At 41.0% G+C, this 144179-nt stretch overlaps 6 protein-coding genes across 11 annotated transcripts; 2 read left to right on the top strand and 4 right to left on the bottom strand.

Annotated features, from left to right (window-relative positions):
• Positions 1-4314: 4314 nt before the first annotated feature.
• Positions 4315-16089, bottom strand: LOC115368483 (keratin, type I cytoskeletal 18). 2 transcript variants are annotated; one of them, XM_030064589.1, is made up of 10 exons: positions 16048-16089; positions 13538-13810; positions 13023-13148; positions 12317-12399; positions 11405-11561; positions 9164-9328; positions 8443-8568; positions 6307-6524; positions 6074-6102; positions 4315-5103 (listed from the first exon to the last, which is right to left on the bottom strand). In XM_030064589.1, the coding sequence occupies exons 2-10, from the start codon at positions 13799-13801 to the stop codon at positions 4988-4990; spliced, it is 1284 nt and encodes a 427-aa protein (XP_029920449.1). In that variant the 5' UTR covers positions 13802-13810; positions 16048-16089; the 3' UTR covers positions 4315-4987. The 2 variants fall into 2 exon arrangements, with proteins under 2 accessions (XP_029920449.1, XP_029920450.1); XM_030064590.1 differs by lacking the exon at positions 6074-6102.
• A 29925-nt stretch (positions 16090-46014) lies between these two features.
• ndufa8 (NADH:ubiquinone oxidoreductase subunit A8) lies at positions 46015-53900 on the bottom strand. Its single transcript, XM_030066013.1, has 4 exons — positions 53716-53900; positions 52146-52309; positions 47184-47349; positions 46015-46582 (listed from the first exon to the last, which is right to left on the bottom strand). Exons 1-4 carry the CDS (start codon positions 53764-53766, stop codon positions 46445-46447), a joined length of 519 nt encoding a protein of 172 aa, XP_029921873.1. The 5' UTR covers positions 53767-53900; the 3' UTR covers positions 46015-46444.
• Positions 53901-54003: 103 nt separating this feature from the next.
• morn5 (MORN repeat containing 5) lies at positions 54004-71297 on the top strand. Of its 3 annotated transcripts, XM_030066015.1 has the most exons (6): positions 54004-54135; positions 54620-54689; positions 54801-54948; positions 56554-56665; positions 59017-59148; positions 71128-71297. In XM_030066015.1, exons 2-6 carry the CDS (start codon positions 54643-54645, stop codon positions 71205-71207), a joined length of 519 nt encoding a protein of 172 aa, XP_029921875.1. In that variant the 5' UTR covers positions 54004-54135; positions 54620-54642; the 3' UTR covers positions 71208-71297. The 3 variants fall into 3 exon arrangements, with proteins under 3 accessions (XP_029921875.1, XP_029921874.1, XP_029921876.1); XM_030066014.1 differs by lacking the exon at positions 54004-54135 and having other exon boundaries at positions 54619-54689; XM_030066016.1 differs by lacking the exons at positions 54004-54135; positions 71128-71297 and adding an exon at positions 59894-59999 and having other exon boundaries at positions 54619-54689.
• Positions 71298-74507: 3210 nt separating this feature from the next.
• lhx6a (LIM homeobox 6a) lies at positions 74508-90182 on the bottom strand. 2 transcript variants are annotated; one of them, XM_030065511.1, is made up of 9 exons: positions 89819-90182; positions 88840-88908; positions 88351-88533; positions 86099-86220; positions 76072-76292; positions 75592-75692; positions 75289-75384; positions 74840-75014; positions 74508-74721 (listed from the first exon to the last, which is right to left on the bottom strand). In XM_030065511.1, exons 1-9 carry the CDS (start codon positions 89894-89896, stop codon positions 74642-74644), a joined length of 1125 nt encoding a protein of 374 aa, XP_029921371.1. In that variant the 5' UTR covers positions 89897-90182; the 3' UTR covers positions 74508-74641. The 2 variants fall into 2 exon arrangements, with proteins under 2 accessions (XP_029921371.1, XP_029921373.1); XM_030065513.1 differs by having other exon boundaries at positions 74840-74994.
• Positions 90183-93124: 2942 nt separating this feature from the next.
• Positions 93125-114668, bottom strand: rbm18 (RNA binding motif protein 18). Of its 2 annotated transcripts, XM_030065851.1 has the most exons (6): positions 114634-114668; positions 114072-114199; positions 102977-103097; positions 101492-101587; positions 96326-96426; positions 93125-94154 (listed from the first exon to the last, which is right to left on the bottom strand). In XM_030065851.1, the coding sequence occupies exons 1-6, from the start codon at positions 114661-114663 to the stop codon at positions 93971-93973; spliced, it is 660 nt and encodes a 219-aa protein (XP_029921711.1). In that variant the 5' UTR covers positions 114664-114668; the 3' UTR covers positions 93125-93970. The 2 variants fall into 2 exon arrangements, 1 of the variants encoding a protein (XP_029921711.1); XR_003929155.1 differs by lacking the exons at positions 93125-94154; positions 114634-114668 and adding an exon at positions 100357-100449 and having other exon boundaries at positions 96368-97081; positions 101498-101578; positions 102999-103097; positions 114068-114201.
• A 127-nt stretch (positions 114669-114795) lies between these two features.
• On the top strand, positions 114796-134388 carry mrrf (mitochondrial ribosome recycling factor). The gene is made up of 7 exons (XM_030065850.1): positions 114796-114887; positions 117606-117779; positions 118566-118718; positions 124668-124786; positions 130650-130741; positions 132582-132741; positions 133577-134388. Exons 2-7 carry the CDS (start codon positions 117608-117610, stop codon positions 133652-133654), a joined length of 774 nt encoding a protein of 257 aa, XP_029921710.1. The 5' UTR covers positions 114796-114887; positions 117606-117607; the 3' UTR covers positions 133655-134388.
• The last annotated feature ends 9791 nt before the right edge of the window (positions 134389-144179 follow it).

Raw genomic sequence — 144179 nt, 5'->3', positions numbered from 1 at the left:
AAAAAGCACTTCACTGGTGTAGAAGAAACAGAAGAAGACGACAACAAGCAGGAAAAAAAGCTCTGCAGCATGTTGGACTATTCCTCATTATGCCTTATTATCTGTCTACTTCATGCAGCTTTGCATCAGGACTGGCTGCACTTCTTTTGTTCTAAAGGACAGAAAAATATAGCAATAAAAATAAAGACTGACCAGTGTCCAGTTGTCTGTCAAATGCTTTGCCTATATCTGTCCACTAGAGTGCAGCCAAACTACACTGAACACATTATTTGAGATGGTTTTTATGATTCACCTGCATGAATGATGATCATTTCTGCTTCAATTCCATACCAGTAGAATGTCAAAACTAACAAAATCAAACAATGAGTCACTCTATTTTCCTGGTTACATTAGCAACAGATGCAGCTGCAGAGTTGAGATTTGGAGTCGAGCTTGATGAGGAACCAGCCTCTAAGATTATAAACAACTATAACAGCCAACTCTCTCTTTGGCCAGTTCAGTGCACGAGTGACGACGGTATACCAGTCACAGTAGCTAACTCAAGATTGGACACAGTTTTCCTTCAGTGGGGGGAAGCAATGTCATCTCTGTTTTCAATGTCTGTGGTTTAACGCAGTGCCACTGAAATGATGCTTTCACCATGGCAACAGGTGTTATTTTCATGACAGCTGAAGTTTGAAGTTCATTGTTGGGATTCAGAGGAAGAAGCTAGATGGTTGTATTCATGCAGTATAAAACACACACAGCTAATGATGGATGGATTGAGCTGTTATAACATGTTCCTCTAGCAAAAAGTTATTAAAGCATAAATATTCCTTTCTGAGTGGAGAGATTAAGCTGTTGCTCACTGGTAGATGTCTGGATTCCCACATGGCAGGAGTCGGTTGAGATGACAGTACATATGGTACAGTTGCACGCTGACACTCTTTTGAAAATGTCTTTTAGTGCCAGAGCTATTCTTCAACATGTTATTAGCCAAATAAATCAGTGAAGGACAGGGGAGAAGAGCACTAACAGATAACTAACAGATTCTTTGATCAGAGGGCAAGGAGAAGGGGGTCTGTCCATTGTTGAAGTGCTTGTTTCGCAGAAGTTTCACAGTATATGGACCGTGCCAATATACTTTATAGCTCACTGTTATTTTTCGTCTTTGAAAAGGATTTTTTGACTGTTGTGATCTGATCCTGTGAAGGTTACTGTGCTGTGCTTGCCTGAGACATTACCACACGAGTTAATCCTCTGATCCCTCTGTCTCCCGCTCGTCTCCGTCGCTGCCTGTCATTTGTTTGTTTGTTTTTGTGTGCAAGAGTGAAAGAAAGAGGAGGTGATTGTGTATGGACTGTAATTACTGTCATGTTGAACAATAAGAGGAAATATGAAGACTTGACGACCAGGGATGGGCTTCTTTCCTAGAACTCCATGCCACAGAACTTAACACAAACTGTGCATGTGTATCTTCAGCCAAGATTGCAGCATTTAATATTCCTTTTTAAAGTGAGGGTCACACACACAAAGTTAGCAAATAGATTTTCTGTATAATACTAATTGAATGAAAGACACGTAAGAAGCACTCTAAAAATGCTATAACTTCATTTCCTTAATTATTTTTGAACCCTGAACCCCTTTCTCATCATCAGTGAGAAAAACAGGTTGAAGTATGAATTTGTTATCTAGTGGCAGCTGTTGTATATAAATGTAAATTATTTATTGATTTCGATAATGATTATCATTTCTAAGGAGGGCTTAAAGTGAAATTATATAATAACAATTTATGAAAGATCTCTAAATATTTCTGAAACTGCATGAAGACACCAGCATTAAACTTAAATGTGACACGGATTAAGCTTTGGTAGGACAATTCTTCACACTTTGCTAAACAAGGCTTTAGTTCTGTTGTAGTTGAGGAAAGATTATGTAGATTATCTTGATTGTGTCACTTGGTTTATACAAAATAAGCAGTTTTGGCATTCAGTAATTTAAATTTCCACTTTCATCCACGAGCTACCCTGTTCATCATGAAGAGCTCAGCTATTTTTTATTTTTCCAGGCAAAAAGATGAGACATTCCCCAGAATTGCTTTATTGATAGTTTGGCATGTTATTTTTGAATAAATGCCACATGACAAAAATAATCATACAGTTGATTTTATTAAAAAAAAAAAAAAGCTGACTGACATGAATGTGGGCCTAAATTGCTTTCAGGCCCTGTTACTTCTCTGTGCAGTTTGGCAACAGTTGTGGCAATTTTGTTCATCTGAAGGAGCTGCAAACATTTCTCTTTTCATTTTCATTTTAAATTCGGCACACATTGGGAAAGACAAGAAAGAAATTGTTTTATGGTGATATAGAGAGGATAAAAACATTGATGTGGCCTTAGATGCTCACTGCTGACCCATACAAACTATCAGAGACGTAACGTGTGTGTGACAGAATGAATTACCTAAAAATAATGGAGATGCTGCTGTGGTATAAATGCTTTAATACTGGTTTTAAGCCCTTGTTAGGTCTTCAGATCATCAGAAACCTTTAGAGTGTTTGTATAGACATTTTTTTAAAAATTATTTTTATGAAACTTTTCTGCCTTGCTTCAGGGGGGGGGCATCTAAAATAATCAGGACCCACAGCGCTTAGAAGGGTTGGTGCATTATCTAGATTTCTGAGTTAAGTTGGAGTGCCTTTTCGAGCACTTTTTGATCAGAGGGTAATTTATGTTTGAGTAGTTTAGCAGTGTGTGACCCCAGTAATTCAAAACTCTTGTACTTCCAACCCATTCTCATTCCCAGGGCGTCAAATACCGCTGCTTGGTCACACCCCTCTGCGTCTGATACCGAATCCAGAGTTACCCATTTACAAGCCAAAGGCATACTCTGGCATGAGATGTGGGGGATGGTGACGTAGTATGAAGAGCGACAAAGTCCACCAAGGCAGGTGGTCAGGATGGATGGACCTTCATGCACCAGACCCAAGTTCGATATCCCGTTTCCAGTGAGACCTTTCATGTGTGACCAAGACCGTGTCCGGTTTCCATTTTGCTACCTGAACCTAACCTCTCCCTAACCTTAACCAAGTGGATTTTATGCCTGAACTTAACCTTTCCCTAACCTTAACCAAGTATTTTTTTTTTTTTTTTTTTTTTTGCATAAACTTAACCTTTCTCTAACCTTAACCAAGTGTTTTTGTCCTAAACATAACCATGTGACACTGACATTTGATGAAAACAAGAAAGCCTGATACATCTCATCGTGATGCCAAAGGATGCCTTTAGCTTTGGTATCAGACATAAAAGGGGCATAACTAAGCTACGATATTTGATGACCTGGGAATGAAAATGTGTTGCAGCGTACTTCAGTCTTCTTGGGCATGCTACAATGCAGCCCAGTCGCATGGAACTGTGAAAATGAAAATGTAATCTATAGAGCCCTGAACATGAACATGAATTTTCCATTTGTTTGTTGTGAGCACAACTTTCTAAGTAATGTATTTCAGTTGGAAGTGTGTTTCGTATGTGTACCATGTACCATGAGGCAGCAGAGCAAGAAGGTCTGCATTAGGGGACTGGACCGGTGGGATACTGGGATGGAAGATGGGTCAATCAACACGACTTTGACTCAGCAGACTGAACTTTGAGCCCCGTTGTAAGTGAAACCATGCTAACCCTTTTCCTAACCAAAACCCTAACCTTAACCATGACCCTCTCCTAACCTTAACCAAGTTGTTTTGTTGGCTAAAGCTATGTTCATGGACACAAATATTCATGTGCATGGACAAGAATTAGATTTGTGTCCAACTGACCATATAAAAATGGACAATTCATGCTCAAGGGCACAAATGTATAGATTAAATTCTGTCACTGTGCTGTATGACCTGCTGTGAGGCTGTGTTGTACATGGACACCTAAAACAGACTTTCAGGGAAAGTAGTGGCAGCTCTGAGTAGACACAGATGGGCTGTGCTGCCATCGGTATGCACTATGCATTTGTCTCTTGGACACATTTTTATGAATTTGTAACATCCATCCATGCAGATGCCTGATGAAATGAGCAGCCTATTTTGATGATGGCACAAAGAGATATCTTTATTCTTTTGCAGACAATGGTATAATTACTTAACAAGCTCAACGTTTTGTCTTTAATCCAAGTATTTTGGATGATTTTTGGTCAGTTTCTCTTTTTGTGGAAATAAAGTAAAACATAGTTTATATTCATGGATATTTTGTTAAGTCTGAGTAATGCTGTTATGCTTTTGGATATTACTTCTTAAAATGGCATTGGCAGGTGACATAAGAAACAAGATTAAGACATGTAATGGACTGAAGTAAGTCTTTATTCATATTTCCGCAAAATACAAACACAAACACATCGTAGAAAGCAAAGAAAATGAAATGTACCTTAGTGAAAAATATCTATTTTTTTGTATTTCACCTATTGCAGTAAAGTTTGCTACACAGACTTTTAGTAATAAATATATTGTTTAAGAGCACAACATGTTATTAGTAAAGGAATACAAAGTTAGTAATGTTTATATGTCATTCACTTGTCTCACATACACCTCTACTCATATGAATACACATGCAGAGCTACAGTACGACTTAGGAGAGCAAGCAGGTTTTCAAAGAAGTTAATACACGTATAGTTATGCTTGTATGATCTATTTACTCTCCAGAAACAAACAAAGAAAACAAAAAAAGAGTCAAAATGAGGTTGTTAAACCAATCCAGGCCTAACATTTCTATAAAAAGACATAACTTTCATAGTAAAGTAAGAACTAAAAGAAAGAAAACTTTTTCTATTGTAAAATAGATTGTCTGATGCTGATGTTGTATCTTCCTTTGCATCTTTTTTCTCTCCTCCCTCTCATTTATTCTGATTCCCTCTCTCACTCATCTTCTCCTCTTTTCTGATGTTCTCCTTGGTGTTCTATCCCTCTTGTCTTTCCTTTAGTCCCTTTTCTTGTCATTTACCTCGCTCTCCCCCTTTTACTTTTTTCCCTTATTTCTTTGTCTCCTCTATCTGCTCCACCTCGCTGGATTCATCCACGACTTTGCCGTTGATCATGGTCTGAGTCACCACCTTCACGATCTTTCGAGTGCGAACGTCCGGCTCCTCTGCAAAGAGAAGAGTCGAGAAAGACAAGCTGTGATGATGCAAGACTTGGCATTTTGACCTTACAGTTCTCTGTATCCTACACACCCTGCCATTGTACATCAGAAGTGTGTCAAGTCTATTGCAAGACACAAACAACACTGAGGTTTCAGAGATCCCTCATATTTTCCACCAAAAGTGTACTTTAATATCATAGCTTTAACACTGCAGTGAAAAAAAGAAATGAGATATAATCCTCTCTTCACAGTTGGAAGCAAACGTTCTGCCTTTCCTGTTGAGGTTTGAACTAGTTTGTGAAAACAGGCTCTAATTTTGGATTTTTTTAATCCAGTGAGCACACATAACGTGAGACCAAGATCAATATTTTGAAAACACCTTCCAGTTTGTTAATCCAGCAGCATGAGTCAGTGGGATCTAGACATAGTCACAACATTGGGATAAATGTGTTGTTTTTTCACATCCACACCAGTTGCTACAGGAGCAGAGATATCCGTGGTGTTTGCATAGTACGAAGGCTTATGAACCCATCATTAGTCTTGGGCCACTGCCCTTTTTGATCTGTGTGTGAGTTCGTGCATGTGTGTGTGTGTGTGTGTGTGTGTGTGTCTAGGTATGTCATCTGTCAGCCTCTATGCTATCTCACACACACATCAGAATCCCTCTAAGCCTCAGGTATTATACAAGAGGTGTTACACACACACACACACACACACACACACACTCATGAACAGTTTGTTCTCCTTGTCTGCATTTAGACTCCAGCTGTAGTCTTTACATGCTGAAGTTCCCTGAGGTGAAAAGCTGCATACATTCACCCAAACTGATGAATGGCCACCACAATCATTAATAGAACATAATCTTGTGCTGTTGATGCCGTCACAGAGCAATTACCGCAGACTTACTGTGACTCTGATATACAAGCAGTGACTTTGCTTCAGTAAATCAGTACAGACATGAATGCCATGTACTCACTTTTTGGTGGAGGAGGGACTTCCTTGACTCTGAAAGACAGAAAGGAAACATGTTTGAATTAGCTTGTCCCTGATTCAAACAATTGTAAGCATTTCCCATCCCTGAGGCTTTGAAATAGCAAACTGAAATCTTGAAAAAAATACTTTTGTACCCCGGGGCTGAGAAAAATGAATAACTCCTTAATCAATTAAGGCCTAGTTCATCCCTCCTTTTCCAGACTGGCGGTAACTCACGCTTCCTCTCCCTCCAGCAGGCGCCTGTAGGTGGCGATCTCCATCTCCAGGTTCTGCTTGATGCGCAGCAGCTGCTCGTAGTCGGTCTTGTTGCGCTGCATGTCCAGCCTGAGCTGGGACAGGTCGTCCTCCAGCTGGTTCAAGGTGGCCTGCAGTCGCTCCATCTCAGCAGAGTACTTCTGCCCCGTCTCACCCATGTTACCCTCCAGGGCTGCCACCTGACGAGAGACAGGGAAGGGGTTAATCAAGCTGAGCTGCTTCTTCCACAGGCCCGGGCCAACCTTGTTCAGTGACTGTAGTGTTAATCATTTCTCTCTGCCAGATTCTAGCATTGTTTTTTGAATGGTGCTTTGTTGATGTGGGACATCTGGACAATTTACAACAGGCTGGCGAGTGAAAGGAACCGAGCAGGTGCGAGAACCAGACTCATTCCCTGAAAAGTTGCAAAATTATTTATTTTTTAGACTCATTCCCTGAAAAGTTGCAAAATTATTTATTTTTTGGACACTAATGATTTTTACTCATAATTGGTGAAATGGAAGAGGTGTATTTCCTGTGAACAAAAATGGATTCGCACTATTATTACAGAAATGCAAGCAAATTTTCATCCAGTATTTCAATGAGCTAAACTGAAGATGAGAAGAAAATTACTCTATAGATGGTTGGCAGGTTGGCATAAACATGTAAATTAGTGTTACAGTTACTTGACTTTTAGTTACAATTATATCAATTATATAATTACAGTTAACTGATTATCCAGTAAACTAGCAAGCACGATATTGTTTCTTTATTGTTTTATTAGGACTGTTAACTTGATTTTCAATGTTTTTTCACTCATGATTGTCCATTAAGATTTCTTTCATAATTAGGATCTGTTTAAATCAAAATGATGGCATTTATGGGTTTAAGGGGCAAAAGAAGAAGCCACAATTCAAAATGTAATGAATATTGTTATTATAGAGCCCTATCTACATATTTCCGTACACTGCAGTAGCTGTAAAGCCAACTCCCATTTCCTTATGAACAGGTTTATGGAAATCAAACTCGGGTATGTCTCCTGGCTTCCAAATTTCCTCTAATTTCAACTAAAACCTGAGAACTGTGGGGTCTTTTGAGACCAGTGCAGACATTTACTGTGCAGACAAGATAATTCATCCAGCCATCCAAACCAACCCTGTGCAATTTGGAAGCTGAACCCAGCATGACCTTACCTGACGAATCAGAGTGGGAGGACATGCTTAGTGTCAACAAGGATTACAGCAGAGGAAAACAGAATGATTTTCATACAGGAAGGTGCTGCAGCTTGGCACAGCGCACGTTCAAAATCTGAACAGCAAATTACAACTGAAAACAGCCTCTGTAGGCTTGGCTCATTTCTTATTAGACAAATCCCTTTTCTATTAACAATTATCAAAGTTCATCTAGGCTTCGTCAAAAGGTAACTTTGTGGAAAAAAAGAAAAAAAAAATTAACATATGGTATGCCAAAAGACCATGCTTTGAACGCACACCATTTCCACAAAGTTTTGAGGCACATCTTATCTGTTCCTTCCCTCTTCCATCCCTCCCAACCAAACCTGCCTTTTTTCCTCTTTCCTCCATTGAATACAGGAACCACAGGGGCTCTTCTATCCATCTTCTTTCCCTCATCCCTCTATCCCTTGACCCTCATCCTTTACCCTTGATCCATCCATTCCTTCATTCCTCACCCTTCATCCCGTCATCCCTTGACCCCAACCCTTCATCCTTCCTTGTCTTCATCCCTCATCCCTCCCTCTGAACCCTCAATCTATCCCTCCTACATCATCTTGGTTCCCCACCATTCAATAAACTATTTCAAATTCACATCCTATTGGCATGGTCAGTTGTTAGTGAAATTACATTTTATAGATTCAACCTGTATAAAGAATTAGTTTTTCAGTGTTTTACCAATAAATTGATTCGATTAGAGACTGCTTTTCAACCAGGTTCAATCCTCCATGACAGTAAGTGTACATTTTCAGCCTAAAGTATCTAAAATATAACATCTCACCGATATTTTGTCAAGGTCTGATCTCAAATGTATAAATCTCTGAAAAAGAAGCAGCTTTTCCCTGGTGTCTGTGTGTCTCAGGGAGATGTTTTGCTCCTGATGCACCTGTTTGTGCAGACTGTCCAGCTCCACCTCCAGGGTCTGGAGGAAGCGCTGCCTCTCCGTCTGCTCGCTCTGCGCTCCTCTCAGGGCCTCGTTACTCTCCTTCACCTCGTTCTGCACCGTCTCCAGCTGGGAACGACACAAACCAGCCACATAAACACAAACTCGCACATTCACACACACACACACACACACACACACACACACACACACACACATATACAAACAGCCACATACACTTTTGTGTACTCAGGCCATGGGCAATGCAATGGACAGTTGGGGAAGGTGTGTGTGTTTTTTTTTTTGTTTTTTTTTTATGTGTGTATATGTGCTTTGTGTGCTCTCAGTTTTTGGATGATTTCTTTTAAAGGCTTGATTTTTTTTTTTTTTTTTTTTTTAATATAACCCTGTTGAGAAATTTAGCATAGACAGAAATGAATTGAGCCAGTAAGATAGTTGGACCTCAGTGGAAATAAGTCCATTAGGTTTACTGTGTCATTCCTTGTTTTAATGAGTCAAGTAATAAAAAACACATAAAAATACTGCTCTGTTGCCAAGAGAAAAGGTTTCATTCTTTGCTGTTTTTTTTTTTTTTTTTTTTTTTTTTTTTTTTTAATCTATTAAAGGTTTTACCATCTGCAAACTACTTTGGTTGCTCACTTGCTCCTGTTGTGATGTTTTGTTTTGTTTTTTGGCAAGAGAAAGACCCAGTTTGTGTGCTGACCTTCTTGCGGTACCACTCCTCTGCCTGCTCCTTGTTCCTCTTCACAATGCCCTCATACTGGGTGCGCAGCTCAGACAGAACTGTGGCCAGCTCCGGTCCGCGGGCCGAGTCCACCTCCACGTTCACCTCATCTCTGGCAAGACGAGACTTCATCTGATCAATCTCCTGCGGAAAGGAAACGACCATTTGTAAGAAGAAAGTTGGTCTGTGTGTATACGTCTGATTATTTGTAGGCGTGCTTGATTGATGGATCGATGCATGTGCACTTAACAGCTGTCTGAACAGGTAACATATGTGGGACCATGAATGAGTGCATGTTTTGTAAATCCTACACCTGTGGGCGACAGAGAGGCTGTGAGAGCGTCTCCATTATTTAGCTGCTCTCCATCAATAGTTAATAGGAAAGGGCTCACTTTACCCCCGCCATTTCAACACACTGTTAGAACACACACACACACACACACACAAATGCATGCACTCAGATATTCAACACACGGTATGGCTTCAAAAAAGCACCATCAACCTGCATCCCAAACACACCAAATGAAGACACACACATACACACACACTCACATAAACTACACACATAAGGTATCTTCCTCTCTATATCTTATTCATGCATGCTCTCTGACTCTCTTTCACTCTCTCTTTCCCACACACACACACACACACACACACACACACACACACACACGACTACTGTCCTCTCTTTGAGTGTGGGAGGGGGAACTGTACAAATCTGTGATCTACTGCTACAACCAACACCCAGAAAATAGAAAATAGAAAATAGATAGAAAATAGAAAATAGTTTTTTAATAACATGGGGGAAAATCTATACATTAAACAGACATTATGAGCAGAACAGAGGACACAGGCCTGGTCTGCAGGACTATCCCATTTGCCTTATTCACCTCACCGCCATGTTTGATTAACTGACTGGGGTTAGACATGGAAGTGTCACAGACGCCAGTGTTAAAACAGCACAGCAGCTAAACATTTCCTGTGGTTTGGGTCGGTGCAGCTGAAGCAGTGAGCATCGCTCTGTTGCCTTTTGAAAGAAAATTGGGAGATGGTAATAAATGGTAAGCAAAGGAGCTCTAGTAACTCCATATTCCTTAGAGAGATCAAGTCCCGGGTGGAAATGGAAGAGTTTTTGAGAGGATGTTGAGCTACAAACAATCTATAATATACAAAGTGCAATTATATCAAATATTACCCTTTCCCTTGATATACAAGCAAGGGTTTTACTGAAATCTTGGGATCTTTCATGTCAGTGTGAACAATCTTTTTTCAGTCATTTATTTATTTATTTATTTAGAAAACTGATATGTTGCCAGTCATTAGAAATTATCAGTTCTGTCCATAACACTAGATTTTAGACTAGATTTATTTTTTTCAAATCTTCAAAATCCTAATATTTTTTTCTGACTCCTAATAATCAAATGCTCCCTCTAAATATGAGAAATATAGTCTATATTTGGCTTGCATATAAAATCGTGGGCAAATATTGTGATTTCCATGTCCAACTGTCAGCTTTAATTGTAAAACTGTGAAAAAACTTAACATAAATGACAGTTTTTTTTTTTTGTTTGTTTTTTTTAAGTGCTATTATGTTAATTTACTGGCCTGACTGTAATGTAATTTATCGATAAAATGTCAGATAAACTTGATCTGCGTAGTTGTTGTCATTTGCATCCTGTCTCAATAAGAGGGTGATTGTTTGTTTTGAGAGGGGCAGAAAGTATATCTGTGTTTATCTTGCCCCCGCAGGACAATGAATGTGTCAGATCAGCAGAGAAAGAGCAGGTTTGGGAAACCAGATCCACCTGCTCTTTCTGTGTGTAGTAACCAGAGGACTGCTCTCTCTCTCTCTCTCTCTCTCTCTCTCTCTCTCTCTCTCTCTCTCTCTCTCTCTCTCTCTCTCTCTTTCTCTCTCTCTCTCTCTCTCTCACTCTCTCTCTCTCTCTCTCTCTCTCTCCCTCTCTCTCTCGCCCACTCTCTCTTTCTCAAAAGAACTCTTGAGGTCACCAAACCAAATTGGGTTTCAATTCAATTGTTGTTTGTTAGGGCTGGAGAAAGAATGAGAGGGTCCAAAGAGGAAAAGGAGAAGAAGTCAAGTCAGACCAACAGGGAGAGCAATGCGACAAAAAAGAAAGGGGGAAAAACAGAGAGGAAGAAGAGTTGCATACCAGACAAAAAAAATACACAAATGGAGGACAGAGAGGTGACAAACAGACCAACCTCCTCGTGGTTTTTCTTGAGGAAGTAAAGCTCCTCCTTCAGGCTGTCCAGATCTCCTCTCAGAGTGGCAATGATCTGATCGTGGTCTGTCTTGGCCTTCTTCAGGGCAATGCAGTCTCGCTCCACAGACTGACACATCACCAGCTCCGTCTCCCACCTGGAAAACACAGTATATGTCAAACAGAAACACACATATAAAGGATTTGGATATGACATTTTTCTATGGTGGTAATAACCCATAAGGGTAAGAGTAAACTCCTGCAGATACTTGATGGGTTAGGACTTATTAGAGAGTCTTTGACAAAATGGGAATTTATTTCCACACTAAATCAGTTCCTGTAGAGATGCTGATTTCTTTATTTATTCTTTTTATTTTATTTATTTTTTTAAGAGAAACAAACCACTTGTAAGATGTTTCAGTGAAGAGATAAGTGCTGTGACCTTGTTCTGTCATCTGCCTGCAGATGACAGAACAAGGTCCAGATAAGCAGTAATTAAAATATTTGTCCACTAAAAGTTGAAATCAAACATATTTCCATATGCACAGGAAAGGAGGATTTAAGAGGACATATACAGTAGCAAACAAAGTACAATGTCTTAAGACAAAATCAACTTCATGGCTAATAAGAACTTGCACTGAACATGTAAATTGTCTGCACTGTTATAGCAAAACTGGTATAGCAAAAACTATGTACATAATAAAAATAATGAGCATTGACATGAGGACTGCACTCGTGTGCAGAGTGGCTTCTGTGAAGAGCTCTGTAAGGTTTAACTAATTGATTTGCATTCATCTGTCATGCATGATCAACTTGATTCAGTTTTAATAGTACTGCCACCAAGCAATTGATTACAATCAAGAGAGCAGAAACTCACAATTAGTAAGACCATTTCAATTCAGCAATCACTCACTTGATTCTGAAGTCATCAGCAGCCAGTTTTGCATTGTCAATCTCTAACATGAGGCGAGCATTTTCCAAAGTCCTCTTCCTCACCTATCAGACAACATTAACATACACAGGGTAAAGCATTTGAGGACATATTAACATGGTGTTTAAAAGTCAGTATTTCATTATATCACACCCAAGAACATTTGATTTAATCTGTTGTTTTATGTACATGTAATCTACATGTAGAAATGAGTGAACGAGAGTAAAATCACTACCACAGACACAAAATGTGAAAATGTGAAAGGAAATATAACATGAAGATTGCTTTAAGAAGGTAACACATTCCAGATCCACTAAACTATAACAAGTCACTTCTGTTTGGTCTAAAAGGGTAAACTAATCATTAACTTAGAGTTAAGGGCCTTTTGGCACAGATTAAGCTAAAGACCAAGTGTAGGTCAAGGCTGGCTTCTGATGTATCGACTGATGCAGCTCCTGCTGAGACACACTGCGGATGCAGGCATTTGCATGAATGTTTTGTCTATGTAAAATAACCAGTGTCACTGTAACCCTGGACATTTTCCCTATAGACTTAAAAGTACCAGCAAAGAACCAGCAAACTAGTTAATTAAATTAATTTGTACCCGAGAATGGTGTGGGATTGATGTGAGTGCACACGTGCTCATCTGCCCATGTATGTCTTTGTTTGGGTGCGTCTTTGTGCCTACCTCTTGCTCAACAGCATGAGCTTGAGCCATCATGGAGTCAAGGTCATGGCCTTTAGGAATGCGGTCCAGCATCAGCTGCTTGATCCTCATCTCCAGGTCTGCGTTTGAGCGCTCCAGTGAATGCACCTGCTCAAAGGAATACAACAGGAGAAATTGTCATCATCAAAAAAAAAAAAAAAAAAAAAAAAGTGCAATGGCAGGTGCCCACAGTGGTACACTCTCACTCAAATAGTTTCCTTCATGAGGAGATTTTTCTAAATTTGTGCATATCTGAAGATAAGTGAGTTTAAATCAGATCATATCTATGTGAAGCCTTCATGGGTTCAAATAAGCTTGTGCTTTGTTATTTTTTTATTTTAGAAAAACATGTTTTTTGAGAAAACCTTGGTTACTGGCAAGGGATTACATTCTTTCTATGTGTTTTAGGGCGGTAAATGCAGTGGTAAATGCATGGGGGCTAAACACACGCTGCTGACCATTATCTTAACAGCACAGTGCAGTGTAATGTGTCAGACCTTATCCAGGTAGTTGGCCAGACGGTTGTTCAGACCCTGCATGGCCTCTTTCTCATTGGTACTGTTGCCATGCAGTCCATTAAGCTGGAGGCTGATTGGCCCATTCAGATCCTGGCTGACAGAGGCTGAACGGGTCAGTGGGCTGGCTGCGGCAAATGAGACGGAGGCACGGGAGCGAGCACGGCCAGTGTCCCTCAGAGAAAGGCTGGAGAAGGAGGGCTGGCGGCCAATCGGGTAATTCCTCATTGACAAAGTGGAAGCCATTATACGTGGCTGAAAGGGCAAAGGAAAACAGCATGCAAGGGAAGAAAACAGGGAATTAGAGGGTCACATTTATGATGGGTGGCTGTAAAGGCAAAAGAAGCACTCCCTTGTCTCCAACCGGTGAGGAGAGGTTTGAAACAAATGAGTGAAAGAGAGACAATATCATAGCAATCATAGCATAACAGAGCAACATCACAGATGTTAAATTGATAGCTACCTGTAGAATGGGAATAAGGAGCAGGGTGAATTGTGAGCCCTGTCTCCTAAAAATTAAATTCTCATACAGTCTCTACAGTTCTCAGTATTCTCAGTAAACTGTATTTCAGGGGAACACATTTTTGTCATGGATTATGTTTGTTTGTAATGCAGCACAAGAACGCTTAGTAATCCCTGAGTTTCAAGGCCCGTGTGAAGTAAGATAAGATAAGATAAGATATTCCTTTATTAGTCCCACGGTGGGGAAATTTCAAGTGTTTTTTTTATACATGAACCTAACCTTAACCAAGTAGTTTTGGTGGCTATCTGTGACGAAACTGGCTGAAATGCCACCTTAGACAACGTAATCCGCAACAAAATATGTTTACCCCTCAAAATAATTAAGTAATGCACTTTAGTTGTATGGGAAAATCATTTTTAGGAGACAGGGTTGGAATACTTTGCCAGTCTGTGAAGAATGATGAATGTATAAGATGTACAAACTACAGATGTTTAAGCAGAATACTCATCAAAAAGAAAGGAAGGCTGTTTAAACTGCTGCAGTAATCGAAAGCGGGACCTGTCCATGGTAAGCATGTCTAACATTTGAAGGAATATCTAAAAACACCCACAGAAAGAGAGAGACTTGAAATGAACGCACCTCTGTGGCTGTTCAAACTAACTATCTGCCTTTGAGAGATAACTCAAACAGCTGACTGGCTTTGTGGTTACGGGCTCTACATCCATCCGGCATATCCATCTCAGGTCTGTTCAAATACAGCTTCAGCTCAGTCCGGCATACAATCAAAATGTAAATGAGTGCAGCTGAAACCCGGGTCAAACAAGAGCCTCTCACAAGGGTTGAAGATGTCCTCATATATTCTATTACTATGATAATGAGATGCATTTCATACTCGAGAAAAGACTAAGAGAGGACTCAAAACAGGGAAGACAACAAGTGGCTCCGTGACCCCAAATAATGGTGTCATCTGAGGTATAGTAAGTCATAATCTTCTTTAAATCATTTGGAACTAGCTGTAGAGGATCTGGGGGGGGGGCATAGATGTTGTATTTGCAAGAATACTGTATCTGTTAACCTGGATTTTTATCCAAATTCAAGTGATGGAAATTCAGAAATGTGACATTAAAATTGCTACACGTTTGTCGCAACATTCAGATTGTATTCAAAGCGCACTTTTCAGTGATCTCACCTTGAGGAAATAGCTTGCTGTATTTGTTTTGCCATTTGTTTTACCTGGTACTATCTGAGACTACATTAGATTAGCAGGTGTTCAAATTACATGACTACCGCTTAACAGGACGTGACACACCAATTTATGTTTTGGACCTTTAACAGATTCTTATCGGTGGTATTTGTTGGTGTTTGGAAAGGAAACATACAGGGTGTTTTTGTGTGTGAATGAGTGAGCGAGTGTGTGCGTGCATGCACGTGCGTGTCTTTGCATGCATGCACGCCTTTGTGTGTGAGTGTGTGTGTGTGTCTCAGCAGAGTTTCAGTGGCAGATTAGCGGTCAAGGGAACCTCTCTGTCCCCCTGTCACTTGATCCTTGCAACACCGTTCCCACAACACTACAAAGGGCCCAGCAGGAGACAGACAGTCCTTGTTCAGATGAGAGATAGAGCTTGGGAAAATGATCGGGAAAATATTTAGACTGAATTCCAATCACACAAGGAGGCACATTGTTCAGCAGGAAATGGGTTTTCATGTCATTAGACGCGAGCATCACACCATTAGCTGACAAAAAGCAGTGGGGAGAGCTTTCAGTCACAATTGCGCCTTCACATGGACAAAAGTCGGAAGGAAAATACCAATTACTCTTTGAAAGAACTGATGACAGCTACCAATCACATTACATATATATATATATATATATATATTTTTTTTTTTTTTTTTTTAATTTAGTTTACTTTAAATTCACTGTTTTAATATTTCATAATCCTTATTATTAAACCTGACATGAAAAAAAAAAGAATTAAATTGGATAAACAGAAAAATATTGAGACAACTACAGTATTTTGTATTTTCTTACCTGAGTTTGGAGCAAGATGGAAACAAAGTGGGATCCAGAGGAATGCAGAGAGCTCTGAGCGGCTGATGCGACAGGTGTGGTTATAAGCAGGTGTGCAGGTAGAGGGAGGAGCTTATGCTGAAAAGGGGAGGGTGTTTATCACACCTGTTGGTAGGTTCAGGTAGGTCTTTTAAAATTAAAACAGTAGAGTAAAAGTAGTAGAATTACATTTACGTCCCAACTTGACTTGTTTACCTTTGACACACTGTACTGGAACCGTCCTGTGCTTTGCTCTGTTGTTGCCTTTTTGTTATGAGTGAATTTGCAGTTTCAGAACAGGCGTTAAAAATACCTGAATATTCTGGAATAATAATATAAGTGTCCGTTTTTTATAAGAGTAATTTTAGGCAAACAATATCACATCAAAAGTCATATTCCTGTTGAGCAGACAGATGCCATAAAGCTTGAATTTGCTGCTCTGCTCACTGGTCAGCTATCTGTCTTCCTCTCTCCCCACAATACTTTGAAAGTAACACACAGAAGCTTTTGTTGTATAAAATCAGACATTTTTTGGTGCAATTGAGCCTCATCAACTGCAGCTTCCTACCTAGGAGCATCCCTTTTGTACTCATGATCAAAATAAAGAATGTCTTGTATTTTTTTTTTTTTTCCAAATGACCACAATTTTACTGTTTGCGTTTTTTGTGTTTCAGTAGGTGGACTCCTGCCCGCTGACACCGGAGTCCTGTTGTGTGGCAGATATCTCACTGTAACCCAACCCTGCTTCTACCTATTGGTGATAAAATATTCAACAGCTCACAGAGAGGAACACGACCAACTGGGCTTATGATGTGCGCCATAGATGCTCAATCCAAAAAAAAAAAAAAAAAAAGGTTGTAATGGCCAGAATGTCCCTGCTTATTTTGCTCAGCGTGGTTTATTTGGAAGCAAACTGGGACTGCCTGTAGGGTGTGTGTTTGTGTGTGCAGAGGCGAATATCTATTAACATATCAAATAAACAAGTGAAAATTACAAAGGAAGCCGTTGTGGTCAATATTTACTGTCATTTATTAACTGTACACTCTCACACACACACACATGCACACATCTACTGGAGCATCAATTAGCATATCTGGATACAAGTAAAAGACGCTGTGCTCCTACTCTGATATGCAAACACACAAGTTATTATACCGTAACCACACACGCCCACATTTTTATGAGGAAAAGGAGTGAGTAGCATCAGAAAGTCTTTCTCATTTGAATTCTTATTATACTTTTTCATTTGCTCATGCAAATGCTTGTCTCACACGGACGAGTGAGGGAAGTGCACACATGCCTCCTTCTGTCATATTCAAATTCAGAGCACAAATAAAATTAAAATATTCCCGGTACCTCCCAGTTGCAAACATTTCCATTTCTTTGTATTGCATCAGCTAAGATTTTGAATCTTGTTCCTCAAATTCTAGGGGAGAAAACATCTGGAAAAACGTTGAAAATGTCTGCCTATGAATATGTGTTGTTTTCACATTTGGTAACACTTTACAATAAGATTACAACAATTAACGTTAGTTAATGCCATAATAAACATTAAGTAACAGGTAATAAACATTAAATAACAGTTCACTAACCGTTAACTAATGTGTCTAAGAATCATGTACTAAATGCTGTTCATGCTAAGGTATTAATTTATATGTTATTCAAGGGTTATTGTAGATATTATTAACATTAGTAAATGTCATAATAATCATTAACTAACAGTTAATTAACCATTACGGCATTAACTAACGTTAACTAACGTTAATTGTTGTACTCATGTTGTAAAGTGTTACCTCACATTTAGCCCAGAATCACTGATAAATTTGTCAAAAACTAATTTTACTAAGCTGCAGTGGCAGTGGTACTGTCTTCACCAGGGACTGAAAATGACAAAGATGCAGATAAACATGAGTCTGCATCTTAGGCTCAAAATCTACAAAATGTGTGTATTTCACATTTCTGCTAATCTTTTCCCAAAGTAAGTCCATCATCATTTTTCTTCCCTTTTATCCAGCCATTGGTTTCCATTCATTCCGCTATGATATGAAGATGAACTTTCAGAGACTTCAAACTTTTGTCATACCAGTATTTCATCACCGTGATAAAGTCATCCACATTAGTTTTCCTAAAAGCAGCAACACTGTTGTGTTTTGATGACATGAAATTAGGTAGAGAGAAATGCTCCCGCCACTGCAAAACAGTCCTCAGGGAAACATTTGCTTTCCACAGCCAGTTATCAGTTCTGTGGTTTATGAATGCTGATGACTTTGTTAGTCACAGACGCACAACATTACAAGGTGGGTGTTTCAGCCAAAAATTCAAATTTGAAAATCAAGGGATTTTGCTTCTATGTTGTGAAATCTTTAGTACCCCTGCATGATTTGCAGTTTGTTGCAATGTAAAATGGGGGTAAATTGTAGTAAATGGGACAAAATCTAAACATATGGTCCTTTAAAGTGGGTCATTTAATGGGCTGAAAAAAAAAACCAGTATGTTCAAAATAAGTTTCACTGTAATGATTGCAAATATTTACCATCTTCACTGGTTAAAGTAGCTGACCATAATGTGTATGTGTATTAGACCACACATTGCTCACCAGTCAGGGAGCTCTGATGTTATTCAGTAATCTGTCACCGCTATGTGGCTAAGGCTGGTAAACGCAAGCTGGGAGGAAAGCTCTGCATCACAGCCAGACAGGTATTAGCACCATCCAAAAGGTGGCAGCAACACGCTTTACTACCACACTGCTGCTTTTGGTTTTGGTAATAGGTAATGGACTCACTACAATAACTGAGCTTGTTATTGCTGCTATCTGTCCATTATTTAGCCTGCCTGACAGAATGAAAAAGTCCTTGTTGTCCATGTAGGGAAGAATAAGGATCAAAATAAATGCAAATATTAACATGACAAAGAAGACATGTTTAAACAATGGTATCTGGCACTGAAATTTGAGAGCATCTCCCTATATAACATCTAGATGTAAATCAGCTCTCTCTACCTCCCTCTCTCTCTCTTTCTGTCTTTCTGTCTCTCTCTCCTCTCCATCTTTTAGTCAGCGTGGATCAGAGTTTGGTTGTTAAATAAATAAATAGGTGATTAGACTGGCAGGATGTCAGGATACTACTCATGACCCCACTTGACCCCTCATGACCCCTGTCACAAGCGATCATGTGATCAGACGGGCAAAGGCACACGCCTGCACAGGGGAGTGCTCACGCTGTAACGCTGACAACATCCATCCGTTCACTTTCTTTGTCTCAAAAATGAATAAACCGCAGGCAGAAAAGAATATTTGTTTTGTTGCAACATGCTGATAAAAATGACAATTAGACAGTTTGTGCGGTGAATTTGGTGTGAATTTATTTCTGATTTTTTTTCATTAGAAATAGCTTGTCTTGACAGGAGGGCATGTCTTCCTAAATGTTAGGAAAAATATTTTCCTCCCTAATCATTTCTGCCTCAGATGCAAATTCTGTGGTATTTTCAGTCGCTCTGCGTATTTATGTGTTGTGTGTTACTGAAGCACTTTTTTCATTGGCTTGGTCACAAGCACAAAAAAACGTATTTGTTTGAATCTCCATTTAATGCCTTTAAAGGCATTTAGGACAACAGATTATAAGGTATGTGCGCTTCATGTTTCCTGTTTAAATTTTTTTTGCTCATTAGATCACAGGTGCAGTTTGGGAATGTCATACTGTATTTCACTTTGATCAGTAATTCTTTACTCAATAACTATCCCTGATTACTTTTTTCTTGTAATATGATTTGTTTCGATCTTTTAGATGAAGTGAAAAGAAAAATTACATTTAAACTTGTATGTCCGAATGATTTGCGTCACAGATTTGGATTCAGAATGGCTCCACCAGAGCTGAAATTAAATTTGCATCTTTGCCTGTTGTGATTGGACCACAGCTCCTTTTTCAGTTCATCTGACATCTCTGTCTTCATCTGAGAGCATTGTATAAAAGACAAAACTTTTTTTGTGAGGGTAGTTAAGGTGATGACCTGAGAGAATCGCATGGATTTGAGAGGAAAATGGCAAAAAACAGCAAAGAAGTCATAGACACTTTTGTACACACAAACTTTGGAAGCAGCTGCAATAACCATCAGAAACAGTTCTGTGAGAAATCATTTGATGGTGCATTTATTTAAAAACAAATGCTTTAGTGTTTGGACACTTTTTTCTGAATTAGTGAAAAAGGACTTCATGGAGAAACAAATTTTCGTCTGACCATGGATCTGCCTTCACAGCCTTGACAGACGCCTCTCAATAGTCACTCTGCTCCTGAAGTGATTGCTTCCTGTTATAACCCTGTTGCTGGCAAGGCTCGCTTGCATGCATGTTGGCTGGATGACACACAGACAAACAAACACACAGACACGCAGAGAGGCGGACAAACAGACAGACAAGGACAGACAGGGCCAAACTTCACTGTCATTTTAATGCTGCACTGTCACTGTGAGCCTACAAAACACTTACACGCTTAGACCAATATGTTTAAAATCATTTCCTCAAAATGTGTAATTGTCTAATTAATTGTGATAATGGTTCCTGTGAGTTTTTCCAACATATTTTAGCCCCCTACCCACCTCTTTTACAGATGCAGAAGTTAACAATAATCCACAAGAGAGGCAAACTGTGCCTGAGAGCTGCAACACTGGCTCAAATTAAAGCATAAAGCAGGTCATTGTTTATGTCTGACACATTTTTTTCATATTAGAACTGGGATCACAGCTAATTTCACACCGAGACAGTATGTTGACGAGAAAACCCCACAAGTAACATTCTCAATGCTGCACGGGTGAAACCGAGGCGACGATTCAGACAAACCCCCCCTACCGCAGTCTCACCTCCGGGACGTGGTTTAATTCGTGACCGTATAACTTTCTGGACTTGGGTTTTTTGTTTTTGTGCGGCTCTACCTCATTTCTCACGGTGCATCACCAAAAATTTAAGTCTGAGGCAATGGATTATAATTTATAAGTCCAGGTTTAGCAACTCAGTGCAGCACTCAACTCCACTCCAGCCCCTGATTGATGTAATTTGGGCCCAAGTCGCTGTTAGATGGGTGGATTTCGGTACACTAACCATTCTCTGATAAGAATCGGCAGTGGAGAAATTACAGACAGATAACGACATATGTGAACAACTCTGGAGGTCAGCACCTGCACTCGCTCTTTCTTTTCTATTGCTTTAAATACCCCCAACCCCCCCTCCATTTGCCCCCTCCCGTCGCCCACTTGAGTGCAGCTTGCTTTTGTGTATCGGAAACACGTCAGACTACTCAGTATGTGTGTGGAGATTATTATCAATGGGGTTGGTAATATTTAAGATAGGGATCTATATGCATAGCTGGTGAGTGTATGAAAAGTTTAGAGGGGGAGCTGGGCTGACGTGTGTGTGTGTGTGTGTGTGTGTGTGTGTGTGTGTGTGTGTGTGTGTGTGTGTGTGTGCGAGTGAGTGTGTTAACCCTTGTTTGAGTGGGCGAGTTGACCAAAAACACATCCTTGGTTACACTCATGGGAGCTGCCAGGTTCTGCTGCAATGCCACTGAAACAGCTGTGAGCTCTATGCCTTGCTCAAGGGAACCTCAGCAGTGGAGTTTTTCTCATGACCTTTCCTAAACCTGGTTTTCGCTGTCAGTGTGAAGACTCAACCTGGCAACCCTAACTCTCCTCAGCCCAGTCGCCAGGAAAAAATGTTGGCAATTGTTGCAAACCAAAGATATGTTGACTTGTTTCATGACATAGTACAAAGAGAGCATATGAAAATAGAATTAAATAAAATAATATAATAATATTATTAAATAGTAATAGTATAATACTGCATTAGGAAGGAGGTGGTGGATAGGACAGTCAACAGGACCTTGCTTCTGCAGAGGTTTCAAGTCCTGTGGCAAGCAAGGGCTGTTTGTTTTCAGCTAACGTTAACTGCCTAATATTATTAGCATTTTGTAACGTTAACTACGCTTTTCCTAATCTTAACCATGACGTAACTACGACATTTTTCTAACCTTAACCATGACATACCTCTGACCTTTTTCTAATCTTAACCATGACATAATTAACCTTAACCATGACAACAAACTTTTTCTTAACCTTAACCAAGTAGTTTTGGCAGCTAGCAAAGCAAAGTAAGTGGCTAAAGTAGCTAACAAGCTCATTTTAGTTAGTATTCACACACGTATAAACATTAGCATTCATTTGACGTTGACACAGGCTCCACCACATTGGATGTACAGTACAGGCCAAAAGTTTGGACACACCTTCTCATTCAATGCGTTTTCTTTATTTTCATAACTATTTACATTGCAGATTCTAACTGAAGGCATCAAAACTATGAATGAACACATGTGGAGTTATGTACGTAACAAAAAAAGGTGAAATAACTGAAAACATGTTTTATATTCTAGTTTCTTCAAAATAGCCACCCTTTGCTCTGATTACTGCTTTGCACACTCTTGGCATTCTCTCGATGAGCTTCAAGAGGTAGTCACCTGAAATGGTTTTCCAACAGTCTTGAAGGAGTTCCCAGAGGTGTTTAGCACTTGTTGGCCCCTTTGCCTTCACTCTGCGGTCCAGCTCACCCCAAACCATCTGGATTGGGTTCAGGTCCGGTGACTGTGGAGGCCAGGTCATCTGCCGCAGCACTCCATCACTCTCCTTCTTGGTCAAATAGCCCTTACACAGCCTTGAGGTGTGTTTGGGGGCATTGTCCTGTTGAAAAATAAATGATGGTCCAACTAAACACAAACCGGATGGGATGGCATGTTGCTACAGGATGCTGTGGTAGCCATGCTGGTTCAGTGTGCCTTCAATTTTGAAGAAATCCCCAACAGTGTCACCAGCAAAACACCCCCACACCATCACACCTCCTCCTCCATGCTTCACAGTGGGAACCAGGCATGTGGAATCCATCCGTTCACCTTTTCTGCGTCTGCTGCTGTTAACTTGCGATTTCTGAGGCTGGTGACTTGGATGAACTTGTCCTCAGAAGCAGAGGTGACTCTTGGTCTTCCTTTCCTGGGTCGGTCCTCATGTGTGCCAGTTTCGTTGTAGCGCTTGATGGTTTTTGCGACTTCACTTGGGGACACATTTAAAGTTTTTGCAATTTTCCGGACTGACTGACCTTCATTTCTTAAAGTAATGATGGCCACTCGTTTTTCTTTAGTTAGCTGATTGGTTCTTGCCATAATATGAATTTTAACAGTTGTCCAATAGGGCTGTCGGCTGTGTAGTAACCTGACTTCTGCACAACACAACTGATGGTCCCAACCCCATTGATAAAGCAAGAAATTCCACTAATTAACCCTGATAAGGCACACCTGTGAAATGAAAACCATTTCAGGTGACTACCTCTTGAAGCTCATCGAGAGAATGCCAAGAGTGTGCAAAGCAGTAACCAGAGCAAAGGGTGGCTATTTTGAAGAAACTAGAATATAAAACATGTTTTCAGTTATTTCACCTTTTTTTGTTAAGTACATAACTCCACATGTGTTCATTCATAGTTCTGATGCCTTCAGTGAGAATCTACAATGTAAATAGTCATGAAAATAAAGAAAACGCATTGAATGAGAAGGTGTGTCCAAACTTTTGGCCTGTACTGTAAGTCTAAATGTTGACTATTTAATGTATTTTTGGTTGAAAAACATTAGCATTTCAGTGTATTTGCTGGCTAACAGAAATGAAAAATGGCAATGTTTTTTTTTTTTTGCTGATTTGCTCTATACAGGCTTGTTCTAACTTTGGTTTCCAATGCTGCATGTTTTTGATATTTGAAATTTGTGTGCAAGAAAGACAGAACAGAAAGTGAAGTCCAGTAAAGTGTTAAGTGACTTCACTTTACTAAAATTATACTGTCAAACCAAAGAGGTTAGGGCTTGTACTTGCAAACAGTCAGCAAGGCAAAAGCAAAAATTACCAAAAATTGCACACTTTCTAGCGAAATATTATTCGCCTTTATGGGCTTTGCATGCCAGCATCTCAGTCTTCATCGTTTCAGCTGACTGAGTAGCTGAAATGATGAAGACTGTGTACTCAAAACATATTCATTAAAGTCTTTTTTAATGTTTTGCAAGAAATTTGCCTTGGTAATTTTTTTTTTAGTTTATTGACATTACCAAGCACAATCTTTTTTTTGTTTGACGAGATCCGCCCTTGGAACCAAAGAGCACCTTTTTTTGATATCAGGTAAGATAGTGCTCCTCAGCCAATTCACAGGCATAATTTTCTCTATAGAAACTAAAGTTAATTTAAATAATCAAATGGCAGCAGCAAAAACATCCACTCCAGCATTATTCCTCGAGAAGGCATATCAGACTAATACAGATACAAATAAACTCATGTTCTTTTTATTTTCCTTTAAGGGGGGGTTCAGATATTCTAGGTAGTGCTTGTTTTCATGGATAAAAGTCTTATCTTTCAAACTTGGACAGGTCACAGGGAGACTGAAAATGGTTTCTAAATTATTCAGTGACAAAAAGTAATCCCATTATCAGGCTCTTCACTGTGAAGTGTGCCAGATATCTCAAGAAGCATGCGTACTAATATCCTTTTTGGGTTAATGATGTTTGATTAGCCTTCCCAATAACCTGAAAAATGAGGTTTGGGACGGAGAAACAATTTTATTTTGTAAACGCGAGTCTCCAGAAAGTTTTTGTTGTTTTAAAAGATGAAAAGTGAAAGCACTGAGGCTGAGGCTCTAAAGCAGGAAACACAAGACAATAATCATACATCTCTGTGATCCAGCGCTAATGTGATCATTGGATGTTTGTTTTGAGGGAGAGAGCTTAAATCCGATGTTGCTCAGCTTTCCTTCATTTGGTCCCATTAACCGCTGGCAGCCCTCTTGTTTTTCCGTTGTTGTTGAAAGAAGCCCTTTCATATTCATATTCCATGTTCCTTTTCACTGCTTAGGGCTGAAGTCTGCACTGTGCATGTGTGTGTGTGTGTGTGTGTGTCTGTTTGCATGTGTGTGTGCATGTATGTGTGTGTGTGGCCTCAGGAATGATTCCATAAAACAGCATTCACTCCAGACTATGAGCAAAGAGGGACAAAAATGAACTAAAGCGAGAAAACTGTAGTTGTTATATAGAAGGTTTAAATAAGATATGTTTGTAGGTGTTGGTTTGTATTAGCAGCATAAAATCAGGAAGAGTACTTATCATTTTCACATAATCATTAATGAGTACCTATTATTCTAAATGAGATCATTCTGATTTACAAAGACTAATGATAATCACCAGAGATGAATAGTTAAACTGTATCAGACTTGAACTAACTGATATTATGTATTTTTCAATACAAATTTGGCATCATCCCATTTCATACTCTCCATTTTTCTGGTCCCGTTCACTGTGCAATCAAATAAAGAAACGCCGCAGAAAAGCGATCCTTAAAAACTGAAACCTTTATCAAGGCGAATGTAAGGCTTTCGACTTTTAATCTTGTGAAGGCTGTCATTATCAGGGGTAGTAAACTTTCAAAGCGGTTAATTAAGTAATGTGCAACTGCAAATTGATATTTGAGGTAAGAACATTTTGTAGTCAATGACAATTTCGGTGACATGCTCTGCTTCTCCAATGCAACATATCAGCAATTAGCTAACCCATACCTCGGCCTGATTAAAATCAACATTCCTTACATATTTAAAGGGCATGACCTACTACATATTTGGCGACATTAAAAAAAGATGATTTTTTAGCTCTAAGATACATGATAAATTTCAGCACTTCTTGCTTGAAGTAAGTTGTTGATCAATATGCCCAGCGGGTGTGATGAATATGCACGAGGCGTCCGCCACGGCGGCCCGGTAATTGCCGGTCGTCAGGGGTGGCAGGCACGGTAATTTGCATCTTGGGGATCCTGCAATCAGTGTTCTATTCATTAGCGCGCCAGCCGCTTCATCTGCTGGCCACTCAGAGCTGCCAATCTCCCCTCAGCAGCCAAAGCATTTGAAAAAAACAGAATGAAAAAGTTTCAATTACAAGCCATGGCTGCGGGTAGTGGTGTAACAAGTCTTAAACCCTATATTTAGGCTGTTTTATGCAGGTGATTGACTGTTACTGCGCTGTGAAAGTGAGGGGGAAAAACTCAATGAAGCCACCATAATCTCATGCATTTTATATCACCTTTATCTCAGGGTGACTGTCTGTGCTCACCAGGGTAGAGGACTGTGACTATGACATTTTTCCCCGTCTGAAGTGGGCCTTCAACACATGCATTGAAATAAGCACAGGAGAAAAAAAAGGTTACATGAAAGAAAGCTTATTATACCTCTATAAGTGAACACCAGCACTCAAGACTATTGTCTCATGGAAATTACACACACCGGTTTTAGGGTAGGCTATAGGCTAACACAAGAAAACACCGAAAGCCACAATTTGCCAGTAGTTTTGAGAAATCTATTATTTCCCGTGCAGCAATACTATAGTGCTGGGCAGTCTATTACTACTGTACAGCGTGAGGCGTACGGTTTGTCAAGGCGGGACAGGTCAGGACATTATGTCAATCAGCAGCATTTTTAGTCTCACATTATGTGATATTTCAGGCCCATACTTGTCACTTTTATGTCCTGTATCCCGTCCAGCTATCCATCCCGACCTCGCCTATCGCTGAGGTCACACTTATACTTTATTTCTTATTTTTTCCCCCACTCCTTTGAATGGAGGATGCACGGCTGTTGGAGCCTTATCCTGATGACCTGCAAGACCATGAGATGTGTCATCTGTTTGTGTGTGTGTGTGTGTGTGTGTGTGTGTGTGTCTGCCAGCACTGCAGCAGGAAGGGAGTTCCTTGTGGTAGGAACAGAGGGGTCTCAGGAGAAGTGAGCGCAAAAAGAATTCACGTGTGTGTGTGTGTGTGTGTGTGTGTGTGTGTGTGTGTGTGTGCGCGCGCGCACTGATGTGCAGTAGCCCTGTGAATCTTCTATTGTTTTCCACTGTTTCCTGCACCATAAATCTACATGCTCACAAACACACACACACACACACACACACACAGACACACACATAAAGGAGGTAGATGTGCACTTACAGTACACATATACTGTATAAACACGCAAGTATACACTTTTTATTCATACATAACACACACACACACACTTAAAGGGAATAGCAAAACAGATGTGCTCACACACACATGGATATTTGCACACAAACATAAATTCATACACAAATAAATAAGCGCACACACACACTGTAATATCCATGCACACATACACACGCATGCCCACACACACACACAGCCTCTGATCGTCCTCGCTGCGCACACAGCTCCTTTGCCCTGCCATTGTCTCAGAGAGGAAGCGTGTGTGTGGAGGAGGAGGTGTGATCCTCGGTGTGTCCTCAGCTGGAAGGAGACGGAGGGCAGAGGAGGTTGACGGAGAGAAAACACGGCCATGGAAAGACGAGGCTGAGCTACAGGAGGAAGAGGAAAGAGGGGAGAAGGCGACTTGTTATCGCTGTGAATTCACATCTTTGCTGATAAGAGAAACACTCCTGCAAGCTGAGTCTGATGCGAATTCAGTGGCTGAATCCTGCACAGTGCAAGACATGGACCATCAGTTTTTATAGGCAGGTCATGCACATGCAGGGCCTTCTCATACCCAATCAGATTTTGTTTCATTTTTATCTATTTGTTTTCATATTTATGTATTTTGAAAGCTCAGTTAAATACTAGTGTTGAGACACCTTTTACCAGCATTTAAACATGAGAAATCTATCTGACGCTGATCCAACCAGATCCTTTTCTGACCTTTATATATATTATTGTGATGATTAGAAATATTGATTTTATTTTAACAAAAAAAGTCTCTTTTTCTTTTTTTTTCCCATTAATGTTCTGGTGATCTTTTTTTTTTTTTTTTTTTTTTTTTTTTTGAATTTGCTCATCCCATTTTTCCTCATGTTTTTGAAAGAAATCAAGTGAATTTGGGGAAAGGATGATGAGCAAATTTCTCACCCTCGGTGAGAAATTATTTGAAAATTAGCAGAAATTAGAAACTTAGCTGGAAAATCATAAAATTTGAAAAGTAAAATAAAATAAAATTATAAATTCCTAAAGTCATAAAAAAATCATTGTCATAAAATCATCATAATGCAATATTTGTAATTTTGTTTATAATTATGTTACTCGAAAAAAATACCATACCAAATAACCCAGAAAAAAGTCATAAAATCCACAGCAACAATAAAATCACCATAAAATTACAAAAAAGTTATCACCTCAAAAAATGAAAAATAAAAAGAGCTCAGGTGAACTGCTAAGGATGAAAGAAAAGCTTTCAGTTGGTTTATCTGTTGGACGTACGCTGATTTATTCATAAAAACACCAGGGGCCCCCAAATGATTTTTTGCCTTGGGCCCTCCGATGTCTGGGGACGGCACTGAGTTCAGTTATCTTAGCCTCTGCAGAAGCTCCTCAATACATAGAAGAAAGACAGTATAAGCACGCAGTAGCATGCAAGTTGCACACACACACACCATAAGACTGTGTGTGTCAGATGGGAGCTGATGACTTTATAATAGGGAAAGACTCCACACTTTTCATTAGTACAGACCAGAGCGATTTAACTGATTAAAGCCACCACATCAGTGTGTGTGCATGTGTGTGAGCACGTGTGATTGATACGTTGTTTATGCCGTCATAATGAGTTGACAGCTACCATGCCTCATATTTATGTTGACACGAGTGTGTTGAGACCAAGTAACATTGTGTCTTTGTTGTAGGTTTTAATAATATCTTTAAAATACATACATATAGATAGATAGATAGATAGATAGATAGATAGATAGATAGATAGATAGATGCATGATGTTCTTCAAATTCAGTTTTAACCTTCTGGTTGGGTCAGCGAGGTTCTCAGGTCACTGCAGATATAAAGTGGGAAACCACACATTAGGTAACGACTCAAACTTAATTTCAAATATAGTTTATGTCTTGCTGTCTCAACCCAAGCGTGTCAGAACAAGCATCACTTGTCAAGTCCTCAGAATAGTTTAATATTTATATGTCAAATTTTAAAAATGGTGTGCACACACTCCAACTGACCCAGATTATTCCTAAAACTGACCAGTGCTCAATAATACGATTTTGTTATCTTTTCACCCCACCCCTATACTGTAACAGTGAAACTGAAAACTGAAAGCAACGTATTTCCCTAATCACTGAAACAACAACACTGATTGAGCATGTTTGAAACAATTATGGAGCACCTCTCCAAATTCGGCTTCTGCACATATCTTCGCTTGTGCGTAACTGGACTCTCTCTCTCACAGTAACTCCCTTTCTCCAAATGACTGAAATAACACTATTAGGCTTGCCATCATCGTGTCAAAACCCTTTTCACTGTCAGTCTGTCTGTCCCAGCATGGATGACCAGACCTGCAGCTGTCAAAATTCCACTGAAAAAGACAAAAAAAAAAAAAAAAAAACAGAAGACCACGCGAAAAAATAATAAAGCTGGTTCTGAAAAGACTCGCCGAGTAACAAGAAGAGGAGAGGAGGAGTTGACAAGTAAGGTGAATTCCAGGGAACTAAAACGTTGGGAATTTATGACGTTCCTTGTCCGGTTTAGAACAACAAACCCTTTTTTGCTGAGAGGTGTGAGCGGCACGCCAGCGCCGTCGCGCCTTCCTGGACCTGAAAGGAAAGAAAACCCGGCGAGCCCTCGGAAACCGTGGCAACCTCACGGCCCTGCCCACAGAGGCACCTTGACACGCACCTGTCACAGACGTCAATTTGGTTTGTGTGCGTGTGCGTGTGTGTGTGTGTGACCGACAGAGACAGAGACAGAGTAAGAGAGAATTGTGTGTGTGTGTGTGTGTGTGTGTGTGTTTGTGTGTGTGTGTGTGTGTGTGTGTGTGTGCGTGTGTGTGTGTGTGTGTGCATGCTCAGCACAGCGCTGTGGGTGGCAAGGGAGAGGGATCACTGGATCTGACAGGAGCTATTTGACTAATCCAAAACAACAGCTGTAAGGTAGAGATGAGGGGATGAGGAGGAGGAGGAGGAGGAGGTGAGGGAGGTAAAGGGGGAGGAGGGAACACAGTTGAGGAGGATTTTTAGGAGAAAGGGAAATATGGAAAGGGAATATGAAAATTAATTCCACATGTAGGCCCTGAGGGAGAGGAGAACCTAAACCACAGACAATAGAAAAAGAAAACGTTGGACGCGGCAAAGAGAACAGCGGAGAGCGAGGTGATGTAAGTTCTGCAGAATTGTGACTGGGGTCGGGGGGGTGGGGGGTCGGGGAGGGGCGGGTACCGGGTGCTGGATCCTAACTAATTTCCCTATGAGAGATGCGTTCATCATTCAGGGTTGAGAGCTGCACAAAATCAGGATGCAAGTTGAGGGAAAGTGTGTGTGTGTGTGTGTGTGTGTGTGTGTGTGTGGGGTGGGGGGGTTGAAATGACAAGGTGAGGTCTACTACCAGAACTGGGTATCACAGGGTTGTATCCATTAGCCTCCACACAGGGGATTGTATCAGCACCACAACACAGGTGAGAATGATTACACACACACACACACGCACACACATACATATACACACACCTTCCGCACACATAGACCAGCCTCATCACACATCTGGTTGAGTTTTGTAGAGGGAAGCAGTGTTGGGGTGGTCCTCACTCCTCCAACACGTCTGCCCTGTTAACACAACAGGCCGCAGCGAGTCAGCAAGTCACCCACAGGGCAGCACCTCCATATCTTCACATTGTAACATCTTAGCGTGCTAAACTCTTTAAATCTTTACATTTTAAAACCCTAAAGTCAGAGCATTTCAACATCCCAGCATCTTAAAATCGTAATATCCTAAAATCATAAATCGTAAAATGTTAATAACAATCAACAATTTTGTGTGACACCCAGAAGTCAAACACTGGTTGAGCTGAAGCAGTCCAATATTCCCTATAGATTCAAGGCAGTTGATTCTACATGGTCCTCATTTCTCATGTGAATTGTGGGGACTGGGACCTGGACTGAAGTTACGCTACAACTTTTAAAATCCTACAGATTATAAAAAGACCAGGCATGGAGGATTTGGATCACGTACATCATCTACCGGGACGACAAACTTGCCACTTGCAATTGAACCAAACTCACAAACACTCAGAATAAAATACGTAAAATATATTGCAGCTGTAATTTGTAATTTGCTTTGTGTTATTCTCTAACAAGAGATTACAAGTGGCTAAAAACTATTTGGATTAAATCATGGACATGGAATCATCCCAGTCGCCAGAATAAAATGTTCTCCTTTCATGTGTCTTAAAACCAACAAATGTATCCAAATGTCAACGTTTCTGAACCAAAATTACATTGCATATTAACATTTAGACTTTTAGACAGTTAATGTGGCGGGGTCTGTGTCAACGTCATGCGACTGTTACTGTTCACTCATGTGCCAGTGCTGCTAACATTATCTTGTTAGCTACTTTAGCCACCAAAACTACTTGGTTAAGGTTAGGAAAAAGGTCATGGTTATTGTTAGGAAAATGTTTGTTGTTGTAGTTAAGGGTAGGAAACTGTTCACTGTCATGGTTAAACATCAAACAACAACAAACAATTTTTATCAGTAGGAACATGTATGTGCAGCCTCTACTGATGAATTATCTAGCCACAGTCAAACATGAATCCATAAACATTTAACTGCAGCAATATAAAGCAGATACTCAAGTGAGAGTAGGCGGGTACAAATAAAAGAAGTGGAGGAAGAGCGATGACATGTATGGCTCCCCTCAACAGGATTGTCCAAATAAAGTGATACTGATATTTGTTATAATCCATGGTTATAATAGAGAAGACACAACCTTTCAATCCCTTGTAAACCTTCCTTTTTTAAGTCCATTCATGTATCACCTCATTAACTGGGCTGATATTTCAAGAGCAACCACATATCCATTTACCATCTGATGGATGAGATGGATGGATTAACCCGTTGAAACCTGAGCAAATCGACTGGATGTCTTTCAACTACATGGGAAAAAAGCTCTGAGCAAATAACCAGAACATCAGTCAAAAATAAGACAGAAAGAGAGGTAATAAAAAAAACAAGAATGAGAGAGTGTGAGAGAGAATATTACAAGAAAATAGCCAAGAAAATTGGCATAATTATTATCAAAATTAATTGTTACCAATGAATCAATACCAATTTATTAATTACCAACTAATATTATAATTCATTACTAGAAAATTAGCCAAATATTATTAAGTAAATTTATAAATATTTAAAATTAAATCACAAGAAAATTTAAGCAAAAGTACCCCAAAAATTGAAAAGAAAAAGAAATTAAATTGTTGAGATGGTGAAATTTATCTGTTTATTTATTGAAATAAATAAAATAAGCCCACCCATGGGTTCCTAGGTTTCAAAGGGTTAATCAGGCAGGAGGGGCGCGTCAGCCTCCTGCACTGATGTGGTCCTCCCACAGTGCCGGCTCCCTGTGCTCCTCTGTCACATCTGGATGAAGCAGAGCTCAGCTTCCGGATGCATTTTGTTTCAGGACAGGTAAAGGTAAGGTCAGCTATCGCGGGGAAAGTCATCCTCTCTTTTTGCATTTTCAAAAACCCTTGGTTGCAAACAGAGCTTTTTACCTCCTGCCCAGACTGTTAAATTTACACCATTTTGCTTGTTAGCTGTAGTGCGTTTTACTGATAATGATAATGTTGTGTAATAGCACTAGTGAGGAATATTATATGTAGGCTAATGCATATTGCTTTTTGCTTGCATTATCTAATAAAGTCAATCAGTCAATCATTTTTCTGTGTATTTTTTAATCTGTGCCTGTGCAGAAAACAAACATGAGGTTCCAGTGGAATGCAGGCCTCTCGACATTCGCAGACGGAGGGCTGTGATCTGCGGTTCTGGGTTCTATTTGGCCCGGCGAGGCTAACATGAGAGTCGGTTCTGCTCAGGGACTTGGCTGTGAAGCCCAGTTCCTGTGGGTTTCGACCAAACCAAGAACAGAAACCGTTTCCTAAAAGATCCTTTCTAGATGTCTGGCTTCTCTCATCTCGCTGCTCAATGTCTCCTCCATCCCGTTCCAAAAACCGTGAGAGCGAAATGGGCTTTTTACTCTGCCTCCATTGATGAGGCTTTCTGAAGCATCTGGGGTTTTGCCGAGGTATTCTGAAGCACCACTTTGATGGGATCGGGCCATGTTTGGTCATGAATGTGGTTTTGGGCGAAGAGACGTAAATGAAAGGCAATGAAAACTGACAGAGTTAAACACTTGAGGGTGAAGGGCTAATGCACTGGACTGCTTTGGCCAGACAAACGCAGCCAACATAATTACCCAGGTGTACCGTTCTCTCTGGCCAAGGCTCCGCAGAATGACTGAGAGCATGATCAGTGATCTGACAGGATGACACACACACACACACACACAGACACACACATATACACTTGCGCTTCATGAAGTAAAAGAAAGGCATCAGCTGAGAAAATTCTGAAAAAAAAAAAAAAAAAAAAAATGGACACCAGCTTCGGAAAAATGTCTACATTTCTAAATTTATAATAATATAGACTACTGCAATTCATATTATTTATTTATTTATATATTTATCTATTCATTTATTTATTTATGACATGCTTTTTTAATAAGCATGAGTCAGTATTTTTAGGGCTACATGTCATTGAGTTATTGAGATGCATTTTTTTTTCTATTTTGCACTCTGTAAAAGAATGACCCCTCTCCTTTATTTGCACCTTCTTAACCTCCTTTTTAACAAGGGAGGTCTAGACCTGCTCTCCTCTTTAAAGTCACTTTGGGAACTTTAAACACGCCTTCATGTCTGACTGGGTCTCAGTTCCTCAGTAACCTATACAAAGCAGCTCCTGCACCATACATGCGTGCGCGCGCGTTTATGGTGTGTGTGTGTGTGTGTGTGTGTTTGTGTGTGTGTGTGTGTGTGTGTGTGTGTGTGTTCACGTAAGTGCTCATGACTGCATCTTGGGCCTAAGTAGCAACAGATGCTGCACTGACCTCAGAGGCTTCCTGGAAACGCAAATTTGTCAAAATGAAGCAGGAAAAAGAGAGCAGCAGTTTAGGTAAATGTAACATATAGGGGACACACACACACACACACACACACACACACACAGAGTTTAGGGTACTGTTACATGTACATATTGTACATACACACATAGATGGATTCACATTAACACACTCAAACAGAGAGAGAGAGAGAGAGAGAGAGAGAGAGAGAGAGAGAGAGAGAGAGAGAGAGAGAGATACTTCTTCTGTGGTGGTGTAAGTAAGCTGCTCTTGTGGATTCACTGACTATTGATTTAACATAGATTAATATAGATTAAATATGGCTGCCTAATGGTAAAGAGCCGGGACCAACAGCCTACCGAACATCAGCCCATTTCCTTTTGTGAAACATTTTCTCTCTGCAGTGTGTTTAACTTGTGTTACTATGTGTGCAATCTGCCTCTGAGATTGCCTGCCTCTTGGACTGAGCCTATATTCACCACCAGCGCTGAGGGACTTAACAAACAAACAAAACAAAACAAAACAAAGCTCTTTCCAGCAATCACAACTATTTCATTACTTTTTGAAAAAGAAAATTCCACCATGCAAAAAAACAAAGCAACAATCTTTCAAAAACCATTGTTGCATTCTGACTTATCAGGCCCTTGTATCAAGATATACTTACTGACAAGTATGTAGAAATATTTAGTTTAGTTGACCATCTGTTATGAATGACAAAAAAGGAAACACACATTTCTTGAATCAGACCAACTAAAATAGATTAAGTTAAATAAAGGGAGAAAAAAATGGATCATTTCACCCTTCTGTCTCTTTTCCCATTATTCAAATGGGCACGACAATGCTAAGTAGTTTTCATCCTAAACTTTGATGTTTCTTATGCTACAAATCAACACCAAATGTCTGCAGTTAGTTTACCGCTAAAACGCGGGTTGTAGCCAGCCCTCGGGTTTGATAAAGAACAATTTCCTGCTCATGTTAATGAAGCAGCATTTGAAAAATATCACAATCTCGCAAAAAACCAGTCCGGCCAAGTTTTCGCCGTTCGCCGGTTTGCGCTCGCTACGGCTTTCGAGCAATAACGCCAAACGATCCGATGCGTGATTTAAGGCTTCCCACATCGCCTTCTCATCCATCTCTCCGTTCTTTCTTTTTCCTTTGCTCCGGAAGCAATCACGCTATCTTAGTGAGGAGCATGCGGGCTGAGCGCATGATATCACCTCTTTAGGAAAACAGGAGGAAACGCGTGCCAGTTGCTCTCACATGTGATCAATTATTTCACCATGAAGTTGTACTGGGGGGGAAATTTTTGGCCATTAGCCCTTTAGTGCAGGGATCATACTGAGGGTAATAGTGACTAAACACTGAATAAACACATTTGGCTAATAGGTCACTCTAACCTGGAGCAGAGAAGGTGGCTGAGTTGATTGGAGGGTGTCGCTTATAGGTTGCAACATGCTGTCATTACAAACGTGTGCGTGCACAAGACACACAAATACCCGCACACTTGCGCACAAGCACCAGGCAGGGTGAAACTTAACTGGCCACGTAATCAGCGCAGGCTAAAAAGGTTTTCCCATCTAATTTCCACACCTCTAAGCTTAGCGTAAGAGTCTGTCACTGACCAAATCGCCTCAACTCCTTGTACTGGCGGCACGACACTCGACACACGGCTATTTTCAGCCCTGGTCATTACTGTGAAAACCCTACCATTTGCTACTACAGCACGGTCCCTGTAGTTTTCTGTTTATATCCGGGCTTTTTTTAGATCCGGGATCCATATGAGAAATGTAGTTTCACATCCCGGAACCCCGTCTCATCTGCTCATGCATAACTCTTCAGTGAGTAACACTGAATTCAGCAGGAAATCTGCCCAAGGTCCTATCAATACTGTGGGAGTTTGAGGGAGTGGCCACAGATATTCTGATTATATTCTTTAACTTATTTGTTTTTACTGCAGAAGGTTATCCTCATAGCGAGAAACACACTAGCCCTGCTCTCTCTCTCCCTCTCGCTCTCTTTCTCTCTCTCTCTCTCTCTCTCTCTCTCTCTCTCCCTCCCTGACTTTCTGTTTATTCTTCTGGCGGTGCAACAGGCCCCAGAGCCCAGAGGCAAGTTTTGTTCTCAGGGAAACAGCAACTCTCCACAGAGCTGATATCAAAATAGTTTAAAATGTGAATTGTCTGATAGTTCCCAGTGAGTACAGAGGCGAGCGGGGCCGAGCCAAACACTTCCAGATTCCCCTGCCAACACAATGTAAACAGAGCAGGGCTGGGAGAGGAGAGGCGCGGGTGAACCTGTTGTGTTCTTGTCACACGACAGCAGCGGCCCAGTCTGGACCGGACCAGACGGGGCTCTGTTAGACGGGACCAGCACCCTGTGCCAACTATTTTCTTTCATAGTAAAAAGCAGTTTGTTGTTTTTCCTCAGCGAGTCAGGCTGTGCAGAAGGTGACTTTTGATGAGGAAATATTTTGTCAGAACTAAAATGTTGATACGAACCAGACATCAGCAGAAGTATTACATAGGTGTCTAAAATGAATATGTGACCCATAAACTGTGGGTTTTTTTTTTTTTTTTTTTTCCTTTTCCTTAAAGACCTAGTAAAATGAAAAATTGCTCTTTTTGAGGTAAGTGGCATACCTAGCCAAAAACATAGCACAAGAAAAAGTATTTCTGCATTGCAAAATATCTGTGAAAGATGCATTGTCAACAGGAAGTGTCATTTTAAACACACATTGTATTAACATATCTTGTATCAACATAAAACATGTTAATAACAACATATGCTGTTTTAAAATACACGGTCATCAATGTAAGTTGTGAAAAATTATGTGGTAAAAAAGATGCATCTGTTTTTAGATTATAGTTTGTGTAAGTATATGTACGTGTAAGTATACTTGTGCTGTATATTTTATGTTGCATATGTGTAAGTTTGTGTGTGGGGTGTGTGTATATCTATAGTTATATGTAGATAGACAGAAGTGCAGCCGGATGCATATACACCAGAAAAAGATTGTGTTTATACATAGGAGTAAAACTACTACTTCTAATGTATCACTGCCCAGCTTTGTAGCTACTGCAATAGTTGGCATAGCAACCAATAAACCAAGCTTATATGGGCTTCATGGGAATTATCAATGGACTGAAAACATATTTTTGACCGCTCACGTTAGTTGGCTAAACCTCCCTCTTGTCCAAAGCCTGTTTGACTACAATCCTATTCAGTAACCGGTGATTTCTTTTTCTTCTTTATCTCCTCTTCAAACACTGTGTAATATGTGCTACTGTCATATAACCCCCACCAACATTTCCTTTTTATTAGAGACCATACATCATAAATAAATTAGGCTCTGATTTCTGGTTTCCAGGCTTTCCTTTTAAAATCCATACTGGCACTCAGAGCATATTAAAGTTATTATAAATGATTACTCCCCACAGCTCCTGAAAGGTACACTTAACTACTTAGGTAATAGTAGGTTGGACCTCTGGACTACTGGAGAGGGTCATACAAGGAAATATGAAACAGAGAAACCATTATAATGAAGAGAAAATATCAGTTCATATTCATTACTGGTTATTAAATGTGATATTAAAGTGAAAAATTACAATGCAATTTACAAATGGGTCTGATATCAATCTTCTGAATGGAGAGTCGCGCTCCCAGGTAAAGTGTAAAAATCAGACTGTGTGTGTGTTTGAAAGTCCTATTTCAGGTTGTGCTGCAAATCCAACGCACATTGAATATTGTGCTGAAATTGCCCGATGATAAGAAATCACATTCATCTTCATGACTTTGCCGAAACAGCCCATGATTCTAATTATTGTTCAATCTGAGCACAAATGTGTGTGTATGTGCATGTATGTGTGTGTTTGTGTGGAAAAAAATATATATATCTATTTGTTTTTTGTTTTTTGTTGTTGTTTTTTCCATTTGTGATTTGTGGGTTTTGCTGGTAGATGAAATTCTTTGGGTGTATTTTTGTGAAAGGAAAACAAATCATGTGAGATACTTGATTTCCAACTTCATTTGTTTGCCTGAAAGTTTGTTTGCCCTGGTGTTTGATGCGTGTCTCTCAGCAGCTTGTTGGGGAAGCTAGTGCTGCTTTTAACAATGTGAAATAGGCATGTAACAACTACGTGTGCGTGTGTGTGTGTGTGTGTGTGTGTGTGTGTGTGTGTGTGTGTGTGTTACTGAGTATCACAAGGCTGTCTACTTGTCTTGTTTATCATACGTTTTCCTGGAAATGTATTTTTTTCTAAATGCAGTATGTTGTCTGCAACTTCTCTTTACCTGCTCAAATTTTCTCTTATCTTGAAAAGTACAACCTTCTACCTTCTCCTTAGGTTTTCATTTATTTATTTATTTTTTTTTTGTATATGTCTTTCACCCTTTTTTTGATTCTTTGCCTAAATGTTGATGTGGAAAAATCACCTCAGTCCTATTTCCAATTTAAAGTGTAAATCTAATACTCATGTCAGGATACCTACCTGATCAGATCTCTTTAACAATTTTTTTTTTTAAATTGCATTCAGGCTATGGGGTTACATGAAGGGTGAATAAAAAAAATAATAATATTAAAAAAAAATGTGCACGAGCCTGCGTGCGTGTTGGGGGGGTTGTGGGGTTTGCCTGAATAAGCACTGGAACTTTCCAGCATTTCTTTTCCTTCTTATTTATTTTTTGTCTGTGTTGTTTTCTCAGTATTGCAATGCATCACTTGACATTACCCAAGCAAGTTTGAGCTGCAGCGCATCAGCTGAAAGCAATTTGGTCCGGAGCGCAGCTGCCAGGCGGATAAGACTTTCCTTCTTTCGTTTACTTTGAAATGTTCCTTTTTTTCAACATCCAAAATACACAAGGCAGCCAAATTGCTGACATGTGTGAGAGGGGCAGCGAGACTCCTGCATTCTTTCATGCCCCGCTATGCAAAACTCCACATTGTTTATTTAAAGAACACTGAACACTTTAGCACTATTAAGAAACATGTCATATAGTAAACTAAAGGTTTCCTCTCAGGAAAAATCCCTGTCAGTTTATTTTTCTTTTGCAAAAAGTTATTTTAGTTTTGACTCACAAACTGCCTGCATTCACAATTAAGCAACAGTGTTGTGATTCGCCCTGTGTAACGCACAACGCTAACAGGCTAGGTAAACGTGGAAGTGGGGTGATTATTTATATGTTGAGGCGTGGAAGGTGGCATGGCAGGACTGGATTGTCTCTCTCTCTCTACCTCACAGAGACCCAAACACGACAACACCGCAAAGAGGACTGAAAGGGGAAAACCAGTGGCAAGGTGGCATTTCCCTTTTTTTCACCTGAGCTGTTTAAATGCCTGGGCTTTGCTCAACTTTAACACACCTAACCAGAAAAAAACGTGCAGATATTGTCATTTAAATTGAGAAAAACGCCTGCTGTTTGTTTACCAGATACATTTTAAAGCCATTGCAACCTTGATTTTTCTCTGTGCAACAGCAAAAGTTTGTTTTAATGCATAGTAGGGCTGAGGAAAAAATAGGGGGGAAAAAAAAAGAATAATTAAAGGTGGCAGTGCAGACCACACTCTGACACACCATGATAGTATGGGCGGAAAAAAGAAAGAAAAAGAGAGGGGTATGTAGGGGCTGAAAGACACAGACAAGGAAAAAAGAGCAAAGTCTGACATGTAAACCAGGGATGACATGAAGACAGCCTGTGCGTCAGTGTAGGCGAGGTGGAGGGTGGGGGCGAGGCTCCGGGAGAGACGGGAGGGCCCGGTGTGAATGATAGCCCACCAGGGCCTCGGAGCGGCCCGACACAGGGAACAGCTAACCTACCTTGACATGCGTAGGAAACCCAAGACTCTCTGAGCCCTCTGTCAGATAGCAGCCACCCAGAGTCGGCCCGCCACGCTGTGTAGCCCGAGCCTCTGTGCGTCCCTTTTAACTAGCTGTGTTTAGATGAGCGCACGGCCGAGGAATGCTCCAGTATACCTTGCAGAAACCACAACAGCATTAGAGCGACATTGGCTTCCCGGCGTATGGGAAAAAGTCAACTCTGGCTACTAACATGAGTACTGTAACTCTGCTGGCTGCAGCTCTGTGTGTGTGTGTGTGTGTGTTTGTGTGAGAATGCATGTCAGCTGGACTGTGTGTCTTCATGTATACGCTCATGGTTCAGTTAAAGCCCTTTGATGATGTAATATTGTCAGAAAACAATCAGTGGAGCCAGGCAATGCAAAGTGATTGTGAAATGGTTTTGGTTACGTCAGATTTGTGTCATGCAGGAGAGACAGGACATTATATTAGGGAAAAATGTTAAACTGAATAATGATGAGAATCAGCACGAGTCACTTTATCATGTATGACATCAGCAAGTCAGAGATGATACATTTTATCCACTGATATAGTCATATTGGACCCTTGTTATGCTGAGAAATTCATATAATAATAAGAATTTGTATGAACATGAGAGAAAAGAATTTCACTTCTGACAAGCAATCACAAAAAAGTTAATGACAAGCATTTTATTATGACATAGTATAATGAATTAAGACTTTATTGTATTGTATTTTATTTCATTTTATTTTTATTCATTTTTATTTTTAGTTTTATAATTTTATTTTTATTTTTATATATTGTTTTATTTAGTTTGCAGTTGTTACATGATTTTTGTGTGATTTTTTTTTTTTTTTTTTTTTTTTTTGATATTTTACAATAAAATGGAAGTGGTTCACAAAGTTATTAGGCTCTTAAAATGGAAGAACAAAATAAAAACAAAACCTAATTAGCCTTTCAAGCTGTAACATCATTATTAGAAGCTAAAGACACCCATTACCAACTGGTATTTGTACTGGTATTGACATTGGTATTTGTACTAGTACTGCTACTAGTAATGGTACTGGTACTGGTAGTAATGGCACTTGTACTGCAGTAAATCATTTAACAACGGGAAATGCACTGCATATCACACAGGAACAAAAGTGCCTGTGCACTTTCCTAATACTTCATTTTGACTGCGTCTGATTAAACTTCTGACTCCACGGAGAGTCCAGTAAACAAAATGCACAAACACATGCACAAGCAAGCAAACATGCAAACAAATAAAAGAATGAGCAAAAGGCAGATGTGTGTACACTCTGGCTTGGCCTGGTCCAGTCTGCTTGGCTGAATGAGACTAAAGTTTTGGATGACGTTCCCGTCGTGGAGTGCAAGCAAACGATGACAGTATGGAAGAGAAGAGAAGAGAAGAGAAGAGAAGAGAAGAGAAGAGAAGAGAGGAGAGGAAACGAGGAGAGGAAAGAAGACAAGAGTAGAGGAAAGGAGAGGAAAGGAGGAGGAGAGGAGGAGGAGAGGAAAAAGGACTGAATGCTGGCACAGAGAGAGAGGCAGGCTGCGGTAGACTTGTAAATAGCCGGAGGGACAGAACGATGGAGGGATGGAGGGATGGAGCTATCAGCAGAGAAGTGATGAAAGTCTGGGATTAGGCCAAGATAAACACATGCTGGTCCAGAAGGAGCTGCAACACATAGGAATACACACACACACACACGCACACACACACACACACACACACACACGCACATGAACACATGCACGCACGTACATGTACTTTACTTGCACGTACACATACATATGCACAAACACATGCACACAACATATGCAGGCTCTCTTGTAGCCGTCACACACTCACACAAAACACACACACATGCACACGCACACACACACACCTGCAGACAAACAAACAGTGTACTGTATTTCTCCCAGACCACAACTTGTTGAGTGTTAAGCTCTGTGACAACAGCCTGAGGAGGAACAGGGATCATTTAGACGTCTCATTTCATCACATACTTCACATTAGTGCGTTTGCCCAGATACCACAGAATAAACATATCGTAAAAAGAAATGGCTGGGGGTTTCTTTTTAAAACATCTGCACTAAGCATACTCAAGAGTCGGTGGAGCCCTCAACACATTTTACCCACTGAGGGACACATAAGAAAATCCCGTCCCATCCCAAACGCCTACTCTGTGCGTGTCCGTGTCTGCCTGTGTGTGGGTACATGTGCTGCACAATAAGAGGGCTATGAAGCGAGAGCCCTCCTGCTCTGTCTTGTCTTTGACGAGCTCACACCTTGAGTGAAACCTTAAAATGTGCTAAATGTTATCTTAGGCACGGCGTTCACAGGCGTTAGACAAACAGCAGCATGAAAGAGCTGCTGTGAAGCGTGTCTGGCTGGAATGCAAAACACAAGTTGTGGTCATCGCTCTGTCACCATCCATGTTCAAGTTTTGTGAGTGGGTGTGTGTGAGCATGTGTGTGTGTGTGTGTGTGTGTGTGTATAATTTTTAAGAGTGCTGTGTTGAGGTGCCATTATGCAAGGCTGCTGGTTCCAGTTGCTGCAGTGGAGCTGCCCTGTGGCTACAAATAGGAAACTGTGGCTGTAATGGCAACTCCCATTTGTGAATTGGTATGAATTTGTATGAAAAGTTAAATAACTATTTCTGCAGCCTGTTTTACTCTGTTCCATCTTCTTTTGTCTGTTTATCTCATGCCCAGGTCTAATGTTGTGTTTTATTGTTTGTGTATCGTCTTCTTATATTACTAGATTTATTTTGCTATAAGGACCTATTTATTTTTATTGTTATTTTAATTCCATTTAATCCGTTTATTCTGTTGTAATGTGATTTTTGGTGTGATCATTTTTTTATTTGACATTTTGTGAAATAGAAGTGGTTCACAAATTCATGAGTTTCTTAAAAAGGAAGAACAATATGGACTGATTAGTGATGAAAAGAATGAAATGAAGGTGAAGAGAAAAAATGGATTGTCACTTCTAATAAACATAGATAATAAAATAAAATAAAATAAAAAAATAAAGACTGATTTAATGTTAATGACAAGGTCCCTGAGCTTTTTATTATGACTTAGTATAATGTATAAGGACTTTATACATTATATACTTTATTTTTTGCTTTCATTTCATTTATTTATGTTGTTTTGAAAGATTATTATTATCATCATTATTATCATTTTTGCCATTATCATTGTTTCCTGCTGCCTTCGGCTAAGCTTTGAAATTCTTCACAGGTACTGGATTGTAGCACCCGAGGTAGCCTTTGTTTTGTTGCTCTTATTCTCGTTTAACTTGATTTTCTTATTCAAAATGTCTTTTTCTGCCTCATGTAAAACACTTTGAATTGCCTGTGTATGAAACGTGCTACGCAGAGAAATTCGACTTGCCTTGTCTATAATTATGCACCAAAGCTGTACAAGGGTCCATCAGAACATACAGTCCCCTCTCCTCCTTCCTCTATTTGTAGCAGCAGGATTTGATCTGATTTTGATTGATCGAGAGATTGATTTCCATATTATCAAGTTTGCAAAGTTGGAGAAGTGACCCGATGAACTCACCTTAATCTTACTTTGCTAAGAAAGACTGATGTATTTGTGCGTACCAATGTATTTGTGAACTTGGCCCTTTTATAACTCAAGCATTTTCCGACATATTAAACTCTGCCAGTGTTGGTTGTAGACGAGGTGGTGGTGGTGGTACTTGGCAAGTGTGTGTGTGTTCAATAGCTACTACAACCTGCATGGCAGTTCAAAGCACCCCTGTGCAGCATGAGGGGATGAGAGGAGACATGAAAGGAGAGCTCAACAACATGTAGGGTCTACAGATCACAGGGCGAGGTCGAGAGCAAGGCGCACCAACGTAAACAAATCAAGCACACCTACATTTCAGGGGGTTGTCAAATCAAGTGCACCCGCATGCTGGGGGCTCTTAATGGCTTTGATACAGCAGACGTCGCATGAAAGTGCATTCTAGTGTGGCCGATACAAGAGTAGTGCATTGTTGATGTATTCCAGAGGCTGACAATTCATGGTTTATCTTCTAGGAAAAGCATTTGGAGGAGCTCAGCGCCCACATCTGAGTCGAGCAAATTGATATTACAGAGATTTTAAATAAATGCGTCTCTCCTAAGTTTGCTTGGTGGTGCTGCGGAATAGACCGCAACTAAAATCTAAACTTTACAAAAACAATAAAGTTCACAGAAAACCTCACTGATAAAAAATTGCCCGTTCCATCTCCATCTTCAAACAAAGATGGCCTGATCACAAAAACAAGAAGCAACCCCGAGCCATGATTACTGGGACTCATCACCATCGCCATTCAAATATTAATTTTATTATTTCAAACTGAACAATGGGAATATTGACAGTCGCGGGTTATGAACGAGCTGGGTTGTTTGAGTATTTTAGCGCGGCGGACTCCCAGGCGGGCTGTTGCTTTGTGAAAGTCCTGTATTGTATTTCTTTCCTGTGCCAGAGCCCGTTTCCTGTGGCGGTGCCGTGTCAAGCAACGATGACCCCCTGCTTCCTGTGAGGCGCATGGAGACGGGCCTGCCACGAGCCCCGAGGCCTTACCACAAGCCACCGGGCCGGCCTCCACGCCCCCCCAGCGTCTGCCTGTCTCCTTTCTAGTCACTTCCCACCTTGCCCTCTCATGATCTTTTTCCCCCCCTTGCCCTGTCTCTTGTTTCCTTTAATTCTTTCCCTACCTTTACCTGTTTCTTCCATTCCATCCCTCTCTTACATCATGTCCTTCTTCTTTCTCTCCCTACGCCGCTCCTTTATCCCTCTCCTTATGCCTCGTTCTCCCCCCACCTTGCCTCTTTTCTTATCTGTCTGTCCCTCACTCTCTCCTCTTCCATGTTTCCCCTCGATCCTCTTTTCCTCTTTGCATCCCTTCTTCCCTCCTCCCTTTGTCCCTCTGTCCAGGTCAGAAGCGGGCCGGTCAGACGTTTCCTGTGCAAACTTCAGGTCCGGACCACACCTCCTGACAGGGCGTGCGGGGGATTTCTACAACCTCTACTGTCACCGACGGCCCAGAGACATCTACAATTTGCAACTGCTTTTTGCAATAAACGGTCATGATGCACTGTTGAGCTGGCCGTCTATATGATAAAAAAAGAAACTTGTGGGAAAACCTTTTGAGAACATGCAGAAAACACATTCAGTGAGCACAAGATTGATGCAGAAATTACAACAAGCAAAAACAAAACACGCACCAAGTGCATTTTCACAGACTGAAAAACAACACAGTCGGGTGTCTGTAGATATTAGCGACTGACCTCTTTCAAACCGGGTCTGTGTGTGTTTGTGCGTTGGAATGAGACCTTTCCACATCGTATGAAAACACCCTTGGGTCACATCTCTGTTTTGGAGTATGAGAAAGCTGTCAGACTGTACATTTCTATTGGTCCCAGTAGAAATCAACCACATGGCAGGGGTTAAAGACTCAACCTGCCTGGAGCTTGTAAGGGGAACAAGAAGTCAAATCCCAACATGTAACCAGTCTACCAAGCCACATTCTACAGTAGTTCACCAGCCATCACAACTGGCTTTTCTCTGTACTTGGAAATGTTCCCAGTGGTACGTGGAAGTGTGTGTGCGTGTGTGTGTGTGTGCATGTGCATTGGCACAGCCCACTATGTTCCACAGGACAGCGAGCCTTGGAATTTACTTCTCATCTCCTTCCACTCTGGGTCTTTTGTGTACGTGTGTGTGTGTGTCGACACACACAGCAAAGCGTACCCTCTGCGCGTCTTTGAAATGACTCCTCTAGTCGTCTTCCAGTGCAGGTCAGAGACAGGAAGTGAGCTGAGAGAAAAGGAGGAAGCAGAAGCTGCTCTCTCTGGCTGCAGGTAATGACCCTGAACCCTGACCTCCACCCTCACCCTCCATCAGTCTGACAATAATACACACTCTGACAAAACACAGACGTGCAAACATGCTGGTGTTGCCTGCCAGTTGCCAACATTTGTAGGAATAGTGTCTAGTAGCGTTTAACCAGATACCACGTCGCCCCTAAGCCCTAAATAAAGAGAAAGTATGAAAATGTTAATCTTGCCCCATGATAACTGAGAATTTAATCATTGTGAACTTGAAATTGAAGAAATGACACATTAAAAAAGTGTATTTTTATATACCTTTATTATTAATTAACAACAACCATAAGAGTGTCTTGCATTTCTTCACTCATTACATTTACATAAGGGGTCAGGAAAGCTGTATGGATTAATGAACTTTGTTCACACAACCATCCTTCCATCAAGTGTGATGACGCTGGGTGTACAGTAGCTGGGGTCACCTTAGGGCACGTGCCCTGTCCAAAATCAACCTGTCAGACCTTACACAGATAATGGTGCTATAACCTGTTTTTTAGAAGTCAAGGCTAAGGTTGAACTGCAGCCTTATTGCATGCGCTTGCACCTGGGAGATTTGAACTTTTTAAGGAATCATCAATGCACTATCAGCTGCGTAGAGAGTCGACAGGATATGGTTGTTTCCGGACAGGGCCCGTGGCATGGCAGCCGGCTGAGCTGACTGGCTCTGTCCTCTGCCTCACCAGTTCCAGAAGAAAAGCCTGCTGCCATATTTGGAGGGCTCCAGTTTGCCGTCGATGGCTGGGTTGGGCTCGGGACGTGGCCTAGAGTGGTAGGGGTTCTCGGGGAGGGGCCGGGAGGTTGAAACCTTGGTCACCTAGACAATAAAATAAAATGACAAACACTGAAAAATCTGTTTCTAAAACAAAACCCAAATTTTGGTTTATTTGTGTGCCATACATCGTTTTGCCTGATTCTACAGTGACACCGACCCAGTGACAGGCATTTAGAATAACTATATTGAAATAGCCAATTGAAATAGTTTGCTTATGCAGGTCAAATAGAGGCATCAGGATTAAACTGAGAGAGTTAAAAATGTCCTGTATTTGCTTCGACCAGAATTTACAAACAAAAATAACTGTCTCGCAAAAGGTATAAAATAGCCGAGTAGGAAAGGTAAAAAAAAAAAAAAAAAGGAAAATGATGCATTGGCTGCCCTGTTGGTTTCTGCTAGTCTTGCCTCATAAATCTACTTTCACCTCCCCCTCCATTTATCCATATCTCTGGTCCTCATTTCGCTCAGACCAGATCTCTTCCAGCCTGAATGAACACTCTCATTCCTTCCTTCCCTTGCTCACCATGCACACATTTCTCCCAGGCCTCCTCCTCATTTTCCTCCCTCCCTTTATCACCAGGCTTTTCTCAGTGCAACTAACACAGCTGTTCACTTCGAGTCCTTGCATCCCCCGTTCTCTCACCTTGGACAAGTCTCCCAGCTCAGGTCTCTCCCAGCCCAGCTTGTCAAGGACACAGTCGTCGAAGACTTTCTGCTGCTTACGACAGTGACGCAGTTCCGCCAAGTTCGAATAGTCCAAACAGGTCCAGTACTCCGTGAAGGACTCAGCACAGTTCCCCTTGATTTGCCTAAAACAGAGAGATTTGGATCAGAATCAAGCATATAGTCTCGATAGTTCCAGTATGCTGACGGAGTAAGGACAGGTCCACTTGATTTCCTTTGAAAGATACAGAAATTAACACAGAATCAGGATTTGAGAGAAATTACAGGATCCTTAATAAATCCCAGGTCGTCTTACGTACTTGAATTGGTCATACAGAATGAGGGAGTGGGGTCAAATTCAGAGCCCAAAATTCAGATTCAAGATTCAAATAACAGCAGGAACTCAAACAATTTCACAGTCAATAGATGTCTAGAACCTAGGGATGCCAGATATTGGATTTTTGGCTGATATTTTCCAATTGTTTTGGCTGACTGCTGATACCGATACATGCACATATGTTTCCACTAACTGCAGAGAACATGGAGTTTCTCTTGAGACAACATGGACAGTAGCCACAACCACAGCAAATACGAGCTATTTCACATGTTGGCATGTCGCGAAGGCAGAAATTTTCACTTCTGGACAATATTTCATTTTAAAGTCAATATCGGCCGATATCATTGAAATGCCAAAATGATGGTGCATTCCTACTAGAATCCATAGGCAGGTTTTCATGAGTCTAAAACTAAGCAGAGGTAATTTGCATGGAGAGCTCCTAAAGGCGGTCGGCAGATAGAACTAAACCAGGTCCCAGGTGCAATTACAACTTCACTCAAATCCTGTCATTACAATAATTACAGGTATTGCTGCTCCATAGTAATTCTCAGTTTGGGGTCAGAGTGCTGCCTGTTTGCTCCTGCTTTAGAAATGGAGTTGGTGTGTTATTTGAGGTGCATATACACAACCTGTTTGCCATACACACAAACACACAGCACCTTAGCAACTGCATGCGTATCAGGGTATAACCCATGTTCTGTCTCAAACCTTTAGTAAACACAGACACAGCCGTTAAGAGTGAAAAAGCCCAGACCACTTCCTCTAATACACCCAACTGGCAGTCTGGCAGACACAACAACAGCGTTTAGATACCTTATTCATGTCTGTCAGTGAACAGCACATTTTCTATTGGTCAGTTTGTTTAAAAAAAAAAAAAAATGCAAATGCTTCATAGGCATCACTTTGGTCACCAGCCCACCATGTCAGACATGTGCTTTTGTTTTACACTAACCTACACATTTATTTACAGATCCCAGAGTGACTATTCAGAGCCTGGACGAGAGGTGAGCCAAATACTGACTTACACAATGACCATAAAAAAAACTTAAACAACCTGCCTTAGATTTGCATTGAGCAAAAACAGACACAGCAGGAAAGATAATACGTCACAAAGAAAGACAGTGAAAAGACGACTCCTGATTGAATATGACAGGGGATATCTAGTCTAGCTTACATCAATCACATTGCACAATAAACACAATATCAAGTTATAAACATGAAAGATAACAACATGAAGTCTGAGATTACTGGTGTGGCAAAGCTCTCTTATATTGTAGATCCAGTATGCTGCAACAGGGCAATGTCTCAGGAAGGTTTCCTAAAAAAATAAATAAATACAAAGAAAAATGTCTCGCTTTTGGAAATCACCTTTCCAAACGGTATGGGCTTCTGCACTTTATTAACCCACACTTGAGTATAATATCACACACATCAAAAAAGGTAGACAAACGCATTTCCACAATTTGTAATTATGCTTCAGGTTGACAAGCTGGATTGCAACATTCTGCAGGAAATCCAGTATTTTGGTCAATGAGGCATAAGCAAGCAAACTGTCACACCTCCATAAGTTGGGCTTTACTGCACACCAGTGTGTGTGTTCATGTGCAAAACAATGTCACTACTTTTCATGCCTCCTTTTGACAGATGACATAATAGGAATCTAGACATCTGAAACAATCTTACACCCAGTAAGATTATCAGACTTGGACTTGTAACTTGTCTGATGGGGAAGCAGTACCATTTATTTTCTCCTGAAAATGCATATCAGATGACGATTCACATACACGGGTCAAGCGCGCACAGGTGTAAAAAGGAAGCAGACTGTCTACTTTGCGGGCTGATTCCCCCGTGTGAGAGCTGACAGGGATGCTCATCTATGCAGCAAAAACAAAGGTGGGGGACTTGCACGGTTCATAAACATCAGATGTTATAACCCAGGGCATGTGACAATTAAGGAGATGAGAGCATTACCCATCACCGGAGGAAGCCATGACAATGGGAAAGGAGTCCCCCACACAAGAAGGATGAAACCACAAAGGGTATGTAGGCCTAGCTATAAAGTTTGGGCTTGTCATGCTTCATCAACGCTTTGTCTGTGTCATTGTAATAAAACTCCTCTGTATCCACCGACTACTATGCAAACCCAGAGTTTTCAAACTAAGACAGGGTCACAACTGCATCCAAAAATGTGAATCTTGCACAATACGGAAGTCACTTTATTCACCTGTTCTGGGCAAAGAGGGTTCACTCTGGTCCTTCCATCTCTAACGCCACAGATGATCTCAACCGAGTCTACTGCCGCTTTGAACAACAGGTCCTTCAAACTCTGCCATGCAACCTCCGTCACCCCCATCCATATCACTTCCATCTCAGAGCTCAGTGCCTGCCCTCATCACTTGGGTGGGTGGGCTCTTGAGCACAATCCATAACAAAGCTGCAAACGCTGATGGAGTTTCACATGGACGCCTGAAACGCTGTGTTATCCAGCTGGCTTCAGTGTTCAGCAGTGTCTTCAATCACTCCCTTCTCAAGTCCCTGTGTGCTTCATTTGTTTATGCAGCTCTTGATCATAAACATGCCTTAAGGTACTTTACACAGAATGAGCCTGCCAAGATCTAACTACTCAACAATCAATCATGGAATCAAATGATAATAAAACACAAGGAACCAAAACAAAGTGAAAGACACAGAAAAGTTGGATTAGCATGATGTGCCTATTGAAACATACACAGCTGACCCAAGTCAGCACCAACAGCCTTAGACTGGCTTAGACTGGTTTTGTTTCGTGATACAAGCTTGGCACCATGGCAGTATTTATGATAGTCTGGATGTTCTTTGTTGTAGGTTCTGTTTGTAGACCACCAAAATGCAAGCAAGGTCAAGTTTTTATTACTTCAGTACAGCGGTATTCACATTTGGGAGTTTCCATTGTTTTATTTATTTATTTATTTATTTTGATGTTACAGCCTATATTTATCATTGAATAACAGGTGTCATACAAATAACTGTATTTGCAAACCTCCTTGGCAAGTCTATTATTGACTTGCTGCCATCACTATCGGTGGAAATCAACCGGAAGAACAGAGAGAAGGGAAATACAACGTGGCCCGAGTGGACCAGTCACAGCTCTTCCATTAACCATGCAGAGTTACACTACACTACAAAACATTTCATCTTTAGTTCTTGTGTCAAAGCAGGACATGGATATCTGCCTACAATATTTCATGCCTTTGTCATTAATCTAAGCCATAAAGAAGACCACTGATGACTTGGTACCATCTAATCTAAAATGTTTCACAGACCTGCTGCTTGGTCACTTTGACTCAGTAAGTGACATAGTTAACATTGACCTCCTGCAATATCTTGACACTCACAGCTACCATGCCAGCATCTGGGTAATTTAACATCAGCGTTTGGCACTATCATGCAAGAACAACTCTGTAGCAAATGTCCTAGACATATATGGCTCCTCTACTGTCAGAAAAGATGCACAACAGAAATGTGCGGCGTTCCTTCCTCCTCTCACTCCAGACCAGCGACTGTAACTCAACTCAACTCCTGGTTTTGACATAAATACAAGACAATAAAACACCAAAAGGCTACACAGTGTACATCAAATGGGGAAGTGACTGACTGCTGTGGACTTTACCAACCATTCATCAAGCTACTTAAGTTTGCAGATGACATTTCTCTAATGGCCATCTCTGAAAATGAATGCATGCAAATGGAGGAGGTGCACTGTGTGATATCATGGTTGACCTGAACATGAAACGTCAGTGAGGTTTGGTTAAATATTTAATGGGAGCTTGTGTTCAGTGAAATGATGATTACATTTTTTCTTTCTGCACCTAACTGAAACATTTTTGAATGTGTATGCTCTATTGTCCTTTATCTTCAATGTTTTACTGAGCCTAAACATTCAAGTTTCACAATCCATCACCAGTCCCGCTTCCAGTTTAACAGTAGATCACTTGTTCAAAACCAAAAGTTAAGGCAAGAAAATGTGTTTTGGGGATGGAAATGGGGGGTGTTGCACTCTCACAAGGCCTCTGTTGGATTACTTGGATAATTTTGCCTCTGACTCTCTCTCTCCTACAAAGTAGGCTGCTTGAACTTTTTCTGTCACCGAGTTACTGATTGCAGCAACGGAGGCACTCACTCAATTGATCTGAAATTTGGATATGTTTATCTGCAGAATGCTCTGTTTCAGAGATGCTTTGAATGAAACTGAAGAGACGAGGGGGTGAAGAGCAGGCGCTGTTAGTTCTCACTATATTCAAACTTAAACCCCTGACACATTTTCATCAGAATTTAGCCATCAACCTCTCAACTGGTGCCATCACACTAATGGAAACTGGCAGATATTTTACTTTATGATAGGCTGATCTCACTACTTTGCCCACATACATTCACAGCTTTTGTCCCCCTGCCGACAAGGTCATCATGTTAAGATGGAATTAGACACTTCTTCCTTTTAATGAGATCCACACAAGTACTGTTTAAACCTTTCTGGATTATGTTGACTCCATAAACAAAACATAATATGGCATCCATCAAAAAGACCGATCTTTGGCATGGGAAAAACAATCTCTAAGTCTGTGTTACCTGAAGAAGTTGAGTGCACACGCGTTGACTTTCCTCCCTTCTTCCAGACACTTCCTGGGGTCCTTCTCCTCCCAGCGGCAGAGCATGAACTCCTTGTTTGGTTTGTCACATTGGGAGCCAAAGTGGTGAGCAGCAGCCTTCAGCACGGCAGAGGACACATTGATCTGGACACAGACAGAAACACACAAAACACTTGAATTGGCTACATGCACACAGTAAACACAAATATACTGACAGATTATAATTTTATTTTGTTTCCAGGTAAGGGCTGATTCTGCACAGCCTGATATCAATACTTATATGCCCATTTAATTTACATAAAAGCATACACTTTTTTACTTATATCCCAACTCTGCCCCTGGGAGTCACTCCAGCAAAATTCACTAAGAAAATTGCAAAATATAAAGCGTCCACTTGATAAAACCAAGTCTGTTCAACAATAACAAGAGCCATTACACTAATGTCAGTAATGTCAGTAAATCTACCAAAGGAAGTTCATCTGTTTAAAAGCAGCAACACAACAGATTGGTGCATGTAATTTCTAGAAAGTAGACTAGTAGTTCTCTAACAGCCTTTCATTAAATCTGCTCGAACTGAGCCAATTTATCAGTGTGCAGATTCACATTCAAATTAAAGCAGTGACTATTTCAGATCATATTTTATAACAAGTTATTTTAGTGATTGTTTGCTTGAATGGACAGCTTTTATCATGTATCCAATAAAATGTAGGTTTTAATCATCTATCAGCGATGCCTATAATTGCATAATACTAAAAATATGCACTGTGTGGTTTACATCAGTTCAGCCCAACTTTAACAAAGGATGTATACAATACTGATGACACGTCAGCACCAGATCTCGCTGCATCATTATTCACAGCATCAGGCAAAACATTTTGAGTTCCCTGACAATACAAAGCACTAGAACAGCATTATTAAAGATGAAAAGACTCAACGGTGTTAGATTAGTAAACAGGTTTCACTGGTAAAACCTTACTTGAACTAAAGAAATGATCATTTATTGCATAGTATTTTTTGGATCAAGTCTTTAAATGTCCCTATGTGGATATTAGAAACATACAAGCTGCTGCCTGCTGATCTGCCTTTCAAGGACAAGCTAAATGTGTGACAACAACACAGCTGACAGGTAGCCACTCACTGCCTGCCTGGAGCTGTTTCAAGAGCTAATCAAGCTAATATTACAGTACAAATCACATCATTGCAGAGGTTAACTTCATGAGGATGAAGCCAATGTGGATATGAAGTCCCACACATGTTCAGACAGATAAACACACTTGTATTTAAACTGTTTTACTGTGGGTTACCGCGTTAGCCAGCGGACACCTGCATTGACAACAAAACCTCTCTTTTTTTATTTTCAGGACATTGTTCAGCAGCCTCCACATTAATAATTTTAATAATCATTTAATAATCCACATAACTTCTCCTCCTGACAGAAAACTGGCAGTGTCGAGTTAGCTCATGTAGCTAACATTAGCCGGCTGCTTGTCAGGTTTAGTTTTTCGTGTCATTTTGTGTTTCCTCCCCACCAAACATCCGCCGCTGCTCACCTCGTCCACACTCAGCTCCTGGTAGGTGGGGATCTCCACCGTGGTGGCCATGGCACAGTCAAACAAACGAAAAGAAGCTAGCTCTGTTGCTCAGACACATTCAAGGTCCCCGTCTGGCTGCAGGACGAGCGACGAGGCCGTGAGGAAGGTCAGTTTACTGCGCCTGCTAGCAGCCGCGCTCCGGCGCACGCGAATGACGCAGCCAAGAGAGGTGCCGCGCATGCGCACTTTGAAAAAGCTAAATCACAAGCAGAGAGCATGTTGGATGATGTGTTGACGGTAGTGTTGTGTTTGTTGTCTTGTCAGAAAGCAAGAGATGTGAAGTGCTTCCTGAAACTCGCTCCCATTCATTTTGGTCTTTTAAAGTTAACAGATTTTACTCTTTATAGAAGCATTGAAATATTTCTAGTAATAAAGAAGGTAATGCGTTTTTTCCTTATACGGATAAAATTTTACTTCTTCCCGAAATCCACCTTCATAAATGCAATTATACAAAAAAAAAAAAAAAAAAAAAAAAAATCTTAATGAAAGATGTGGAAAACGTGTCAACGATTTCCTCCTCACAAAACAAACAGCTATCAAAACAATGAATGTGTGCAAATTTTCAAAGTCTCTCAGTGAATTTATCGTCATACACTCGCGTTTATTTTTTATTCATTTATTTTTTTTTATCACTTATCTTTTTGCTGTATTTGTGTCTTTTACACTACTTTATATTTTATGTAAGCGATGTTGTTATCTTCCATAACTTGAAATAAAGATTTAGAGGGAAAAAAAAAAAAAAAAAAAACCACTTGTTGCGACTTTGTTGCCAGGTTTCCATGGCGACAGCGCTCCGGTGTTCAGTTCTGCTGTTGTTTCATGTTTGGTTTGATATAACCCGGTTTATTTATCTCGAGGACAGGACACAAGCAAACAAGGCTGGAAATGGAGTTTATTGGCAGCAGCTACAAGGGAGGTGTGAAAAATGGCAGGTGTGTTGTGCGTCTTAACCAAAACCCTCAGCAGCTTTTTACATGAGGAAACTAATAACTTCCTCAAGCGGTTACAGTGTGATAAAGCACTATGTGTGATCTGTCCTTTAGGATGGAGGGAACAGGCGAATACACATTTCCCACCCAGACCAGATATGTGGGGGAAATGAGAGATGGGATGTTCCATGGCAGAGGAGTGTTATACTTTCCAAATGGAAGTAAATATGAAGCAACCTGGGAGAAGGGTGTAGATACACAGGTATGAAATTGTGTGTGCATGTGTGTGTGTGTGTGTGTGTGTGTGTGTGTGTGTGTGTGTGTGTGTGTGTGTGTGTGTGTGTGTGTGAGACATGTCAGGCGTCCACATGCATGGCTCTGTGTGTTTCACATTGGTTATAGCTGATATTACATCTGGTCCCCTTTAGCAATCACTCACTGTTATTGTCATAGTTATCAGGTTTCTCCTCCGTGCATGTGCTCTCTGCTTGTCCTAAACACACTCAAACATGCTCTGATGCAATCATGCACCACAATAATGATCACTCCAATTATTATCATCATCTCAACTGTGGTTCATCTGAAGTGATCGCAACTCTGAAGCATGACCGAATATGCCTCGGTGTAGACTGTCCCGCCAGTGGCCGACCCAGCCCAGGGAAGCTTTCCCCTGTTCCAAGATAGACCAAAATCATCCAGTGTGTGGAAAACATTCATAGTCAGTGAATTATGGCTGGTTAAGACTGTAGCTGATACTGTAACCTGCACCTGTGCCTTAGAAAATACACTCAGTGGCCACTTTATTATTATCAGGTCCACCTGCACAGTCTAATACAATCCAATACAACTGTTCTGCCATCAAGTTTACTGTTATGATGCCTATAATGCTCAGGTTTTCTTTCTGTCACAGTAACAGAGGTGTTCATTCAGTTCTATGTTTGGCATTGAGCTCATAGCTAGTGGTGCTGTTGTTCTGGACAGCATTGTATTGAGAGGTGTTTCCACTATTCTGTCCCCCCTCGTGTATATAAATGGGGAGGACAAAAAACTAGAAACACCTCTCAGTATAATGTAGTCCAGTGCAAGACCTCTGCAAACTACAACCTCAACAATAAACACAGAATTGAATTTACACATTCTCCACAAAAACGGAACATTATAAACTTTGTTAAAAGGGAGAATATATGGCAGAGCTGTCGCATTGAACTGCATTAGACTGTACAGGTGGACCGGATGAAGTGGACACTGAGTGTATATTAGGTGCTGCAAGGCTTAGTTTTGTGATTTAAAATGTTTTAATGATTTAAATGTCACCTCAGCTAATTTATATTTACTTACCAATTTAAATGCTAAGTGTGTATCGCTCTGAAAGGGTGTAATATTACAGTGGCAAAGCATCAAAAATCAATTAGGACAAGGAAAGACTTATACTGCTGACTCCAAGACATCTAGCACACAATGAATGAAAATGTTTAAAAGTCAGAAAAGTATATCTTATCTTATGTCTTTGGTGAATTTTAATTATGAATTTCCCTTATTAAGAATGTCAGAATGGAGCAACGATGAATTTTCATGCTTTCATTTCCTTTGGGCAGTTTCTGTGTAAAATTATGATCCCAGCAAATATTTCCATCCCTCAAAAATCCATTTTTTTGTCTGATTCAATATCACATGGGCCTATTTGGTTTTCTTTTTTCTTTAATTGCAAGGCAAACTGTCAACACTTGCTGAGTATGATTGAATGCTCAAAAGTGAAAAAAGATGAACCTAGTAATGGGACATGGAAGTGTCAGATTCAGCTGACTACATGTATGAATGAGCAAGTGATCAAGGTGATTTATGTGTCTCCATGTGTTTCTTCATGAAGGGGACACTGACCTTCGCTGATGGTCTGGTGTACCAGGAGAAGGACTGGGACTACTGCACCAGCTCTGACAGGCGCTTCTACAGCGAAAGGTGTAACGGGCTCAAACCTGCAGGTTGGGATTCATTTATTTGTTCATTTATTCACACGTTCACTTGCACGAGCATTTAATCCACCGCCATACAAGCACAGACCCGCTCTGATCATCATTATATAGCTTGAGAATGGAGTAAACTTTGCTTAGAATTAAAACCGCCTTAATGAAGAGGGGCTAAAGTATGTGTAAAGTATTAAACACATGGTAGAAGACATTATTACAAAATGTTTTTATTTTTCTGATCTCCCTTTAACAGGAAATAGTATTCCTTTCCCAAGGACTCTCCCATCAGTTTTGCTGATCAGGAGTAACTCTCCGCCAAAGCCCAAAGCCCAAAGCCAGAAAATTTAAGACATCTGTACAATGTTTCTTTTTTTTCCACCACTGCCTCAACCACTTTTTTGTGCTGATAACGATGTGGGTCACTTTGCCTTTATTTTCCAAGATCAGCAAATAATGCCAAGATACAGCTCTCACACAGTTTGAAGAAACTCTTTATGGTCAGTTTGACTCCTTCCTGCTACTTTCACCATTTTTGCTCCAGTAGGAGATTTTTTGATGACCCCATGACCCTTCATCTAGCGCCACCAACAGGCCAAATTGATAATATTGGGCACTAATATCTCGATTTTTTTTTTTTTTTTTTTTTTTTTTTTTTTTTTTTTTTTTGCATCTCCATGGGATTTTGTGATAACATTGTTTATTCTGATGGTTGTTGTGTCAAAGAGTCAGAGGCCTGTCTGGTGGGTATTTCAGGAAGGTGGCGTAACAAACCGTGATTATAACCCTGAGCTCTGAGCTGAACAAACCCAACATGGCTTACCTGGCTTTTGGGTTTCAGAGCAGCTGATAACAACGAGTTCTGAGTTAGTTGAGCCTGACAAACAGTGAACTTAAAAAGCCAGTGTCCGTGGTCCTCACTCAGCGCAGAGAAACAGGGTTCACCATGGCAGCCGACAACAAGAAAACCAGACTGTCATGTTCCACATCTCTTGAATCAGATGTTTTACTGTAATCCTATGTGGAATACAAGCATATCTTAAGAAAAAAAAAAAGCAACACAGCAGCAACTGCAAAAGAACTGAGTTGGTATGGGAGAAAAATGCTGACCGAGTCAATACGTAAGTTTTAAACACAAGATTTGTTTCAACCATTGACATATGACACATCCCTTTCAGCTGTAATCTGCCTGGCAGAGAAAGAACTTCGCCAACCCAGTCGCCAGAAGAAAATGCTGCCATTTTACATTTCTGCAAACCAACAAATACATCAAAATGTCAATGTTTCTGAACCCAAAATATGTTGCATATCAACATGTACACTTAGAAACCTGATGTTGTTTGCTTTCACTTTATATTACATCATGAAACTTGAAGACATGACATTACAATGCATCTTTGGCTTGCCCAAACATAAAAAGCCAACATTTTTTCCCATTAACTGGGCTGACTTTATATATTTTAATAATAGCTACTCGATTCTTTGTGAAACATTGGCAGAGGTGTGTGTGTGTGTGTGTGTGTGTGTGTGTGTGTGTGTTTCTCTCTTTTCCATAAGAGATAGACAGAGCACAGAGAATGAGGCAAAGTGAGGATTGATATGTAATAATATGAAAGAGTAACAAAATAAACTATAAAAAATATTAGCTTTAGACTTTATAACAAATTGTCAGCTATGAAACTGGTTACTGCAAAAGTTATTTGGGCCTCAGTTTTGACAGGACAAATGATAAAACAGGGCATCATTCATCATTACTTTTAATGTAGAAATGGAATCTATATGTTGACAAAAAAAAATGTGAACACAGCTTAAGACTCAAACATTTGATATAAAATCTGAACATAAGTGCTCCACTGAGAGTGAATTAAATGAATACAGTGTCTGCAAGCTGAGTTACAGCTTGTTACAGTAAACAATTCTTTAGTTGGTGGGGCTGGAGCCCTTCCCAGCATGCACCGGGCAGACGGCAGGTCTGGACAGGTCATCAGTCCTTCACAATACTAACACACAGAATGAGAAACACAGAGAGACAAACTGAAACACTCATGCTCATATTCACAGTACAGGCAATTTAGAGTCTTCAGTCTATCTGCCTCACATCTTTAGATGTGGGAGGAAACTCATGTCAACACAGGAAAGCAAATTCCACCCAGAGCAGACGAGGAGGCCAAGAGTTTAATCCAGGATATTCTCAACGTCAGGCAGTAGTTCTAACCACTGAGCCACTGTGCCACCCCTGTCACTATATCGTTATTAGCAGTGATTGTGGTGGTGTAGGCAGTAAGCTGAACAGAGTGGTAGGCTGAACTAATAATAACAAACTAAGGATTAGCATTCAGTCAAAAAAAATGACTTTTGTGTCCATACAGGAGAATCTCAGCTAACTGATCTGGACCCTCCACGTGTCATTCCTGAAGGGTGTTATGACTGCGGCGATGGTTTCTACGACCCCAGGACCAGGGTCATCACTGCATACACTGGCACATTCCTCAGGAATGCAGGTGAGACAAGAAACACACAGGTTGTATCACTGTTCCTCTTTCATTCATTCCTCTTTTTGCTACCTCTCTCCTCCCTTATTTGGCATCATTTATACATAACAATACAAACATTACAATATATATAATGTATGTTGGGCATGTCTGGTTTAAGGTATGGAAGTACCAAAAAAAGACAAGGCTAAGCTGAAATCCCAAGAACTTATTAGATCTTAAAAGTGAATGTTCTGTCTAGGTGTCTAGTTTTGGTGTCACATTTATCCCAAGGTATTTAAGCCCCCCTGGTGTCAAGATGAAGGAGTAAAGTGAGCTAGGTGTATTGGATAGTGACATCTGTAGGATGCATGCATCTGATATACTAAAATTTATGTTTTGTCCAGAGAACTTAGCAAATTGAGAGATGGCGTTGAGAATATGAGGTATGGTTTGCTTAGGTTCAGCCACATATAATCTCAGCTAACTGAGGTTGGAGACGATGTATTATTATACATCATCAGCATATAGCGATAGTTAGGCCCTTGAGTTTTTCATTCAATATTGTTAGTTACCATAGATCATTGGTGCAGTTTGTCCACTTTGCATGGAGATAAAAGGCTGGTGGATTGGGTGGTAGCTGCAAAATATATTTCTCTAATGAAGTGATGGGACACTATGGGTTCCCTGGTTGCACAAACATAAATCCCCATAGACTCTCTTTGCTTGTTACACTGGCATCTTTGTGTTTTTCTCTTTTTTTTGCATGGAGTAGTTGGCAACGGCTTTGAACGCAGCTCAGCCGATCAGAATCAAGGACCATAATGTTCTGTTTTAACAGCAGTATTTGTCTTCAAAGGTAACACTGTGTATGATGTGGGTGCCACAGTTGTCATTTGATAGTGTTGGCTATTTCATTCATTTAAGATATTTTTTTTATATAGAAAAAAAAATCATGTAAATTTAAATGAAATGAAATCCCTGGTTTATAGAGAACATGTTTCTTTTGTTTGAGACATGATTTGTACTGTATATCTCTTGCCTGTCTTTTCTTGTCCTTACTGTCTGGTTTCTATTTGCTCATTATTGTTCACTTTGTGTACTCAAGTGTGTTTGGCAGCTTTGGCAGAACAGTAATCTGTGCCTTTATCAAAGTTTGGCAGGTCTGATAATGTGTCTTTGAATAACCTATGAATAAAAATGTATTTTCATTTTTCATTGACTTTTTCTCAGAATTGGTTTTGGCCACATCATTCTTTGATTGCATCACCATGGTTGTGGAAATTGCACCCAAGTCAAGACAGAAAATTGCATGCTCATTGGTACCAGGGCTGCAAAATATGCATATTTCCCTATAAATAATTCTGCATCAAGTCATAGCAGTTGTTCCTTTGCTTTGCCAGCAGCCCAAGTACTCCAATAATCCATTTAAACCCTGCAATTAGTAATGGGCAAAGACAACTCAATTATGAGCACACTCATTGCAGCTTGACTGAAAAAGTGAACAGTGAAAGTTCAGTTCAGACACTTCTTTTGTGATAAAAAAGAAAAAGAAACTTCTTAAATATCACCTCTTTCTCTGTGGTGATAATTGTTAAAGCAAAATCCCCAGAACCGGCCATCCTGGCATTGAGGGATGAAGACATGATTGTTGCAGCCTTGTCATTGAAAATGATAGTTTCATGTAAAATTACATCCCATGCTGTTCAACAACTCAACATTAGCAAGCTTCTACTTTTCAAAGCTGAACGCAGACCACATACAAATGTCTTGTTGAAGTTACTTTAAAACATCTTCAAGTTTTTGCACTGAAATTGCTTCAGGCAAGTTCCATGCCTTTGCCCATCTTTAATAAATGCATCTCTGAGAGCAAACATTATACTCAGCACATTCTAGCCATATGGGAAGCATTTGATAACATGAACCTATGGAGTGATGTTAAATGGATTATCCCTGGATTCTTCAATGGTAGATTATTGCCACAACTCATCTGATAAGCGTGCTTCTATATTGCAATCATTTTAAAAAGTTTTTTGTTGTTTTTCAAAAGTGGAAAATTCAAAACACATTTTTCCACTGATCGGGTGCCCAGTGTCGGAACTCCTGATTTGAAGGGAATGCGGTCTGTCAGGTGTCCAGACAGGAATTCCCAATTTCTGACATCCTTTGCCAGTTTTTTGATTCTCCCTGCCACTATTTTACATCACTAGACAATGTCATGAATTAGGAAGGGGGTTATGGATCTGATTGTGTGTGTGTGTGTGTGTGTGTGTGTGAAGAAATCATTGGGGACAGTGTGGATATAGGCACGAGAAGTGATTAGGTACACCCACTTGCTTGAGGATCCGAAACAGGCCCATCAGTCTCGTATACATATTTGTTCTGTGTCCAGTGAGGTTGAGTCCGGTTTTAGCAGAATAAATTATCATTTTTATCAGCCCCGAATAGTACCTAAACATAGCTTTAATCATCAGGACATGCATGAAGATGTTTTAGATTCTCTATCATGATTAGATTTTCTCTCACATAGGGTGTTGTATTGCTGGTTGGCAGGACTTTCGCGGGGCTTTCAATGCCCCAGCATCGAAAGCCAGTTTGTGTTTCTGATATCCTTTAGTATCTGCCAGCACACTAACAGTGATCAGTCACAATCGCACCAGATGCAAAGTTTGTCTGATGATTTCTGAGTCGGTGTATTTCTTTGTCAAGTTTTGCTTCTTTGATACATTACAAACTCAGGTATGTGTTTTGTATGATTCAGAAATTAAGGTATAACCGACTAGCTGCTGGAGGCTGGGGTGTATTTTGGGAAATAATAGAAGTGTTTTTACATGAACCTCATGCAACATGATACAGAGTAGAATCCCTTATATTAATCATTGCCCAATGCACAAGCACACAGATCTCATTTACATGTGTTTAAAGATAGAAAGAAGATGCAACTCCTCAGCAGATGCCATAAGCATGTGTAAGAAGACAAAATATGTTTTGAGAGTCTTTCCTCGCTCCGGGTTGTTCATCATCATTACAGCTCTGGTACTGATCAGTGAAATGGGAGCGCGAGAGAGATATACAGCCAGAGAGAGAAAGAAAGCATAAGAGAGGATGAGAAAGATTTTTGGGGGAGTTATGTTGAGATGAAAAAGAAGGGGAGCTGAACAGTTTCCAACAGCATATTCTGATTCGGTTTAATTCAGATGAATTTGGAGTCAAGCAGGAACTATTTAACTAATGTGTGGAGGCTGTCGTTCCGTCACTGCTGTGGTGAAAAACGTAGACCGGAAGGCTATTCCAGACTCTAACTAACCCAAGTTTGTTGACCCAGAGTTAAGGGAATCCACTGAACTCCACTGAACTCACCAAGAGTTTTAGGTCAAAAAAACTTGTGGAGCCTGCAGCATTTTACACTGGAGGTAGTTGTTGGACAGCATGCCTTTTTCTTGGCAAGCCTGTCCTTATTGAAGCCCAAATTATTTCTTTGCAATTTCTTTATTGAGAATTACTCTGAACTTTGGCTTTCTTGCAAAGAGTTTCAATTTACTGGTGTAAAATAGCTAATATTCTTGTTAGAGCTGTGCTTATTTTTTAAAAATTAATATGATGGATTCCCAAATGCAATCTACATGATGATTCAACAGTGATGATGGGCCTGCAGTCCATGGCAATCCATTTAGCAACTGCATCACTCACTTTTGTTGTGTTGACAGAGTTGTCCCTCATGTACTCTATAAGTTGCTGTGGAGGTTTGACAGCACAGACTAGCACTGCTGCTTAACACATTACTACCACTGGAGGGACTTACACGTTTGGCATTTAGCTGATATTTTAAACACAATGCGCTCTGATAGAATGACATTTCAATGTTGCAGTGTGCCTGTATAACCTTATTTCTATCCAGAGATCCACTGGGAATCTTCTTGAAAGAAAACTTGTCATCCAGCAGGCCACAGATTGTCTTGTCATTCATTTTGTTTGTTATTAGTATTGAGTCGCTCTGTGCTGGCAGTATGCATTGTGTCATGTGTGACATTGTGTGTGGTTAAGGGTCAACGATGAACATTGCGTTAATTTGTATAACGGTCTGGTTTTCTTGTTTTCGGTTGTCATGGTGAATCCTTTTATCTGCGCTCCATTGATGCTGGCTTCGTAAGTTCACCATGAACGCACCTCAGTCAGCTTCAGCCAGCTCAGAATATAGACTGGACTCATTGTAATCAGCTGTTGTGATACCCCAAAGCTGGGGTAAGCCATATCAGGTTTGTTAAACAGAGCTAAGTGTTATAATCAGTTTGCCAAACCACCTTCCTGATATGCTGCCAGAACTGGCCGGGTGAAAATCACACACACACTGCAAAGGGACTTTTGTTTGGAAGGAGTGGGACAGCAAGCTAGGATAGAGATTAGCATTATTTTCACTCATAGCATTTATGGCAAGTAATGTCTCACCATGCAGCTAATGTCTCATCAAAAGAAGCAGTGAGGGACTGCGGCGCTTGTCTAATTTTTTCGAATAGAATGGGGAAAAAAAAAGCCTCGCTCCCTGACACCCTCTGGCACGATGGCACCTATAGCATTTGCCTAATCTGCCCTATGAACCGCACGGCCCTGTGTACAAGAGATCAATTTTGTTAAAAATGCCACAAGTTGAGCATCAATGAGTCAAAATTCAACCAAAATGAATGCTGTGTGTAGGCAAGGGAGGAAATTAATTGGAACTGACATGCTTTTGAGTGGGTGTGAACTAGAGGCAAATCTTTTTTTTTTTTTTTTTAATGTCCGGTGTGACCACCCTCTCCATTGTCACTGTGTTTTGCACTTTGTATTACATTGTTTATCTGTGCTTTGAATGACTGCAATACCTGATGTGTATTTCTCTCTGTTTGTACATGTGCATTGTGTTGGTGTGTATACATTAATGCATGCTCTTTCTCTTGGTGCGTAATTCTTGGAGAGGAATGCCCCTCCATTCTGCATGAATTTATTTTCAACCCTGTGAGGTGAAGGCAAATTTGTCAGAGTGGGTGTGAAGGCAGAATTTATTGCCTCATGGCTTCCGCCCAGGATGAGAGGAGGGCAAGAAGCCCAACGATGACAGGACACAAGGAAGAACCACCCTCCCAGAGGGGATGTTTGCTGGGAGGAGGGAAGAGGAAGAAGCTCCCCCATGTAGCAGCCACAACTGGTGGATGTAGGACAAGGAGAGTGGGATGGCACAGAGAAGCCAGAGCCTCATACCTACAATACCAAGGGGTCTGGAATTGTTTAAAGCCCTGGATGAGTCTGTTTTTACCACTTTGAACTTTTGTTGCTAGGAAATATCAGTCAAAACTCCCCTTTCTGGACAAAACTGACCTGCAGTATCGTAGTTACTGTTGCTAACTTGGACAAAAAATAATACTTGGCGCAGTGGCAAGTAGTAAAACAATAGGGTCTGTAAACGATATTCCCCGAGAGGTTATAGGTTATTTTTAGAGATGAATTCATTTCATGGCATAGCTGCCAAAAAGGCCTACTCTACAGTGTTGAGGGAGATGTCCAGAATCAAGTACATTTGAGGACAGGCTAAAATTAGAAGCAATGATATGTTCTTGTTATATTTTTGTTATCTGAGGAAGATGCTGCGCTTTACAGTTAAGATCACTGAAAAAGATGGAGGAGATGGAAATGGATTTTCCATCAGGATTTAATGATTAGATCTGTTTTTTTTTTTTTTTTATGTCCATCATGGCTTTATCACAATGTTCATGACACCAGTCTTTAATCAATTTTGCAGTGTGCATCAGGTCATTATGATCCTACTGGGACATCATGAGGGCACATTGTTTGCAGCAGAGTGCACCTAACTGTCCATACCATCACAGGTCCACTGTGTTGAGCAGTTGGCAACTGTTAGTTGAATGCATCCTTTCTCCAAACGTAAACTCATCCAGATGGAGGAAAGAGGGTGAAACATGACTCATCAAATCATTTGACTTTTTGTATTACTGCAAGTACAGCCAGTTTTGTGCTCCTTACGCCAGGATATGTGTCATTGTGCATTAGCCTTGGAAACAAGAGGTTTCTCAGTGGCAGACTTACTGTAAATACAATGTTTGAGAAGCTGCAGGAAGATCAGAGGTTCCTGCCTGGATCACTCCACAAGAGCACAGTCTTCTCACAGCCTCAACTTCTTGCCTTTCTAATATGCCTATGACTACCAAAACCATTTCAAGAAAATCAAAAAGATAATCATGTGTATTATATGTCAGAAATAAAAATGAAGAAATAAAGTGAGAGCAACTTTAATGAGTGAACTTGCAATGTGGCTGTAAGTCCGCACCCAACTTCCACAGAGTGTACCCCGATTCTCCAGCTTCACTCTTCCCCCCACCTACTAAACATATGTACCAAAGCCTCCTCCTCTACCTCACAGCAGGTTATGTACAGTAAACAATTTGTTGAATATTGGACCACAATACAAGTTCATTTCATGGGCTGAATTGTTTGAGGTCTAGGCTTCTTACGAGGTTTAGGACCCTATCTTACGCCTGATGCAATGCGGCAGCAAGCACAGCACAAGTGTCTTTGCTAGTTTCCAAGTGACACAGTTGTCATTTTCCTGTCCAGCACCCATCTTGTGTACACAGCAAATGCACTGGTGCCCACCTGAGCACCCAGGGGCGTGTTGGTCTTAAAAGGAGGTGTGGTCGGGCGCATTGTTGGCGCATCGCTATCTTGGGGCAGCTGAAAGTGATTGTATGATTGACTAATAAAAAACAGATCTGTAGTCAAAAGACTAAGTACAACCCTTTTGAATCGCGCGCCTGATGCAATGACCCTTTTGTCCACTGTCAAAATAGGAAAGTGGGCTTGAACACACCCTAAATTCACATGTGCCATGCTCCTCAGAATGTGCACTTATCTCATTAAAACAGAGCCCTTAGTCTCTTTCAGAGATGTGATTTTGGCAGAGGAAGCCTCAAAATGAACACCTGTGTAAAATATATTCTCAATCTCAAGACAGCTACTTTTAAACAGACTTGGCTTTGATGCGATTTACACAAGACATGTACATTGAGGTGACTTGGTTTATTATCACAAGAAATGTACCAAAACTCTCTCAATGCCTCCTTTGTCATCTGTCTTGCTGATTTTTTTCCTCTTCTTTTTCTCTTTTCAGTTCAGTTCGTTTCAGTTCATCGTGTGTCCATCAACATCAAGTTTGATTTAAAACAGACATCTTGCATTGGTTTGGGAGATAAGAAACACCAGTTGCAATACCCTCATATTACTGTTGCATGTCATTACGGCCTGTGTAAAGCACACAAAACTGTCCAGAGGTAGTTAATGTATAAATGAAATGTATGCATGTCAATCAGTGGAGTGGAACATTGTGGCTGACCGAGGTTTCTCAAATTCTGAGCTAGGATTAGTCGATTTGTGTTAAAGGGAATGGACTTAATGATATTTCGGTTGAGCTGATCACTGGAACTTGAGCACTGTGAATAATCTGTGAGGAAGTTTTGGGAGTGATTGGGTCCAAGTCTTTTTGGACCAGAGATCCAGGGACAGGACAAGGCAGAAAAACTGTGAGGGAGGAAGTTCTGGAGGAATTTCCAGCAGCAGCAGCCAGAGTCAGACAGGTCATCTGCACACCAGCAAAGGCATAGAAAGGAGAGAGAGAGAGAGAGAGAGAGAGAGAGAGAGAGAGAGAGAGAGAGAGAGAGAGAGAGAGAGAGAGCATCTAGGGATCTGTTGCTTCTTCTAAGCTTCTTCACAGACAACCTACACGAAGAAAATGACCTGAAAATTGAAAGAGAGCGAGAGAGAGAGAGAGAGAGAGAATGGTTAGAATATTAAAAAAAAAAAAAAAATGCCACAGGAAACAGTCATTATGTGTTACACTTGTGTTTTTTTTTTTCTTTTCTCTCTTTGACTCACCTCTCATTGGGTGTGTAAACGAATTTCTGAAGAAGGAAACAACAGTGTGTCACCTCGCAGCATTTTACATGGAAACGAACCTTGAACAAACTGTTTGTGTGCTTTCTAAGCAGTTTATGAACAAGCCAGTTCTTCCAGGAAACCTCATTACCAACAGACATGATGCAGGTTTGCAATGAAAATGAAGGTGAGATGCATTAATTAAAGAATAAGGTGTGTTCTAAAATGAATAGTTTTGCCAGAAAGAAAAGAGAACGATAATCATTGAAGCCTTAAATATGAATGCACAGACATCATTAAGACTGTTGCGAATTTGATTCCAAAATATTAACTCAAGAGGTGTGAATAAAAGAGATAAATTATTTTTGTATGTCTGACATTGCTTTGCTATAAATACAAACAGGGGCGCCGCCCCTATATATATATATCTATATATATATAGATATATATATATATATTTACTTGATGATGGTTTAATAATTTTATATTAGTTTTTACCTATTTTTGGGGCCCCTGTCAGGCAAGGGCCCTTGGAATTGTCCTCACTTTTCCCCCATATACGGCGACCCTGAATACAAATGAATAAACAAATCATTAGTTCACACACAGGGTTACAAAATTTATGAAACCGATTTCATTTACACTAAATAATCAACAAAGAAGATATTTAAAATGAAATTTAAAAGAAATGTTGAACTTTCTAAAGGCACAAAATTGTATTTAATTGTCATGGCTCCTAAAAGCTACTGGTGTTTCAGTTTGGAGGTGTAAAACATTTGCATTGCAGCCAAAAACTGTAAAACTGTAGCTGAAAAAGATTTAGGGGAAAGGATACATGAGCCACATCTGCACACTCAAATCCCTACCACTGACTGAACATATTCCATATTATGTTATTATAGACACACACACACACACACACACACACACACCAACTTGTTTCTGTTGCACTGCTGTTGTCCCTTGGCAACCAGCAGCAACACACAGCAGCAGTGCAGGAGGCAGCAGCAGCCCCAGCGGGGGCCGTGTATTGCCATATTGTTTGTAGCACTTTCCTGTTTCTGGAATAACCGTTTCCCTTTGAAAGCCGGCGCAGAAAGAGTTCCACATTGAAAACATTCCACTGCCAAGGAAAACACCTCTGGTGACCGAACCGCTGCCCCTCCCTTTGTCCCCGTCCAGCTGAGGTGTTTCACAGACAGATAAAATCAGCCCGGGGCCCTGGGGAACGGAGCCTACCCTTATAAAACAGCCTTTTCCTGAAACTTTCTCACTTTCCCTACATGTTTAGAGCCCAAATCCACCGCAAAACAGAACTCGCATTACAGCAGTTAAATCAATAATTCTGGAGATCTGTATCTCTTCGAAGTGGGAAACCAGAAAAGCATTGCTCTAATCTATGATGTCATCAAGTCACACAACCTAGGGCTGCTCCACTGCCGAGGAATTGGAGACAGATGACACACATGTTTGTCTGAACGTTTGTTTCAGCTTTTACATTTTAGGTGAGTTTGATTTCTCTGCAGCGCCCTCAGTTTTAAACCAGAAAATCTGCCTGTTTTTGCATATAATGACCCTGCATCTTGAAAGTTGGTGTCCCAGTCCCAGTCAGGGGGTCCAGTCCAGGATTTGTGTCTTGATGACATCATTAAGAGAGCAACAGCTCGCCTACTTTTAGGATTACACGCAAATTCTGGTTCTGTTTTAGCATCAGATCCAGCAGAGTGCAGCCATCTCTCATGCAAATAAGTGTAAAAAAGCATTAGCTGCTTTTTGCTTTTGCTAATTAAGCATGAGTGAGTGTCTGCAGTGTGCAAAGGTGTGTGTGTGTGTGTGTGTGTGTGTGTGTGTGTGTGTGTTTGGGTGTATGTGTTTAACTCACTGCCATTAGGTTGGAAGGAAACACTTTTCCCTCTGAGTGTATTTTAAGGATTAAGATAAACAGACTTTAACAAGGTGCCATTATCGCTTCCACACACTCTCTCTCCTGTGTGCGTTGCATAAAGCTCGTCCATGGAAGTTATTACAGTGCAGATGGATATCAGCCAGAAAACTGTTAGTAAACAAGGGTGTGTGCCGCCCTTTTTGAAAAGGGACTTCAGAAAAGCATAATGAATTCAGTATGATTCATTTTGCTGTGGTTATTGCAGCCATATTTAAGCAGCATGAATAAATTAAACATTTATGAATAATATACACAGTCTTGGAGTGTATAAGTCTGCCTTCCTTAGATTTTTTTGTTCATGTTTCACTTTTTGTGTGGGCCTACTATTAAAATTATTTGTTTTTTTCTATTCATAGGAATGATGAAAAGATAAATTCATTACATGTCAAATGTGTTGACTACAAAATAATACCCACAGGTGAAGCACATCATTTTGTCTGTAATCCTCAGATTGTAGCATGATAGATTTAGGTTTGGATTATAGATTATTTAACCCTTTGAAATCTGGGCAAACGGGCGTGATGTCTTTCCAAAAATGATCTGAACATTTGCAACAGTGAAAGGTTACAAGAAAATGTCCTGGAAATTAGCTAATGAATGAATAAATTCATTAAATTAAATTTTGAAAATAAATAAATAAATAGATAAATAGGGAAAAGGGAAAGAAGAAGAAGGAGGGAATTAAGGAAGGAAGGACGGAAGGGATGAAGAAAATGACCTGAAAATTGAAAGAGAGCGAGAGAGAGAGAGAAAATAATTAGAATATTAACAAAAAAAAAAAAAAAACCTAGAAAATGTTTAAAAAAATATATTTATAATTATTATAATTATACATTTAAAATTATGTTACAGAAAGAAATATTTTCTTTTGGGGGGTTATTTTTGAGGTCATTTTCTTGCTTTGTTTATTTATTTTATTTATTTATTTTTTTTTACTTTTTAATTTTGTATTCATTTATGTATTTATTCTCTTGGTTTCACGTCATTCCCTGGCTCATCTTCTTGTAACTTTTTACCGCTTTCTGCTTTCTTGCTGAGGTTTGGGGTCATTTCTTGTTTTGCTGCTCGTGGCTTTTTTGTTTCTGAAAGAAATCAGATGACTCTGTTTCAAGCGGCGCTACACGATCCGGTGAGGACGGGATCGTGGCAAATATGAAAACGCCTCAATCTAATGATCATTAAGGCCGGGTTGCGGGACGCTAATTGCGGTCAGTCCCTCTTGGCCGCGCACGCGATCAGGGACGCGGTAATTACTTTTAGGACGTGGCGCGCGCTGGAGAAGAAACGGCCCATCACAAAGACCGGGGGGTGGGGGGCTGGGTGGGTTGCGTGGCAGCTGTTGGCGGGGCCCGGCGTGGAAACGACACCGCCGCCACGCAAGTGCTCATTTGACCCCCCGGTCCCAGCCCGCGAGGCAGGTAACAGAGGCGCGCGCTGCGGAGAGAGAGCGAGAGCGAGAGAGAGAGGACTTGAAGAGGCTGTTAGTGTTAAAGCCCATTGCTGGCAATTACGCACAATCAGTCCGAGAGCTCGAGACCTGCTCCTTTACAATGGAGCCCCACGCGCAGTAGAACCTGGGGGTGAGGCCCGCGAGCCGCTCAAGTGCGTGCAGCTGCGCGCGCTCCAGAGAAAGCTCACTTCCCCTGCAATTAGCAACTCATTTCAGTTTTAACAATGTAAAACTGGTTTATTATCAGCTCCTCTGGCAGTCGTTTCCCTTAAGAAAAAAAAAGAAAAAAAAAGAAAAAATTGGCGTCCATTTTTGGGTTATTATTTATTGGTGTCTGAAGTGGCTCCGAGAAGTTATTTTCTCCTAATTGTCGGGCCTATCTTGATTTGACAGATTTGCAAGACGTGAATGGCACTTCAGTGTTTCAGCTTCACAGCCAAATGACCCCTGGCGCAATTATGCGGGCTACTGGTTATTAGAGATTTGATTTAAACGTTTAAAGTGAGTTCAACAAAACAGATCCGTCTCCTCGCTTCACATGTCACCAGTTTTACCTTTAAGACCGCTCGGCACAGCGGCGGTCTCTTCTCATTTGATCGCAGGGCTAAACCTTTATTTACTTATATTCCAAACTTTATTTCTAATACCGTTACGATCCATTCCCAATTAACCCCTCATTAAATCCATCCCACAGATGACCAAGAACATGAGTGGATCGTGCGCACGTGCCGAAAAGCCTGGGATGAGATTGTTGGCCGTGATCCTGACATTTAGGAGAGGAGAAAAAAAAAAACACCTCAACATCTGGTGGAGCTGGATATGAAGACCCCAGTAATTCCAACTTTTAATAAAACTGAATTACACTTTCCATTCCAGCAGCATGGTAGGCTCTTATTTTATTTCATTTTATTTTATTTTATTTTATGTGGCTTGTGAGCGAGAGGAAATATTGCAACTCCATGTCTGGGAAATGTCTAATGTTTGTCCTGTATTTTTTTTTTTTTTTTCAATGAGTTATTCCTGTAGGACTTGTGATTTTGGCCTAGCTGTGGCCATGGGACATATTTTTCCCCTCAGTTTATTTATGCATTTTGCAAGAAATAAACTGAAATAAAAACAAACATTAAACTAGACTACCATCTTGCATTTGCAATTTAGTTGTTTTTCATTTGTGTGTGTGTGTGTGTGTGTGTGTGTGTGTGTGTGTGTGTGTGCGTGTGCGTGTGCGTGTGTGTGCGTGTGTGTCCTCTTTTCTCCACATTACTGTGGTTGCCAACCCTGCCTCAAATGTTACCAACCCTTTTCCACACGGACATGGTTTGTGTCTGTGTGTGTGTGTGTGTGTGTGTGTGTGTGTGTGTGTGTGTATGTGTGTGTTTGTGTGTTACCCATCCAGCACTAAGCCTCTGCCCTTTAACCGAGCTGTTCTTCAGATGGACGCCACTGGAAGCACACAGGTGTTACTCACATGTATCAAATCTATTTGAACTCCATCTGAAATCATAGGCTTGGCTGCAAACCACTCGCTTGTTCTGAAAAATAAAATTTTTACTGAGATGTTTTCTGCATTCATCAGATTCTGCTCCTGAGGGTCATTCGCCTGCTGGGTCCAAAACTCTAATAAAGGCTGTCCATGTAAATTCCTGAGTGTGTGTTTATTTTTTTTTACCTTCATGCCCTAAATATTGTTATAGAAAATAAAACCATGATTGGCAGTACTCAAAGCATAAAAAAAAATCAAAAAAAATCTTGTTTTTAACATGATGCATTAATATTTTGCACACTTAACCTCAACTCTAGTATTGAAACAGGATAAGGACCTTGCACATTTGGTTGCCTTTCAATATACTCCCCCAAAAAATGTCTCAAGCACATTATTTACAGGGATTTAGTCTATCAATTATCTGCCCAGCTCACACATTAAAACACCAAGATGAGAGTAAATAAAATATTAGAATGAAAAATTTTAATCTTTGTAATGGATGTGAAGGATCAGAGGAGAGGCCACAGCCATGAGGAGCCCAGCGGCACCGCCACGAGGGCTGTGATTACTTCTCGTTTCTTGCAAGGTGGGCACACACACACACACACACACACACACAAATGCATATGCTTGCATCCACTAATTATACACAAAAGCAAAGACGAACCAAATGAACCCTTGACCAGAAGAAGGTGCACCAATACAAGCGCATTAGACAGTGAGTCACCTAATTAAAAAGTATGAAGAATAAACAAATTAATCTCCTATTTTTTAAAAAATATATATATTATTTCCATGTTGCTGCTTATAGGTGGACCTATTTCACTTAATTTTGTTAATTTTCTTTGCCTTACGCCAAACAGGCTGTTTGAGGAAATAAACGCAAATTATTGCCTCACCAATCTGTGCTAGAAATAATCCAAAACCACAAAAATACCACATTCTATTTTATTGCATTTTAGTACACAAAACATTTATGATGCACAGTCTATCAAATAAACTTTTGTTTTCATTTCATGTTTCATGTTTTTAATAAAACAAAACAATTTCAGAGAGGGGGGGAAGAAAGTGCTTTACAGGGATTAACCATCTCAATAAATACAAGGACATTGAGGTCTTGCTGGATCCTGGTCTTCACACAATGGCCGTGGCACTAAAATACAGATGCACACTCTCTACCCCTGCCAATACACACACACACACACACACACACACACACACACACACATACACACACACACACACACACACACACACACACACACACACACACACACACACACACACACACACACACACATCTGACTATGTACAACTGCAGTCTGTTTCATATTGTCCATATTGTACCAATACTCAATTTTCCCTCTTGCAGTGAGAGAGCAAAACACACACACACAGAGGTTTGACAAGCGACCCTAGAACTCATAAATTAGTGACAATACACCTGTTTGGAAATACAAAATTAGTTCTACATGTGACTTGTGTCATGTCAGTCTTTATAGGAACAGGTCAGTTTGACCGATATGTTCATCTCAGACTTGTCTCTCTTTCCCTCACGGTCAAAACTCAAAAAATCAAACAGCTGTAGATCGACAGAATTTTTGGTAGCTGAAGACTGTCAGCTCCTGCTCCGAATGTTACAGTCATAATTTAAACAAATACACACGTTTAGACACTGTGCTTTGAGGTTTCTTTCATGGGAAAGAGTCAGAATGTGACCACTTTCCACTGTGGTCTGTGGAAATGCTTTGCAGAGGTATGCACTGTGAACCTCTGCATGTGGAAGCTATAAAATATTCACAATTTATTCTGCAGGTATAAACAACGCTAATAAAATTTTTTAAAAAAGGTTGTCCAAATCAAATTTAATTTTGACCCTGTTCAATGATCAATTACAGGCTAGAATTTGAATCACGATAAGGCACACGATTTATTCTCATTGTTAAGAAAAACCATATTACCAGTGGGAAGCTGACCAAAAATATGACTGGCAAATTTTTGTTTGTTTTAGTTCTGAGATGTTATAAAGCCACTATGCCATTCCTCGATAACTTCAAGAAAATTTCCAACAGTCGACATACTTGGTTTACATTGAGTTTTCCTTCACGGTTGTTTGGAGAGAAAAGAAGGAGGCGTCTTACCTCTCATGTGGTCTAGTGTGTGTGTGCCCGGCCCAGGGGCCACAACGGCAGTTCCCCTTAAAATTTCCCCCATCTTTATTTATCCTCAGATTTTCTGACAGCACCCAGGAGGCCTCAATCCTGCTTCCCGGGTCAGTTTCATCCCTTCAAAACTCCCTCTCCCTTCAAGTAACAACAGATCAGGAGGTGGATGAGCAGAGAGGAGGATGCTGTACACATGGAGAAAGGTGGGTCCTTGTGTAGCGTGGACTACACGGGGCGAGGGGATGGAAGGGGGGTCAGTGAATTCCTGTTAATGCTAAATGCCTCACAAACATTTTGACAGACTGGCTGCAGGTGACAGATTCCTGTTCATTGGGGGGAAAAAACACAATGACGGCTGTGTCTTTTTTTTTTTTTTTTTGTCCACTTTCTTCCATTTCTTTCTCTCTCGTTCCTCAGAGCGGTGTGGGGTGTGGCGGATCCATGGTAAGATTTGTCTTTTCTCCAAAGCCGACTCCCGTTTGACCTGCGGGTCAGGTTGGCGGACGTCAGTGATGGGACGGGTCCAGAGGTTATGGGTCACGAGGGTGGCGATGGGGCTGCTAGCGGCTGAGGGGGAGCTGGGGCAGCGACATGGCCTGGTGGGGGAGACTCTGCGAGGTCAGCATGGAGAAGGGATGACCTGCGAACACAGCGGTGACAGATTTAAAAAAAAAAAAGATTATTTGGATAATAATAATAAGATGTCATGTGTGAATTCAGTGATCCTGTTTATCGCATGAAAGGAAACTACCACTCACTGTCGATGTACCCGTGAAGGGCCACCATGCGCGCCCTTTCAGGACTGCCAAAGGGGGAGTAATGCAGCTCGTCTGGCAGGGAGGAGGGGATCCGGGACTGGGGATGACCTTGAGGAGCCCCACTGTGCTGGGGCGTGTGCTTTTTGTGTCTTGCTCTGCAGTTTTGAAACCACACCTATGAAGATGCAATGTAACCAGACATCATGTAGCTATATTCTTGAGTATAACTTACTTTGCAGGTATATTTAAATAAACTTGAGATGACATAATACAGATAAAAAGTTGTTATTATTATTGAATCGTGCGTCTGAAGTGGGTGATTGCATGCCGCTGCTTTACGCTAACTCAATAAGTTGTTAATCTAATTCTCCTCGCTGCTTCGGTGCTGCAGCAGCAACATAATAAAAGATTCATGAGTACCAGCAGTGTGCGGTTGGCTGTGTACTGACCTGTATAACTCTCCTGCTAAGGCCTGTCATGTCAGCTAGCTTCTGCAGCGTCTGGGCATCTGGATTGTTGTCCTGGGCAAACTGAGCCTGCATGATCTGCACACAGACAAGGCATTAGCATGAAATCAGACGCTGCCGAAATCAGTTTATTAAAGAGACCATGAAATATTTTGGGGGTTGAAATGTGGTTGTTTGAATCGTTCCGATGAAGAGAAAGGGCCGCACAGATGAAAACTGATCCTGACAGCTGCACAAGTCTATTGAAAGAAATTCACTGTAAATGTGTTTGTGTTTGTGTCTGACCTGTAGTTGTTCTGCAGTGAAGGAGGTGCGTGCCCTTTTGGCCGGTTTGGGTTGGCTGTCTTGTTCTGTTGGAACTGCTCCCTCTAAAGTGATGCCACTGCCTGAGAGAGACAGGGGCAGAGAAATATGTGAGAGGCCAGATAAAGCCAAGAGAGGAAACTCAAGATGTCCTAAGAGGCATCATCAAATCGACAGATTGCATCACAGAGGATCTTGAATCATTGTTCGCCAAATCTGAGGAAAAACAGCCTAGGCCTCAGTCAGAAATAATGTACTAGTTCTGCCTTGCCCAGACATCATAGACATAATAATAAGCTATGCAATACCATGCAAATGTTTTTGGAGGTCACAAAATAGCGTAAAATATATAAAAATACACTTAAATCCCCCTTTTTTTTTGGAGGTGGTGGACTCCTGAGGCCAAATTGTTTGAGAACTGCCAAAAACCACTAAAGTAAATAAGCCAGAACCGCCACTCACCGCTCTCAGCAGCTCGTTTGAGGTTCTCCACCATGGTGTCATAGTGGATCCTACACAGGACCTTCTCCTCCACCAAGCCAAACTCCTCTCCCGTGGACAGCTGCCTCTTACAAGAGTAGCACGCAAAACATGCCAAGTGGTATGCGTTGCCCCTTGCCCGGCGCACCCAGTCACTGGCGTATATCTGCCGACCACAGCGGGCACACTTAGTACCAAACCTACTGTGAGATAGAGAGAGAGAGAGAGAGAACAACGGGGGCAGGGAAGCGAGAGAGAGAGAGAGAGAGAGAGAGAGAGAGAGAGAGAGAGAGAGAGAATGAGGGATCAGTGGTTCGTAGCTGGGGTAAGAAGCTAACAGCAGTATTTCAGAGGAGAAAATCACAGTGGTAGATGATCTGTTCACTCTCATCTCAAGCTCACTGCCAGACAACACAGACATGGAATCACACACACACACACACGCACACACGCACACACTCTTTTTGAGGGAAGAGAGGCCCTCTTTCTCTCCAAATTCTTTGAGTGAGCCGAACTTGAAAAGAAGTGTTTTCAACTTGAAGCCTTGGCAGACTACTTATGCTTAGTAAGAACTCAAAGGGTTGGAGGAAGAAACCTTGGAGGAGGATATGGCCTTCAGAGAGACTCGAACCGCCGCTGCAAGCTGAGCCTTGAATGCAAACAAACTAACACCTGCAATTTCCTGGCTGATGCATGAAGGCCCTGACATATACACAGAACCAAGCAGCACGGAGAGCACGGCGGCTTTGCACACTGTGGAAGACGAGGAGAGACTCGCATGACATCACTGTGGATCGGCCCGCTGTAACTGATCGCAACAGTGAGGTCAGGCAGCACATAAACCTAAACCACCTGACTTACTGTTCTGAATGGGGACAGTGGGGGGTGGGTGGGGGTGGGATAAATGGAAAGAACGCTGTAGAGGGATAGGCAAAAAGTCAGGATTGCCAGGGCACCGAATTCTGCACGAGAATTGCTCACGAGCTCAAGGTATTTACGGTAGAAAGTAAAATTAATTTGAATTTAAGAGCATCGTGTGACTGTAGATAGAATGAGAAAAATAGTAGGGGGGAACAGAATAGAGACAAATATTAAGTAACGTACTGTAGATTTAATTACACTGAATTTCATGCTCAGTCAGACATCAGTGTGTGAGACGCATGACAAATCCTCGCACAGTTAGCACCGTGTTTCACCAGCCTCCAAACTGCTTCAATTCAACTCAAAATTATAACACCAGTTTTCCATGTTACGCCAGAATCACAGCCATTAAGCTCTTCGGTATTGAATACAGAGCACATTGTAGCAAACTGTAACATTATCAAAATAGTCACAACTGGTTAATGATAAAATTTGAGCGATATGAGTTTGCAAAGGCACTTGGAAGGCTGCTTCCTTAAACAAATAACTTTATTAAAAACATTCAACATTATTATGCATAGTCAACCTATTCTAGAAATGAACACTAAGAAAATAAAGAATCAGTCAACATCACTACTGTTCAATATCAGTCAATTGCTGACCATGTAAATAAAGAATATTTTTTAAATGGTCTCACTACAATGAAATGGCTACTATGGGGATTAAGATGAAAAAAATTGGGCTCACTGAATCCACAAGAGTCTCAGCTTTCCAATCATACCCAATTTATGCAACCCCAACACTGTTTAGGCTCCAATGTGCAGAAATACACCATACGTCAAAATAAATAGCACATTTGTACTGCATGCAAAAAAACTGCACGATTTGTGCCACAAACTGCACACGATTAGCAGGAGGTGGGCATGTCTGCAAAGGGGAGACCCGTGGGTTCCCATAGAAACCATTTTCATTCAGATATCTTGAGGTCAGAGGTCAATGGACCCCTTTGAAAATGGCTTTGCTGTTACCCCTCTCACCAAAATTTAGCTTAACTTTGGAGCAACATTTAGCCTGGTTGCCATGACATGCTTGGTGTCAGTAGATTCCTTAGGATTGTCTACTTATGATACAGGTATATTCATTTTAACTAACTTTAAAACTGAGCCACTGGGCACCACTTCTCAATGACAATATAACAACTATACATAACATTTTGCACTGTTGTAATAATGCAGATGACGCTGTGTTTGCAAAGGTGAGGGCATTGCACCGAGTTGTTGGGACATGAAGGACCAAAGGAGATTAAAAAGATACAAAAAACAAAAAAAGAAATTAAAAAAAAAAAAAAAAAATCTGTATCATAAACACAAGCACAATGCCAAGAGATGAAGGTTGAGGGAGATGAAGGAGACGGGAACAGGTGATGGGATGAGGCAGGATCGGGGAGGTGGACAGGGGAGTGAGGAGGTGAGTGATTGAGGCATGAGGCTGCGCCGATGGGGGCAGCAGTGCTGGTAGGAGAGCGAGCAGAGGGGGCTGGGATGCAGGAGAGCACAAGGGGTTGCCAAGTGAGTGGATCTGGCAGCGCATCAGTGCACTCGAGTCCACTCTATCCAGGATGAAAGCATACTATAGCCCTGACATCTACCAAGCTCGTATCCCTCCTCGCGTATGCGAGCTTGTTCCTGGAAAAATGCACCATAGTTTCAATGCCATGCACAGAATATTAACATCATTAAGAAACACTGCCATATCTTTTTTTTTTTTTTTGCCTACTATACTTGTGTCCTCCCTAGCTGTCTGATCACCTCTGTATGTGTCTACCTGTACTTTCATTTTCCGAGCTGCACACCTGTCTGCGTTTTGTTCAGCCCCCAACCTACAGCTTCAAGATTCAGTGGGACTGCAGGATATTTTCCAGCCCTTCGTTGTTTCCCAGAATGACGTCCAGCCAAATATAACTGAAACCTAGGAATATGATTATGCAAATTAGGACATTTCTCACCTGTCTTTTTGTCTGCCTACCTCGCTGCCCGATTGTCTGATTTGTTCAGTGAGCTGCAATACAATCCAAAAACACGCCAGTGCACAACTAAAACCTCTGCATCCACACGTCCTATAGGGGCAGATTAACTTCTACATCTTTTGCCTAGATTGAAAAATGCTTCATAACACACGCATTGGGTTGAGCATTTAGTAGCTATGCCATGAGAAAAAGTCTTCACACTGATCTTGAAATGACTCTGGCCAGCATAACACTTACAGACAGCTTACAGAAAGTTATGACTTAACCGAAAAAGCTCTTATAACCCAATAAAGCCATTCCGGAGACAAATCGACTCTGCGGCTTACTGTATGTATGTATTATTTCAGATTGTTGTGGAGAATTCCTGGCTGTTTCTACAGTAAAGAAGAAAAAAAACATTGTGGAACATTCTGGCTAATCTAGCGTGACAGCTTGTCAGTTTCATGCTCTCAGACAGAACCCAGAAAAGGAGCAAATCATCCCTTTTTTGACCCCCTCCTTCATCCCTTTTTTGACCCCTCCCTCCCTCTACCCCATTTTTTTTTGTATCTCATTATGTCTTTGTACCAAAAAACCTGTTGTTTATTTTGGAATCATGTCAATCCTTATAGCCCCTATATTACTCACTAGAGAAAAATCCTATACCACAAAACTCCCTTTTCCCCAGGCCTCTCCTTGTTTTTTTTTTTCTTTTAATCTTCGCTGTTTTCTGCAGTAATTCACCTGCTGCTGAACGAGCTGCTTGAGGAGGTACACGTTTTTTGGATTAATTCTGATATGCTATGAGAATACACTAATCTATGTTAGATTTGTCCTGTGAGAGTTCTTGTTTGACTGTGGTTTAAAGGCAGCGGCCCTCAGTGAGTCTGCAGTGTGCAAATCCAAAATAGTAAAGACGGAGAAGTAATCCAGTTACTTTCGAGACAATTTCTTCAGCAGATTTAACGCGTTATCATACTTTTGTGTAATTACACCGAACAAAGGGAACCTTGGAATTGCTGGAATTTCATTTCTCCACTCCTGGGGCGCTCACATGCGCTACAGTGATATGTGAATAGAGCACATTTTCTTTGTAATAGCCAATCTGCTCTCTAAAATGAAACATCTATTTCAGTGCTTTGACTGAGCAGTCTTCCCGAATGTGTAGCATTGTTTGACAGATGTCGTATTACAATTTACAAACCATTCAGTTCATAATAAAACTATTATTCTCTCTGTACCGGTTCCACTCCAGGGTTTGCTTGTCTTCGTTGCCATGGAGACCCAATCAGCTAACCAGAGGTGGGTTGATGAATATGTGATATCGCAACACAGACACATACACATACATGCACACACACACACACACACACACACACACACACACACACACACACACACACACACACACATACACACACTTGCACATGCAGTTCCCTAAATGGGCTCCGGTTACAGTGTCAGAATCCCAGGGTGCCCCCTGATTAGTCCGGAGCTGCAACTTCCTGTGTGGCCTGCAGCTCACGGACAGCCAGCAGGGATGATGTTTCGACGGGGTGAGGTGAGGGAGGGGTGGCGAGGGTGGGTGGGGAGGTGCTGATAAAGAAACGGGTTGGGTGTGTGTGAGTGCATGTGTATGTGTGTGTAACAGCAAGCCCCAGGGGCCTGACATGAGTTTGGGAGGCACAGCGCCGGCTCTGTCCTGTGCCCCCATCCCGGCACACACGTATACGCACTGCCTTCCTCCCCCCACCAAGTACACACACATACATACACACACGTATATGGAGGGAAACCCACTCTGATTTCCTGCTATTACGCCCCATTAAAGCAGCTGTCAGTCTAAAGCCAGATGAGAGGCTGACACAGATGAGGAAATATCTCCAGAGGTTGGAAACAAACTCAGAGGATCTGGACTCACGGCAGACTTTAGCCTAGTTTAAATCTGGCCTAAACCCAGATTACCGTTTACATTTACAGACGTAACCATTGTGGAAGCCCCTGACCCTACAGCTTTAAGCTTCAGCGAGACTGCAGGATTTTTCAAATATTTTCTCGTTTTCCAGAGTGACGTCCAGCCAAATCTAATCGAGAGCTAGGAATATGATTATGTAAATGAAGACATTTCTCCAGAGATTTGAACTTCATGTTAGCGGAATGTCCAGCCTTTGGCTGCAATATGTCTAGTAGTCTGACCTGGTTTAAATCAAACCTAATTCCAGACTACTGCACCAAAATGCAGCATAAACAAGGAGTGGGACAATAAATCAATAATGAAATATACTGTGATACTTCCTCTTGTGATATGTTTTTGATACATTTGTCCCAAGTATGGATATTTGGAGACTGTCCTCCACCAAAAAACAACCCCACAGACTGTTTGTACAAGGAGTTTTTCACGATCTATAGTTACGTTTTACGTTTTGTTATTTACATGACCTCTGCTGGTCATGTAAATAACAACAATGTGGTGTCTAGAAGTGAGGTGATGTGCATAACAAACGACAAAATCCACATTGAAAGGTGGTTGGGGTGGTGGATGGGTTTCTGGGTGTTTGTTCCATTTGTTTCTGCATGTTTATTATTGTCAGCATGACAGCAAAGGTCCTCTAACCTTAACCTCAACCTTACCCAACTTTAACCAAGTACTTTTGGTGCCTAAACTTAACCAAACCGCAACCGTTTCAACGCATCCACACCACAGTTTGTGGCATATCTCCTCCCACCGGTAGGGGGCGCTAATTTAGTAGGGTCGTATTAGAGGGTAGGAAAAAACCACCCATGTGATCGTGTGGGTTGGAGGAATTGTTGGATATTTGAGTTTTCAACTTCATTTGCACAGATACACATTTGAGTTCCTACGAGGTGTATTTGTTGCCTGTTTTTAGGTGTTTGATCCGGAACTGTTCTGCCATGTTCAGTCGCTGTGCAGATTAAAACACTGAAAAACACGATTACTTCCTGCTGTCAGAAAATTAATTGGCCTTTTCCAAGGTATTATTTTCTTGTTCAGCCATAGATATTGTAATGCATCATAGCTGGGTATCTTGTAATTGCATATCGCAGAATCGCCTGTATCATGACACCATCGTTATCATGGGTAAAACATCGTAGTAGCATCATATCACCAGTTACCTCTCACCACCCCACTTCTAGTTAAACCATTTAACGCTACAGGAAAGTGGACTTGCTAAATATAAGGCACGTTATGTCAGATTATGACCTTATGTCATTCCTTTGACTCTCCACACTCTAAAACAGAAATGCCGTTGAAGACACAATTAAAAAAAAAAAAAAAAATAGTGGAAAGCCAAGAATTTCATAACCACGTACAGTTTGACTGTATTGAGACTGAAAGATGTGAGTGGAGGTGGGCTGCTAGATACTTCCCCTGAACTGTGTTGTATGCTGCGTTGTTGTGATGTGTTGTGATCTTGTCTTGCGATGTTTGGTCTCTGAACCCCTGAAACTGCCATGTGAAACATCTGATGTAACGGTGGATGTATGAAACTTCTATGGACAGTGTACAGAGGCAGAAATGAAGAATTCATGTGCAAAGATAGATATCTCCATCTGTATTCATTTCTACAAACCATACTTTTTCCAGGTAATACCAATAAAAAAAAAAAAATAAAAAAAAATCTGGTAGGCTAATGCATATGAAACATGGCTTTTGCAACAAAATTTTGGGATTTGGATTCAGAAACTATGTTATGTGAAGCATTTCATTCAACAGTCAGTTCTTTTTTTCCAGGAATGGCATCAATCTGTTCTTGCAAATCTAATAAATTAACCAAAAGCAACTTTGAGGACAAATATAAGAGCTATAATACAGCAGTTATCTGCAGTGATGACACCATGGCTGGTACTACAATAGCTACACTGGTCTGAATGTGAAACTCTGAATGTGAAAAAGCTATTTTTATCCCATTTGTTTTTATAAACACAGGGGTGTAATGGACCTGTAATCTGATTTATGGTAGGAAATGAAAATTGGAGAAATATTATTTTTCATCAGCTTCTCCTATCCTACCTTTCAAAATCTATTTGGACAACAGTATCTCAGGAATACAAGTGCCGCATGCAGGTTGTAGCTCTAGAGTGGCTGCCGCTTCTTGAAGTATCTGTAATCTGTAAATGCAATGTGTTAGCCATCGGAAAATGGTGGTAAATCTTAAAATCCCTATCCTCGTGGATCAATGTAAACAGCTAGACATCTTCCATTTTGGGCATTATTCTATTTCTGCTGCATGTAAATCCAACATATTTGCACTGTAGATCTCCTCCAAGCCCAGTTACTTGTCTTGGCACTGCAGGACTTTCCAAATAATTTGTCTGGAGAGTGAATATAAAATATGGGACTTGACATGACAGCTACATCTGTACTCCTTGATTACTGTTTTTGCAAGTCTAATGCCCTGAAATATGTATAAAGTCTACTCTGCATGTTTAATTCCCACTCCCAGCCCAGAGGCCAGTACTCAGGGCTGGATGGGTAAATGTTGAGGGTGCATTTACATGGAAATGGGTCGGGTAAAATATTATTATGATGTGGCAGAATACATACAAAAATCTCCATTTTGTGAAAAAAGGGGCAAAATGATTGGCAGCTGCTGGACATAAGTAAATAAACAGAGATCTCAGTGTGTGTGTGTGTGTGTGTGTGTGTGTGTGTGAGTGTGTGCGTGTGTGTGTTGTGCATTCACGCTTGTGTACCTGTGTTTAGGGGTTGTGCTTGTGTGTCTGTGTGTCCGTGCATGTGTGAATCTGTCTGTCTGTGTGTAATTTTTTTTTTTTTTTTTTTTTTTTTTTTTTAAGTTTGGACAGGAATCACATTCAGATCAGAAACATGCTGACCAGGCACTCGGGGCAGTCTAATTGCTGGTCTGGAGGCCTGAGGGGCTGAGGTGGAGGACAACTAATTGCTGGTGATTATAAACCTCAGAGCGGTGGCTTGGTATTAGGTTTCAATCAGACAAACACCATAGCTCGCTCACAGCTCTGAGCACTTACACACACTCACACACACACACACACACGCACACACACACACACACACACACACACACACACACGGTTATGCACAAATGAGCATGTGCACCCAAACACAAATATACTCCAGCTCCAGGCTACTGAACATAATTTTACTACACTGTTGCTAGTGTGAAATCCATTTAACCTCAAGTACCACACACACACACACACACACACACACACACACACATACACACACAACACAAAACACTGCTTTACCTATAAATCATGTGAACTATCAAGTAATTATTATATCCAAACATATTGATATCCATATACCCATACTATCTATCATTCAGAAGAAATTGTTAGTCTCTCTCTCTCTCTCTCTCTCTCTCTCTCTCTCTCTCTCTCTCTCCCTCTCTCTCTCTCTCCCTCTCTCTCTCTCTCTCTCTCTCTCTCTCTCAGCAGCCATTTTAACTCATCAACTGTAACACATGAAATGGTCAGCCACGCTGCGTTCAGGAAAGTTCCCAGGATGAAAAACTAACATGGCATTACACAGCTCCCTGTCTGCCCGTCTGTCAGTACGACTATCTGTCTGCTGCTGTTTATGTGTCTGTCTCTGCGAGAATGGCTTCCTGTCTGCCAGCTGGCAGCACAAAAGCAGAATGAAAAAGAATGGCAAAATGGCATGTAGGAAAAGATGAAACAAAATATAGTAGTGTAGTGTGTTCACTGTAGGCTATTTCAGGATGTTCCAAAAAGATAGGCTTATCCAGATAGATAGATAGATAGATAGATAGATAGATAGACCAGAATGTTCATATTTATATTCATCTGTTTTCCCTTAAAACAAGAAACTGGCAGCCTCTTATTCCTAATAGTGTATATATTTTCTGACTTTCTTGTTTTTTTTTTTTTCCTTGCCACAATTATGGGCCAATTTGACTTTGAGTAAATTATAACTTTCTATTTTGGCCTGCTTTAATTAAAATATCAGATATTGCGTACCAGTAAATTTAGGACTAGAAAAAATAGGCATCATGGCAACATCACAGACTAACTCAGCCTTGTAGAACAGAATAGAGTAGAATAGAATAGAATAGAATAGAATGTAACGCTATATATGATTGCCTGTTGTCCAATCAAAAGAGACAGCCACACTGAAGACCTGAGCATTTTCGCTGACTTCCGTGTGTCTTCCTGCTGTTGTTAAGGAGCAGGCCGTGCACTTTGTGGCACGTGGTGTGTGTGTGTGTGTGTGTGTGTGTGTGTGTGTTGATAAGTTACACGTGAAGCGCCACCTCACATCTCTGGCCCCCTGAAACCCAGCAGACCCACTAACTAACACAAGTACGACTAATTAACTGGAGCTTAATTAACCTGACCGGTTAAGGGGGACTTCAAAATAAGAGCCCGGACAGCCCAGTAAACAAAAAGGATGCACAAAACTGCTGAGGGACGGAAAAATAAGAATCCATAGATTTTTGTATCGGCCAGTAACCCACTGTTTTATACATAATAAAACAGTTCTACATTATTATACAGTATTATTACATAATAATAATAATAATAATAATAATAATAATAATAATCTACAAATGGGACAACATTTATTATGTATCCAAGCCATATCTCTGGCCTCGGGAAATGAGTTTTTAGTCCGCCATTAAGAATTTCTGATAAGAGCTTGGTTATAGGCCAATTCCATTTAGATGTGAGCAACAGGGAAATAAGTGATTAAATTAATAATGATGATGATGATGATGATGATGGTGGTGATAAACGTCTGGGAATAAAAATAGTAATAAAATGACATGAAATGGTCTAGACTTTAGGTCACAGAAAAAAAAGAGATAAATATTCCACACTTTTCCAGCCCACTCCGGATAGCCATAACAAAGTGGTTATCTGTCAGCTCTGCAGTGCAGTTAAGGCCTCTTATTTTGTTACACACTTTCAGACTTCTGAGACGCTCTTTTAGGGGAGCATGAGGCAGCCCGCATCCATCTAGAAGGGCTACCGCTGCACTGTGTGTGTGTGTGTGTGTGTGTGTGTGTGTGTGTGTGTGTGTGTGTGTATGCGGAAGAGGGGGGGGAGGGGGGCGGGTTGCTGTTGCGGCAGTGGATGTGGTATTTTGAAAGCATAGTCATAAACTTACCCTACCTGAAATAATCCATTTTGCAGAAGATCTCCTTGTTCTTGATGTAGCAGCTGCTGTGTTGACGCAGCGACGTCCTGCACACGGAGCACTCCAGACAGCGCACGTGCCAGATCAGGTTGTTCACCTGCGGAGAGTTTCATCCAGGTCAAAAACACTCTGACATGGAGAAAAAAAAACAAACAAAAAAAAACCTCTGTACTGTTCCGACACATTAGCTGTGTGCTGATGGCATGTGATATGAGTGCATCATCCCGGAGCTTGTCCCCGCAGCGTCCCGGCCTGCGGCTCCTCCGGCGTCACCGCAGCTCTCCTCTGACCTCCTGTAGCCTACTTTTAGATTCCCTAAAATTATTATGCCATCAGCCTTCTCCTCAAGGGATAATCTCAGGCCTAATTGTTATGAAGCAGGGAAAATAATCTGCCTACACTGGTAATATTAATTAACAAAAATATTTTTCAAAGCTGTTGTACACAACAGCATGTGCCACTTTGACACATCCAAAGTCAGCAGCATAGATGTATTGTGTTCAAATGCACTGTCCTCAAAAGCTGTGTTGTTTCAAATTAAACAAATTATATACTTGATGCTTCCTATTAACTGCAGCTTAAAAAAATAACCTGCAGTCTTCATGTATTCATAAAATTAGGCCCACAGCTGACCCGCCATTATAACATTTCCGGCCGATGCAGGGCCTCTCTGGAGGAAAATTCATGAAAAACTTGCACGAGTGACCAACTTTAAGGTTTACAAATACGCGGTTTCTTTGTCTCAAAATAAAGCCCATTTCTCAAGCCCCTGTTTTACCAAAATGTAGACCTATATTTCATGGCGAGAGATGAAGGCTGTATCTCACAAAATGAGCACTGACTGAAAACAAAATGGTTATTATTATTATCACGTTTGTATTTTTATTCATCTCAACATGACTTGGACTTCCATACAGGCTATAGCCTACATTAAAGCCATAATGCTGCTCATTAAATTGTTTCTAAATCCGCTCATGGATATTATTCTTAAATGATGGCAGATTTAGAAATGCTTAATTTAATGTGTTTATCACGTGAGTTATTTTTGTGGGCCAATATGTAGCTTTTTTATTTAAACTAAAATCAGTTGCATTTGATATTTTATTGAAAGAATCGGGATATGTATTTACCACTGGTCAAAATAAAATCAACCTTTAAAACTGGCATTAGATGGTAGTCTTATAATTGTAAAATAAGTAGCCTAGCCTTTCATAGCCTGAGCTTGTCATTTTACAATAGTCGAGGCGAAGCTTTTATATCGGCTTCTGGGTTATTTATCGGTTTTCATTATTTGTTATTTTTTAAAACTTTTTAATTTATGTTTATTTACTAATTTATTTTCATTAATAATTTACAAATATGCATTGCTATTTTGTTTGTAATTGTATATTTAGCCTATAATATTTATAGGCTACGTAGCCTTATATTTATATATAGGCTATAAACTGTACAAACATAGGCCTATAACGAGACAATTTCATAACATGTCCAAATAGAGACTCCAATGCCAAAATATCTTACATGCCTAAAATTGCATCTTCCAAATGTAGAATGTTTTCATAAATATTTACATTGCCTAAAATTAAATTTTCCAATAAAGTATCCGTGACGGGGGTTCTTGCCCTGTAGTCCCTGCTTCCAGTGTTGTCCTGATTCCTGTCCTGCGCGCTTTGACTCCGCGCTGTGCAACCAAACAGACACAGATAATGAACTAATGATCTTCACACTTCCTGACAAACACACCCGCCGTGCTCGAGGAGGAATGTTTTGGTTGGAAGCACGCGAGCGCACGCGACAAGACAGGGCGTACAGGACCAAGTTTTGACAGTGAAGGTGGAAGTCAGTAAAAACCAAAACATGCCTCTATTGTGTCTGAGCTCCTTAAGCCTAAAGCCCATCCGGCCCTTTATTTTTTATTTTTAATATTTTCAGTTAAGATATTTCAGCGGTCGAGATTATTCATTTCTTTGTCCATTTATATTACCTTGCCTTTTGCTATATGTTAGAGCTATAAAGTTCAGGCAATGTTAGGCTTATGTTAATTAACCTGTTATGAAGAATTCATGGATAACAGTTTTGTAAAGTAATTTTGCGCCTAATATTTGATGGAGCTTGTAAAGGGTAAATCCAGAAATAAAAGGTTAAATGTGAGGAATAACACAGTAGGCCCATGCATGCAAACTAAATCAAAAGCTCTGTCAGTACCGCGTCTGCTTCTTCCTCTCACCTTGAGCAAGTATCTGTCCAGGATCTCCAGACCGCAGCTGGCGCACAGATTCTTCCCGGTGGACGGCACCGAACTGGCGGTGGAGGTCGGTGAACACACCGAGGGGGTGGACGGGGGGCTCGGGGACGAGCGGGTGTCCTCCCGCTCCATGTTGGACCGCTGGGACTCTCCGTCCGAATGAGACTGCAGAAGGCATTAAATGTTTCCACAAGTCATGATTTGGGTCAACTGTGCAAACCAAAGCCAGAGACAGCCTATACTCCATGTTCCCAAAGAGCCAGTGTTTGCAGATGTCGCCATATTCATCATGTAGAGAAGCGTACATAAATCTTTCTTTCTCTCTTTTAATTTGAACACCAAAAATCATAAGTAATTCATTTTGCTACATGCATTGGCTGCCGCAAAGGCCAAACGGTTAATTACTGCGCGCAACTGTGCATTGATGAATTATCCAGATCTTTTCAAAGCATAAACAGGCAAAGCTCTCACCATTGGTGTGTGTTTAGCGTTCACACAGCGCGAGGCTCCCGGTGTGTTCTGTTGCTCGGTAGAGATCACCTATAAGACAATGTTGAGTAAACGGCAAGTCTTCATCACTCTCCCAGTGTCATCCTCAGCTGAGAAATCCTCAGGAGACATTTGCAGACAGCTCTTGAAGGCTACTCCTATATAAAGTGCTCCTAACAATAAACCCCGGTTAAAACTGTGATATAAGGGGCCCCGCAACAAAAGCCACATTTTAATGAAGCTATTTCAATTTGGATTGATTTTTCCCTGCCCTTAACCCATGCCACTCAGAATAATAGCATTTTCTTCGCAATCCAGGACACGAGAGTGGAAAAAAAACTACCTGCAATTACAAGCTTGAAACGCCGCGGATAAGAGGGACCCGGAGTGTCAATTTCATCTGTCAATCAGAAAAAGGCAACGGGTCACCCAAAGAATTGCAAATTTGATTTTTAATGGCTGTAATTAAAATCTAATTCTTCGCAGGCGAATTGGCAGCGCTCAAGAGGCTGCGGACCGCAAATCACGCTATTCATAACAGAGGCGCGTGCCTCTTCACGGCGGCTGGCGCGTGCAGCTGATCTCAGTACACAAGCAGTGATTCTTATGACATCACAGCGAGGCACAACAAAACTCACACAAACACTCTCGATGCTGCGAGGCTGAAAATAAACTGCACATTTGTCATCAGCACCGGAGAGAGACGCAGAAGTGATACGTTTTAAAAGTATAGGAAAAAATACCTTCACAATTTGGTAATTCTAAAAAAAATAGATGCCTTGTCAAAGTGTTATTGATTCATGTAGGAATCAATATGCCACATATTACCAAATCACATAAAAATATAGATTCTAATAAAGCTAAAACAGTGCAGGCCTGAGCAGCTGTTCGCTTCTCCAAGTGGAGCCGTTTTACGCACAAAGTCACGGCACGTAATCGGCCGTTTCCAAATCACTAGTACCTGTTTCGTGGGAATTCCCTCGGACAGAACCTTATTTCCCTCTGACAGAGGGGACAGAACCTCATTTTTCCAATACATGAACCCCTGGAGTCTCACGGCGTACAGGATCTCCAAACTCGGCGCCTGGAATCAGGGGGGGATTTTCATGCAGAAGAGTCGACGATGAGCGCCAGTGCTTGTATCATCCGTACCGTGGATTCGGGTGGAACTAGCGCGCAGTTTTATTTTGCTCATAAAATGTTTTTTTCTCTCTCTTTAGGAAGCCGCTGCATACGACGATCTCACTGTTACTATCACACGTAAGTTATGAAGAGGCGAGGAACTACCCGCTGCTCCACAGAGAGCCTTATTTAGAACCGAAAGATTTCTTCCTTTCCCCGTTTCCCCCCCTCTCTCTCCAATTTTGGGATGGAGTCTGACTACAGGAAGTGAATCAATTTTAGGGGTTGAGAGCTTTTACTCCAAGGCTCCATAAGGTGCAAGAGAGAGAGACTGCAAAGACGACGAGAGCGCAACAAGGCAGAGAAGTGAGGTGTGGAGCTGCAGTGAAAGTTTGTGCAGCTCCGGCCTGCCTTATAGTTAAAGAAGGGGGAGGGAGGAAAAAAGGGTTTCATACATATGCGTGAGAAGGGTGGATACAGTCTGGAGCAGTATGACAGGAACTTACTCAAAGTCTGACGGTGGCGTGTGTTTGATATCTTGAGCCATTATAGCGCCTGTCAGAAGGGAATAGCCTTGCGAGAAAAAAAGGCTAAATATCATATTATGTAAATTACAATTATTTATGCTATAGTATTTCATTTGCTGCTTTGTTTCGAGATATATAGTCTATATAGTTAACCAAAGCCTATATATAATTATGCATAGACTTACACTCTAACATTAGGTGTACATATAGGGTATACACATGTAAATAAACATGGTTTAGGGCCTACACAGCCTACAAAAAAGAGATTGTGTTACATTTAGGTGTAGCAGGAGGACCTTTTGTGCCAGATCATAAAAATAATGTGTCTTGCAGAATAAATAAATTATCTATCTAACTATTTATACAATTTCCATTTCGTGATTGTTCTTAGTGCAAGTGATTGAAATGATACTAAAAGGAAATTAGGCCAAATGTAGAGTGTGCGTATCTGCTGCACAAATATAAAAATGATCACGAAAGTCATCGAATTTTCATACAGGTATTAGGGTTGTGTATAGGAAACAGCTAACACACACACACACACACACACACACACACACACACACACACACACACACACATACACACACACACACCGGCCCTCTGCTTTCCTCAAACGCTTCTTTATGCTCCTCGTTAGATTAACTCGAGAAAAATAATGAGCTAATACCCCGCTGCTGAGAAGCTCTCAGCTCCTGGCAAACAAAATGATTTTGTTTTCGCTATTAGGATAAATTCAGAGGCTATTTAAATTTCCTACAGGGCTTTTTTGTTTTATTTAACATCTAAATCTGTGTAGTTTTTATGGCAGAATTTTTTCCAAACAAAAGGACCACATACTGGACCCGTCAGGAAATAAAGTGCAACTGTAGATTTTATTTCTAATTTTTAGTTTATTCAAACCGAGTCACATTAATTCTTACTTCATTGTTGCATATTGTGCAAACAAATAAAATGATCATAATTTAAAGCTGAAAGCGCCAGAGTCCTCTGCATTCTGCCCTGCAAACTGCAGAGGAGCAGATGCAGAGGTAACAAAATGATCAAGAATAAGCATGGAGTAATTTAGCGGGAGGGAAGCCTGATAATCATAGCACATGATCCCACAGAGCCAGCTTAGATCTACGTGTCAGCCACTTACACCACTTTATGACAATTTTTCCAATCATCTACACTGAGGCAACAGTCCAAAAATGAGCACAATAAACCAAAATATGAGCCAAATGCTATAAAATAGAAAATTCGGAAACATTTCGGAAGGGGAAATAAATAGAACATTTAATTAATTCCTGATTTGATTTCCTCTGGTGAGTAATTTGTTCTAAACACATTTTTAAAATTTATTAAATCGATAGACTATAGACTATTGATTTAAGTGGCCATGTCTTACATATTTGTAAGACATGGCCACTTTTGCTTAAGCATGACAGTCTTAAGTCTCCACAAAATCTCCAACGTGAACGAAGACATAACCAAACGCCATTCAGCTGCTCCGATTGGCCATGACAAGCGGGCATTTTCAATCCATCAATCAATCAGCTGAGTAACTTTCCAAAAAAAAAGTAGTTTTTAGTTCTTTAAATTATCCTTTCTTCTTGTCAGTTTAGCCTGACAGCTTCTCTCCCTGTTGAAATGTTGCCCATCGCCTCAAAATTCGTCTATGCCACACACTGTAGATCTCTAAATCTGTTTGCTTTTTCTGTTGGCCGTGTAATCACCCAGAGATACACATTGATGGCTCTAAACGATCAGAGGGGATATTTTAATTGTATGGTGTCTCATATTTCTGTTATTTATAGATTCACGTTTTACACTGTGGTCAGGTAAACTCACAAAATAAATATACTCAACCAAAAAAGATCTAAAATATTGTCCATCTTCAAAAAACCAAAGGGCAAAATCACTCATCTCCTCATGCAATTTCAAACTTTGTTGCATCACTAATATATTTGCCTCTCTGCCCTCAACAGGCTGCCGTGATCTTTAACATCACCTAAACTGTAAACAGCTGAATACAGTTCCACAGGAGGAAATTACAAAAACATAAATACAATGGATTTTAAAAATGTATACAAGATGGGATGCACATTTTGTTTTAAAGGTCTACAAAAGAAAATTTTAGCTGTTTACTGCTGTAACCTGGTGTAGTGCAGTCAGTGAAAACATAATCAGTATTCACCATGGGTAAAAAGGAAAATGAGGACACAAGAAGGAATCCTGTGAAGCCTGAGATTGTGTCAAATTGTTGAAAATGTTGTGAAACTTGAGTTATGTTGGAAAGATTGATATTAATGATCTCAGCTGGTTAATAAATATTATAGGTTAAACTCATAGTGGATAATATCGCATAACATAACATAACATATTCTGTTAAGCAAGTGTCTTATGACTCTTATTTTGAAAATGTGCTGTCTTCCAGAACTGTGATGTAGAGGGTTTACCAGATTATTTGTCAGATGATAAGACATCTCAGCGCTGAGCCCTGCCAGCAAGAACAAGCAGACACTACTATTCAGTGAAAGACACAAAAAGTAAATACAGTAAAAGTGTGTGACAGTATTTTTTGTATTTATTTATTTTACTGAAAACTGAAAAATGAAAACAATAACGAGACAGGGGTAGTGGAAATATCAAAAGTCAACACAGCACAAAAGTAAATAAAAGAAAAAGTTTGGCAACAGTAGTATAAAAATTGGATGACAACAGAAAGGGAAAAGAAAAAAAAATCGGATCCACAGAAGAAGAGCGAGAATTTACACATAAAGAAAATACATGGCAACACACAGCACGTCAAGTTTCTGTCAGTGGCTTGTGGCTTTTTATAATATTAAGTCCATTAACACACACCTGTTATAGATCTGTGTATTTCTCCCTCTACAGGGTAATAATTACAACAGTGGTGAACACTGCAGGATTTAAGTTTATGAAAGTCCTGATTAAAAGACAAACACTGCAAAGTAAGGCCCTCCAGAAGCAAATCGCTCTGTTCTTACTATTTCCCCTGATTTGACAGCCACTGGATATGTCTACAAGAGAAAAAAAAATACATCCAAATTCCCACACAATACAAATGTTCCTCCCTGACAACATGCTCCTCAGAATCATGTAAACACTGCTGCGTGCTTCACCTTTCGACAATACACTTAGAAAGCAGACGGTCAAGTAATCCAACATGCACAGCAGTCAGATAGGAGGACACAGTCTGAGTGATATGCTTTGATAGCCACACCCTCTTCATGTAGCTGTCTGTGATTGCTTTCCACAGTGGGACTGACTGATTCATCCCTAAAAAGTCCCAGTGCTGTCCATCTGGCTCTCAAACTATCTTGAACAGCTTCAAATTTTAGTTTCGCAGTTATGATGCGTAGAGTTAGTGCAGCATGCATGGCGTGTTTATGGTGTGTGTGTGTCGGTGGGGTGGAGGCATGGTAATGGAGGATCTCCAGAAACAGTGGGAGGATGGGTCATCTCCTAAACTTGCGGAAGGGTCTGCTGTGGTTATTGTGGTGTGATTTCGTGTAGGGTTCCCGGCGCTTCCGCTCTGGCGGCTTCTTGTAAACGTAGGCTGACAGGCCAGAGTGCTCGTCATCTGGGTTCTCCTCCATCATCTGGAGCTTGGCTTCGATGGCACGGATCTTAGCACTCATACTGGAGAAAAGCAAAGGAGGATTTATAAGCAACAACACAGAGGGAAGGGTGAGGGGACGGGACAAACTGAGTGGGCGAGGGGACAGAGAGATCTCAGCTCTGGTACTGAAGGGGAGGAGACATTAGCATTCATACTGACCAGAGGGATGGAGGAAAAAACAAGAATTATCGCCTCAACCAACCGGTCAAGTTGCAGTTTACAGCCATGCCTGTCCAGACGCACAGAATATATGCAGTGAAGAGTTTGAAGGAATTTAATAAAAGGTGTCAAGTGTATTTTTTGGAGAAATGGAAGTTATCACCCTATTGACATGTATAATTCCAGTGAATAATTTCCAGTGAGAAACATGCTTTCTTCACTTAATACCCATTTCCACCAACATGAAATCGGCTCCATTCTGGTTTGCGCAACTATTTTTGAACCATTTGGAACATTTCAACCGAAATAAATAAATAGGTTTGGAACCCCAAAAAGTTAGTTCCCAGCTGGAACCAAAAAATAAACAGGTTTTCCTTTACCCGAAGTGCGCATTGTGCAACGGCCTCAGTTGATGACACATGCTTGATTATGATGGTTTTTGGTGGAAAAGGAGTGTCAGACACAATTTTTACAGAGGAGAGCTGATAGAGAGTTTTGTCACATGGTGCAAAGATAATCACCTAAAGGTCAATATCAGCAAAACTAATGAGCTTGTGGTGGACTACTACTTGAATGAAACTGTCACTTTGAGTTATGGCCAAAAACATGTTTTGTGAGGTCCCTGTGACACTGACTTTTAACCTCTGACCACCAAAATCTAATCAGTTCATCCTTTAGACCAAGTGAACATTTGTATAATGTCTCTGCCATGGCTGTCACTGGCATGCAGACATTAAAAAACCGATGAGCAAATGATTACCAGTTGCAGTTGCTGCAAGGAAAACAGAGGACAACTCCTGTTAAAATGGTGCAACAAAACCTAACGGAGCGACTGAGCAGTTTGAAAAAATTACAGCACAGGTGAAAAGGAGAGTGCGTGAGACAGAAATTCAGAGAGAGCAAATGAGGCATAGAGAAGGGAGGTGGAGAGAGAGAGACAGAAAGAAAGAAAGAGAAAGAGAAAGTCTGAGGTGAGGGCATCGAGAAAAAAAGTGAAAAAGCATGTTTACGTTTCACATTTTCCTCTCTTTCCTGTCCTGTGCTGTGGGGAGAGAGTGGGTTTGACGTTTACACTTAAATCGGAGTGTGCAGCCTTTCCTGAGGAGAACCCTATGAAGTCCTGCCACACACACTGGACTGTCTTGTAACAACACCACAAGTTCACACTCTCAGCACAAGAGGCCTTTTACTAACTTAATATTGCTCCATTTGACTTTATTACCTACTTCTCTCTCTCTCTGTGTGTGTGTGTGTGTGTGTGTGAGTGAGTGTGTGTGTGTGAATATGAATATAAGGTTGGAAGTGTAGCTGTGGTGGTGAGAGCTCTTGGCTTGACAGAACTTCAAAACTCTTCCACACAGACTCTTTTTGTACCAAAGTGTTGGTCCAGTCGTCCTCAGAGAGATGAACTCTATTCGAACTCAGTGGTGTGAATTGGATCTCATTTTGTTATTTCAAGAGCAAACTATAAAAATAAAATGGAGAATGACTCAGGGTGGCAGTTGAAAACCCTCAACAAAAAGACTTTACGTCCATCTTTATAGGACAACAATACAGATTATGAATGTTTGGACCTTTTACTACAATTTAGCCACATTTTACATTGCACTAAAGATTTGACACCCACCTTGTAATGTTTTACTTGTGCGTCTAACAAAGTCGTGGCCATTCATAAACCATGGAACTGATAACTGGCTGTGAAGAGCAAATGTTACGCAGGGGACTATTTTCTGACAGGAAGACCGTTTCACTCAGCCCAGTTTCAAGTCATCTAAACACAACAGTGCTGCTGCTTTTGGGAAAACTAATGTGGACGCCTTTATTACAGTGATGGAAATACTGATGTGAAGAAGGTTTGAAGTCTCTGAAAGTTCATTTTCATATTGTAGTGGAATGAATGGAAACCAATGGCTTGATAAAAGGATAAACATGCAAAATCACTGTTTGGTCCTTTGAGTGCCCCTGAAATGGTGAGATGAGGAATGGGTTTTGCCTCTGTACGTCTGTGTGTGTGTGTATGCATCGTACCAACCTAAGGTGGCCGATTGGGACGGGGCCTTCCTCAGCTGCACCACTGCATGACGGCTCCAGGCTAGGAGGCGTGGTCTTATCACCACGGAAACCCTCAAATTTCTGGGGACAGGCAGGGGAGGGAAAGTAATCCACTCAAATATTGATGGAAAAACAGATGCATAGACACATGGATGGACAAAAAAGGAAAGTAGGTGCAAACATTTACAGACATACACACAAAATGGCAAAAGAATAAGTAGAAGCGAGAATGGACATTTACAAGGAAATAAACACAGACACACAAAGACGACAGACATGACAGCCATGGGATATAGTTCACAAACCAGCAGATATACAGACAGTCAGTGAAACAGACAAACAAGAGAAGGAAAAGAAGACAAACGATAGCAAGATAACCCATCAGTCAAATATTTACAACCACAACCACCAAACTTCCTGATAAATAATGGCAGCAGTTTTCTGGAGAATGAACTCCAGCTTCCTCCCACACAGACCAGCACTACCAGTACACAGTAGTCATCAATTCAGGCAAGCAAAGTGTAGTCAAACCAAGCTGTACTTTGACTTTGGCCCTTTAATTGCTCATCAGACAGGTAGTTACCAAGCAGGGCATCTGTGTAGCTTTCAAAATCACGCTAAGGGAGGAGGATGGAAATAAGTGAGAGCAGCTGAGGAGCGGTAACCCACGTCTGCGTTCATTCCTCTCAAAACCACCGTCCAACCATCTTCACCAGCGTCGTAATGCTCTGAAAACCTGTGCAGAAGAAGACAAAAACAAAACTACAGTTACACGAAAGGCATGCTAAACCTCAGTCCTGGATGTGGCAGCCATGTGCAGGAGTGAGACACTTTCAAGTCATCTGAAACATTTCATTTTTGGGGGGCCAAATGAATCCATTAGTGGAAGTGGTACTGTGCAAGCTACACATGAGCATGCAAACACATGTACACCACCCATACATACTGTCCAGAAAAGATGAATAACATGTATACCCAAGAATAGGTCTAAAACAATGAACCCTCCACCAGCCTGGACCCTTCCCTTCCACCTATTTCTAAAGGCATGTGGCTGGAATGCATAGAACGTCACATACAGCCAGACAAATGGCACACTCTGAGTCTGTGCACTGCCAAAAGCTTACGTTATGGGAGAGTGTGCTAAAATCCTTCTTTTTCACCGTCCGCAATGGTTTGACATGATTGAACAAGAGCGTTACTGAAGACACAAAATTACAAGTGGACACTGCTGACCACCGTTTTAATTACCTTTTGATTTGAAATCAGTATTACACAGGAGAGGAGTAAACAGTACATCAAGACTCACTATCCCTCTTTCCAAATAGTTGTGCATTTGACTCCACATACAACAGGATACTGATCTTGTAGTTTTAAGCATTTTTTTAGGAATAGGGAAGGTTTTTAAGTAAGTGGATTAAGGTTTGAGTTATAGTTTAGAGTTAGGGGTTTAATTAAGGTTATGGTTACGGTACGGCTAGAATAGTTTATGGTGAAGGGTTAGTGATGATGAATTTGAATATTAATCAGTTGCATACCCAGACAGAAGAATGTACCCTGTTTAACAGACCAAACAGGCCAAATTGTTTGTGTGCATAAATGCAGTACACTGAGTGATGACTTGGGTTCAGTATTTTGGACTGGCTGAAACTGCATGTTTAGAAAGACTAGGGCGGAACAATTCAATACATGTTTGTGAACATGATCTCTGTTTCAAAGCTATGTAATTACATCAAGATGTACAAAATGGAATTCTATTGAAAATGCCTTAGACACTGACTGTGTCTCTGACTCACTTATCCCTGCATTTATAGTAACTCCAGGGCTGGAATCTGCAAAGAGTGGCTTACTTCAAAAAATATATTTAAACAGAACTGAATGGTGCTTCAGTGAGACTGGAATTGGCCCCACTGTAAAGTGTGGAAAACTTTGCAAATGCCACTTGGGTAATAATGATATACCAAATAGTGACGTAGCAGGTTTATAGATAGTGCTGTTTATGAGCCTTTGAGCAAGGCACTGAATGCCAACTGCTCCAGTGGAGTTGCTCAGGGGCCAGCAGTGAAGACAGTGGTTGTACTGGGCAGCTCCCAGTTGTGAATGTGCAATATGTTGTTGCTCAGTGAAAACTCAGTGAAAACTACCCTGGATAAATGTGTAGTGAGACTTCAACTGGAAGACACAGATTCAGGTTTCCATGTCAGCAAAACACTCAGGGCCCTGTCTTTGCTAGTTTCTAACCGACGCAGTTGTCGTTTTCCTGTCCAGTGCCCACGTTGTGTAAATAGCAAACGTGCTTGTGCCCATCTGTGTGCACATGGGCGTGTTAGTCTTAAAATTTGGTGTGGTCAGGCACATTGTTGAGAGCGTTTGTGAGACTGACCAACAAAAACCAGGTCCGAAGTCAGTGGCGCAGTATTTCAGTGTTATCGTTGGGGCGCATTATCAAAATAGTTATCAAAATAGTATCAAAATAGGCAGGCGCACAACACGCATACACTTCTTGTTACACACACCAGGGCGCCTGCTTCACCTCAGGGAGCTCTGATGAAATCCTGCTGTTGACATAGATGGTCTGTTCATGTGCTCTCACTTTGTGCATGAGCAGATCTGTTTCCTCTACTCCTCCTCTACTCCACTCCTCCTCTCTTACCTGGCAAACGCACCACTATAATCGCAATCCAAGGTGCAAGCACACCTGGCTTTTAAAGGGGATGGGTGTTGGCACTCTGATAAGTTTATTGCATTGTATTTCCAAAACACACCCATGATTAATTAAGAGTCTAAGCACAACAATGTGCCTGGTACAACAACCATTTTTTTTTCAGCTGTTACAATAGGAAAAGTGGACTTGGACATGCCCTAAATGCTCTTGTGCTATGCTCTTCAGACCATGCGCTTGGATTATTAAAATAGAGCCCTCTGTCCCTACCAGCACAAGAGCATGTACAGGAGGTAATCCTTATAACTGCTGGTTCAATGATGTGGTGTTTCTTGGGAAAATGTTTCTAAGGTGATGGGGGGTCTTGGTATACTACCTTCCACAGGAATGCTTTTGGAAGAGATGACTGCGCAGCCAAGCAGAGTTGCTGGCAATCCTTTGTGAACTTTTCCTCTCCTTGTGTCATGCTGTTCTGTTTAGGTTGCCAGCTGACTCAGTGGTGTGAAGAAAACATTCTGCAGTTTGTATTTGGACAATGAAGTAGAACAAACCCAGACTGTACTGATACTTTTGACTTGTAACACTGGACCACAACTGGATATGATAATGGATATTCCAGCGGGTCAGAGAGGGCTCTCCCCTGTAATATTTCTGTGGTATTCCTGTACTAACTGCAACATGCACATATGCATGGCTGCAGCTGCCCATAAAATTTCTGTGGTATTCATATAGTAGCTCTATCGCATCTAGGGTTAGAAAGAATGTGTTTAACTGTGCTGGGCCACGAAATTTAAATACTGCAGCCGCCTCCGGATTTTATGTCGAAGAAAAAACCCTGCTTATTGTCAATACATATTGTCTGCATATTGTTTGCACTGGGGAGAGACAGGTAAGATATTTTCTCGACTGGAAAAGTGAAGGCCTGGCCAGTGTGGGGTAGTTGGGCTGGACGAGACAGAGAACGTCATTTTAGTAGGAGGTCCTGCAATTCGTCCTGGGACACATCTGTTTATGGACACAAGTGTCCCAGACAACCTCCTGTCCTGAGATTCAATCACTCAGGGCACATTGAGGATGCATTGCTGCAGTTTACACCTGTACTTAGAGGTGCCAGCTTGTATTCAGATTTCTCAGCTCCATATGCAGAAATCACCATCATCATGGAGCAGCTGTCCTCACAGTAAAAGGGTTTGGCAGGTGGGGCTGTGGCCTCATATAACCATGCTACATAAGTGCTTGGAAGCCCACAATCCATCACCAGGACTGAGGGACTGATGTTAAAGCTGGAAGAGTTTGTCATTAAACAGCTATATGATGATGGTGTTTAAGATGAAAAACCTAAGACAACTCACCGTCCAGGAGCCAGAAGTGTCTAAGTATTCCAGGGCACAGTGTAGGTCCCTGTGGAGGACAGTGTCTCCTGCCCAGTTTACCCTACAGGCAGTCTGTAGAGGAATGATGAGCAGCTCTGTGATACATATCATGTAGTAAAATACCAGGTCCTCAAAGGACTTCATTAAAATGAATGTCTGTGCCACAGCTTGCTGGAAGCCCTTGTCCTTCTTACAAAATTACAATTCTAAATTATAACAGATGCTTTGAAGCAAAATTAGTTTGCTGATAAAAATCTATGTATCATCACCAAAATCCACCTGCAAGAAGGTATTTGGTGTTTGAGCTGACTAGCCGAAAGAAACTGAGATTGGACGTACAGATGACAAAATTTTAGGGTTTTAAAATAGCAACACGAGGGCTGGCAATATACTGATATAAATACCATGATATAAGACTAGATATTGTCTGGGATTTTGCATATCGTAATATTGTGATATGGCATAACTGCATTACAATAAAGAGATGCAATACTGTGAACTCATTAGAGTGCTGCTGTTATTAGCCTCTATCTTCTTTGTCATCATATCCACATTATGAAAACTGTTTTTCTTTTGAAAGCACCAATAGTCATCCCTATAATACTGTCACAATATTGATCTTGTGGTATTTGTTCAAAAATATAATCTTTGATTTTGTCCATATCGTCCAGCCCTGAGCATCACTAACAAAAAATAACTTGATGAAATGATAACCCAGGCCCAACAACTGTGTTGTAGGTGAGCAGATTTATCCTTCAGCTTATTGTCTTAAAGAGGCAGTTTTGTTGACTTTGACCTGGCGCTACTACGTGTATGCGCACGCAACATGGTTGTGTGGGGCGTGATTCGTCTCTATACAGGATATCCCTTCACCCTTTGCCAGCAGGCTGTCTATTGTTAAGACACAGGCTTAGGCTGCTGGGACCCCACTGCTCTCCCGAAACTGGCTACTGTACTTTTAATTGCTAATAAGAGAATACCAAAAATGCCAATACTCTTCCTCTGCAATTTCAACTCAGCAAACACTGCACTACTGACGAAAAGGGCACTTCAGTCCACTGATCCAACAGACTGCCCAAGACCGTTAGTTTTGTAAAATGAGTTTGACACTCACCCTTACCTGCGCGTGTGCCCAGTGCACCACTAACTTCTTGGACAAGGAGAGCTCTCCATTTAAACAGTGGATTGCCTTTTCTGCCTCCTGCAGACACTCACACATACACAGAGAGACAGAGAGAAATAAAACACACAATAAGGAAAAGAGAGAGACAGGAAGAGATTCTTCACAATCATGATTATAAATCCACCTAGTGTCTTTAAATCATTCATTTTCACAATGGATGGATGGATAACAGAAACAACAATAGCTGATGATGGGGCGCACTGACTGCTGATAGGCTGTCACTTTAGTGTGTGTGTGTGTGTGTGTGTGTGTGTTGAGAGAGAAAGAGAGAGAGAGAGAGAGAGAGAGAGAGAGAGAGAGAGAGAGAGAGAGAGAGAGAGAGAGAGAGAATGTATGTGCTTGATCATAAGTTTGTGTGTGGCTCCATGTGCATTGATGCTAAATGGTTATAATTAAGTGCTTTATCTCTGTGTGCATGTGTTAGATAAACACGCACTTCCTCTGTATATTCCTTTTGGGAGGGCTTCATATCCCACTGAAGACACTAGCTGTGAAACGAGATCCTTATCACGGTCCCCGGGCTCGCTACGAAACAAATCCTGCCTATTAAACCAATACTGTGGAGCAACTGTCCTTTTCCAGCCTTTTTTTCTAGCCTCACAGTGAAGTATTCATTTTTTTTTTAGAAATATCAATGCCATAAAGAGTTTAGCCTTTGATAAAATATGTTCACTTATAAGAAGGATGTGTACTTCATATTAAACACGCCAATCAGTTTAGAAACAAAAACATGTAAGAGGCTGGAAACAAATCTACAGCTATTTACAACCTAAATTCTACACCATCCCCTCTTCTTTCCTGGGACACGTTGGGATGTGAGGGATATGCCTGAGGCCATTTAGCAAGATAATATTTATTCAAATTTGGCAATAAACACTGGAAATAGTGTCGTAATATTTATTTCATGTGTGTTGTCAGTGGTACTCAACTAAACTGATGTTTGTGGCAGCAGGTTAATCCCTTTGAAGAAGAGGCTGCCCTAACAAAATGGTTCACTAAATCTGCAGGTTGTGTGTCCTGCACATGTCAGAGATCAAGGACATTTTCTTCTGGCCTCCTTTGAACTGCCTTCACTTTTTCAAGGCTAATCTCTGTTAACAGGAGGTGCATTGTTAAAAACCATGGCCCTAAAAAATGTTTGGCTCATTTAATACAATTTACACACATTTTACACTGCAACAAACCATTCTGCAAATCATGCGGGTGAACTAAAGATTTCACGATACATAATAAAAATCCTTTAATTTGCATTTTGCAGATATCACACTAAACATGCATGTCCTAAAATGATGAGCAACTGCATTTGGCTTGCATTTCTAACAAGTTTCTAACAAGTTTGCCTTGTGATGATCTTATATTTTGTATAACAGACATTACAGCTCTTTCCTGGGATGATCCTGTAAAGGCTGGGTGCACAGTTGAAGAGCGTTTTGCATACCTCCCTGATGTGCCTCCCTCCAGAGGCCCTGACTTATGGAACACAAAGTCAAACTGTTTCACCTTGCCAAACTTCTCCAACAACTTCACCAGGTGGTACCTGCAGAGAGAGAGCAAGCATGAGACAGAGAAGAAAGGATGCATGAACAAGACAGGAACACAGACAAGAGAGGTGAAGAGAAAGTGGTTCAATTTTAAAGAATCTTTTCCAACTGTTTTAATCAGTAAAAAAGATAATTAAAACAGGCCTGATCAACAACATTCACTATTTATAGGTAAACACTGTAGAATGGCCAGATAGATCTGGACACTGTATCTGCTATCCTACAGTCAGCTATAAGTCGGCCTAATGAGAATGACAGCTTTGTCACCCTGACACCTTTTTAGCAGCAGGCCAGCTGGCGTGGCAGGCCGGGTGACAGTAAATCTCTTATTGAGACAATGCTAAGGATACAGTAGCAGGACAATGAGGGAATAAAACAGAGGAAGCTTCGTGTCCCTCCTGAGCACCCCGCTCTGCACAAACAACATCCACTGACTGTCTAGAGCTCTCTGCTACTGTTACACTACTGCTGAACAGCAATCTGTGGTCAGTGAAGGGCTGAAGAGTGTGTGTGCGTGTGTGTTACTGATAGTTAGGACACATGGGAAACAAAGAAAATTACTCAGATTTCAGTGTTGCTGAGTGATGATGGAATAAAGCCATTATAGAGGTATTAAAGACATTATAGATGTGCGACTTGTGCTTACACTTCTGTGTGTATCAGATTTAGTTTGCTGAAAACTGCCATGTCTAATAAATTTTTAGATGTGTTATAGATATATACACACAGCACACTTCACATGCAATATGTTTTTTTTGTGTGTGTGCATACTGAACAAATTGTCAAAGGCTTGTTCTTCCATTTGACAGGCAAAAGTCATGCAAATGTGGTGCCCACTAAAGTGCAAAGTGTACTGCCAGAAAGAATCCTTATTACCATACTACATACTTACATTGGCAATACTACATTTAAACATGTTAAATGTTTGCTGTTGTTATTTGGGTGAAAGGTGATTGGACGAGGCTTTGGCACGGCCCACTAATGCAAAAAATGGCCCATGAGCAGTAATCATAAGTATAACCCAAATACTAAGATTGGATGCAACCTGCACGCAAATTAACTGCAGGTAAATTTACCCCAATCAAAACTGCAGATTAAAAAACTTTTATTCTCTGTCCATTTTCAGGGCATTCTAACCTTGAAAAACCATACCCGTGTTATTGTATGCCCATTGACTGTGATTCATATATACTTTATATTGCCACTGACCCGTTATCCAAAGCATACTTTACATCTTTACAGTACAGTAGAAAAATCAGCTTCCTGAGACTTTAAACTTGCTCAAGACAGGCAGTCCATCACAGTGATCAACCTGCCCAAATTGATTTTTTGGTCAAAGTTACAGTTTCACAGTGATTTAGTTTAATGCATACATTGATTTGAGAAACTTCCATATCCTCTGGCACATTCACATGTTGTTCCAAGTCAGTGGCACAACAGCATTGAATTTACATGCTATTTTGGTTTGGAAAATCAAACCCAGAAGATAAAAGAATGAGCAAAGGGACAAAGTGGATTTGACTTCCTCTAGCTTTAAAAAGTTAGCCTGGCAGACAACCAAGCAGAAAATTTGAGTTTGAGTTTTTATATTAGTCACACAAACAATAAATAACACAAGTTCACATTTTTAACAGTGTCATCCAAAAAAGAAATGTGACTGAAAAGGCACAGGCAGAAGCATAAGCTTATTTTAAGCCTGTCCTATGACAAATTAAGCTACACTTCGGCATTTTTATAATACAAATGGAAAACGAAGACAAAATTACATCTCATATAATAACTGTTTCACATAAAGAAAGAAATGATGAGACAAATCAAATCTTTAACAAATCATAACACTTGTAGCCCTCAAAAATTGCTTTACATACCATCCGTTTGAAAACCAGAAATGTTTTACACATTCTTTACTCAATGTTGGCATCATTCAATAACGTAACACCAACCACAGATAGACATCTCCTTTTATTTCTTTTTTTGGCCTTTGTACCTTGAATTTACAGACATCTCTTAAATTATACTTTGTTTCTTGAGAACAGAAGAATCTTTGTAAACTGACTGGGAGTAAATTTGATTTAGCTCTGTACATCATTTGCATTGTTTTATAATATACCAGATCTTTGAATTTCATAATATGTGATTTCATAAATAATAGGTCAGTATGTGCATAGTAATCAGCCTTGTTAATAAGTCGTATGGTTCGTTTTTGTAGTTTAACAATTGCGTCGACAGTTGTTTTATATGTTTTATATATCCCCAGACTTCCACACAGTATGTCATATAAGGAAGTATGAGGGAGCAGTAAATAATGTGTAAGGCCTTATAGTTTTAATACATCTCTTGACGTGTAAAGAATTGCTATTGACTTAGAAATCTTCACTTTGATGTAAGAAGGACATGCGGTTTCCATGTTAATTTATGTTCAATAATCACCCCTAAGAATTTAATTTCAGTCACTCTTTCAATTTCTTTGTCACATATTTTCAGTTAATTTCGCTGTCAATTTCTTTTTCGATTTCCAAAAACCATGAATTTTGTTTTCTTAATTTTGAGTGATAATCTATTAACATCAAACCAGGTTTTGAGGATTTCTAACTCTTTCTCCGTAGAGGACAGAAGCTCCTGTAAATTATTACCAGAACAATACATGTTTGTGTCATCTGCAAAAATAATAAATTTAACAGATCAGTAACATTGCAAATATCATTATATAAAGCAAAAAAAAAAGTTTTGGTCCAATCACAGATCCCTGGGGTACCCCACAGGTGACCTTCCTCAATTGAGAAACTGTGTTGTTTAACTGAACACACTGCTCCCTATTTTTCCAGGTAACTCTTCAGCCAAGAATAAGCTACACCTCTTAATCCATACTTCTCCAGTTTTCTCAACAATATGCTGTGATCGATCGTATCGAACGCCTTCTGTAAATCATATACCAACTGATCACTCATCATTTTCAATAGCCTTTGTTATTTCTTCTACCATCTCCATAACTGCATATGTAGTCGTTCTGTTTCCTCTAAACCCATACTGGTGCTCACTGAGCAGTTCATATTTATCAATAAAGAGATCTAATTGTTTAGCAAATAATTTCTCTAATATTTTTGAGAATTTGCATTTCTGATCTCCAGTTTTTTAAGTGATAAATGTGCAATGTTACTTGGCAGTGACCAGTGTGTGACTTACATATATATATATATTTAATTTACAGATATCCTGATATATTAAGGTTGTTCATTTTATTGTTTGGCTTCTCAAACACACGGTTATTTTTAATCCTGAAAAGCCCTGTGTGTGTACGTGTGTATGTGTGTGCATGTGACCAGACATTTGTTTTTATGACGTAAATGTGTGAGCATGCTTCTGTATGTGTGTGGGTGGGACTGCGGGTGCGGGTGAAGTGTGGGTTTTAGCAACAGGTTGTAGCCTATTATCGTCTTCCACCTTTCAACAGCTCCCTGGAGGGCTTTAGACCGAGGAGAGTTTCTCCCTTTCCCAGACAACACCCTGCACGCCTCCCACGAGAAGGTGGCTATTCCTGCACTGGCACTGGTCTTATTGTGTATAGAAAAGCTGCCATACAAAATTACAATTTTTTTTAAAAACTTTACATGTGCAGCACTGAGCACTGTTTCAAAAATATAATAATTACCTTAGCAATTATTATAAATTCATACCATCGCCTGTGGAAATACTTAAGTGTGTGTGTGAGTGAGAGAGAGTGTGATCAGATGGCTGACACTCCAAGAACATTTTTGGATGCTGGTGAGCTGGACCACAATGGCCCGCTCCTCTTGGGGGCTGTAAAAACCACCGGAGGAAGAGGAGGAGGAAAGGGAGGAGGTAAGGGAGGAGGGATAAGGAGAGCAAAGTTCTGAGAGGGGATGTTGAGGGCAAGGTGAAAGGTGGAGGAAGAGGAGGACAGGGCAGAAGACAGGAGTAGGTGTGAAGCAGAGGGAAGTGGAAAAGCAGGTAGGAGATACAGCAGCTGTAGAAACCGGAGAAGAGGAAGGAAGGAAAGGAGATGCGAGTCAAGTCCAGAAGGAGATAAGAGAGCTATGTGGTCCAGAGAAGTGTGGGTCAGAAGGAATAAAAAGAAGCTTAGCAAGGATGGAGGAGGCCTTGAATGGAGGAGAACTGACTACTAAATGCACCATCTGCACTCCTCCATGTTTAATAATTTTATTTTCTATACAATCAATTAATTAATCAAGAGGGAACCACACTTTAATTTCATTATTCAACCTGTTGTATAATGACAAATAAACTTCCTTGTATCCTTGTATCCTTTCTCATTCATATCAACACACCAGATGATCAAGATGATACCGGGCTAGCGTCCGTATAAACCAACTTGCAGCAAGTCGCTGACATCGCTGAGATGAGAGTTTCTGCAGCGATAACCAAAGCAGAAAAAAAAAACAATCGCCACAATAAAATGTTCCCATTTAACATTTCTGCAAATCAACAAATGCAATGAAATGTCAGTGTTTTCAAATCAAAAAATACGTTGCATGTAAACATCCATTAACAGCCTGCATCAACATCACAAGACTGTTATGTTTGCTAATGCACAAACGTTAGACAAACATTGGCTTGTTAGCTACTTCAGCCACTTTTATTTGTTTCATTAGACACCAAAACTACTTGGTTATGGTTGGGAAAAGGTCATGGTAAACTTTACGAATCATTAGCTTTGCCTGTTTGTTGTAAACGTGGGCATGTAAAACCTTTTAAACTGTAAACAAAGATATTGGGCTCTAAATAAACCTGCACTTGAAGTTAGCTAAGAATTAATAATATTAACCAAAAACAAACACCCCACCTAAACCATAACACAACATTTTACACTTTCGTTATACTACGTCACAAAACTTGACAAAATTACATATCAACATATCCTTGGTTTGCAGAAACATAAAATGCTGACATTTTTTGACCACAGCAAAAGCAAACTGATGAATGACTGTTCTATAACATTCAGGTTCTGCGGCGTTAACTTTTGGGCCATGAAAACTGCAATATATTCAAAATTAATGAGGTGATTTTTTTTTTTACTTTGCTACTTAAATTTGGGCTGTAGGCAAAGGGCTTGTAAAGTGGGGGGGGCAGATTTACTGTGTAGTCAGGTTCCTCAGAGACTTTTGTGAAAACTTTCAGGTATGCAACTTAGAAAGTAAGCACCTGGCCATGAAGCAGGAGGAGGGAGAGGCAGACGGAGTACAGTTAGCGGGTGAAATGGGCGCTGGCAACCCCACCCCATTCTCTGTATGCAGCCAAAAGCAGAGTAAACTGAATACCTGGTGAAAGCATCAGTCTCACCTGCAGCCTCCACGTGGCTGAGACTGAGAGAAGCACAGGGAAAGATTTAAAAAAAAAAAAAAATCTATTGGATTTGTACTGTATCAGACATTCAAATCAGCTCCAGGTAAAAGACCATTTTAATGGCGATGAGTGAAAAAGATCATGACTGATTACTGGTCCTTTTCTCCTGAGGCGTGAGTTTGAGAGGGCTGCCATCATCGTATTCACTGGGCTTTTATTAGCAAGGGAAATATACTTCAGCGAGAGACAGGCTGAGGGGGAAAGTAAGTATTTCACAATGAGGGTTTACTTTTATTTTTATAATGTGGATTTGTTACCAGAGAAAGGACAGAGAGAGAGGGGAGAGAGGGGGAGAGAGAGAGAGAGAGAGAGAGAGAGAGAGATGAGAGACGAGAGAGAGAGAGAGTTTGCTGCCCATAGAGAGGGGACAGAAAGGTCAGTTCATTTTTGAGAGAATCACATGCCTGGTGGTAACAGAATAGTATATATTTTGTTTTTTTTTTTGCCTCCAAGTCTCAGTATATCACTGTAAGCCACGAGCCATTCAGGAAACTTCTATCCCTCTTCCACTGAGGATACTTGAGATCAGTCACAACTAAACACACACACACACACACACACACACACACACACACACACACACACACACACACAAACACAAACACAACACACACACACGCACACACACAAATATCCATCTTTCTGACAGAGCACACATTACACAAAAAGAGCGCAGTCTTCTTACCTCACCACATCTTAATCACTCTAATACTTTGTCCTGACCAACCTGACCAAAGCAGAACAGGACACCTCCAAAACACTCAGCAAATGGGGATAGCAGTCACTTGGACCAAATACAAATCCAACAAAGAATTTTTACAACACTCTGCGTATAGCCATTTAATATCGCTATATATTTAAAGTAATTATTCATCTATCTGACTGAAGTGAAAAGCTGCGATTACATTCCTTAGGGAAGTAAAATGTCATAATCTTGTACGCCTGCAACAACTAATCTGCAAATCCGCTAAAAATCAATTATAAAAATTTGTAATAAATTTGATCTCTTATTTGCTTGGAAGTAAGGGAATTTGGACTAATTTTAGTACCGGTGTACATGCTGAGGCATTGGGATAGTTAACTGGTTAACTTAAGTGAAGTGTGAGCAGAGTGGAGTTAAAACCAAGGCTAGGTGATTAGGATTAGGAAATTCAGATGCAACAATATCTTTGTCCTAATACCTTTTCATCAATATTATCACAATATTTAGGGGTGACTAATGAGTTTTCATAAGACATTTGCACTCAAGAATTTCAGTAATCAGTAATGTGGATATGATGACGAAGCAGGTAGAAGCAAATAAGTGATCAGCTAGAACCATCTTGTAAGTTAAAAAACTGCATCCCTTCACTTTTAACCAAGAAAAGCCAACACTTGTGCCATATCACAATATTATGATATCCAAATCCCTGATATCTAATCTCATATATGAAATTGATATATTGCTGAGTCCAGCTCAATATTTCACTCTTATTTACGTGCTCTACTCTCCTGCTCTAACTTGGATTAACTGTGACATCAGTTTGCTTGAATTAAGTACTAATAATGGCCTATTTTTGATAATGACATTTGTTTCATTTTGTCTGTAAATCTTATGTGGTTGCATCAACTCAAAGTGTGCAAGGAAGAATTTGTAGCACTGATTATATATGTATAATTATCAGGGATAGGCACGAGTAATGTTTTCCAAGATCGAGTGATCACATTAATTACTTGGGGGAGGATTGATTCCTCATGGAGGGAAATCTAATTTTAGAGTGCATCTTATGGCAGCAGCAATAAATATGCGCAGGAATATGTCCGATGCATAATACTTATTTTCAATCAAAACAGTCACACTTACCATTTGATATAAAAAACAATATTCACAACTAACAAAACATAACAAAAACACATTAAATAATGGGATTGTTGATTACACACAGGCATCAACTACCAAATGTAATGAGATTGAAACAAACAAACAAACAAACAAACAAAAAAGGCACGGGCTAAAGTAACGTGCAGAAAGTACAACTAAAAGGTAACAGCAAGTAAAATAAATAACAACATTTTAAATATGGAATTAACTTGCCAAGATGAAAGAAGGCCTGCTAGTGAAATTAAAACAAAAAACAGACATGCATATGTTTAAAAATAAAAGTTTGCTCATTAACCCCTTCGAGTTCCCTCAAAACGGCAAGTAATCGATTATTCATGCCCATTCCTAATACCCCAATATACGTATATTTTGGTTATTTCCCTCTTCATCCAATTAGTCAATCAATTGAATAAATAACCTGCAGAATAATTGTCAAAATAGCACTATCATAATCAATTAGAAAAACAAATAAGAATAAATAAAGTCACCAATTAATCAAATAAATTAAACAGCGTCACACTTTCAGGTACAAATTTTACACTGTAAATAAAAAAAACAATTTGATACCACAATGACACTGATCCTACTTGACGTCAGTATAGCAATTCAGTATTACATAGAAATAACACTGTATTGTGATACTGTATATTTTTCCACAAACAAAGCCTGTAACCTCCTCACTTTTCACTCTCCTTATCTAATATCTAGTTCCATCTCAGTGACTCTCATCCACTCTCTCCTGCTGTTCGGTGCTTCTTCAAGCAAAGTAACAGGCTCTTTGAAACACAGGGAGACTGGCTTAGGTAAAAATGTTGGTGGCATTACATATGATGTTATATTCAAAATGTGTTTTAAATACTGAAAGAAGTGTGTGACTCATTGATGTGGCCTCATAATCAGCACCTTGCACTTTGGGTGTGCATTCCCTCTCAGATTCATTCTACTGAGCCTGACTTACTTGGACAAACACTGGAAGCACTGCGTATGCAACCCAGAGCTAATTAATCTTCCCAATCAGCAGCAGGGGCCACGGGCATTTCTCTTGTTTTCCCTCCATACTGTGAAGAAGTGGGCTATTTAAAGAGAGGCAGAGCAGAGCAGGCAGAGGGGAAGGAAACGCCTGTCTAGACGCCCACCAGAGCTGCGGCCCGTACATTCTCCAGCAGCCCCCACAGGCACACAAACACACCCCTTACCCCCATTACCTACTTTCTCTCCATCACACACTATCTGAGGGTGCGCTCACACACACACACACACACACACACACGCATTAGGCTGGGTTCATTCAGACACTCAGATACACACACCGCACTGTATGCAAACTCAACAATATAAGGATGTGTGTCGTTTACATATAATGTTGCATAATGAAACAAACTGCGCTCACACACCCCTCGCCGTGTGTACACCCAGGTCTGCATCAACTTCCCGCTCAAACATCATTGTGCACTTAAACATGCTCACACACACACACACACACACACACACACACACACACACACACACACTCAGCTTCACGTTGACAGAAAGAGAGTAAACAGGGCAGGTGAGTGAAGAATGATGGCTGCCCCTCAGCAGAGCAGGTCTCCACGCCTCGCTGCCTCTCTTTCACACACCCAGCCCTGTCTGCTCAGTCTCAACCTCTCTCTCTCTCTCTCTCTCTCTTACACACACACACAGACACACACACAAGCACACACACATAATTAATCATACATGCACATACAATGCAGTGCCTCTGTATGAAGCAGAGCCTTGCGACGCTAAAAGCAAGACCTGAGGTTCATAGCAGGGAGTTCAGCTCGGCATCAAATCGAGCACTTGTCGCTGCTAAAATCAAGCACCGACCTTGTTCTTCATTCAGCTGCCAGGCTCACAAGTGAGTCTGGAGATTTGCACCTTTTAGTCAAATACAGATCCAGAGTGTGATGGCTGCTCACAGTAATCCTGCTGTTACACTACCTCACTTGTAAAGGCATTCACTGATGCAGACAAACTGCCTTTCACACTGGCACTAAGGCTGGAAGATGTGGATAAAATCACGATATTTTTGACCAAATACCTCAATATCAATACTGTGGCGATAACAATTGGTGCTTTCACAAAATATTTACACAATGAGATTTTGATAAACAATCATCCGTAATGCCTACATAATAAATGAGGGGGCAAATGCAAATAATAGAATGGCTAGAACAGTCAGGTAAGTTCAGAAAATATATCACTTTACTGTAATGCAGCCTTTAAACCCGGAAAAAAAAACACTGTCCGAATTGAGGCAACCAAGTTAGTGGCAACCAGGACTCCCCCCCTATGTAACTACTGGGTGAGCAGCCATTTCCATTTAGACAATCTGGGATGCACCTTCACCACTGTGCCTCTGAAACTCTTCCTCCCTGAGAACACTCCCAGGACTTTCACTGCCTTCACCCATCAGAGACAAGCAGGGAGACTGGGAGTTGTTCTCTCCTGCCACTGTCATATCTGGAAGGCCCCCATCAACCTATTCCTGATCCGATTCAACTCAACTATTAAAACCGAACATGGGGCTCTCCCAATGGGAAGGGCATGACTCAGGTCTCCCCTACCTTAACATACTGTATATGATGCACCCCTGTGCAGCAGGCCCACTTACATAAAACATCAGCTTGTTTTTTTCTGGTCAATTAAATTCCAGTCTTAAGATGATACAAGATTGTCCATGACAGACCTATCCAAGATATATTAAGCCTGGTCATAATGAACCAGTATCTCCAGATGATCCTTCAGCCTGTTAGCCAGGACCCTGGAGAGCAGCTCAGAGTCTGTGCATAGGAGGGCCACAGGTCTCCAGTTTTAGTTCGAAAAGGTTCATCATGCCTACTTTTCACATGTGAGTTACTGTTCTAATCAGCTGTTTTTCCGAGACGTGGTCAACCTGACGGATCTGACAGATCCACCTTCAGGTCTTATGTGCCAAGTCCACTTTTTTTTTAGAGGAAAAGAGAGTGAAAGAGAGAGAGCTGCATGCCTACAAGAAGCAAGTAGTGAGCCTGGCCTCCAACTAGACAGTCAGAATCAGAAAGAATCAGAAATACTTTATTAAGGGGGGAAACTGGGTCAGTTGCAGCTGCTTGACTTCACAAGAAGAGAATTAGATTGTAGAAATAGAGAGAAATACAAAATATAAAAATATGTGCATGCATGTCTGCATGGTTGTGATTGTGGATATGAATGTGTACTGATTTGTTGTCCTGTATTTGATGTCTGCTTTGGCAATACAAATGTCTATTTGAGAGAGAGAGAGAGAGAGAGAGAGAGAGAGAGAGAGAGAGCAGGAGAGACTAACAGCTTCTTCTGAGTGACAGACAGTGGGTACATTTCAGATACAAATTTATTACCAAGCACATCAGTATGTTTGCATATAGCAATGAAATGGTAGTTCACATGCTTTATGGATAATGCAGTGTTTTGTGTTGTGCATGTGTGTGTGTGTGCGTGTGTGTGTGTGTGTGTGTGTGTGTGTGTGTGTGTGTGTGTGGTACTTGAAGTTTAAATGGATTTTACTCTAGCAACAGTGCAGTAAAGTTCTGTTCAGTAGCCTGCAACTGAAGTATTTGTGTTGGGTGCACGTGCCCATTTATGCACATCTGTGTGTGTGTGTCTCTGTGTGTGTCCTGCCTATGGAATAAGGCAATGCAAGAAAAGGGAGTGTGTGGCTGAGGCTGGACAGGGACTTACTCACTTTGTGATTTTGGGATCGATGTTGCCCATCCACACGCGGCTCCCCTCGTGGGCCACCCTGTCTGACAGGATGGAGGCGCTCCTCACTGTGCCTGCTGCTGATGCCATGCGGCCTGTCAGACAGGAGAGCTACACAGGGAAAAGAGGACTGAAATCATGCAAAACTGTGCATGTGTGTCACACTGGACCTGCTGGCAGTGTTTGAGTGCAACACTGAGGCAGTAACTCTATGAGCCTCACATTTAAGAGTTGGTTTTGTATAAAGGGACAGTACAACTAATGTTATATTTCATCATCTAATTTTTAATTACACACTGACAGCTTCTTGTTATCACGGTTATCTTGAGATATAATGTCAGTTTACCGTTGCCATGCCAACTATATTATGATGGAGGCTAGGTAGTTATCAATAAAAGCGACAGCAGTCACTTTACTTCCTTATTCTGTAAGACATCTCCTCGATACAAATCTCCTCGATATTCCTAATCCCTCGAGGAAAAAGTCGCATCAAAACGTAATCCTGCTAATTTCAACTCATAATTTCTTGACCAAATCAACTTTACCCGCACAGACTTCTTGTCCTCTTGTTGCATGACAACACGGGCGCAGGTTGATGTCGTAGCACGTGTAACTAGAAAGGCGCACTTGATTTCATTTTCCTTTCCTCTCCGCTGAATGCGCTTTGCTTTTTCTCTCGCGTCAGCTGTTAACTCCGCCCTCCCGCACGGCGCTGTGATTAAGACCAAACGCACCTCCTGACGCGCTGCTTGCACGTCGCTTTTCCGGCATGCTTCTGTAAAGACGCTGATCGTTCAAAGTAAGTGCCAGTTTTAGACTTAATTAAAGCATGTTTCGCCACTTCGTTGTTACACTGACGTTAGCGTTATATCAAACAAGCCACACGACTGCATTTTATTTTATTTATTTATTTATTTTGGTTTGATTGTTGTGCTTTGGGCACTAGCTGCATGCAGCCCACCACATCGACCTTCATTACATTACAGCTGCCTGGTGTGTGATGCAAACCTCCTGTCCTGACCATCCTGACCACTGATGTCTCCTGCAAATAAAAGTTAGAGTAAAATACACCACAGTGTCTAATGTTCACCTACAGCCGTGCATCTCTTTATAATCTTGCTTTACGCGAGTAGCCTATAATAATAACGATGATCTGATATTTATTTAACCAGGTGGCAGACAGTTTGGTGGGTGTAACGTTACACGATTTGAACAGTTTGTTTGAATAAGCAGCACCGACAGCCAGTCCGATCAGATAGGCTGCTCCGCCGCCTTATGTCTATTTTAAGTCAAGGTGTGCGGAGGAGACACGATGCGGGCTTCCCAGCTGGCTCTATAGCCGCTGCAGGGGAGGCGTGTCTGCAGCTGCCGCCCTGGCTCAAATCTGCAGGATGTGAGGCTACTGTATCCAGCTGAACACCTGTGCTGCGCCTTTTCTGCTTGGCTTCCCCTCTAAAGAGACCTATCACCGTCGAGGCTGTCTTTTCTGCCGGAGTGTGACATATCATATCAGCTTGTCAGGGAACTTGTCCGCCGCGGATGCCTGTTTTGGGGGTTTGTGTTGGAGGTGGTGTGCGCTTTGGGCCAAATATTACAATTAGTAAATATGCGCATTTCTGTTCAGGGATGTTTGGAGCGGATTCACACTGGAATTTTGCACCATTATTTCTGTATATGAATATATGCATATGTATATACACTCAGTGGCCACTTTATCAGGTCCCCCTGCACAGTCTAATACAATGAAATCCAATTGTCCTGCCATAAAGTTTACTTTTATGATGCCCTACAATGCTCAGGTTTTCTTTCTGTCTCAGTAATAGAGGTGTTCAATCAATTCTGTGTTTGGCACTGAGCTCATAGTTAGTGGTGCTGTTGTACTGGACTGCATTTAGTTGACAGGTGTTTCCACTATTCTGTCCCCCCTCATGTATATAAATAGGGAGGACAAAAAAATTAGAAACACCTCTCAGTATAATGATGTCCAGTACAAGACCTCTGCAAACTACAACCCCAGTAATAAACATAGAATTAAATTTACATATTCTCCACAATGTCAACAAAAACTGAACATTATAAACTTTCTTAAATGGTAGCCTAGAATTTATGGCAGAGCTGTTGCATTGAACTGCATTAGACTGTACAGGTGGACCTGAGAAAGTGGCCACTGAGAGTGTATATGTTTTTTTTGTTTTGTTTTTTTTTTTTGTTTTTGTTTTTTTTCTTTTCTAAATAAAGTCAAATTAAGATCAGCATTTAAAAAAAATGGACTTATAAACTTATAAAACACAAAGGCACATGCACCTCTTTGAAATGCAATTTAGGTTTACCAAAAAAAAAAAAAAAAAAAAGACACACAAAAAAAACATAAAATTAAAAAAAAAAAAAAAAACTCTTGGCCACTGAATGTTGCAAAATGATTTTTTTTTTTGCAATGTTTTTCTCAAAATCCCCAAATCTGCAGGATTCTTTTTTTTTTCTTTTTTTTTTATATTTAGGGAGGTTAAAGTTGTTTTTTGTAGTTTATCATATTCAATTCCAATACCCAGTCCGAATTATGGCCTGGTTTTTCAAGTTTAGATCCTAAGTTCTGTTACTTAAACAGGCAGTCTTGATGATATGATGCAGCCCACTGATTTGAGCACAGCCTGTCAGTGTTAACACAGCTGTATGCCAGGTTTCTCCTCGCGGCTTGCAGGCCAACAAGACTAAATACACACCGGACAATAGAGGAAGCCACTGAGGCGATAACACACCGCTAGCTGTTCACAACCACTGACTATGAAAAGACTGGACTTTTTTGTGTGTGTGTGTGCGTGTGTTTGTGCACGACTGTGTATGTGGGCCTCAGTGTCTCCGAGTGTGTACGTTCATGTGTGTAAGGCAAGGTTCAGTGACGCAGGCTCACAGCTGAGGTGGGGTGTATGTGCGAGGTGGGAGGTGGTTCATCCATAGAAAAGAAGTCGCTGGTCTCGTACTGTTGTGTACTTTCTAAATGGGAGTTTCCCCTTTGAGGAATGCTTGAGGAATTGTGGATGGGTATAGAATCAGTTTGTGGTTGTGTGTGTGTGTGTGTGTGTGTGTGTGAATGCATTGTGTAGCCTGTACGGTTCTCAGAGTGGAGGAGGATTTAGAGCTGTAATGAGGTGTGTTGGGATTTCTTTTCCACCTTCATGCTCATACGTACTCGTACTTCATACATTGACAGATTTGGTTCTGATTTTTGCTTTCAATCATTTTTGTGAGCAAATATCACCTGATCATCAAGGGAAAATAGATTACGGTGCCGTAATGAGTTAATGCAAGTTGTAGGCCTACCTCCTACTGGTTGATGTGGGCTACTGCTTCGTATTTATTCCCATTTGTGGTTTCAGATTTGTATCAGATTTATTGCATTCAAATATTTATTCACTAACTGAATTATTTCAAATTTAATGCCTCTGTCTCTGTATGCTTACCCATATATCTCTCTTTTACTTTAAATACACTCTCTTTCTGACCCGTCTCTGTTTGACAGGCATGGCGATGAGTCATTTGGGCCTGCTGCGGCCTGTGCTGCATCAGTCCCTGGTGCAAGTGCTGAGGTCTCCTGTCGTGGCCACTGCCAGAGTCAGTGCACCTCTTCTCTGCCACCATGCCACGCACTTCCCCGCCCCCTGCACCAGGCTCTACGCCACCAAGAAGGCAAAAGGTCAGTATAAGGCTAGAGCATAAGAGTGGGGGGTACTTTTCTGGGATGTTCAGAGTAATTTATCGTTGGTAAGTAGCTGGAGTCAGAGTCAAAAAAGTGTTTCAGAAAGACAAGAGGAATTAATCGTTTGCTACCTGGGATGCTTGTAATCCAGGTTGCTGAGAAAAATGAACGGCTGAAGTCCAAGCTTTTCAACTTGGAATTGAAACATACAGTTTTTAGTTTGTACATGTCTACCACACCAAGGAGTTTATTATTTTCTGCCAGTCCAGTTGGACGGGAGTCATTTTGTTTCTTTGTCAGCAGGATATCTCAAACACTAATGAACGGATTTGCATGAAACTCGGTGCAGAGGTTGATCATGGACCCAAGAAGAAATGATTAAATTTTCACACTGACTGGCCAAAGTGGGGTGTGGCAGTCGGCGTGGCTTTATATAAATATATATATATGCAACATGTGGACCTGGCGTATCTTGGCAATTGCATAGTGTTGCGGCACCACCATAACCGCCATACCCCCTCTCTACAGAAAACTGTGGGTTGTACATTGAGTTATCTGCCACCTGTTCTAGAGTAACTCAGCCTCTTCTTATCGAGGGGTGCTGAGGAGACTCGGGGTTGAAATCTCCTCTCCTGCCCTCCTCTCCTGCCCTCCTACATGAGATTCTAACATGGTGTTGGGAACATTGAAATGCTACCTGAGATTTAAGCTGTTTCTTTGTTTCTCTTTTCTTTTTTTTTTTGCGCCTGTGTCTTTCTTTCATCCCTCCCTTCATCTCCCCAGCTAAGGCAAAGGGCCAGGCAGCTAAGGTGAACATTAATTCGGCTCTGGTGGAGGACATCATCAGTCTGGATGAAGTGAAGGAGGACATGACAGCTGTTCTCAATACGCTCAAAGATGACTTCACACGCAGCCTGAACATCCGAACCTCGCCAGGTAGCTCCACATTTCTTCATCCTCTCTTTTGTTTTCTCTCTCTCTCTTTGCCTCTCGGCTTCTCTCTCTGGCTCTCTGCTTTTCTCCTCCTTCTCCTTTAAGCGTTGACTGTTTCTCAAACTCCTCGCAGGGCCAAATTGCACACGGAAAAAGGCCAAAAAAACATCAATGTGACCATTAACTCTCAGGTGCAATGTGATCGTTCCCATTCACCACATTTGCTTTCACCAAGAAGATAAAAGCATGTTAGGCCTGAACGATCAAAAAAATCAAATTGCAGTTAATTTTACAAGTGTTGCAATTGCAGTATGATCCATGATTTTAACAGGAATGATCATTTTTGCATCCAAATTTTCATTTTCACAGAAAAAAAAAAACAAAAAAAAAAACATGAAATTGATGATACTGTGAATGTTATTTTCACTGGAGGCTGTACCAAACACATTTTTTCTTATGTCTGCACAATACAATTTGTACATGTGGGCATCTCTTTATACCACAATACTTCATTCATAACAGTGTTTGTCACATATTTTACCTCTATCAAAAAATTGCAGGTCTTGCCATTTGGCTGTTGTACTTGGCCATATTGCAATTTTGATCATTTTGATTTGATTAATTGTTCAGCCCTAAAGCATTTATCAGTAAATCTAAACATCTGCCCAAACTACAAAATGGCAAATGGTCACAGAGCCAAGCAATTTATTGTAAAGACAGAAGAATGCAGACTTTCTCCTTATACATGAAGTAGACTTTGAATTAAAAAAAAAAAAAAAAAAAAAAAACCATTTATCGATATTGCAGATAAAAGAAGATAGATGATAAAATGTGATAGGCTAAGAGGTGATGGCAACATGGTATGACATGGTAGGGACAACAAAAAATTATGGAGTGAGGAAAAAAAAACTGAATTTCCAAGATTAAACCTGTAAATTCATAAACTCATAAAAACTAGATTATTAAGTCACATATTTGCGAGAAAAAATTCAGAAAAATAGCTTTTCTTATACTACTAGATTATACTACCTTGTTACTAAATCTGGTAGTATAAGAAAAACAATTTTTCTGAGTTTTATTCTCATTAATTTGCGATTTTATGATCTCAGAATTTGCCAGTTTTTTGTCCTAAATTTGTGAGTATTTTCTCATAAATTTATGGCTTTAATCTCGAAACTTTATTCCCTCTTGCCCGACTCCATTATTTTTTTTTTTCACGCCGTCTTAGAATTGCTATCGTCCTCCAACGGCACAGCACATTCATTATGTAACGTTATTGTGTGGAAATATATGGCTGTATTATAACAGTAACAGCGGCAATTTCAGTCACAAATGAAAGGCCTTAATTCATGGTGGTAAAGCTGCTCAGTCATAACTGTTATTTCCTACAATTCTTAACAGAGGGTTTGAGGAATGAGAGGTCTGACACAAGGATCCAAACTGCACTCAGCAACAATGAAACCACTGCTGGGGTTTATTCAGCAACAGGCTGGATCGAATTAATCTTTCTCTTATTCAGGTTCACATCATACTGGTTTATTTTCTACTCTGAATTTAGAAAATAAACACCCAGCATCTTAATACATAGGTTTGCCAATGTAGCACTCAGACAGTATGTTTGGACTGGCTTGTTAAAAGTTGACTTATGGTGAAGTGAAAAGATTTTTTTGCCTTTAACATTGATGTCACTGTATTCAAAGCAGGCAGAGCGTTTAGTATTGCTCATTCTGTTCTTTTTAGAAACCCAAAATTTTGCTCATAAAGTGCAAATGTATTTCTGTGTCCTTTGTTTCTGATTCTCTCTCTGCCCTCGGCACATTTTCACTTTTGGACAAAAGTCAACAATTCTCTGTTTTTGTCGACCTTGACAAAATGCCCGAGGGCTCAGGGTGAAGAGAGCTCCGTGTGACCTTACCTTGACCTCGGGTTGACCCCTGTATCCTCAACTACATCCAGGTCACGACCCTTCGCCTCTGGGCTGTAACAAATGGGAGCTGGGCCCTGGGGAGTCCCGGGTGGGTGTGTGAGGAGGTATGGGGAGGTAAAGGAAGCTCTCGATGGAGGAGGCAGCAGCTAGACTCAAACTCTGAGTCGCAGATGTCTGAGTTTCTCCTCCTGAGTGTTACAGTTTTAGGTGAGATGGGATACAAAAAGATGAGATTCAGATGTCTTTTATATATTTCCCCCACTGTTTTAGCCTTCATCAATTATTCATTCATCTGTGCTTTTTTAATTGTTCCCTCTCTCCCTTCATCCTCCCTTGTTTCTGCATGTGACTTTATCAGGGGTGGCCCCATCATACAATATTAGTACAATACTTAGGTCACAATACAAGTGCAATATTAGTATTGCAATTTTAAACCTTTTGCAGTATGTTGAGCATCATGATAACATGTGTTGCAATATACTGAGATTTATTTTCTTTATTATCTGCAAATTATATCCCCAAAGGAAAACTTTGTCAGCAACAGTTTTATCTAATATGATAGTTTTTATTCTCTTTATCTCACTACACTCACATTTATTGCTGCAAAATGGGGTTGTCATAAAAACCGCTCATAAATTTTACCTTGGTTGTTGGCAATACAATATTGATAAATGCTGTATCAGTTTTTTTTTCTCTTTATCTCTCCATTATTTTTCCTTCTCTGTTTTCCAATCCCTCAGCCACCTATTTCTCTTTGGCATTTTCAGTCCACAACTTCTGAAGTTAAATTTTGACTGACCCACAAGTCAGGATCTGCAGGAGTCCGCTGCCTCTCTGCCTTCATCTCTTTTGCTCTCTCTTTACTCTCTTCCTTCCTCCCTCTCTCACTAACTGCTCTGCCTCCTCGCCTCCTTCCCAACATCCCATCATCCTCTCTGCCTCCCTTCCTCCATCCATCTCCCCCTCGCTGCCTGCTGCCCTCCTCCAGTCCGTCGACCCCCCCACCTTCTGTCCAGCTGCATAGTAATCCGCGGAGGCAGCAGGACTTAGAGCTGACAGGAGAGATGAGATGGTGGAATGGAATGACGTCAGTTGTCCGTGTGTGTGTGTGTGTGTGTGTGTGTGTCTTATGTCAGTGTGTGTGTATGTGTTTGTTCCATGATCGTCTCATCTGGCTCTCATTAGGTGTGTGTGCATTTGTGTGTGTGCGTACTTATGTCTGTATGCGCCAGTGTGTGTTGGTGTGAATGCACGTGTGTATGTTTGCGTGCGTGCATGCAAGTGTGTGTTTATGTGTGTGAGTGTAGTGTGTGCACACTTGTTTGGTAGTGTGTGGCAAAAGCATAGCAGAAGGCCACCTTGGCATAGCTATGCAGAGAAGAGATTAATACTCTGACCCATTCGCTAGGTTTGGCAAACACACACACACACACACACACACCACATACATGCACACACACTTTATTATGATTTGTCACTGATGGGTCCCCTGGCCTGAAAACTAGCCCTGTTTCCATGGAAACTTTCCTGAGATCTAGTGTACAGAAGCAACACACTGTGAAAGTGAAGGAAAAATAAAGTTTTCTTTTTTTTCTAGGTATCAAAATCCTTTAAGGGGTAGAGTAGAGGTGTGGCACCATGACAGAATTTGTGATGTTTCATAAGATTTTATAATATTTACATATTAAAAATTTGTAATTATTGTGCTTTCTTTCAGTTTTACAGCTTTAATATTTGAATTATAATGGCATGGCGGCTTATCTACACAAGCTTCATGAGACCTCATAGGCTGATCACAGCACATTGGAGGACCATATCAGTGATTTTGAACATGTGCGCCCCCTCCTGTTTATAACAATTTACCCCACATTTTACATCGCAATAAACCATTTTACAAATTACGCAGGGGCACTAAAGATTTCACAACAAAAATTACTTGATTTTCAAATGTGAAATTTTGGTTGAAACAGAGTTCTCATAATGTTCTGCCTCTGGGCAAACAAAATCATTAAGTCAGAAACATGAAGTATATACATTTTATAGATACTATGCGTAACATGCAAAAACTCTGGTATGGACCTTGAACTCGTCAGTGACTTGACGGGTAATTTGTATGCTTTTGGTCTCTAATATTGACATTTTCTGTGAGTTAGGTGGTGTTACTTGGAGCCATCAATGTCTGATCTCTGTTACTCTGAAAAGCATGACACAAATTAACTAGAGGCTCCACTACAGTAATCTACTGATGATGCTGAGTATAAATATCTACATTTTAGTGGTGTAATGGCCCTTCTGTTGCACAGTGTTCAGTTAGTTTTTATGCATTTGACTATATCAGGATAAATAGCCTAATTTAAAATAAAAGGCTAATGGCCTGTGAGTGATACCCCCCCTTTTCTTTCCCCCACCGACACAGTTTAAGAAATGACAGTCATCTGCCCTCCTAAAGCACTAGCAGATGTGCAGGCGCTCACTGTCAGGGCACAGGTAACGCAGACAGACAGGCTCAAGGTCGCAAACGCAGAGAGAAATGCCAAAAAAAGTGGTTGGCAGGTATGCATACACACTACGCTACGAGGCCGAGAGACAGACAGTCTGGTATGAAGCCACGCAGAAGTAGACGTTTTAAGTCAAACAGGTAGACGTGGTAGTTGGCAGCCAGGTAGACAACATGTCAGTCAGAATGAGTCTTCAGTATTCATTTCATCACATCACACATCATTTTATGATTAATTCTGCATCGAAATTCCAACTGGTACATTTATTTTTCGCCCTTTAAATCTTAGAAATTGATTGTATAGAGAAAATTGCACTACTGGCTCACCTCCCTTTCACCTCGCCCCACACACACACACACACACACACCGCTGCAGCCCCCACTGGGCAGGAGGGGGCAGGGAGTGATGTAAGGCAGAGGTGGAGAAGAAGGAAACAACTGCATCTGAGGTTAGCCAGATGGAGAGAGAGAGCGAGAGAGAGAGAGAGACAGACAGACAGGAGGATGGATGGAGCGAGGGAGGAATGGAGACAAAGAGGGAGAATAAAAGATGGAAGGACAGAAGTCTGCTCATGTTGGCGAACACATCTTTGATTCTGTCACTGCAGGCAGAGAGCAGAGATCATAGATCATGGAAACTCTCACACACTCAGACAGTGGTCTCCGCTAGTTTATTGCACATTACCAACCGCTTACATAAGCGCTGTGTGTCTTATTCCACGGCTTGAAAGTTCCCATTATTCCAGGACACTTTATCAGTTACAGGTTCCAAAATGAATCAAACTCACTGTTTGCAGCATTAGCATCACTTATAGTATCACTTGCAGTAGTATCACTTCTAATATATACTTGTAGTAGTTTTTCTGAAAATTCTGAGTAGGAAACGTGAATATTCTCTGATAAAAGTCATAAATTTATGAGAAAAAAAGATCACAGATTTATGAGAAACAAACTTGAAAATTATGAGACTGTGAAGTCACAAATTTACGTGAAAAACAATCAGAAAAATATTTTTTTCTCATACTATCAGATTGAGTAACAAGGAAATCCTGGTGATTTTAGCCCAGAATCACAATATTATCATAAGAATCTGGAATTTGATGTAACACACACACACACACACACACACACACATGCACAACCACACATATGCACTAACATGCTGTCGCAACTTGTCCTGTGTTCACTTTGACATTTCACAAAACATTTCTGTCAGATTTTGATATTTATTTGTTAATCTGTCTGACTGAATGACTGATTGCCTTTCTTTTAAAGAATATATTTACATTTTAATGTTGTGCATTTGGTTTGAAAAGAGCTAATGACATGAAAATAGGAAGCCACCATACTTGGGCACCCAGCCAGTGCCACTGCTCTCTCTTCTGTGTGCCTGCTGATTATTCTCTTTAACTGCAGGTCAAGATTCAGGGCTTATTGCACATGGGCCTTCACATGGCATGAATTAAAATATGGGATTCAATTTTGGGGGAAAAAACAACAAAAACAAAATGCTGTGTCTCTGTTTTAGGAGCTCTGGATCACATTGTGGTGACCACTAAAGATGGGAAGTTCCCCCTCAACCAGCTGGGTCAGATCTCCATGAAATCTCCTCAGCTCATACTGGTCAACATGAGCAGCTTCCCTGAGGTAAGGAGAACACACACACACACACGCACACACACACACACATGAACACACACACTCACAAAGAGAGCCTCCCCTTCCTCTCTGTCCATTCATGTTTGTTTCTTATGTAGAAACGCACAGCATTTCTTGTTTAGAAAGATTCTGAGTCATCTGCTGTGGACGGATAGACAATCTTCTGCAGAACTAAAAGTCAGCCGGATGGGAAGTCTTAATTCTCACTATAGATCTCTGTGTAAATGAAACTCGACCCGCCTTTCGCTCTCCAAGTGCGTCTCAAATGCTGAGCGATTGATCACTCTGAGACTCCTTTGTTCTGTGGGGAAAAGATAGCAACAAGGACCTAAACCCTGTGTGTAGTCTGTGTGCATGAATGTATGAGTGTGTGTCTGTATACACACACACACACACACACACACACATACACGAGGTGTGGTTATGTCTGTGTGTGAGCTGTCACAGAATAGGAAATGACCTCATTTTACCCTCAGGTTAGGAAGGAATGGATTATTTTTCTTTTTTCACTCCTTTTCTCTCTCGCTCTCTCTTTTCCTTCGTAGATGATACACAGCTCCACTAATCAGGGCTCCAGATTGAAATTTTGACCAGGCTTTTTAGAGGCCAGACTCTTTGGTGCACTGGGAAATGAAAGTGGGCCTGCCTTTATTACATTTAACATTACATTATGCGATCAAATTAAATCTTCTGAGAACATCAGCATGGCAGTCTGATGTGTGGATTAAGCTCTCATCGATCCCAGCAGCAGTGCAGCTTTGCAGATGTCTTCATCAGCATGGTTATTTGCTTGTGCAAAGCTGATTGGTGGACTGATGGCATGTTACACTGACATCGCTGTTATCTTTAGCATCAGGATTTGGTGCCATGCCGTTGGTCCGACAGGCCATTTTTCCGAAACCCCAACAGTCCGAAAAACGTCCCACTGGACCAAAAGGCCATTAGTCCAAAAATACTCATGTTGGAGTTTCTGGAGTCCAGTGACTGCTGGTGTTATGCCGACTTTTGCATCCCTGTCGAGAAATTCATCCCTCTTTACCCTTTAACCTTAACCTGACGAGAGCCCTGCCTAAACTTTACCAAATTTACTAGAGTCTGCATCTTTTTTTAACTATTGGGGTCGCAGAATAACGAGCCTTAGTTTTCAGGATAACGGACTGTCGGTCTCATGGACTTTCTGTCCAACCGGACGTTTTTCAGACTGCTGGAGTTTCACAATAATGGACCTACACACCAGTGGTCAGCCCCCCAGAAGTCTTCCCTTTTGAAACTGGCAGAGTGCACTGTCTCTCTATTAACCCTTATAAGGTATTAAGTAAACATATGTATTGTTTATATTACTTGCAATTGGGATGAAGTAAAAATCTGCTGAGTATTTTAACAAAAAAAGGTTTCATTATGTTGAATTAAAAGCCCCAATTTGCAATGGGTCCACCAGATCCAGCAGGACTCCCTGTGTAACAAAAAAACGAATACCATATAAGGGTTAAACTGTCAACAGTAATACACTCATGTGTTTATACCTCAATATACACATTTTGTGCCAAACCCTGTATGTCTAAAAATGCAGCTTTTTACATATCCACAAAATATAGTTAAGTTTGCCATTTAGGCATAACAGACATTTTATAATGCAGTTTAATAGCATTTTCTCCTTGTTAATTAAACCTGAAAAATTAAGCAAAGAAATCGTTTTGGAAGGCACCTCTTTAAAGAGCACGGTGTAGTTTCACCGCTGCGTTATTCTTTGCACGCATATCACGAAATGAAACGCGAATGTAAGTCAGCACTTCATATGTGGCCATTCAGTCTCTTACCTGAATCAGGCTGAAAGACCCTCAGTTAAGTGTAGCTACTTCCCATTACTTCACACACGCAGACTTGACTTCAGACCACACACACAGACACATACGTACACACAAACCACCCTGCCATAGCCTACGTTACCCATGTCCCACGCAGAGGTGAGTCTACCATGCACAGAGCTAATAGGCTTATAATGATGCCAATCCATTACCGAGCACTCCAGAGGCCCTGCCATTGTTTTCTATTCATTCATTAACAGGAGCCTGGGAAGGTACAGTGGAATTAACGACAGCTACCAGAGACCGGTGCAGCATGCGGGGCAAAACACTCGCGCATGTGCACGCTTAGAAAGCACTTGCACAGCATCACACTGCAATGTTAATAAAGTGTTTTCTGCAGGACTCCCCTTCTATAAACACACACACACACACACACACACACACACAATCTCACACACATTCCTCTCAGCTCCCCTCTTTGCTTTGAACCCGGGCCGTCACTGTTTGATGTGAAACTTCAGTGTAATTTCTCTTCCTCTCCAACATATTAACCAGAACCTGCCTGGTCTTTCCAGAAAATTCCGCTCGGTTTTCCGTAACCACCAGAGTGGTTTTGTTGGAGAGGGGAAGCGGTGATGAATTCGATGCTGAGAACAATCAAACATAGGTATGGGTTGAATCTATCACCCCACACTCAAAGAGAGCAACCAGAGAGCTGTGGAGGTAGGAACGGAGGCCTGCATTCCGGATGATTTCTAACAAAGGAAAAGAAATGGGACCTCATGAATTAATTTAATACATACAAATAAATTCCTTTAATCTTGCTGCCATTTCTTTCCCCCAGTGGAAAAGGCCAGAAGGAACTGTCGAGAAAGGAGAGTAGGGAAGAAAGGGGAGGGAAAAAAATCCCCCTTCCACATTGCACATTTGTGCCCTTTGTGCTGTGCAGCTGAGGGAATTGTCATGCGGTTTGAGGAGTGTGACTTTGTTTTCAGTGGTTCAAACGATTTGGCTTTCTCCCTCTCCTCTGCATGCGCTGTTTAGCCGGAGCTCTCCGGCTCCAGTGTTGTGTTTGCTGGACCAAAAGATTGTGTCGAGTATTTGCTGGATAATGTATTTATTTCTCACATACACAAATGCTGTTTCATATATGCCCAGTAGCTTGCAGGCCTGCCAGTCAAGAAATAAATTAGAAGAGATCCCATGACTTTCAAACGAATTCACTGAATCAGTGCTATACTTTGTTATTCTTGAGTTATTTGGAAACTGCATAGCAAGACTTAAAGGATCTCTTTTAGAGCATTTTTTTCTCACATTGTGTTTAGATATGATTTAGTCTGACTGCATTTACACCTGCTTATTACATGCATATCCAGTGTCCACACTGAAACTGGAGTGCTCACACAACACATATTGCCCTGTGCATGTCACTTCCCTCTGAATTTGCATCCCTTTACAAAGACCCATGATGGGTTTTGGGGAATGCTTTCACTTTTTTTTTTTTTTTTTAAACAGAGGAAGAAGCCCTCTTGGCCAACAAGTCAGAAGAAGTTTCTTGCAGATGTCTGATTGCCGTTTTCTATTGATAGTTTATTTCAGGTCAAATTTACAGTGGACAGCTGTTCTTATTTTGTTTCAAATCCATGACTACCCTGACTGTTTATTTCTGTTTATAGAACAGCTCGATATAAATCGGAAACATATTTGAATTTACATTTTGGTATTAATGTGCGCAAATATGTCTCCAACCACTTACGGATGTGGCTTTTGGATGATGGGGTCGTCAGTGTGTCTGTGGTGCATTTACACCTGGATTTTTATGCACTTCAGCTCAATCCAGTTACAGTGAAACATCCCCATCCATGGTGACACCAGACATGTCGGGGGTCTAACGTCCATTTTTCCAGGCATTAATTCGGCTGTCCCGTACTGGAATTCATCAGTAAGCTTTTTGTGCTTGGCAGCTTCCAGGCCTGCCAGACAGTCAAGAATTAAAAGTCATTTGACTTTCACATAAAATTCAAACAAATTCACTAAATAGGTTCTGTGCATCATATTTGTTGAGTTAACTGTAACTGTACAGTAACAGCATACCAAGACTTCAAGGATCTCTTCAGAGCATATTTTTGTGATATTGTGCCCTTTACTGAAATATTGTTTGATGAAGATTGACACTGAAAAAGTGGAGGTGGAGTTTAGGAGTTAGATCAGTCAGTGGTGTTGAACACGGGATCCTAAAGTCTGTCAGATTATCCAAACCCATCAGATTATCAACCCTCAATAATGATCCTGTTTGCATAAGTGAGGTGGTTTTCATCGATTCCCCAGAAAATTGTTGGAACTGGAGCTTATATTCCCTTAAAACAAGAAATATAATAATAATGATAATTTCAGTATGGTGGTTGAATTCAGGGAGTGTGTTCAGGGTAGAGCCTCTGTTTTGTAGATGTGTAGCACACAGCTCTCAGTGCCAAGGGTATAATGAATCTATCAAAATGATGAAAACTTGGTGAGAAAGAGCATTTTTGTCAACTGAAATAAAAATAAAAATGAGGCTTTACAAAAAAAGATAATTGTGTGTTTGCAAAAAGAACTAAGTAAACTAAAATTATAGAGAAGATGTCTTTAGTTTTTGTCTTGCAGTTTATTTGGTTGTTCATCTGACTTCATTGAAGGCATTTATTTAAAATGGCGGATGTTTTGTTGAGTTTTTACTGCTCAATACTTTTTCTGACCTTTTTGAATCAAACAAATACCCCGTATTACAAAAAAAGGCTAACACTGAAACTAATAAGAGCTAAACTAAAACTAAACATTTTCAAAAAATAAAAAACTAAAAGAAAGTAGCTAACTCACTTTAAAAACAAATTAAAACTAAATTGAAATTGAAAAATGCACAGCTATAAAAACCTTGCTCGGTGTAAACCTCCTTCTTCTAACAAATCCACCTTGAAGTTTACCTGACACCCGTCTAAAAATGTAACCATTACTGTGTCCGATTACCACCTAAAAACCATGTTTTACCACACATGTAACATAAATTATGCCTCTTCTAAACAGTTTACTCTTGTCACCTGTCAGCTTGGTCTAGCCAAATACAGATTAGACTTCCCTTTGACCTCCATATAGCACAATTTGACAACAAGGAGCTAAGGTGTATAGATGTCCTAACTGTCTATTATCTGAATAAAATCAGAAAACTCCACATATCGCTGTTAAGAGGAAAAACCTCCAAAATGTCAGCTAGTCAGGAATTGTCTTCATCTTTTGAACCAGGCATTTGTGAGCTTAAACCATCCCTCAGTTGAAGAACATGAAGAAAAAAAAAACATGACAATAAGCAGAATTAGGGGTTTTGCCTGACAGTGACAGCAATATGTTTCTGCGTTCTGTCACTGAGAGCAGTCACGTCAATATAATCACAGGACGGTGTTTACATGAGTTACACTCACATGCATCAGTGCGTTATATGCATCACATTACAGTTGCATTACAGATGTGTGTAAAGTAAAGAACCAGACAGTCGCTTTGGTCTTCAATTTTGCATTCAGTGTCTGATGGAATCTAATAATTAACACACACATAAACTCACGTGCACACACGTTTGCTCACACTGTCTCTCCATCTGTGGTTGTGAATGTGCATCAGATACAAGCACACTCCTCCTCTGGGGTCACCAGGGGTCAGCGCCCTGCCCTGCAACCTCTCAGTCCCGTCCCACAGGGCTGGGCGCTGACAGTGGCCCAAGGCACTTCCATACTGCATGGGCGTCCCCTGACATCAACCCACGACCCCCCCCACACACACACACACCCCAAACACACACATAGATACACTCAACAACACCGTAATGACTGCCAGCTGGGGCCGCGGCGCTACCTGCAGTCGCCTGGTGCTTTTCCATTCTCCCAGGCCAGAGGAACCAAACATATATCCACTTATCTCTCTCTCCCTCTCTCTCTCACTCTCTCTCTCACTGTGTGTGTGTGTGTGTGTGTGTGTGTGTGTGTGTGTGTGTGTGTGTGTGTGTGTGTGTGCACCCCCAGGCTATGACAGCTGCCACCCAGGCCCTGAGACAGAGTAGTATGAACCTAAATCCAGAGGTGGAGGGGACTATCATCAAGGTGCCCGTACCAAAGTGAGTCCCACACACAGACACACACACACACACACACACACACATCCAAACAAAACCCCAAGGGCTGAAAGGCTTTCACCCTCTTCGCACTTGCCCTCTTTGTCCATCTTTCTTTCGCTCTTACTCTCAGTCTGTCCTCAGCTCTCTGTTTTTCCACATTTTTCCATCCATTTGTATGAAACCGTATAAAAAAACCCAACACTTTTTCTTGTTTGTTTCACTCCATTAATATATTCCATACCTTTCTGTTTTCCTCATGCCGTTTACCGCAAAGCCACACTCATGGCTCCGTGTTCTTAGCGGTTGCTGACAGATTTATTTGACTTGCACTTGTAGATGTATAGAGACCCCCGCTGTGTTGATTTGCGGGTCGGGTCTCTCTGCTCTGTTCTGGATAGCTGTCTCTCTGTTCTCCTCCTCTGACCTGCACACTCTGCCAACTCAAACAGCCTCACACAATATCACCCGTCACTCACTTACTAAACCACCGGATGCGTGTGTGTATATCTGTTTTTATATACACATGTGCGCATAAATCTGCATGTTGTGTATGCATGTTTGCTCATATGCATGCGTATATGCACATGTATGTGCGTGTGCGTGTGCATGCCCGCGGATCCATGTGTGTGCATGAAGCAGCAGGTGTTAGTCTGGCAGAGGAGGGACATAAGAGTCAGACTGCTCTCCCCCTGCAATCAGCCTCGGCACGCACCGAGCCTACATTTGCATTTCCAAAGAGAACACGCTCCTTGATTGGCCCTGGAATCAGTAATTAGGCCGTATTGTTTGCGGTAAATAGACACTACTCTCGGATTGTTTGCAAATAGTCCCCAAGGCAAAAACAGTGAAAAAAGCCAATTAAGGAGAGAGAGGGAGAGAGAAACGGGAAGATTTTTTTTTCTTTTTTTTCTGGTTGATTGATTAATGCCAAGTGAAAACAAAGTTGTTGGGTTGATGGACATCTCGGCTCCGGTCTGTGACCTTGGGAAGTTTTGGCTGTTGGATGTTTGGCGGAAGTCAGAGCTGAGTGGACTTCATGCCCACATAAAGACTTCATGCCTGCGTGTGCACGTGGTGAGGATGTTGTTGCAGCGCATTCTCATTCATTCCCAGGGCGTCAAATACCAACGCTTTGTGTTACGCCATTCTGCATCTGATACACACCAGGCTTTCTCGCTTTTATCACGTCTTGGTGTCACGTGGTCAGGTTTAGACAACAAAACCATGAGGTAAGATTTGGCAAAAGTTAGGTTTAGACATGAAAAACACTTGGTTAAGGTTAGACAAAAAATAGGTTCAGGAAAACAAAACAACTTGGTTAAGGCTGGGGAAAGGTTTGGTTTAGGCAACAAAATAACTTGGATAGATAGATAGATAGATTACTTTATTATTCCCCAAGGGGAAATTTAAAATGTCACAAGCAGCAGGCTCATGCGTCGGTATCAGAGGCAGAAGGGCATGAGGCCATCGTTAGCAGAATATCTCAAAATGAATGCATGGATATAGTTATGATTATGGTTGAATATGGTAATGAAAGGATTTGCACAGAACTTTGTGGAAAGAAACTTTGTTAGTCATTGGCCAAGAAAGACTTTTTATGCTGATTGGCCAACAGGGGGCGTGGCAGCGGGCCTAGCCTATCGCGAAAAGGCGCAATACTCCAGCAACAGAAATACTCCTTAAATCGACCACACACACACACACACACACACACACACACACAACTGTTTAATGTTTGAATTTATTAAACAAAAACATGACCTTCAGTGAAAAGCCTGAAAAGTCACACATGCCTGTCTGTCTCTCCCGTCTTTCCCGATCTTCTCCTTGTTCCCTCCAGAGTAACCCGGGAGCACCGCGAGAACCTCGCCAAGGTGGCCAAACAGCTGAGCAACAAGGCCAAAGATTCACTGAGGAGAATTCGCTCAAACGCCGTCGCACACGTCAAAAAGGTCAAAGAAGGACACTCAGAAGACACCATACGACTCATAGAAAAACAGGTATGAGGGAGGGGCAGCAAGACGGGCGTTACAGGGCTCTCACACAGACCCGAATGATCAAATAGAGCTGAATTAATACAGCTCTTTAACCAGGAATTTAGATTTATGAGGGGTGGTAGCTGTGAAGGGTTGGACAAATGGATGGATTGCACCTGAGTGGATAGGGATGAGTCTCATAACCCAAAAGGATCAAGGAGGGAACTGATCGCAAGACTTGAGACATTTCTGCTTCGAGATAAAATTTGAGGTGTAGCTGTTAGGGGTGTAAAACCAAACCGTAAAAAAACACAGTACACTCTAAAAATATGGTGTTACAAACATATTCACTGTATGAGAGCCATCTAACCACACACTGAGCTGATGAATTAATGAATGCACTGAAAGTATTTTTATGTTTGTTAAAGAATATTTGTTGATTTCATATTGGTATCACAAAACTCGCAGATAAGACAATATACAGAGAAGAAAGAGATGAATTGAAGTGGTAGTGGCAGAAATGGTAGTGTGTTTTCACCTCAAAACAAACTGAACCAAAATTGAAATCGTGACCCAGAAAACGCAGTGCAAACCAAACCGTGGGTTTATTGAACCGTTACACCGCTAATCGCTTTGGTGAGGTGAAAGCATGACTACAGCATTCAATTACTTATAAAACATTCATCTTGATAGTACAGTTCCACCGACTGTATTTTATAAATGTGCTCTTGCTCCCAGGACTGAGTCGATCCATGAGCAAATAACTGAGAAATGAAAGCTCTATCAAAATAAAAGTATGAGAAAACTGTGTTCAAGTCATACTTTTTTTTTTTTTTTTCTTTTTTCTCTGCCCTCACAGCTCCAGCAAATGGCAGACAGCACCGCGGTGGACATCGACAAACAACTAGCAACCAAGACCAAGGAGCTGCTCGGTTGAATGTGACGGTTCACAACAACAAAAAACAGAAACGGATCTTTTTTTTAAGACTGTACTGTCTCGTTACAACTGTACTTACGGATATGAACATATTACAGCAGCACAACACGTATTGTTGTTATCATATTGATAATAGAGAGTGACTGGAGGAGGTTGGGTGATAGTTTTATGGAGGCAACTGAGTGGGAATGGATCTTCAGTCTAATAATCCATGTTTGGGTTCCCTTGTTAGACACTGAGGTTCAGATGACCTCATTACTGGCAAAGTCCTTGTCTTCAGTGCTGGTCGATATCTGAGTTTAAATGTCAATGCATAAATAAAAATTGGCGTGGAAACAACAGCGACAGACTGCCAGTCACCTCCCCCCCCTCCCCCCTCCCTTGTTACTCTTCCTGTCTTCAAACAAACACGGAGCACGGGATGAATGGACTTTTAATGGGATTTGCGGACCTCCTCCTAATCAAACCCCTTGCCACAAGGGCTGTCTGTTTATATAAAACAAGCGCACCCGTCTGGATGTAAACTGGCTGTGGGTTTGTCTTGGTGGCGAGAGCGAGCGAAGGAGGGAGAGTTTGTTCCAGAAATGCAGGAGCCGCCTGAGCAGATATCATTAGCGTGTTGCCAAACATTTGTTTCACATTGATTCGAGTCTGTAAAGAAGAAAAAAAAAAAAAAAAAGAAACGCACTTGAGAAAAAAGCTCTTTAATTTCTGCCCATGTCTAGGATTGATAATATGGCTACTCTCTCTAAACACAATAAAGCAGGAAAAGTAACATTATTGATGGAGTCCATTAAAGAAACAGAGCTTTGTACCTTGTGCGTCATCTCTCTCTCATGTTTTCTTTTCTTCTTCTCCTCTTTTGGTTTGAAACCCCTCCTCCATTAGTTCGAGTGATAATGGACTTTTCCTGTGTACCGAGCCCGAGGCCATGGCTGCTGCCACCACAATTGTCCATTAGGCAAAGAGGTTTTTAATGCTGTGCACTTGGCCACCTCTGTCTTTAAATAGCTGTGTATTTTAGATCATGGTCAGGAAACGCTGAGTGAGCAGCTATTTAGACTAGATCAATAACAAAAAAATGTTTGAATGGTCAGACATGAAGGTGGAGTTGCCTGTTTACTCATTTGCTGGCAACCTCTTCCCACAGGGTTCCCCCCGGTCATGGAATATTGGAAAAGTCCCTTCCAAGCAGGGAAAGTCGGGGAATGTAATTTATTGTTGGGAGACTTGATCAGTGAGTTTTCTCCGCTTTAATTAAAAAAAAATCACCAAACATGAAGGAATTCTCCATGGTTTTGGGGATAATCACCCCAAAATAGCATAAAGTGGCTGAAGTCTTTGTCTTTAATGTAATTTTTTCACTCTGCATTGTTCTGCTGCGGGTTGCAGGCCACATGCATTGCCCACTCACTCAATAGTATAAATCACAAACATACTGCAGTCGCTTCTGACTTACAGAGCAAAGCTGAAGGACAGTGTTAATATAGAAACGGGACAACATGCTCCAGCTGTTTTTTTTTTTTTTTTTTTTTGTAAACTGAATTTGTCATGTTTTATACTAGGTGGTGGTTGTTGGCCACTGTAATGCTACACTGCACGCTACAGATTGTGGCTTTATTACATTAGCCTTGGCCCTCTGTCTCTACATGGCCGTGCTTTAATGGCCTAAACAGACGAGAGTCGTTGGATAAACAAGAGTTTAGCGGAGGAGTGGCTGGGTCGGGACAGAGGAGGCGCGGGGTGGAAATGGCAGGTTTTGCGGTGATTCTAGGTCCATATGTCAGCAATTTGAGGGCATTGTGTACCTTGGCCTAAAACAGAGGCTTCATGATCGATGGAGGGGTGAAAATCTCCCAAGTCCCTGGCGCAGAACACAGGCAAGCACAAGGAAATTGCTTTCAGCTGATAGCTTCATTTTGGTTGACATTTATCAAGTGAATTACCCCTGTTCCTTTCAAATGTTTACTACTACTAGCACCGCCTTTTGACGTCTGTGTGTGTGTGTGTGTGTGTGTGTGTGTGTGTGTGTGTGTGTGTGTGTGTGCGGCTGTGTAAGGGAAAAGAGACCAATATAGAGGTCTGTGTGTGTGGAAGTTCTGTTGTGTCCTTTGGCCCTTCCTCACAAAAATATACAATCCGAAATTAGTTCAGTAAACGTTTGATTTGATAGTCAGGCCTTTTTATTCGCTGCTGGTACACTGAGGGAAAGATAACCATAGTTAGACACTCGTAACTCTGACTCACAGCACACATTTTGTCAAGCGTACAAAAAGCAGCCCCATTTAACTTGCATGAGAAAGATGTGCGTACGTACATAATGATCCAATCAACAGCATCTGTGGACATCAGAGAGAATTTTGGACATTTTATGAACAACTGCGTCTTTGAATTAAATCAAAAATAAGAGTTTATGTTGAGTGGAAAAGCAAAAAGTAATCCCATTGAATCCTATCTTGAGATCACTCTAGTTAACACAATTTTTCATCATCGGTTCACACTGTACCTGCATGTAAAAATATCACATACAGCCAGGGATCAAAGCCAACTTGCACACGTACTGGAATAAGAATAAAAAAAATATCTCTCTTTCCTCTCTCTCTTTCTTCATTCTTTAGCCCATTTCCCTCTGAGCGTTTTTTGTCTCCTTCTCAATCTCGCTTTACTTTCCATGCAGATTATTCTGTATTGCATTATTCATATCTTGTCAAGGATTTTGAGAGAGGCTTGTGACAATGGTCTAACCATCATATGCTAGTTTGCCAAATAGGCCCGCATTACTGCATGTGTGTGTGTGAGAGACAGGGGATGTGTGTAAGTGCAAGCGAGAGAGACTATCCTGATGTGCGCTCGCTCTCTCCTCGCCGTGTGCCGCCTGTGATTACACCCCGAGCATCAAGTCCCGGTGCTCCTGCGGCAGCCGAGCGGCTTGAGGAGGCCGCGGCGCCGGGCGATGGAGCGGGCCACTTCACTGCAGACAGAATTGGATCGATCCTCCCGCACACCTCTCACTCCCCCCAACCCCCCCACCCCACCCGTGCGCCCTCACCCCTCCCTGCACACACTCCCCCTCGTGGAGAGTGTCAAAGTGTGAGAAGCCACCCTGAAGATCTCATCAAGGATCCAATCAGCATGTGAATACGAAATGCACTCTCCTCTTGGAGCGTAAGACATATTGAGTGTGCTCGTCTGTGCCACGGGAGCAGCAGCTCTGCATATGTAAATCAGGCATAAAATTTGAATGGATTTTGATGTTCAGAAGAGTATCTCCAACCCTTTTTGGTGATACAGTAATAGGCAGAGAGGGGAAAAGAATACGTACAGATGATCTTATTAATATTTATAGAGGGAGCTGTTTGAGTTGAAATGCACGGGGCCTTGTTGTGCCCATAATGCAGACCACATTTAGGCCTAATCCAGGTTGTGCTCTTGCCGCCTTTAACAGGGAAATGGCCGGCCATTTTAGGAGGAAGTTGGATATCCTAATAATCAGGTAACTAAACTAATACCGAGCAGTGAGAGTGTTTCCTTCCGGACCTCTTGGCACGTCAGTCATTCACAGATTTGCCCGTCTGGTCTGCGAGCTATTTCAGCTCAATGGAACGTGCGCTCCCTCATTTAAAGAGGACCACACGGGCCCCTTTGGATAGCCCCTATAAGCACGAGGAGGCTCCCCAACCATCACAGGGCCCAACCAGACCCTACAATGCACACACACACACACGCACCTCCTGCTTCTCAATCCGAACAAAGCGTTCCTCAGTCTAAAGTGGTTAAACTGTCATTTCAAATCGTCTGGACATCGTGATTACCGGCATGGGAGGAATTATATATTTAGCTTTATGTCCGTCGCCATTTCCTCCCCCCGCCCTGATCTGAAGTGACTAGCCAGTAGTGCCGCCGATATTACTATCTCTGAGGAGTTGAAACCTTCCCCCAGGAGACAAGTGTAATCAAGGGCTGCCAGCAGGAGAGAGGGAGGAGGTGGATGGGAGGTGTGCGGTGGGTGTTGCAGTCGGTCCACAGTGATGAGGTGGCGGACGATGGGCCCGATTTAAAAATATGTCCGTATGTGTAAGTCCTTAAAACATATCGAAAACAGTCAACTAAGTCTGATTTAAAAAAAAAAAAAAAAAAAATGAAACCCACTTGCTGAATATTTTAATTATATCTGTCATGTTCATAGATATATTCAATGTTATTCTATAACAGAGGTTTCAGCGTAGTAGGTAAGCCTCGCCAAGCTGTTTCAGAGGAGGCTCCAAGACAAAGGGGAGACAACAAAAAAAATCATGAATTTATAAACTGATTTTTGTACTGTCTAGGTCTATTTTTCTATCTCTAAGACAGTCCAGAGATAGTTCTAGGTAATATTACGAGCTTAGCATCAGCCCTTTTTATGTATTTGTGTCATTATGTCAAACAGTAGTGTTAGGATGTCTTAGCTCAACTGTTGCATGTTTGTGGCGTCAAACAGCTGCTGATCCCACAGACATCCAGGAAAGGATTCGTGGTTTTTAAGCTTTGTCCCAGCGAAGGCCCACAGTCTCAGATTTTGAAAACTCCTGTACTTTACTACAATTTTAACCCTTTGGCGCATAGCGGTCACTACAGTGAACAGCTGTTTAAAAGTCATTTTCTCCTAAAAGCAATGGTTTCTATGGTGGAATTGCATATCCACTGTTAGAATGCTCTCTGCTGCTCCCCGCCATTGAGGTTTATGCAGAGACTGTCAATTCTTGTTGCTGAAAACATATTAATACTAGTATCATGACATGGTAATACCAGTCCTGCATCCTTAAAGAAGTATGGAGACTCACAAAAGTGTTCATGCCCTAAGAAGAGTAAAAACACATAAGAAAAAAAAATCTTGACTCAGGCTTTCATAATTCATGCATCAAAGGGTTAATAGCAATATGAAGCTGATCATCCCAACCAAAAATGCAGAATAGAAATACATCTGGCCCATAGCATCATATAGTAATAGCCCGCTGTCTCCTATTTAATCAAAGCACCAAACCATAACACTCACACTCGGCTTTGACATTTGAGCGCTCAAATATCTTACACTAGCCATACAGTATTATGTCGCCTGCTCTGTCAGATGAAGCAGTCGACTAAAGGAAGTTCAAACTTTGTAGCCCATGTCAATAATGTACCTGTATCAATAACTGGGATTGCATGCAGTTAAATGTATGAGGAAAACCGTGGCAGCATGGACACACTGACATTTCCACCCATACTGCACATACATATGGTGTATACGTTCCTTGTTCTCTTGTTCTTCCACAAAAATATGTGCCAGACTTTGGACTTTATGTCAGGCTGCTTGTTGAGTATTTGTCCCCCAAAATTTAGATACTTTTCCGAAACATACTATCTCCACACTAAAAAAAAGCTCCTATCCCTGGAAATCCACACAGCCATCCCAGCCTCCTGGACCCCATCCATCCTGAAGAGACTCGCTCATCCTTAATAATGTCACAGTTTGCTCATAAATAAAGGCGACTGTTAGGAAAGCAGATGAACGCAGCCAACGGATTGGACAGGAAGCCTGTTAATCTGCAATCCAATCCGTCCCAAGTCTAATCGGGCCTGGCTTCGGCTTGGCTGACCGAGGCCTGCGAGGAAGGAAGTGAAGGACTCAGGAAGCGGTGCTCAGAGCTTTCACCAGTCATATACATCACAGTGCGCGGTGATGGAAATGTGTATGTGAGAGTGAGTATATGTGCATGTGCGCCTTTGCATTTGTGCACGTGTGTGTGTGTGTGTGTGTGTGTGTGTGTGTGTGTGTCCCTGTTTCACCAGTCATATCCATCACATGGCTCTGTCTCCAGGCCCGGGCAAGGGAACGAGAGAGTCATTAGAGGGCTGGGCTGCAGCGCTGCACTTTAACTAAACATCTTTTCCATAAAATAAATGCTTCCAGGTTACTGTGGGTCCTCGAGAACCTAGGTCGCCTCGCTTTTGCTGCCACTCATCTGATCCCAATTACCACGCAGACTGGGTCAGAGCCAGTGGGGACTATGGATGTAGACTATAGTAAGGTCTACCCTGTGCTAGGCTCTGGTGAGGATCAGCTGAGAGTGGACCGCACAACTGCACAAGTGGCATCCTGTTGGCTTAAATCCATACATCAACCCCCACTCCTCCACATATTCCCAATCCCACTCAAAACTAAAAGCAGAAAAAAACATGTATTCTGTGAACCACAGCCATAACACAAGCCCACGGCCAGGAAGGTTTCAGCATTAACATTTTAAACATTTTGGCTGATGCTCTTGTTTAATGTGGCTCTACAGTGACTCAGTAGACATGGGTTCAATGTGTGGCTCAAGGACATTTCATATGGCTGTTGTGGGAATCCATCCTGTGACTTTCCTGCTATGGGAATTTAACCACTAATCCACCTTTCCATCTATGAGCCGTGCCCCCTTAAAAAAATGTCATTCAACTAAACTGCATTCTCAGTTACTTTTTGAGGGGAACATATTTTGTTACGGGTTACATTTGTTTGTAATGCATCAGAAGAACAGTTGTAATCCCTTAGTTTATCCGCAGTAAGTCCACCTATAAGAGGCAGGCGGGGGATGCACACGGCAGAGGACTTGCAGATGAGTCAGACAACCAACTTTTAACTCAGGCGACCTCAGTTCAAGTCCAGTGTGAAGCAACAGTGACATTCAAATATTGCAAATATTGCATACATTGCCTAACTGTAACCAAGTGGGTTTTATACCTAAACCTAACCTTTCCCTAACCTTAACCAGGTGGGTTTGGTAGCTGAAGATGACGAAAATGGCTAAAATGAAACAAACAGTATCAGAAACTGAGGTAATCTGCGACAAAAATCTGTTTCCCCTAAACAGAAGAATGTAGTTCAGTAATTTTTAGGAGACAGAAAATTCTAACCAGCAACCCATTGCGAACATAGAAATGAAAAAAAAAAAAAAAAACATTTGTGATTTGCAGAGGCTTATTTAGCTGTTTCTCAGTTTGTGTACTCTGAGCTTAAACTTGAATGTAGAGATACAAAATGCAATGCATGTGAGCAATGGTATCTCTCTATTCCCCAGTCTCTCTTTTAAAATAGACACACAGTATATCACAATATAGGACAAGTGACAAATTAAAGGGAAAAAAAACAACACAAAGTGTCTTAATAAGGTGCCGGGCCACCAGAGCAGCTTCAGTGCTCCTTGGCACAGATTCTCCAAATTTCTGGAACTCTTCCCAAGAACTGGAGCACCGTTCTTCCAAAAGAAATTCCCTCATTTGGTGGAGTTTTTTTTTTTTTTTTTTGATGATGGAGATGGAGAGCACTGTCTGACACATTGCTCCAAAATCTCCCATAGGCGTTCAACTGAGATGTGACAGTGAAGTCCATACTATATGATTTGCCGTCATTTTCAGCCTAATCAAACCAATTCAGCGAGCCCTCATGCCCTGTGGAAGTGATCATCATCATCATCGTCCTGGAGGAGACCACTCCACCATGCTCGTCCATTCTTTTGTTCAGGTTTTTCCTTTATTTGTTACCCGTCTGAATCGTTTGATGTCATGTGAGCTCACAAATATGTAATAGTATGTCCTGCGATGTGATGTCATCTTTTATGTCTGTAATCCTCTTCTCCTTTCACCTGCTATCCCCTGAATATCCACATTCTGTAATAAGATGAGAATACACAAGAGCTCCAGTATTCAGCTCTTTGAAACTGGAACTTACCCTTGGTTGTTACTGCCTGCTGACTGTAGTGCATAAACTAATGCTTTAAATAATTGAATTGCAAGAGCTCGCCTCATTCTCCACTGGATCCATTCACTACTAGAGGGGTAACCTGATCTTGGAACAGAGGAAGAGTTGATCATGGTGATATATGTGCACGTGTGCGCACGCCCGTGTGTGTTTGTGTGGACGTAGTGCGCATTTACATCCATACATTATTGAATAATTGTTTCCTGATGCTCTCTCCTTCCTTAGAATATTAATTACCAAATGATGAAACCGCCCCTTTGGTCTGCGAGGTTAAGGCTGAGGGAGGAAGCGGGGGCCATGCATGTAGAAGTTCGTCCTTTTTGATGGGGTTAACTCTTATTTCATGTGTGTGTGTGTGAATGTGTGTGTGTGTTGTGTGACACTGCTGGGGGGTTGGAAAAGGGGATTGGAAAAAAGCAGAGGCTAAGGTTTAGGCTATCGCGGGGAGTTGAGTTTCAGAAGGAAGCATTTTTCTTGGACTGAACAGAGGATAAGAAGATTTCAGACAGCTGGACGGAGCAGTTGCTGTCAGTGTTTTTGGCGATCACAAATTAATAGGCCAGAACATCTCTCAGCTGCAAAGAAAGCAGTCTTCAAACTGCAAAACATGCATGAAAAGGTTGAGAGCTGTATTCACACATTGCTGTTTATCTTGTAAGTATGCATGAACACAACACACACACACACACACACACACACACACACACACACACACACACGCACACACACATCATCATCAGCCTAAGTGAAATATGTGCCTTTTACTCAGCATAAGTCCCTGATTAAATATTCAGTCTGTGCTGGGAGACTAATTCCAATCATTGACCCTGTCATCAGCTCATGATCCATATTAGATTGCATTGTGATAAGATAAGATGAGATAAAATAAGATAAGATAAGACAAGATGAGAGGGTCACCTGGGTGGCTCACAGAGGGCATAGAGGGCATACTGTTGAGGCTTGGCTCAGCCCGGGTTCAATTCTGCCTCTGGCCCTTTGCTGCATTCTCTCTGCACCGTCTTACCTGTCTCTCTCCCCTGTGCCTATCTAATAAAGCAGAAATGCCACAAAAAAGAAAAGATTAAGTGAAACCTCTCCCCCCCACAAGTTAGAAAATCACAGACAATAAAAGATGAAAATCCTCTCATTTGTTCACATTACATTTTTACATTTCTTGTGATAAGTTTATTAGATTATCCTGATAAGGAAGTGTTATAAATGGAGAAAATCAACCTGCATCCAAGACCAAGATCCAAGTCGGCAGCATGCACAAACACTAAGTCTGTTTACAAAGAACGATGGCACCATCTAGTGAAACCACAAGTTTGACAATAAAGTTGTTTACCTGTAACCAGCCTGTAACCAGCCTGTAACCAGCCTGTAGCCAGCTGTAACTCTGCCACACTCTGGCAGACAGCTGGGTGATGTTTTGTTTTTGTTTTTCTGGACAAGTGTCATCCCACTAAAAAATTGTAGGCCAGTTCTTGGTACTGGACTCAAGTTTGCACCCCACTCTACTTTTTATGGAACATAGAAAAAGAATTAAGTAGAACAGGCCTTTGGTTCATGGCAAGGAAGGGATGACTATTTATAGATAATTATATGTATTATAATAATAATAGTAATATATGATGATATCATTATATGTCATTTTTACTATTTATATATGTAGTTATATACTTTATATACTTTCTTTGGTTCATGGTAAGTTGGAGTATTTCCAGGTGGTTCCTGTTGCCAAGGCAACGGCTGTATGCAGTAGCTGACACAGGAGAAAGGGGGGGCTGTGTCCCCCTCACTCCCGTGGCCTGTCTCCTCTGTCCCTCTGTACTTTATTCCACCTCCATGTTGTTAGAGTTCATCCAGGTACTACATAGTTCAGCCACTGTCACAAGTCGGCCGTCATCCTTATTGAATCTTTTTTTCTATTTGATCTCTGATATCTCGATCTACCTGTGTTGTCTTTGCTTTTTTTCCTCCTCATCCATTTTGGCGTCATGGCCTTGGTGACTCTCACCCCAGAGGAAGGTTTCTCAGTCTTGGCCAGCTCCTTGTAAACTCTGCTTGTATTTTGGAGCTGAGCGCAGATGGCATCTTTCTCCACCTCACAAGCCTTAAACTTGTGAGGTGGAATGCCATGTGCACTCAGTTCTTGGTTGAGGGCTGCTATCTTGTGGTCAAAGGCCTCCTTCTCCATTTTCAGGTCCTCAGGTTCCTGGCTGAGGGCCCTCACCACCTCCATGGACTTGAGACTGGTGAGTCCAAGTCCAGGCTGTGTCTTGTCTGAAAAGCAAGCAAGGGAAACAGAAAAGGGAACTCTGAGCTACATTTGCCATTTGCCAGTCCTTTTGTTGAAACCAAATGACAAAAAACTCACGATTTTGTCCTTTTGTGTTATTTGAAGATTGTTTGGACAATGTGCCCCCAATTTCTTGACTTCCAATTTTTTTCTCCAAAGACACAGAAGAAAATCAGTGATTAAATAAATAATCACGGCCACCTTCAAACTTCTAATTTGCTGCTCATCTCCTCTTCCTCACTCTAACACAAGTACCACCTCACTGGAAAACAAAATTTGTTAAAAAGATAGAGAAAAAAACAGAGAGAAAAAAGATATAAATAAAAAATACAAGAAATATCCCACAAAAAATGAAAAATCAAAAGAAATAAAATTAATTTTGTTTACCACAATAAAAGTGATGCAAACTTGTTGATTTAATTTAACATAATAGATTAATAAATAAATAACTAAGTCCTGAACATCCTATC

This window comes from Myripristis murdjan, chromosome 12 (genome assembly GCF_902150065.1).
Source record: "Myripristis murdjan chromosome 12, fMyrMur1.1, whole genome shotgun sequence".
Taxonomy (NCBI): Eukaryota; Metazoa; Chordata; class Actinopteri; order Holocentriformes; family Holocentridae; genus Myripristis; species Myripristis murdjan.
This window is presented reverse-complemented; position numbering and strand designations above follow the sequence as displayed.

Coding starts and splice junctions, on each gene's coding strand:
- LOC115368483 (XM_030064589.1), bottom strand. CDS start 13,801: ATGGCTTCCACTTTGTCAATGAGGAATTACCCGATTGGCCGCCAGCCC. Junction 11,562..12,316: donor GCTGATGACTTCAGAATCAA/GTGAGTGATTGC, acceptor TGTGTTTTCCAG/GTGGGAGACGGAGCTGGTGA. Junction 9,329..11,404: donor TCAAGAAAAACCACGAGGAG/GTTGGTCTGTTT, acceptor TCCTTTCCGCAG/GAGATTGATCAGATGAAGTC.
- ndufa8 (XM_030066013.1), bottom strand. CDS start 53,766: ATGGCCACCACGGTGGAGATCCCCACCTACCAGGAGCTGAGTGTGGAC. Junction 52,310..53,715: donor AGGAGCTGAGTGTGGACGAG/GTGAGCAGCGGC, acceptor GTCTGTGTCCAG/ATCAATGTGTCCTCTGCCGT. Junction 47,350..52,145: donor TGTGCACTCAACTTCTTCAG/GTAACACAGACT, acceptor TCTCTGTTTTAG/GCAAATCAAGGGGAACTGTG.
- morn5 (XM_030066015.1), top strand. CDS start 54,643: ATGGAGTTTATTGGCAGCAGCTACAAGGGAGGTGTGAAAAATGGCAG. Junction 54,690..54,800: donor GGAGGTGTGAAAAATGGCAG/GTGTGTTGTGCG, acceptor TCTGTCCTTTAG/GATGGAGGGAACAGGCGAAT. Junction 54,949..56,553: donor AGAAGGGTGTAGATACACAG/GTATGAAATTGT, acceptor TTCTTCATGAAG/GGGACACTGACCTTCGCTGA.
- lhx6a (XM_030065511.1), bottom strand. CDS start 89,896: ATGTATTGGAAAAATGAGGTTCTGTCCCCTCTGTCAGAGGGAAATAAG. Junction 88,534..88,839: donor ACGCTAAACACACACCAATG/GTGAGAGCTTTG, acceptor TGCCTTCTGCAG/TCTCATTCGGACGGAGAGTC. Junction 74,722..74,839: donor CCTTCACGGGTACATCGACA/GTGAGTGGTAGT, acceptor CTGTGTTCGCAG/GTCATCCCTTCTCCATGCTG.
- rbm18 (XM_030065851.1), bottom strand. CDS start 114,663: ATGCAACAAGAGGACAAGAAGTCTGTGCGG. Junction 114,200..114,633: donor AGGACAAGAAGTCTGTGCGG/GTAAAGTTGATT, acceptor TTCCCTGTGTAG/CTCTCCTGTCTGACAGGCCG. Junction 94,155..96,325: donor GTCCCAATCGGCCACCTTAG/GTTGGTACGATG, acceptor GCTTTTCTCCAG/TATGAGTGCTAAGATCCGTG.
- mrrf (XM_030065850.1), top strand. CDS start 117,608: ATGGCGATGAGTCATTTGGGCCTGCTGCGGCCTGTGCTGCATCAGTCC. Junction 124,787..130,649: donor ACATGAGCAGCTTCCCTGAG/GTAAGGAGAACA, acceptor GTGCACCCCCAG/GCTATGACAGCTGCCACCCA. Junction 132,742..133,576: donor TACGACTCATAGAAAAACAG/GTATGAGGGAGG, acceptor CTGCCCTCACAG/CTCCAGCAAATGGCAGACAG.